This window comes from Bidens hawaiensis, unplaced genomic scaffold, assembly GCF_021521415.1.
Source record: "Bidens hawaiensis isolate Kalapana, Puna unplaced genomic scaffold, B.hawaiensis_p1.1 tig00010347_1, whole genome shotgun sequence".
Lineage (NCBI taxonomy): Eukaryota > Viridiplantae > Streptophyta > Magnoliopsida > Asterales > Asteraceae > Bidens > Bidens hawaiensis.
In genome coordinates, this window is record NW_027491785.1 from 465,804 (window position 1) to 609,113 (window position 143,310).

The 143,310-nt window shown below is 36.1% G+C and overlaps 14 protein-coding genes, 1 long non-coding RNA gene and 2 pseudogenes across 17 annotated transcripts; 7 read left to right on the plus strand and 10 right to left on the minus strand.

The window, feature by feature from the left end:
* Positions 1-20,811: 20,811 nt before the first annotated feature.
* On the plus strand, positions 20,812-24,239 carry LOC143534868 (auxin response factor 6-like). The gene is made up of 12 exons (XM_077029243.1): positions 20,812-20,925; positions 21,005-21,103; positions 21,191-21,247; positions 21,324-21,479; positions 21,571-21,655; positions 21,753-21,843; positions 21,913-22,077; positions 22,147-22,269; positions 22,332-22,555; positions 22,635-23,549; positions 23,629-23,812; positions 23,880-24,239. The coding sequence occupies exons 2-12, from the start codon at positions 21,098-21,100 to the stop codon at positions 24,055-24,057; spliced, it is 2,184 nt and encodes a 727-aa protein (XP_076885358.1). The 5' UTR covers positions 20,812-20,925; positions 21,005-21,097; the 3' UTR covers positions 24,058-24,239.
* A 1,982-nt stretch (positions 24,240-26,221) lies between these two features.
* Positions 26,222-28,438, minus strand: LOC143534869 (uncharacterized). Its single transcript, XM_077029244.1, has 4 exons — positions 28,295-28,438; positions 26,702-27,551; positions 26,524-26,605; positions 26,222-26,448 (listed from the first exon to the last, which is right to left on the minus strand). Exons 1-4 carry the CDS (start codon positions 28,410-28,412, stop codon positions 26,242-26,244), a joined length of 1,257 nt encoding a protein of 418 aa, XP_076885359.1. The 5' UTR covers positions 28,413-28,438; the 3' UTR covers positions 26,222-26,241.
* Positions 28,439-33,411: 4,973 nt separating this feature from the next.
* LOC143534848 (2-succinylbenzoate--CoA ligase, chloroplastic/peroxisomal-like) lies at positions 33,412-35,482 on the minus strand (annotated as a pseudogene). Its single transcript, XR_013135618.1, has 9 exons — positions 35,461-35,482; positions 35,193-35,361; positions 35,014-35,112; positions 34,843-34,940; positions 34,564-34,757; positions 34,368-34,495; positions 33,950-34,283; positions 33,658-33,869; positions 33,412-33,589 (listed from the first exon to the last, which is right to left on the minus strand). The product of XR_013135618.1 is annotated as a 2-succinylbenzoate--CoA ligase, chloroplastic/peroxisomal-like (transcript).
* A 968-nt stretch (positions 35,483-36,450) lies between these two features.
* On the minus strand, positions 36,451-38,562 carry LOC143534886 (lysine-specific demethylase JMJ18-like). The gene is made up of 7 exons (XM_077029260.1): positions 38,546-38,562; positions 38,203-38,414; positions 38,063-38,137; positions 37,920-37,997; positions 37,160-37,843; positions 36,904-37,065; positions 36,451-36,828 (listed from the first exon to the last, which is right to left on the minus strand). Exons 2-7 carry the CDS (start codon positions 38,344-38,346, stop codon positions 36,451-36,453), a joined length of 1,521 nt encoding a protein of 506 aa, XP_076885375.1. The 5' UTR covers positions 38,347-38,414; positions 38,546-38,562.
* Positions 38,563-45,932: 7,370 nt separating this feature from the next.
* On the minus strand, positions 45,933-48,616 carry LOC143534870 (chromatin assembly factor 1 subunit FAS2-like). Of its 2 annotated transcripts, XM_077029246.1 has the most exons (12): positions 48,493-48,616; positions 48,159-48,270; positions 48,015-48,041; positions 47,854-47,926; positions 47,638-47,741; positions 47,334-47,554; positions 47,148-47,244; positions 46,946-47,018; positions 46,786-46,874; positions 46,554-46,692; positions 46,353-46,453; positions 45,933-46,261 (listed from the first exon to the last, which is right to left on the minus strand). In XM_077029246.1, exons 1-12 carry the CDS (start codon positions 48,604-48,606, stop codon positions 45,984-45,986), a joined length of 1,428 nt encoding a protein of 475 aa, XP_076885361.1. In that variant the 5' UTR covers positions 48,607-48,616; the 3' UTR covers positions 45,933-45,983. The 2 variants fall into 2 exon arrangements, with proteins under 2 accessions (XP_076885361.1, XP_076885360.1); XM_077029245.1 differs by having other exon boundaries at positions 46,554-46,874.
* A 993-nt stretch (positions 48,617-49,609) lies between these two features.
* Positions 49,610-51,416, minus strand: LOC143534872 (uncharacterized). Its single transcript, XM_077029248.1, has one exon. The coding sequence runs from the start codon at positions 50,513-50,515 to the stop codon at positions 49,784-49,786; it is 732 nt and encodes a 243-aa protein (XP_076885363.1). The 5' UTR covers positions 50,516-51,416; the 3' UTR covers positions 49,610-49,783.
* Positions 51,417-51,735: 319 nt separating this feature from the next.
* Positions 51,736-53,428, minus strand: LOC143534873 (uncharacterized). The gene is made up of 3 exons (XR_013135623.1): positions 53,197-53,428; positions 52,409-52,667; positions 51,736-52,324 (listed from the first exon to the last, which is right to left on the minus strand). It is a non-coding gene; the product is annotated as an uncharacterized LOC143534873 (long non-coding RNA).
* A 2,132-nt stretch (positions 53,429-55,560) lies between these two features.
* LOC143534871 (protein PLASTID TRANSCRIPTIONALLY ACTIVE 14-like) lies at positions 55,561-59,062 on the minus strand. The gene is made up of 13 exons (XM_077029247.1): positions 58,965-59,062; positions 58,671-58,871; positions 57,632-57,769; positions 57,429-57,554; positions 57,233-57,361; positions 57,062-57,151; positions 56,824-56,974; positions 56,619-56,728; positions 56,462-56,533; positions 56,266-56,371; positions 55,980-56,168; positions 55,865-55,907; positions 55,561-55,776 (listed from the first exon to the last, which is right to left on the minus strand). Exons 1-13 carry the CDS (start codon positions 59,022-59,024, stop codon positions 55,698-55,700), a joined length of 1,494 nt encoding a protein of 497 aa, XP_076885362.1. The 5' UTR covers positions 59,025-59,062; the 3' UTR covers positions 55,561-55,697.
* Positions 59,063-62,427: 3,365 nt separating this feature from the next.
* On the plus strand, positions 62,428-62,975 carry LOC143534887 (toll/interleukin-1 receptor-like protein). The gene is made up of 2 exons (XM_077029261.1): positions 62,428-62,682; positions 62,745-62,975. The coding sequence occupies exons 1-2, from the start codon at positions 62,428-62,430 to the stop codon at positions 62,973-62,975; spliced, it is 486 nt and encodes a 161-aa protein (XP_076885376.1).
* Positions 62,976-63,485: 510 nt separating this feature from the next.
* On the plus strand, positions 63,486-66,190 carry LOC143534888 (disease resistance protein RPS6-like). Its single transcript, XM_077029262.1, has 3 exons — positions 63,486-64,009; positions 64,087-64,413; positions 65,270-66,190. Exons 1-3 carry the CDS (start codon positions 63,752-63,754, stop codon positions 66,188-66,190), a joined length of 1,506 nt encoding a protein of 501 aa, XP_076885377.1. The 5' UTR covers positions 63,486-63,751.
* Positions 66,191-69,170: 2,980 nt separating this feature from the next.
* LOC143534889 (uncharacterized) lies at positions 69,171-70,757 on the minus strand. Its single transcript, XM_077029263.1, has 4 exons — positions 70,384-70,757; positions 69,568-69,633; positions 69,351-69,474; positions 69,171-69,244 (listed from the first exon to the last, which is right to left on the minus strand). The coding sequence occupies exons 1-4, from the start codon at positions 70,555-70,557 to the stop codon at positions 69,171-69,173; spliced, it is 438 nt and encodes a 145-aa protein (XP_076885378.1). The 5' UTR covers positions 70,558-70,757.
* A 1,900-nt stretch (positions 70,758-72,657) lies between these two features.
* Positions 72,658-74,995, plus strand: LOC143534875 (uncharacterized). Its single transcript, XM_077029249.1, has one exon. It carries the CDS (start codon positions 72,658-72,660, stop codon positions 74,839-74,841), a length of 2,184 nt encoding a protein of 727 aa, XP_076885364.1. The 3' UTR covers positions 74,842-74,995.
* Positions 74,996-88,725: 13,730 nt separating this feature from the next.
* Positions 88,726-90,814, plus strand: LOC143534890 (disease resistance protein ADR2-like). Its single transcript, XM_077029264.1, has 2 exons — positions 88,726-89,037; positions 89,891-90,814. Exons 1-2 carry the CDS (start codon positions 88,747-88,749, stop codon positions 90,812-90,814), a joined length of 1,215 nt encoding a protein of 404 aa, XP_076885379.1. The 5' UTR covers positions 88,726-88,746.
* A 3,071-nt stretch (positions 90,815-93,885) lies between these two features.
* LOC143534891 (uncharacterized) lies at positions 93,886-95,319 on the minus strand. Its single transcript, XM_077029265.1, has 3 exons — positions 94,997-95,319; positions 94,174-94,239; positions 93,886-94,080 (listed from the first exon to the last, which is right to left on the minus strand). Exons 1-3 carry the CDS (start codon positions 95,168-95,170, stop codon positions 93,886-93,888), a joined length of 435 nt encoding a protein of 144 aa, XP_076885380.1. The 5' UTR covers positions 95,171-95,319.
* A 4,139-nt stretch (positions 95,320-99,458) lies between these two features.
* LOC143534877 (uncharacterized) lies at positions 99,459-102,949 on the plus strand. The gene is made up of 6 exons (XM_077029251.1): positions 99,459-99,925; positions 101,213-101,676; positions 101,971-102,077; positions 102,171-102,260; positions 102,347-102,523; positions 102,607-102,949. The coding sequence occupies exons 1-6, from the start codon at positions 99,459-99,461 to the stop codon at positions 102,655-102,657; spliced, it is 1,356 nt and encodes a 451-aa protein (XP_076885366.1). The 3' UTR covers positions 102,658-102,949.
* Positions 102,950-103,390: 441 nt separating this feature from the next.
* Positions 103,391-104,552, plus strand: LOC143534849 (transcription termination factor MTEF1, chloroplastic pseudogene; annotated as a pseudogene).
* A 67-nt stretch (positions 104,553-104,619) lies between these two features.
* On the minus strand, positions 104,620-109,272 carry LOC143534876 (CBL-interacting protein kinase 23-like). The gene is made up of 15 exons (XM_077029250.1): positions 108,612-109,272; positions 108,452-108,514; positions 107,566-107,637; positions 107,380-107,487; positions 107,152-107,232; positions 107,012-107,065; positions 106,368-106,493; positions 106,181-106,270; positions 105,980-106,099; positions 105,756-105,890; positions 105,537-105,653; positions 105,393-105,449; positions 105,218-105,292; positions 104,996-105,071; positions 104,620-104,809 (listed from the first exon to the last, which is right to left on the minus strand). Exons 1-15 carry the CDS (start codon positions 108,783-108,785, stop codon positions 104,781-104,783), a joined length of 1,377 nt encoding a protein of 458 aa, XP_076885365.1. The 5' UTR covers positions 108,786-109,272; the 3' UTR covers positions 104,620-104,780.
* Positions 109,273-143,310: the final 34,038 nt, after the last annotated feature.

Here is a 143,310-nt window from a genome sequence, read left to right on the forward strand (position 1 = left end):
TTTAGTTTGAGCAGTCTTCTGATTGAGTTTATATTAATTTGAAAATTGTAACCATTTTCAATAGTTTTGTAAATTAGTGAAGTTTAACGTGTTTGAATAAGTGTGTTTGATTTTAGCAATTAGGTTTTTAGGTCGTGGTATAGCAATTTGACAATTTGTGTTTTTGTACAGAGAATTTGTTCATTACAATTATTTGGATGATTGGATCTTATGTGATTTTTGTGAGTGGTGTGTACAGTTAGGTTCGGTTATTAGTGAAACCGAAGCCATCAGTTAATTGATTTTATTAACCAATCGGCTTTCAATTAGTTTGTTGGTTTTTGGTTCGGTTCGGTTAATAACCAAAACCAAACTTAACCCTTTACCTTAATTTTAGTCATATTGAAAGAAAATTAAAGTCTGATTGTGATTTTTGGTAAGCATTTGGGATTGAGTTGGCCATTTGTTGATCCAAATACAAAAATGACCGAATCTCTTTAGAGATCATATTTATACTTTTGTTTTATATTACATGCTATATGAAATAGCTGCATAAACTAGCTTCTTTTTGTTTGATGTTATTTGGTTGCAGTTTATTCGAACAGAACCAGCTGAAAAAGTGGATTATTGATTCATTGAACGCATAACAGGTTATGCTTCCATGGAAGCTTTGATTCAAGGTATGTTACTTTACTTTGCAAAATATGTATTTCTAAATGCAAATTAGCACGTTTACAGTAAAGTAGTTGGTTAAGGTGGTACATGGCAAAATCGTTCGCACGCAGAGTCACAATTTACTGTATAATGTGCTCGATTAAAATAACCAATTATACCAGATCATGTACTATTGAAAGTAATATATGGAGGTGTAAATGCAAGCGATGTAAAGTGTATAGCCTATAGATGGATTATGTGACCTTATTAATAAGTCTTGCAGTTGTAAAACTAATTAAAATGAGAAAATTAATGATAACTTTAAACTATAAAAAGGTGCAGGGACTTTATTGTTAAAAGTTTTGAAAGTTAATGGAATCTTGATATGTTGTAGTCTCGTCTTATTGGCCTTGGAGTTGTTTATCGTATAATATTAATATATTATAGTTGTTTTCTATTCATGAATTAGAAACTGAATTCCAGATTGACAACATTTACTTTTCACCACTGAGTTTATAATACCAGGCTGCTAGGTCTTAATTCCTCGTATAAAAAAATGGTAAATTGATAAATGAATATTGAAAAGACCAAATTTGTTATTGATTGTGACTAATTGGTTATGTTTTAGTTCCTGCAAGTTATGAAATGTAACTTTAGGGCTTTGTTAGTCAAACACTAAAACTCAAAACCACTGGTTCTTTTTGTGAGTCAAATTTTGTCAAAAAAAAGTATGTTTTTTTAATAGATTAATTGTGTACCATAGAGTTTGTTATATGGGTCGTGTTAGCAGGCACCTGAACATGGCACGAGTTTTTGTAGGTTGACATGAACATAACACGAAAGTTGGTTTCATATGTGTTTTTTTTTACATTATAGGCGGTAAAAATTCGATAGAGATGTGAGAAATTTGACCCAAAAAGTGGGAAAGGTTCAATCTTTTTTGCTGGAATGGCATTCAAAAGCCTAAAAAGAATCAGTGAAGCAAGTGGAAAGTGGGAATCGCAGCGTCATTTGAGGATCTTGAAGTGATAACGGGCCAAAATTTGGGACTGAATTGAAGAGGAAGTGCACCTCCAAACATTGAAGGATCATTTGCAACAATTGGAAACTTAATGTCTAGACATAGAGCTGCTGCAAATGCTGCTGAGTCTAAAGAACATATTCGGGTCGACCCGCCTTATATTGAATATTTTTTTAATCAATTAACTCCTGTGTTAATATACCTATATAGGTTACTTTTGGCTCCACCCCTGATTGAATCTTTTGGATGGGAATATGTATTCTACATGTTTGCCATGTTTGGAACATAGTTATTAAAAGCGTGCGCTTTTTGTGCTTAAGCGCATTTAAAGCGCCAGGTGCATTAATTGCGATTAGCATGCAACAGATATTTAAGGCGCGGTCTTATTTTCCCAAACCTCCCCATGCGTATTAAACTCCCTTTAATAATTTGTTCCTATTCTCTAGGAGTCTCTAACACTCCACTATTTAAGGGGTTCCACAATCAATATTATAGCACACAAAATCACTAATAAAGTAAGAATTTACAGGTTAGTTTTTTCTTAAAAAACCTAAATTCGGATTTCTTTTTTTACTCTGCATTTTTTGTTCTTTGTTTCTTATAATCTTATCTAACTTCAATATTTGTTTCAGCTTTAATATTTGTTTCTTTACTCTGCATTTTTTGTTCTCTGCATTTTGAGTTGTTTTAGTTTTTGGGTTTTCTTTGTTTTGATTTTTCGTTTTTCTAATTATTATGATGTACTTGGTACTACTTCTTTCATAAGATATTCTATTTAAGTTAGAATTTTTGTTTTTATAATGTGCGTTTTTTTTTCAAAATCGGGCACTTTTTTGCGTTTATCGTCTGGGCGCTAGACCCAGCCTCAACGCTTTCGAGCGCTTATCGCATTTGATAACTATGGTTTGGAATTGTGCGGTAAGGTAACAAGATTTTGTCTTACATTAAGTTTTTTTAGCGAATGTTGTTTAATTTGTTTAGCTTTAAATTTTAAGGTTTTAAGGTTTTTAGGGGTTTAGATTGTCGCAGAAGACAAACCTCGGACTCAACACTATCCGACCAACAAATTTTTGTTATTGTTTTGACCCGTTGCTCAACCTGTTTGACCCACCGATTCACATAATATTTGACAAGGTGGAATCAAATATTGATTCATTGTACAGTTTTAATTTTTTCATGCAGCCGTAATAAACTCAACACTTAAATTATTTAAATTAATTTCTATGAACATTAGTGATTTATTCAAAGGTATTAAAATAATAGGGTTTTTTTTTAAATATCCGAGTTGGTCGTGCATGCACTTAACTTTAAATGAACAAACCGGACATGCTTCGTTTATGTTTATTTGGTTAATTTACAGGCCTATTCCAAAGAATATGTTTAAATTTATTTGGATTAAACAGATTTTATTCGTGTGATTTTGTTATCGATTAAAATAGTGTGTCACGAACTACAAAACCAACAAGCCATCCACCACCATGTAACACATAAATACGTCTGTCAAACAATAAATTTTATAGTTTATATAAATAAATTTTACTTAACAAAATGAAATTTCACAATACCAAAAGTTAATTGGAGGAAATTGGGACTATATACAATTAGCGGTTATTCGACTAGAAATCAATCCAATCAAACTATAAACCTACATATCTCAATTGAAAAAGCTCAAACGTTAAAAAATATAATGAAGTAACAAATTAATATATACGTAATAAATCAAAACAAAACTCCGTTGAAAAATAAAACAAACCATTACAAAAATAAAATAGAAAAACAATTAAAAACAAAACCTAAGTAAACCCCCGTACCACGGGGCTAAAGCTAGTATATTAATATATGGGAAAATCTCAAAAGTAGTCAATAGAAACCAAAAAAAACTCCAAATTAGACAATGAACCTATTTACCAACGTTAAACGGCAACAATGATGTCGGTTTAGGTCGACTTTAAAGGAGCCAATTTTTCTAACATGTAGTTAATGAATTAGCCTTACCTTTCAACATGTAGGCATCGACTTGATTTTATCATTCTATTAATTAGGCTTCTCTATGGCCTATGTATGACATAGGTTAGTGTATGATGGTGTCGAGTCATTCATGCATGAGATTTAGTCATGTTAGACCAAATGGGCATAAGTTGTTTTCTAATTGGACTTGTCTAGTTTCGAAATCTTGAATTTAGATGACCATTTGGAGTATCAATGGTTAACTTGTCTATTTTTTGAAAATTTTTCCCTTTAATACATTTGGTTGTTGTACAAGCAGTGAATTTTAGTAACTATATCATCTAATATCATACTCGTCTAATTACATAAAAGTTTTTAAAGCCAATCACATCCTTTTACACGCCTTCTCAGCTTGTTAATAACATTTTCTAAAACAAGAAAAAGAATGCATCAATGAGAAATACATGAAACTAATTAATCAAATACCCTTTTACTATACTTCTACTCTTAACAAAATTACATTCCCATAACCCGAATTCAAAACGAAAAACAAAACTCAAAAACCGAAACTTTCGAAAACCATACAAAGTATTAATTCCATTTCCATCTGTTCATCCCAAAAAAAACTTTGATGATCAAGAGATCATTGCCCACTCAAGAACATCCAATATCATGCATTACGGGTCGCCATTTTCGATCTTTTGAGGTCTATGTCTAGAGAAAGTGCAGATACTAGCAACCGAATTAGGGTTATAACCATTGTGACAAGAAGATGAACCAGAAGGTGGTACATTACCCTTAGGAAGCATTGCTGAGAAAACCCTATTATTATTATATTCATCTTTATTATTATTATTATTATTAATATTCTTGGTGATCTTCATCTTATTATGTTCTGATAATATTCTTCTTTTCTTCATGTTAGCAAGCATGACCCTTAATCTTCTTCCATCATCTTTACCATTATAACCCAAGAAACTAGACGACTTTGTCTTCTGGTTCTTGATCACGGCATCATTTAGCGGTGGAGACGGTGGTGGTGCGGTGGAGATGGAAGACACAGCGAGTAAGAGTATGAATATTATAACAAGAAAGATGATGAGGTTCTTGAAAACCCTAGTGGCATCCATGATGATGAATATATTTGATGAGAAGTAGGTGTATATATGTATGTGTGTGTATAAAGAGAGACAGATGTATGTGGTGATCTTGAATGATGATATGATATGTATATGATCCAAGTAAGTCGGTTGCATGGTACAAGAGTTGGAAATAAGCCCAAAATTCAAGATTATATTTATATTTATTTGTATAGGCAGATACCTACTCTACTGTTTGACTCTTTCTCTCACACATTCACATGAAATCACAACAAGTTAGTTGACTTTATTAGTTTTAAAGATTTGTATGATCAAATACATATTTTTAGAGATTTTATTTTTTGGTACAGTGGTGGAAGATATGGGTTTATAAAGGAGACTCAAATTCGATATTTATTTGTGGCACTTTGGATGGATATTGATAATGAAAGATTTGAGTTACATCTTAGGAGGTTGTCGGTTCGAATTCCGAGTCCACTCAGGTTTAAGTCCAACCGTATGTAATGGCATAGAGTTTCGCTCTTGTGATGACACAACGACTGTCAAGACAGCCGGCGGTCTGGTTTCTTAGGGGAACGCTCAAGCCAAACTATGAATCCAGTGCCTGCCCAAATAAGACAAGTTGGGGTGCAAATGAGCCGAGCTGCTCGCAAGCTACTCGAGATCATCTCGTTAAAAAGCTCGTTCAAGCCGAGCTTTATCGAGCCCGAGCCCGAGCTCAAGCCTAAAAATAAGCTCAGTTAATAAACGAGCCCGAGCTTTACTTATCGAGCTCGAGCCGGCTCGCGAGCCTAAACGAGCTGCCATTTATATAATTTTTTTAAATATGTATTTAATAATTATTAATTAAAAAATATAATGTTATGAAAAAATAAATAAAAATAACAAAATAATATATATTCTTTTATACATAAAACTATAATAGAAAAAAATATTTATAATTATATAAAAAAATAATTGATAAATAGTAAACGAGCCGAGTCCAAGCCAAGCTCGAGCTTCAAAATCCATTCACGAGCGATCTCGAGCTTTGAAAATATAGCTCGAAACGAGCCGAGCTCGAGCTCTGTGTAAGGTAAACGAGCCGAGCTCGAGCTTAGTCGAGCTCGGGCTCTGCTCGGCTCGTTTGCACCCCTAAAGACAACATAGTTTGTCGGAGTGGGACAACATGACTCTCTAAATAGGAGAGTGTGATAGCCTAACACACAAGAAAGTCGTCGTTATAAAAAAACTAAAAAAATACATATTTTAGAGAATATAAGAAAATGTTTTTGATTATTTAAATTGGGTTCTTAGTTAATTTCTTACACTTGTTCTTATGAAATCTAATAAGTAGGTATATAATTTTATTTTGTAGAATTCCAGGGAAAAAGAAAAAGTATATGAAGTGAAATTTGCATTTAATTCACACACGTTGATTGGATTTTATTCAAATAAAGCTAACATATGTGTGACCATACTTACGTGACTCTTAAAAAAAAGGTTAAATCAATATGTGCATATTTTTATGTATTTTATATATACCATTTTTATGATGAATGTTATAGTTAAAACTAAGTAGAATAATAAGGCGATTGCAGTTTTAGAGAAATTGGTTAGAACTTAAAATCCTCAACACCAAATTGTAAACAGATAGATTAAAATCTATAAAAGTGAATTATAAAGACTTTCATTTTCTTTGTGACACAGTTGTGATCCGTTTACACAAAGTGTGATATATATTTTTTTACTTGAATTCTAAAAATGCATAAAATTCATAAGTTTTATTGCAATGTGTGTGTGTATGTAAAATACATATATACTAATTTATTGTAGATTATATTATATGTGGTTGATTATGTAGTTAGTGAGAGGGTAATATAGAATTCAAACACTCGCATTTATGTTTCTATTCCCTCGTGGGGTTGTCAACATTCTATGAGACCTAGATCCGAATTGTAAGAATCTCACAAACCAAAGAAGGGTAACTAATTGTTTTTATTTTCATCTTTAGAATTCTTTCAAACCATCTTAAATCTTAATTTTAAATATATATAAACGAAATGTTTTTAAGCTCTCTGTTTGTTTCTCAGATCCTTTCAAGTCACTAGATTGTTTTATTCATAAATAGATGTTTCCATGCATTTGACCCGAATTCACGGGTAAAAGTCTCACCATACCTAGATAACCCTTAAATGAGTTATAACATCCCATTATATTAAAACTTAATTTTACCAAATATTTGATATGAAAATCTTATAAAAAAATAGATATACTTAAATATTAATATCCAATTTTTTTTAAAAAAATATATATTATTTATGATTAGTAAACAATTTTGTAATAAACAAAACAAGCGGGTCATGGGTCTCACCAAACCCAGATAGATTTTAAACGGGTTATAACATCTTATTTGTTTGTGAAACCATTTCTTTATTAAACCCTGAGTATATAATATAATAATATATTATTAACTTTTTACAATAAATAATATTAAAAAAAATACAAAAAATTATATAAATATAAATCGAAATATGAAAACAACTCCCATAATATTAGGGATAAAACCTTGTAAAAATATATTCCTTATGTAAAAAGAATAAAAACTTATGTTTTAGAAAACGTGATACTGTAAAGTGTAAACTAGTTGATATGTACGATAATGACTAGTTTCATAAAAACACAATAGATCCGTCTACTATATGATGCATATCTGTGATATGAATAACATATAAATAAAGGAGTTTTGTGCAATATGTAATATCCCTAAAATTTCGATTCAAATTTGACAACTAAGTAAAGTTGGAGGATCAAAATTATTCCCTAAAATAAGTGTTGGGAAAATTCAAAATAAAGAAAACCATTCTATAAGGAAATTAAAATATTCCATCTTATGTTAAGGATATGGAATAAGGAAATTCCATCCCACATTGAAATATGTAAGAAAGTGGAAGCATTCCACATGGGTATAAATAAGAAAATTTAAACCCATCCCACATGAAAAGTAGTAAAGAAATGGAAGCTCTTTATAAGGAAGAGATTTTTCATAATAATATTCTTATATGCCTAGCATGCACCCAGTGGTGCTAGCGGAGGGTGCGAAGCACCCGATGCGCACGCGCACGGGCTCGGGCGAAGGTGAAGGCGAAGGCGATGGGCGATGGGCGCAATGTGGCGCTTTGATGGTGCACTTTGCACTATATAGGGACCCATCGCGCTACGCGATGAGTCCAAGGAGACCATCGCGTACCGCGATGGGCCGTGATGACTCAGGGACACGTCACAGAAATCTACCCGTCCCCGAAATCAGCTATAAAGGGGGGGGGGGGGCCGGGGGAGTGCACGGCACATTCATTTCTCACACCAAACTTTCTCTCTCTAGAAATACTTTCTCACTACCTCGATTTCCGTGCCCCGACCCGACAATCGTTACCTCGTAATCCGTGCCATACCGACAATACCTCGAAGAGCGTGCCACCCGAAAATAACACGACAACCTATCTTGAAGTACGTGCACAACACGACGTCCACCATATTGCAGGTTCCAACCGGATCTACACGGAAGTATCTCGTACTACGTAGGTGCGGAATCCCTACGTAAAACGATACGAGCGTAAGATGTAAACCATGTTAATACCGAACACGAACACACGTTACAATACTCAAAAGACACGTTGTATTGCAACACTTTAACACGTGACAATCAATCACAATTACACGTTCTAGCCAATACACTTTTTTTCTATCTTATTTTTTTATACAAGCCGTAACTCATGTTTATATGGCTTCGACAACTTCGCCTAACAGACTATGCGAAGTTGTCATTAACTTTGCTTGTCCACAAGTTCGCTTATATCAGGCAAACTTGTGAGACAAGTTATCTAAAACACCAAAACAAAACAAACTAACACGATTACAGACACTAGATACTGAACTACTGACATCATGCACCAACAGACCCCCCTTGGCAGTAGCTTCATATCTCTATCTTCAATCACGTGTCTTTTAATCCCAACTATCTCGAGTCACCTGTCTTCAAACATGAACGCCTTCTCTGACACACACAGAGACTACTCTCTAATATTTCTTGGCTTCATCTTTCCATGCAGGAATATAGAATATCTTTTTCTCGTCTAGCACCTGCAAGTCAGCTTGAGACAGATTTACCAAGTGCATGGGATCATACACTCTCAACACTTCTTGTTCATCTTCATCCTCCATAACCGCTTCAGCTGTGTGACTATCGACATACCACCATTTAAGATTCTTTAAGACATCCTTGGGCATTTGTTTCATCGGCACTTCTTTTAAACACTGGATCGGCTTATACTTCATTACCATCCAAGGTTTGCCATCAGCTCTCATTCCTCTGTCTTTATCTTCAACAAGTTTCCCTTTCTGCGGCTTTAACAACTCGAACCTTTTCTCTTTTATACTTTCTTTCCACACAATCTTCCCGATAATTCTAGCCATATTATCATCACTTCTGTTTATTAACCCCAACTTGGCCAAATCCTTCACCTCACACTCAGGCAAGGTATTCAACGATCTCAACAACCTCTTGAAGTACTGAATCCCATCGTAACGTTTAATCACAAATAGCCTCAACTGCTCATCATACAACCAGCATATAATCCCCTTCTTTGATTCAGCATACCCTTTGATATTATAACTCTTTTTAAACATAGTTGGAACCGCTGGCTTCTTTGACTTCACAAACCATTGAGCGTAGCCTTCTTTCCATCTCGGCTGCTCTTCCCATTCTGACTCTTCACTTCCCATATCTTGACCCACATTTGACTTATCAACATCTGGAATTTCATGTTCTACATTATCCTCCACAATATCTCCCTCTTCAATCTCACTGTCAATCACAATGTCAGCTCCTATCTTTTCAATTTTCTTCAACCGGTAACACATCGTCGTCACCTACAATATCATCATCCAACATCTCCTCATCATTCACTACCACCACATCATCACCCCCTGATCCACCTGTTGCACCAGTTCCAATACCAGTGATTCTACCTCCGCTCTCTCCAGCGAAACTAACTCTTCCTCCTTGAACAGGTTTCCATTCATGTAACAATTTCTTTTTACCAGTCATGTGCCGGGAACAGCCACTATCCACAACCCACAGATTGTTTACAGTCATGTTCAACTGTTCCTGCACAGTTGAAGAAAAGATTAAAATCTGGGGACCCAAGACCTATTGGTCTTGGGTCGATTAAATCTGTTAAACGGCATCCCATACTTTGGTTGTCCAAAGTCAGTTTGAGAATGATTTATGTTAGTCCTAAAAGGGAACCTTCTTGAGGAATGACTATGAGGCCTACCAAACCTTAGTGAATTAACCGAATTATGATGGTAGGTTTGGTTGTTAACTGGGAAAAACTGAGATTGATATCTTTGAAATCTTGGTTTAGTCCAATGTCTGAACTTTGGTGAGTTTGCATTCTTACCATTATAGTAATTACTATTCGTTTTATTCTCAGTTTTCGAAGTCCTCATACCTCTGAATCTCTGATTTAGAGGACAATCAGCAATCAGGTGTCCTATTTGATTGCATCTGAAACAACTCATGTGTTCAACTTTCGTCTCAACAGTTGTTTCAGATGTTGAGGTTGCATTACTATTCGTTTGTCTAACATATGGTGGGACAAACGGGTTTAGGGGAGAGTTCTTTTCAGTTGGCTTATATTCCTCCCCACGTTTTAGTAACACTACCTCTTCTTTTATCTCACTAGATTCGGATGTCTTGTCCTAATTTGATGAGACAGAGCTAGGAATAGAAATCTTAACATTCGAAACAGGCTTACTCGTTTCGCTTTTACTAACTTCAAGTTCTTTAATCGAAACTTTGACAGGAACTGTCTGACTAATCTCAACATCAACAGATTTCTTATTACTAGGATCATACGTATAGTTATGGTTATATGGTGGTGGAACTTCAGAAAATCCAATTCCCCCTTTGTTAGCTGGGGAACGTTGAACACTAACGATGTGATCAAGCATTATTGAGGAATTCCTAAACTGTTCAATTTTTCTGTTTAATTCCACCACTTTTACCTGGTAATCAGCTATCTGTTTATCCCGTTCAGCAATTAGTTTGGTTTTTTCCTCTAACACTTCATAACTAAGATCAATTACTTGTATTTTATCAGCTAGACTAGCTTTAAGACTTCTGATATCTTTTTCACTAGCTTTTATTTTTACTGAGTAACTGTTTTCTCTAGTTTTAGTGTAGTGATGATCTTCTTTTAACGTTTTAAATTGAGCATCCAAACTAACAAACTGATCAGTTACTGTTTTCAGTTGTTCAGACAGATTTTCACATTGCATACAATGAAGTTCAGAACTTACATCAGAGAGCTGATCGTTCACTTTTGCCATATAAGCTTGATTTTCTCCCGTCTCTCTCTCGTTTCCTCCAGTTTCGATGTTCACCAAATTTGCCTGTTCGAATACTTCCTCAACCTGTAGATTCCAGTTGTATCCACCATTTTGTCTAGATACCATAGCCCTGTTCTCACTACCTCCCCCATTCTGTTGTGCAGGCCTGTTCTGACTACGTTCGACTCTCTTATTTGTACATTCCTTGGCAAAGTGACCATTTTGTTGACAGTTGTAACATCTAACCTTTGATTTGTCAAACCCTGGTCTTTCTCCAACGAACTTTCTACCTGTTTTCTTCATGAATCTCTTAACCCTTCTTACTATCATAGCCATCTGCCACTGCAGATCCATCTCTTCTAGATCATCAGCGTCAATCTGATCATAGTCTTCATCCAAAGTTGGGGGATTGACTATTTTACCTTTGATATAGTTTTCATACGATGCAAAGAAGGATGCATAGAGAGCAAACTGTTGTTCAGCTGATTTAACACTCATGGGCATCTGTGAGTAATTGTAGGTCGGAACAGTTGAGGGTACATTACCAGTTGTTGATTGAGGTTTTGAAGAACTACTACCTCCAGCTACGAAGCATACGTCGCCATCCATATTGAGAATCACATGACCATCTCGAGTTGAGTTGGAGTTTGATTCTCCCTTTGAGTAGTAGGCAGACGATTCTGATTTTGAACTTGAACTTGGAGAGACCTTCGCACCATACATTCCCGGATCTTGAACCTGATCTGTCGGTGTCTCCTTTCGAACCATGTTGAGCTCAAAATTTCGTAACTTATTGACTGCTGTTTCAAGATCAATATTAGAAAATTCTTTATCCTCTCTCATTAAAACCGTATACATTTCCCATTTCGGTGGAAGAGCATCAAGAAGTTTCTCTACTATCTCCTTTTCTTTGTACACAATGGAGTAATTGCTGAGTTCGGTCATCAAGTGATAATATCTGGTGATGATATCGTCAAGTGATTCATTTTTCAGATACTTGAACACAGAGAATTGGGTTTTTAGTAGCTTTGTTTTGGAAGCACGTATTCCCATATTACCCACATATCAATTTTCAAGTGATTTCCATAGCTCTCTAGCAGTTTTGTACTTCTTGAATGTATGAAGAATCTCTTGTGGAAGAGCCATTGTTATTTCAGCATGAGCTTTACTTTCTGCCTCATACATCTTCTTTTCTTCCTCTTCCATCTTATTGTACTTCTTAATCTGTTCACGACCCTCAAACAAGGCCGTTGGTGGAATGTATCCATCTTGAATGCACACCCACATCTTAGCATCTTGATATTTAACATACTGTTCAAACTGATCTTTCCAAGCAACGAAATCGGTACCCTTAAACGTTTTTGGAGCCTTAGTTGCTGAACCGGCTTCAACCTCCATTTTCACCAGTTCCGTAATGTTTATCGAAGTCATTGTTCAAAGAAACACGACTTGAAAACACCAATTTTTTTTTTATCTCTGAACAGTGACCAGTAGGCGAAGTTATGCTTAACTTCGCTTAAGCTTAACTTCGCTTATTTCCTAACTTCGCTGCAACCTCTAACTTCGCTTGTTTCTTAACTTCGCTGTAACTCTAACTTAATTTCGCTTAAATGATAACTTCGCTTAACCTTATAACTTCGCCTAAACCCTACGAACAGTGACGGCAACTTCGCCTGATGAACTCAAGGTTTTTGTAGGTTTTGATTTGACGTCTTGCGAGGTATGCGAAGGTGTAATGGGTTATATTTGATAGTGGGAGATGGGTAGGACACAAAAACTCGGTATTTCAACGTAAACTCGTTCCGCGAATAGTCGAACGGAACGATTTCTACACTCGTGTGATAATCCCGAACCACACAATCACGAGCAAAAGCTCTGATACCAATTGCAGGTTCCAGCCGGATCTACACGGAAGTATCTCGTACTACGTAGGTGCGGAATCCCTACGTAAAACGATACGAGCGTAAGATGTAAACTATGTTAATACCGAACACGAACACACGTTACAATACTCAAAAGACACGTTGTATTGCAACACTTTAACACGTGACAACAATCACAATTACACGTTCTAGCCAACACACTTTTTTTCTATCTTATTTTTTTATACAAGCCATAACTCATGTTTATATGGCTTCGACAACTTCGCCTAACAGACTAGGCGAAGTTGTCATTAACTTCGCTTGTCCACAAGTTCGCTTATATCAGGCGAACTTGTGAGACAAGTTATCTAAAACACCAAAACAAAACAAACTAACACGATTATAGACACTAGATACTGAACTACTGACATCATGCACCAACACATATGTCGCCTCGTTTTGCGTGCCAAGCATCGTAGTGCATACAAGCTCTAAAGCTCTGACAGTTTAAAGCCCTATAATGCGATAAAGAGTAGAAGTGCTGCTCAATCATTCTTAGTTAGCAAAACTCCGAATAGCCGTATGAGGTAGGGGTTCTGCCTAAGTCATTATTTTATTATTATATTATGGCTTAGACCATAGTCAGGGATATAGATCAAACCTTGATCAAAATTATGTTTACATAAGTTTTAAACATACAAAGGATTATAATAGTGTTTCTTTACAACTAAAAAACATCAGTTTTACATTCATAAGGAAATATAGTTTCTTCACGATTAAGAAACATAGCATTCGTATACAAAAGAATATAGTTAAAACAATGTTTCTTCATGTGTAAGAAACATAAGATTTTACATGCATAGCAGTCAATGAATGTTTCTTCTTGAAGAAGAAACAGATTATAGATGTTTCTTCATGAAGAAGAAACTCATCATATGATTTGGTAAATAAACAAAAAGACTACGGGTCTAAATATTTTATTCAAACAAATGATCAATCAAGGTTTAAAGCTATTTAAACCAGACTAAAGGTCTATAGCCGGATCAAGAGACGATCCGGATATTTATATACCTATTTTATTATAGGTCAGTCAATCAATCAATCAGTCAGTCAATCATTCATTCATTCACAGTCAAGGTTTCAAACGAAATCACCATATCATTCAGAACAGTCAATCACAGGTGAATACGTTAACCTTTTCAATCAGTCAAAACATATTATACTCAATGAGACAAACGGGTGTTTGTCTTAACGAGTCAATCAATGCTTACATGAGATAATTAAATCTCTAAAACATTATAATACAAAGTAGAGAATAATATCAACTCAGACCGAATACGCATGTGTCTGGATCCAGACATAAATGTTAAAGCCCAATCAATCAATCAATCAATCAATCAAAGGCAATGAAGCCACGGGCTTAAACGGTCACAACCAGTTATCAGATCAGGGCCGTTTGGCTCGGGGAATACCGTTGTGTGTGTAGAGCAGTGGTACACATACCGGAAGTAGAAATGCTTCTGCTGAGATTGTCAAGAAAACTACGTTTGTATTGTAATGTCAATCAAATGTTTTATCGAGTCATACGTGTTCACCAGCATATAGCTGACGTATTTTTCCCCACATTTCAGGAATACAGATTAGTATAGGTAGCAAGACATTCATGGAGTTAGATGCTCGCAAGGTAATAATGGCTCAGTTTTTTATTAAAATATTGCAAACGGTATTTCAACAAGATTTATAAATAAAACACCGGGTATTTATTATCCGATAAGTTTTCAAATAAATTAATATTTTATTCAACCAAAGTATTCTGCTAAAATAACCCGCAACTCTGATGTATTTACAAAACAGGTACCAACTATTGGTCACACGCCTAGGCCCTAAGCCGGGTGTGACACAATAGTTTAAAGTTATCATCGACCATGACATGGGTGATTTGAATCGAGAATTAATCTCCTTCAGCATTATATGTTGCACTATCACATTATGTTTATTTAATTTGTTATGTGCTCTTATTTTGTTTAGGAGACTTTATATTGTTCCTATGTATCTTGAATTCATGATGTATTTGACACGACTAGTAATTGAAAAACCCTTCATGATTCAATGCTTTATAATCTAGATTTAGACTTCTTTTACATTATCTGGCCTATAAATGGAACAAGTTGTTCGAGTAGGAATCACGTTATGGCAATGTGAAATCGTCATGGAGAACAATCAATGATGTTTCTATCATCTAAAATTGTCTAAACGAGGGAGATGACTTATGAAAAGATTTTTTATGTGTATCCTATGGTATCCTTTTAAAAATTTGAAATGCATGTTGTCATATTGTGTTTTTACATGTACATGCTAATATCCATATGCATCGGGTATTCTTTATCAATTTCTTGTGTATTTTTGTGTCTTGTGTGTAATTTGTAATAATACATTGTTTGCACGTGTTTGTATCCCTAACGTTGTAACACATCAATATGAATGTCATATATATGCTTTCTTTTGCCTCAGTGGTACATAGGATGTGTGTGTATACTAGTAGAGACCCCATACTTCGTGACAGATATAAAATATGAGCAAAACTCATTCAAACACAAATTTACAGTTTGTTGCCTCAGCGGATTATTGTCAACATAGTCGTACCAATGTAAAAAGAATCAATAAGAGGCCGAATGAAGCACAAGATCATACCTAACAATACAATAAGTTTTCAAGAAATATTACTTTCACATACAAAACTGGTCCAAGTGTGCATTTTTTGACATCTCATCATTCATCGAGATTGAACATTGAGTAGTTACTTATTGCCAAAAGTGATGCAAATAAACCGGTGTTACTTTCTTCACTCGCTTTCCCACAAGATGATCTTGCGGCCCACATGGGTGAGCATAAAACCTAATTAGCCAAACCAAAATTGAATTAACCGAAAAATCGAATCAAAGCATTAAATCGGCGGTTAATTTTTTGTTTTTTTGAAAAACCAAATTTTTAGTTTAGGTTTGGTTATCCATTTTCAAAAAAAAACAAAAAAAAACGAACTGAACTGATTGATGGTGATGAGATTATGAAGATAACGAAAATTGAGGCTAAATTTTAAAGACGAATAAGATGACGAGTGAAAGATTAGGACTAAACTTTTAGTGAATTTTATACTCTACAACTTTGTATTCGTCTGGTTATACGTGACACATGCCTACTTTGGTTTTTTGAATTCAATATATGTGTTACCCTAATACGTTTTTATAAGCTTTAAATCTGCATTTTCATTTATTTATTTTTTTTACAGTGTCTACACATAACTGAAAAAAAAACAAGTTGATGAAGATAGGGTTATTGAGGTTGTTGATGAGATGATGATGATGAAGATAGCCTTCTGATGTTCTACGATTATTATTTGAGAATTATTATTATTATTTATTTATTTATTATTATATTGTTATTATTATTATTAACACTATTAGTTTTATATTTATTATTTATTATAAGAAGATTACCAAAATACCCTTAATATGTTGGTATTATTACTAAAATACCTACGGTCAACTGACGGTAGGAGTCAGAAGAACCCGCCGGAGTAACACAGGGAGTCAAAGTTCGCAAAATATTTTTCAGGAGTAAACCCATCGCACGACGATATAAACCAGGGAGACAAAATGCAGATTTCTCTAAAATATATTAATAAATAGAATTTTCATATTAAACAAAGACATTATATATAAGAGAAACTAGTTTTTGAACCCGTGTATTACACGGGATTTGTCAAATAACAAAAATAAAAAGATTCATTATCTGAAAAAAAAACAAATTATAGGTAAAAAGAAGATAAAATATATAGTACAAATAATAAGAAGTCAAGAATCTCAAATTTCAAATTCAAATTTTTTTAATACAACATTTGCAAAAGTTGTTTTGACCAATTACCCGTGGATAAATATGATAAATGAGATGAGAGATTTGAAAATTAGAAGATAAATTATAACCCATTTTTCAAAATTGTTTTGTCCCATAACCCATAAATAAGTAGGATAAATAAGATGATAGATTATAGAATTAGAAAGAAAATAATAACCCATTTGTCAATATGATTTTGCCCCATAACCTATGAATAAGTAGGATGAATGAGAATAAAGATTAGACCAAGAATGAATATAAGATTGTCACATCATCCTCATTATTTTCTTTTATTAGTATTGTTAGATTAGATGTGCTAATTATTAATGTACTAAATTTGATCACTTGCGTAACAAAAGTATTAGAAATCTCATAAAAGTTGGAAATATTAATAGAAAGTTTTGTAGGAATAGAAAGTAAGATTTTTTTCTTTTGGGATTTCAAGATTTTCTTTTATTTTGGCTAAAATCAATTAAGTTTTGGCCTTTTGGCACCTCAATTTTTATTTTTGAGTTTTGACAAGTGTATGGATAATATCTATAATATATATAAACGAAGACATAAAAATCCTACGTGTCGCGATGTGGTCGCTTTATCTTTTTTTGGAGTCACCAGATTTGCTTGATTTTTAAATGGAGGCTTCTCATGCATTTGACACAAATTAATGGGTATGGGTCTTATCAAACCCAGATATTCCTTAAACGGGTTACAACATCTCATTAAATTAAAAATTATTCTCGCCAAATTATTGATGTAAAAATCCTATAAAGTAGGATATAATAAAAATTAATATCTTATTTATTTTAAAAAAGATATATATATTATTTAAATTAAAAAACCAATTTGATAGTAAAAAATATAAACGGGTCTTGGGTCTCATCAAACCTTAAGTATATTATTAACTTTCATAAATTTTATTTATAATTAAAAAACCAATTTTATAGTAAAAAAATAAACGGGTCTTGGGTCTCATCAAAACCATATAGTTTTTAAACCGGGTTATAACATCTCATTTATTTGTGAAGCAATTTATCATCAAACCATAAGTATATTATTAACTTTCATACAATAAAAAAATATAAATTCAAAAAATAAATAAATATTATAACAAACAATATAAAACAACCCACGTAATACGGGGATAAAAACTAATATATATATATATATATTATATTTTCTATTTTTTTTTTCGTTATCAATTTTTTTAATAATATCTGTAGCTAAGAGAAAAAAATCTTGAAAAATTAAATAACATAGTTTATCCTATAATAATTAGAAAAAAAATCATAAAATAAAAATGCTTATGAAAATACTAATATTTTCCATGTTGCTAAGGACAACAATAAATGGTATTAAAGAGAATGCTTTGAAAAAAGCATCCTCATTCCACATTTTACAACTTTAACATTTTAAATAACAATAATTTGGTTTTTAGGTTGTTTTAAATGAGCACCACCAATCCTATATTTATTGAATATGTCTATTTCACTTCTAGACTATGCACCACTAGCTATACACATGTATATATATGTGTTACCACCCTCTATAACCTCTACAACTAATCAGTAGACATTACATTAGTAGCAGATAAATAAATCATAAAGTCTTGCTTTGATCATTAAAATCCTACGTCCGTATGCATGTGTTATTAACCTCTATAGACTCGTATAAGATATGGTAAACCAATATCTTTTCTGGTCAAAATTTATAAAACATACTGTATCAAATAATAATCTTCATGTTCACATTAAAACTACTTTGCTTAAAATCCATACTAATTAAATACCATTTCTCGTACAAAGTATCAATTAAAGTTGGTCAAACATCTTTACTTTCATAATCCCATAACGATTTTATTCAACAATTATGGCGTTAAATATATGTATAATATAATAACCAAAAGTATGTATTATTATCACTGTAAAATAAACAAGAACTTTGGTGCTGCATTTGGCGACACGTATTATTTGATGAATTTATTTTTTTAGTTCAGTTACTATACTAATTGTAATGGAAACTAATCAAACGTCATTTTTTTCAGTTCTGGTACAATAACAAACCTGAAAAAAATTGACTGAGTTCGCGCAAACTCGCTACCTTATTTAAAACCCATGATCGATAACGCTTGGGTTTTTATCAATGGTCAATTTTACCGACAACCCCTCCCCCCTTCAAAAAAAAAACAAATAAATAAATAAATAAAATTGGTCGTTGGTTCTCCTCAATTTATATATTTTTTCGTTTTTTAGTTTCGGTACTGTAATGTCCATTATCAAAACCGGCCGAATTCGTGTCAAGTTACCGCCCCATTGCTCGGGATCGCAACGTTTGTGTTTTATCACCGCCCGGGTTTGCTAACCAAATAAACACCATCTTAAATATTTTATTTTCTTATAATATTTGAAGAATTAATTTTTTTGGTTTTTGCGCTAAACTTTTACCAACGATGTCTGTTTCATGACGAATGCAACCGATATTGATCGAATTCGTGTCAACTCATCGTCGTAACGCTCGGGTTTTACCAACGCCTGTGTTTTAACGCTGGGGTTTTGCTAGCTGTTTGGCACAACACGCCCGGTAGAAAAACGAGTTTTGAATAAAAAACAAAACCTTTAAATGATTTTGGCAACTTGTGATTAATGAACCATATATAGGTGGTACCACATTAGGACCAGACTCCAATCTAACTCAAGATTCCGAGTGGTATGACAAAACAAAATCCAACTCCGTAATATAATACATACAAACAACGTTATATCTATGCACACGTTATTCACAAAAAAAATAAAATAAAATAAAAAAACTTTAAATATTATTATTTCACATTTTTGTTTTAAATAGTTCATCTTCCAACCATATTCTTTTGGTTTGCTTTTATTTTACTAGAAAAAGATTGATGATTGATTGAGGGTATTCAACCAAAAAAAAAATATTATATTAATATTAATATTAATAATATAAAGAGTGTTCAACTGTTCAAGAGTACTTGTAAGTTGCAACAGTAGAAGTAAGCCAGTAAAGCAGCAGCAAAAAGCTTATAAGCCATTTCCATTACTGGAAAACTGTTGAACAACACTAAAGGTCAAGTCTTGAATCTTGATCTTGAACTTATTCAATCTTTAGTTCTTTACTACACAAACACACAAAAGGGTGTGAAGATATGGTGGTTAATTGAAGAAACCCATTTTTATTTAAGTGTTTTGAGGTTAAAGGTGGTTGCTTTATGAGCTAAATCTATGAATCTTGATGAATAAGATCTGGGTTCTTGATGGGTTTGTGTTTTTTTTTAAGTTTCAAGATTAGGGCTTTTGTTCTTGGGTTAAGATCTAAAGTGATTCTGGGAGCTAAATGAGCTTGGTGGTGTGATTCTTGGCTGAATTTGTTGTTAACAAGAAGAAAACAAGATTGTTGTTAGATGAAGCTGTTTATGGGTAACTTTTGGTGTTATTTTGGGGTTAGGGTTAGGAATATCAAGATTGAATGAAGTGGAAATCTTTTTTGTTTTGTAGTAGTACCGGTTTCGGTTGAAAATCTAGTGGAGTTTTTTTTGTTAAAAGGAAGCAAGAATCATTGATCTTGAAAGGAAAAGTGGTCCCTTTTGATAGTGTGGTTAGTTCTTGAGATTCTTGATTGTTTTCTAGTATCTTTGTTGTTTGAAGCTCTGAAAATGAAGCTCTCTACTGTTGCCTGAAGGTTTGTTCTTTTCACTCTTTATCACTTGTATATTTGCAATCATTAGTTATTGGTTTTATCTATTGCTTGTTGTTGGTTTTGATCATATTGCTTAAACTATATTTACCGAATTAGAATTAGAATTAGAACTAGCACTTTCTATTAATAACTCTCGTTTCGATTATATAAGTTTATTCAGAGGTTATAACTTATTAGACACAACAAAGATGTTGAACATCATTGTTACAAATTAACGATTGTTAGTCGCGTTAAAAGTTTTTTTTTTTTTAATAATAATTTGGTTTCGTTTGCAGGGGAAAAAAGATGTTTGAATTCTGAACTTTGGCATGCTTGCGCGGGCCCACTTGTCTCGCTTCCAACCGTTGGAACTCGGGTGGTTTACTTCCCGCAGGGTCATAGTGAGCAGGTTAATTTTAAGTTCTTAACCGGCTTTATATAAATTATTTTGGGCTTGTTTTGGTTATATATAATCGTATGTCATGTAGGTTGCTGCATCAACAAATAAAGAAGTTGATGCGCATACTCCCAATTATCCGAGCTTGCCACCTCAACTCATTTGTCAACTTCACAATGTCACCATGCATGTAAACAAGCTTTTATAAATATAAGTTATAAATTATTTTGTTTCTTTTCTTTATATCTTTGTTGCGTGACTCAAATATTGTCATCAGGCAGATGTGGAGACTGATGAGGTTTACGCTCAAATGACATTGCAACCACTGACCTCCGTATGTTCTTTCCCTATAATCATATTATTTAAAAAAAAACTTATGATACAATCGTGTATTATTGTGATTTAAATAGGACGAGCAAAAAGAGGCGTTCCTTCCCGCGGATTTGGGTGCCCCAAGCAAACAGCCCATGAATTATTTTTGTAAAACGTTAACCGCAAGTGATACTAGCACGCACGGTGGATTCTCGGTTCCTCGTCGTGCAGCCGAGAAAGTGTTTCCTCCGTTGGTAAGCTAGAATACATCCCACTCCTGCACCAAAATTATCATTTTGCAACTCACACTTTGACTAACGTTGACCGATATATTTAAATTTGCAGGACTTTTCACAACAACCTCCGGCTCAAGAACTGATTGCACGAGACTTGCATGATAATGAATGGAAATTTAGACACATATTTCGTGGTATGCTTGTGACTTGATTAGTAAATAAATAGAGTTTTGACATTAATGTTTTGAAAAGTTTATATCTTTAATCTATTTTGTACACTATAAATTTCAGGACAGCCAAAAAGGCATCTTTTAACAACGGGTTGGAGTGTTTATGTAAGTGCAAAAAGACTTGTTGCAGGTGATTCGGTCTTATTCATATGGTAAGAAATTTGTATACATTATAATATCATTTGTTTCACATGAATGAAAATAATTTTATTTTTGCATAGGAATGAGAAAAACCAGTTGCTGTTAGGAATCCGGCGTGCGAACCGACCTCAAACCGTTATGCCTTCTTCGGTTTTATCCAGTGACAGCATGCATCTCGGGCTTCTTGCTGCAGCTGCACATGCTGCAGCCACTAATAGCCGGTTTACCATTTTTTATAATCCAAGGTACATTTTTTAATTAGTTAAGTTATATTCATGAAACTTTAAGTTGACTAAAATCAAGATTCTTTACAGGCAAAGTCCATCAGAATTTGTCATACCACTTGCTAAATATGTTAAGGCTGTGTATCATACGCGTGTTTCTGTCGGCATGCGTTTTCGAATGTTGTTTGAAACTGAAGAATCGAGCGTTCGACGGTATGTTTGAAATTAACTTTTTGAACATGCCTTTTGTTTTACTAAAATTGTACTTGTTTCAGTTATATGGGCACTATTACTGGCATTAGTGACTTGGACCCGGCCCGTTGGCCCAATTCACACTGGCGGTCCGTTAAGGTCGGGTGGGACGAGTCAACAGCTGGAGAAAGACAACCTAGAGTTTCACTTTGGGAGATTGAACCATTAACCACATTCCCAATGTACCCTTCTCAATTCCCCCTCAGGCTTAAACGACCGTGGCCATCGGGGCTTCCATCTTTCGGTGGTAATTTTCTAAACTAAAAACGGGGTTTTTTGGTCATTTGCCATCTTCAAAACTTAATATTGTTACTTGTTTGAATTAGGGATAAAAGAAGAGGACTTAGGAATGAACTTGCCAATGATGTGGCTCCGAGGAGACCCGTGTGACCGTGGGGTCCACTCTCTTAACTTTCAAGGGCTAGGCGGTTCACCATGGCTGCAACCCCGGCTCGATACGGGCATGCTCGATTTGCAAACCGATGCTTACCAAGCAATGGCTGCAGCTGCATTGCAGGAGATGAGGACTATGGATTCTTTAAAACCATCAAACCCGTCACTTCTACAATTTCAACCACGTCAAATGGGCGTAACCGGATCGGTCGCGCTGGGCCCGGCCCAGATGGTACACCAACCGACTTTCATTCCCGAAAACCCGTTCAGTAACCGACAACAAACTTTACTCCCCATGATCTCTCCAATCCAAAACCAAAACTTTTCTAATTCGAGTGGAAATCCCACGGGCCTTTTAGGCCCGTTTTCTCATGATGAAACTTCACATCTTCTTAACATGCCTCGGTCCACATCTATGTTAACTTCCACCGGCTGGCCCGCAAAACGCGTTGCGGTTGACCCACTTCTCGTCTCGGGCTCGTCACAATCTCTTCTTCACCAAGTTGAACAGATGGGCCCACCATCACATGCAAACCTTTCACAAAACACGGTTTTGTTACCGCCTTTCCCTGGACGAGAGTCTTCACTTGATCAAGACCCGAACAATGACCCGCATAGTAATCTTTTATTTGGAGTTAACATAGATAACCCGAATCTTTTTAGTGATGGTGATGCATTGACTATGCCTTTGACTTCTTCCAACTATAATATTAGTAATGCAGGAAACACGTTTTCGGTCAATCCACCAGTTACAGCTTCAAGTTGTCTTGACGGGTCGGGTTTCCTGCAGTCTCCTGAAAACGCGGGTCAAACGAACCCGCCCACTCAGACCTTTGTTCAGGTAAAAATTTTTTTATCACCCAACGATGTTTATAATTCGTGTATGGTTAACCGATGTGTGTTTTCGGTATTTTTTAATAGGTTTATAAAACGGGGTGTTCGGGTTGTCACTCGATATAGGCAAACTCAGCGGTTATGATGAGCTGAGAAATGAAATCGGTCAAATGTTTGGTCTCGAAAGCCAACTCGATGACCCGTTAAGATCAGGCTGGCAGCTTGTATTTGTTGACCGGGAGAATAATGTTCGTCTCCTCGGTGACGATCCTTGGCCGTAAGTTATCTAATTCTTAATCCCAAAAAACTTCGGGCCCGTTTTGACAGAATATGTTTTTGTCTAGGGATTTTGTGAGCAAAGTTTGGTGCATTAAAGTACTGTCGTCGCAAGAGGTTCAGCAGACGGAGGGTCTTGACCCGGTTCAGATACAGGAACCCTCGGACAGTAGCTATACTCTGAACAGGCAAGAGTCTATGAACCTGAGCAATGGGGTCACACCGGTCGGTTCGCTTGAATTCTGAACCAAGTTCATGGTAGGATTTTATGGTTATATTATATGTAATGTTACTTAAGAGGCACTTAAGGTAGGTAAGTTGGTTGGTTATGAGCTTTAGGTACTTATGAACACGAATCTGTAATTAATATGATCTTATGTATGCGGATTATACACCGGACTTGAGGTTATGTATTATATGTTTCCCTACTAAGTGTTTTATGTGCTTAACTGGTTGTCGTTACAGGTGGTCGTAAACTGTTTAAGATATGAACGGTTCGGTTTACAGTTTGGTTTTGTAGTTTGGCGGTTTAATGTTTTAGTCCGGTTTGAAACTTTGAATTGGTTGTTTAACCTTTGTTTTAGTCCGGTTTGAAACATGTATTATAAGCATGTTTTATCATTTTAAAAATTTAGATAAAAAATGATGATTAATCAACTAAATATATATTTCAATTACCTAATTGACAAACACAAATTAGTTAAAAATTTTACTCTAGCTAGACAGAACTAGACTAGTTTATTTTGTTGTATAAAACTAAATAAGTGAGATAAGATCCAAAATCATCATATTATAATGATTGTGCTAAACTTTAATATTCACTTTATTAATGTATGTTAGTCTTTTAAGGAACTTTTAAAAACCTTTAGGAGTAATCAGTCATCTATCATCTATGTTAACATATTCCCTTAAAATTACTTAAGGAGTTATAGCTGTAAAGACAAGTGTAATAGAAACTTAAAAGGAATGACAGGGTAAAAAAATTTAATTACATACATCTTACTATATACTATTAAAGCAATACAAAATATACACATGTCCTTCAACCAGATGTCCACATAGGCTTACAAATCATCCGGTTTCCATCTATATAATTGCCACATCAACTAATTGATATTTTCTATAATCATGATCTTACTAATTAATGTTTTCCACAATCATAACTAACTATTTGCTTTCAAATGATTTAAAAACCGATTTTGACCACAATTAATTATTTTTAACTGATTTTGTATTCCCTTTTTTAGTATGACTATTATTTTAACAATTCAGTTATTTGTATATTTATAACGTTTCTCATTCAACCATTTATACATATGTTTCCTACATACTGTGATTTTGTAGAGAACACGGTAAAAAATTCTTATGATATCTACATATATATGACGCCTGAAATATTTTCCACCCGTGTGTAACACGGGCCAATATCCTAGTACATAAATAATACATTAGATAATAAAAAATAATAAAAATACAAAATACTTTTTATAGGCATTGTCCTAGACTTTAATACATTACATCTTTGTTTTAACTAGGAATTAGTTTGGATGTACTCTACATCTACACACCACTTAAAACAAATATAGTTTTTATTGAGTACATATTAATAGTTTAAGGATCAAGAACATGTGAGAATTATTTGAAAATTGATAATCATTTTAGACTATAAAAAATCAAAAAATAAAAAAAATCATGAACAAAAATACACAAAAATGAAAAAAGTAAAAAAACCAAAAGTCTTATTTATCATCCCGGTTTCATAAAAAAACGTCTCGGTTTAGCTAAATTATACATATATGTATAATATGTACATACATATCTTTTATACACACATGTACTGTTTGATGTAAATGATTTTGTACGTATATGTACATTACGTAACTAGAGATTAAATGAAATTATACACATATTAAACCGGAATAAGATATAAGAATTTTTATTTTTTTACTTTTAAAAAAATTTTGTTTTATATATTTTTGAGGTTGTTTTAGTGATACAAAATGATTCTCAAGGTTAGGTTTTTTATTAGGATCCTTACCTAATAGTTTAATATTACTTATATTTATATAAATAATATTAGGTATAAATGATTTCCAAGATTTTATTCTAAAAATGTAAGGTACTAGTCAAAGGGTAATGCAAGCAGTCAACAAAGGAATTTCCTAGAAAGTACAACCCACATGCTTCCCATTTCTTGACTTTGACCACCACCTCACAGGACCATCCTAATTACCTACTCAACAATAATAATAATAATAATAATAATAATAATAATAATAATAATAATAATAATAATAATAATAATAATAATAAAATAAAAAAACAAATAATAAAAATTATTGGGCCACTGGCAACAAATCCAAACAATAAATTAAGCAGATATCAAACACCATAAACCACCAAACCAAACTAATTACATATCATTAAATTTCATGACCAACCACAACAACTGTTAGGAGACGATGGCGGTATGCGCCCCGTCTGTCGAATGTACTCCGCCTGTGCTGCTGCCCGTGCTGCGTGCCTGCTTTTCGCGGTTTCAGCTGCAGCCCGTTTCGCTTCGGACTTTTGCTTTGCTAGTGCAATCTTTTTTAACATCTTTGCTTGAGCATTTGCTCTTTTTTGTTCAACTTCAACCTAAACATATATAACCATGATTATAATATTATATTAATTAAAATTTTAACAAGAAAAATCATAATATTAAATTACCTCTATTCTTTTCATTTCAGCTTCAAGTTTTGCCTTTTGCTGACTCTCCCAAGCTTGGATTTTAATCTCTTCGCGCATGAATCTAAACGTAAAAAAAGTTAACTAAACGGTTAAACATATACAACCGGATAAAACTAAAGAAATTTAATAAAGCGAGTTAAAACTTAAAAAGTAATACTTTGCATTATGTTTGGCCTTTTCAGCATCTTCCCACGCAGCAGCCCGTTTCTCATATTCAATCCTTAACGCGTCCTCTTCCCGCTTGTCGTTTTCAAAACCCGACACTTTTTCCATATCTTCTTTGCTCGCCCACGCAGCTATGTTCGTCTTCCCTAGCTGCATACCAAGCTGCAAAATCTCCTTGCGCGTTCTAAGTTTGACTTCTTGCTCGGTCAACTCTTTTGGGGTCTTTGAATCTTCGTTAACCGTGGGCCCGCTTCTTTTAGGTGAAGACGGAATTGAAGAACTTGGACTACGAAGCGGGGTTGTGGCCCCCACGGGCGTGGAAGTCATTGACGGTTCTTGACTTGGTATCGGTGTCATTTCCGTTCCCAAGTCTCTCATTGACACAGATCTTACTTCAGGACATTGATCAGTTGACCCACTCGTTTCATTAGTTTGACCCAATAAGTCAACTCGTTTAACCGAGCTAATAGATTCAGAATAACTTCTAATCCCATTCACTATTCCTTGGTTTTGTATACCGTTTTTCGAACTATGATTATGAACATTTTGCTTATTAATAATCCACTTTTCAGCATCATTCCATTTCGAAGACATGGGCCTTAACAATGACCTTGAAATAGCGTTGTGAGTCGATCTTTCGTGTTTATGAAACTCGAAGCTAGATGAACTAGCATTACTATCATAATCAAGATTATCATCTTCTAATGATCTTACAGGATGAACTGAACTCGAACTACTACAATCCGGCTTTTGAAACTGATGGGCTTTCACACGATCCTCTTTCGTATGATCTTTAACTTGCTCGTTATCGAATGTCAACAATGAAATCCCCATGCTAGAAGCTGCAGTTTTAGGACCACAAATCCACAATCATAATCCAAAAACTTGATATAAAACATGTCAATATCATTATTATTTTTACTTTTTTTAAATTCAATTGGGACCAAAAACATTATTGATTTACTCGTTTACACATGAGTAAAAGCATATCTTTGTCTTGCTAAAGAAAGAACATCTTTGGGGTAAAAACTTACTTTACTAAAAGGTGAATGTGACATCAATCCATAATGTTTTATTCCGGTACCGACTAGGGATTAATCAGATTGGAAATTTTATGTGCAATTTTTTAAACGTGCGTGTGTATATATATATATATATATTACAATTTTGAAAAATTACACATAAATGCTGACATAAATACTTCAAATGTAGCCAGTTAAAAGTAAACATAACAAACAATGACAAAACCAAGATCCGACTGCCTTTGAAAATAAATAAATAAATAAAATATTAAAAAAGTTTAATTTTTTTGACCGGTCTGACCGAAATGTCACCGATTAGCAAAAAATTAATCAGTAGTGACCGGTTTAACCGCAAGAAAAGATTTTTGGAAAATAATAATAATAATAATAATAATAATAATAATAATAATAATAATCAGTTACTTAAATCTAAGATTTATTTAACACATGATGATCTAAACACTAAAACAAATCATAATCTATGGAAGCAAAATATATAAGGTTAATTTCAAGTTTGAAACAATATTGAAAATGAATAATAAAAAAACATAAAACAGGCATACCTTGTTCTTGATTAGAATCAGAAGCTAATAAACAGTTGTTAACAAACTCTGTATCATGTTGAACTTTACAAGGAGATGTTCTTGCTGCATCTTTTTTCTTTTGTCCAGTCAGCTTCATCCTCAACTTACTAGGAGATATTATTCCAACCTATATATGATAATATAATATTCAAATCCACAACACAAAAATAATATTATTAACAAGTTTATAAATGTTGAGTGAATCATATTACTGTATATATGTTGCGTGTAAATGGAAACAATGACAGAGATTCTACTGGTTTTGCTGTATACTGTATACATACATACATATATATAAATATATATAATATTTATTTACTGGTATATTTGCAGAATAGTAAAAACAAGAAGATGAACAGGGGTAATGAATAAATAATTAATAACCTGAGGAGGCTTGTGACTGTGAATCCTTTCGTACTCCATTAGATTCTGTGAAATGAACAGTGAGCTAACAAGCTATAATATAGGAGAGAAGAAGATGAAGAAATAATAATAATATGCTGTGAAACTTTGTAGATGAAAGCTGACAGGAATCACCGATTATTAAAACTTATGTGACGTTTGCAATCTTTTTTTTTATTTTACCCTTTGATATAAGTTGATATATCATTTTATGTTTATTATTTATTTATTTATATCTTTGTTTATTAAGGAAAAATTTACAAGTATTAGACATCTATGGTATTAGACGATACTCGTCCCATTAACATGAAATACACATACTCATTTACCTAAACTATACATGTTAACATTTTATTTTTATTTTTATTTGGACTTGGATTATAGAATAGTATACCAATATAATACTTTTTAGTTTTATATTTCTCATTTGTTTAATAAGACATATATCCGAAAATCCTAACATGTAATATGTAATAAAATGGTAGGTATGTCTGGTATGCCGATACCTAATGGATAGTTGAAGGGTATTAGGTCATGTATGAAACACGGTTCACAACCAATTATGAAATTAGAGTCTATACTCTCTAATAAAATGCTACAAGTTTTGTCATTTGTCACTTCATTAAACCTCACAATTTTTAATAAATTTATAATAGTAAAATAATAGCTATCACTCTTAAAGTTTATGCTTCAAAATTTGTTAATTTAATATTTATTTCCTATTTTTTATTCAAACATTTGATAGGTCTTTCTTTTCTGGAGTAAGAAATCCAATTTGAGCGTCGCGTCGATTACTTAGCTTGGGTTAACTTTAGAGCTCCGCTTACTCATATGATGCGTGGGAAGAAAGAGATTGGTTGGTGTTGGCTTATGCCCCTATTGAGTAAGATTGCTCGCTAGTTGCCATCAGTTCAATCACTGAAATCAGTGAAATCTAGAAATCAGTCTCATTTCACCATTAGAGAGAATCCACTTTATCCATTTCAATCTCTGTCATCGAAGGAAAAAGGGCTAGCATCATTTCTCCATTGGGGAGATACCAATTATACAACGAATGTATTAATATGTTTAACGGGTTTATTGTTTCTTGTATACTGATTATTTATTAAATATTGTATTTTCAAGAACTACTCGTGTAGTACACGGGCCTCAAACTAGTTACCAAATATAAATGAATTAAGTAATGTAAAAATAAGATTAAAAAAATCGATGAGAAAACCAATATACGGGTTTGTTGTTTTATTCAGTATTAACCATAACTTTCACACTCTTTTAAGTTTATATGACGAATATGAAATATTCACGTTTCAATTTTTGACTAGTGGTATCTAAAATTATGTTTTGTCACTTTTAAGCATACAAATATTATAAACAAAAAAAATAATAATATAAAGATGATCAAAATCAAACTATTGAAGATTTATAAATACGATTTTCGTGTATTTTAGACCATGTGTTGTGAAGCCTTTAACCATCCTCTCAACCACAACAATAGTTTTCTAACGGGGTCGATTCTTGAATCGACGGTATCAATTTAAAACGGGAGATTTGAGTTCTAAATAATTTAAAATTTAATAATTGTATATAACATATACACACAATTTAAACCAAAAGATAAAAATATTTATCAATAATGGAGACGAATTCATATGGAGAAAAGATTCAACTCTTCGTTTATTTTTATAATATGTTCATTGATTGTTACATTAATCTTCTACATGTAAATCTCATAATTCTTCAACGCGAAGTAAAAGAAGACCTTTACGGTTTTGTTCATTTATACATATGCACTTGTTCATTTACATACGTGCAAAGTATATCTACATTAAAATCATACGTTGCTTCTTTCTCTCAGATTTTATGTCGAGTCTTTGACCTTGCCCGTAGATGTTCAAGAGATGTCCGTTGAGAATAGTTATGTATAACATTTTTAGTTAATTAATTAGTCAAATTTGATATTGTTTTGAAGCTACTGAAAAGTATTCAACTTCGTATCATGAGACTACAAGAATAAATAAATTAAGTGTTTCATTGTACTTTATTCTACATTTTCATTTCAACTATAAGAAATGAAATTAGATTTGACATAAAGGGTAATAAAAGAATAACAATTTGATAGCTGTGACACGGGGTTTGAATTTTGAAATAAGAGCATCCATACCAAAAACATGTTTTTAAAGCATGTACCTACCATATGCATTAAATCTCAAATTACAAATTAGCATAGTTGGCAAATGTTGACCGGGTTAAGTATGAGGCAAGAAGAACTTACCATGGTTCGAACCACGTGTATTTTGCAGTAACCTTATGGGGTACCTAGTTCGTTTCCAATAAGTATATGCAACTAACAGGAGAGAACATAACTGTTATAGGATTCGAACTCGTGTAAGATAGGTTGTATATGACTGGTAAGCCTTTCAGAGTCCCCCAACAACTACTTGCATTAACGTTATTAAAATAAAATAAAAATACTATACAGATTTATTTTGCTCATCGAGTGTCATCTTATTCACATCTACTTTTTGATTCTAATAAGAGTTAATGCCCATTTTCGTCTCTGTGGTTTGCTACTTTCGCCACTTCAGTCCAAAGTTTGAAATTGTCAATTTAGTCCTTATAGTTTTAAATCTTAGCCAATTACGCCCCATCCGTCTAACGGCATCCAGCTATGCCGTTAGTTTAAGGGGTATTTTCGTCTTTCTTCTTTTTATTTTCATTTTCATCCCTGTGGTTTATTGCTTTTGCCACTTCAGTCCAAAGTTTGAAAATTTGTCAATTTAATGTTCAATTTATTTATTTATTTATTTAATGAATGCATAAAGTTAGGGTTTAGAGATTAACATATCGTAACAATAACGAAAATCTGGGTCAAAATCAACTATTATACATCATTCAAAGAAATGATTTTTAGTTTTTTCTATACAACTCGGTTTCAGGGAATTATCTTGATCACTTTACCATTGAGTTCCACCATAAGGGAGAGTTTAGGAAATGTCTAGAAACTAAATACGAGGGGGGTACGATTACTGTTGTCAACAGAGTAAATGCACACCTGTATTGGAGGTTGCTCTATGATTTTGGGCTTGGGTTATGCTCTTCAGGGTTATAGACAAAAAAAAATAATAATAAACTGAATTAAACCAAACATTAAATTGACAAATTTTCAAATTTTGGACTGAAGTGGCAAAAGTATCAAACCACATGGACTAAAATGACCATCTACTCAAAATAAAAAGAAGAAAGACAAAAATACCCTTAAACTAACGACATAGCAGGATGCCGTTAGACGGATGGGATATAATTGGCTAATATTTAAAACTATGAAGACTAAATTGACAAAATTTCAAACTTTGAACTGAAGTGGTGAAAGTAGCAAACCACAGGGACAGAATTGGCCATTAACTCTTCTAATAAAGTAAGAAACATTTAAGAATATATGAAGATATACATATTGAAATCAAATTAACCATTTTATTTTTGAAATAGGCTACTTGCAACGTTTTTTAACAAATATATGTTCTCCATAAACTTGTAATCGAACCAAATATATGCTCTTAAACCGATTAAACAAAAAACCGAACCTAACCAAAATCATTAAAACCGAATTGAATTATATAACCGGTTTTCGATTTGGTATGTAACAAAAGCCGAATTGGGTTTTCAGTTCCAAAATTATCATTTCAGTTTAAACCAAACTCGTATATACAATTATTTATGTCCCATATAGTTTTAACATCATCATAGAGGTGTACAAAACCGGTTTTAAATCCAAACCGAACCGGTTTATAAACTGAACCGGTTTGGTCAACGACGGGTCAAAACCGGTTTGACTCAAACCGGTTTGGTTTATGGACCAGTTTAGAAGCAAGAAAGGCCAGCCCAGTCAAGTCGGTTGGGTCCGGTTTATAAACCGGTTTTACCGGTTTTGAACAGGTTTTTCTCAAACCGGTTTGGTAGATTTTAAGAGGAACCGGTCCTGAAACTGGTGGTTTGGGTCGGTTTGAGAACCGGTTTGGGTGAAACCGGTTTTAAACCGAAACCGGTTCGGTTCAGTTTGCCTAAAACCGGTCCCAAACCGGTTTTAACATGATGATGATCATGTTAAATTTTAAACAATTTCTGTGTAGCCCAATAGGCCAGATTGTATGTTCAGCCTATTACAACCTAGCCCAATACCATATTTTATTTTTATTAATCACAGCATCATTACCATATTCTCATTTCAGGTCAAATCTAATCAACTGAACTAGCATTTTTTTCTTTTGGTTCAGTATCATATTCGGTTTTGGTTCTTTTGAAAAACCCGAAAACAGTATAGTTTTCAGTCTCACCTAGCAGCTACACCCTGCATATTAGTTGACAAAGATTACAATAAATGGGTTGATATAAAATTATCTAACTTCAAACATATCATATGAGTAAATGCAACTAATTTTAATAAGGTGCAAATGTATCAGAAGGTAACCATAACAAATTCAAAATGCATACATAAACAAATTACAATTTAAAAAGGAATAGACAAAAGTTCTTGTGGGTCGGTCTTGCCCAATCAGTTCTGACCCGTTGCCCGACCCGTTAATTTTCCACCTCTATACATGCATAAATCGTCCCAAAATTGAACCTGTTCATTTCATGGAACTATATATTAGTCAAATATCATCTTAATTTATGCAAAAAAAAAAGAAAGAAAAAAAAACAGTTAAGCATGACATATTTACCTCAATCCAAGCATAGATTTCATTTTATAAACTGCTTGATATTAACTTCAAGTGAAGCATAACTTCACTTTTGAGTTGATCTCTTCTCAATTTCCCACTTGTTGTCAATGGGAATTTATTATTCCATCTTATAAATTTTTTAGGAACTTTGAACCTGAAATTGTATAAAAGAAATGAATATTAAACACGACAACTTTGATATAATTATATAACGATTTATACCCGGTCAAGTTATTCGTTCTACAAAACTGCTGGAGTGTTTCACTGGATATGCATTGTATAGCCGAGTGGTCTGAACATGAACCCGAACCTGACCATGTCCAGTTGTGGTTCAGCTGAACGCAAGCAACCACCACTTCGGTCAAACGGTTGTCTGGAAGCCCGATGACTGCAGTCGCAGATATTCCAGGATGTTTTAATATTACACTTTCTACCTACATTATTAACACACAAGTTCTACATATTAACAACGCTTGTCAAATCATCATTCTTAATTTGGAGATGCTTACCTTACCTCTTCAGGATAAATGTTTTTTCGCCTCCACTTTTGATACGCCCTTTCATGCGCCCAATGAGCCATAAATTGCCATCATGGTCTATCCGCCCGATATCACCAGTTTCATGCCACCCATGACTTTCTTTCATTTGAACTTGGTTCCAATATCCAATCATCATGTGGGGCCCGCGTGTTAATATTTCTCCAACATCAGTTGAATCCTCACTTTTGATCTTTAACTCCACATGTGGTGCAGCCTTTCCAACACAAATACCAATCTTTTCAACAGTTATTTGCTTTGTAGGATCGTTAAGGGTCATAAACGTTAAAGACGAACAACCCTCCGTCATCCCTTCAATACAAAGGAGTTAACTTTACAATTCACATATAATTTGGAGGAAAACCGAAGAAAATAGAAATATGAACATATACAAACCATAAGCTGTGAAAAGTCTAGCATTAGAAAAAATGCCAGTAGCATCTTTGATTTGGCTGGTTGAAAGACTGCCACCGCCATTCAGAATCTTTTTAACCATGGGGAACTCTTTTCGTGTATATTTGGCCCTGAAAATCTGATATAAGATTAATATGATACTTTTAACTAAACGTTAACATGTATTCATAAAATACACCTGACTAAAGAGATTATATCAGACATAATTGTGGGAACCGTTATGAAAGAAGTCACATGATACTTTTCAATAGCTTCAAGAGCCGAGTTAGCTTCAAATTTCGGCATCAAGACGTGACATCCTCCCACCATTAACATGGATAAAGCTGATGACAGCCCACCAACGTGGCCTAATGGAGCAGTATGCAGATACACCTGTGTATTTATTTAAACATCAAACTTACTTCCACAAAATGGTATTTTGCACATCAAGTTGAAGGGTAAATATGCAAATTAGTACATCATCCTTGTTATAACCGATAGTCACGATTTTGGCTAGTGATTGTATGATTAAAGCTGAATGGCTTAACATGACACCCTTTGGCTTCCCAGTAGTCCCTAAAACAAGAATATGTTCAAATCGGTTTGTTCATATGAGAGAAAACGAAAACCATGCTCCAAAACCGAGTACCTGAAGTGAAGCATACTATAGCTACTCCATCACAATTTGAAGTGTAGTTGAATGAATGAGGTCTTGGAGAAGGTATTTTAAGCTTACAGGTAGTTAAAACTGTAAAAGTAAGGCATGGTATAACTAACTACTTGAACTTATATAAGTTATGATATTATTATACTTAACAAGTGACATACTGTTTTCTGTAGAGCTGTATCTGTTATCAGCGTCCATGAGAACATGCCATCTTAGGGAAGGAATAGAATGAGCTTGGAAATCCGAATGCCAATTTGGGGCATGCTCACTGTCGGACACCAACATGATCGGTTTCACATCTTTCATTGCTAATAATGCTTCCTCCAAGCTCTAAGATGTGCAATAGGTGGTGAAATCGTACAAAAAAGACTATACATATCAGTTGACATTAAATGAAACAAATCATGGAATCTGGTTAATTTTACTTACCCACCGGTAGTTAAGGGTTGCAGCTATTTGTTAATCAGTACAAAATCAAGAACAAGAAATTAAGAGGAAGCAACATTGATTATTCTTATTGAAAAGTGAAGTGAAAAGTGAATACAAGAACACAAGACCAAATTCAGTTCTTATACTCTAACCTAACAAGTAGAACTGAATAACAGAAAAAATATTACACTCTAGTCCCTGAATGTTTAACACTGTAACAAACTAACTGAACTAGTACGTTTATCTTTGGAATTATGTCATAATTAGTCCCTTGACTTCTAACAATCTCCCCTCTAATTCCAAAGTTCCTGCAAGTCCATAACTCCCAGTAGCTGCCTCATTTCAAGAAACTTCAACCTTGGTAAAGCTTTTGTTAGCACATCTGCTCTTTGCATGTTCCCACTTACAAAGTCAACAACAATTTGACCATTCTCTATACACTCTCTTATAAAGTGATATCTTGTGTTTATATGCTTAGATCTTCCATGAAAAACAGGATTTTTTATAAGTGCTATGGCAGATTTATTATCCACCATTAAAGTGACAACCTTTTGCTTGGTTCCTATAATCTCTTCTAGCAGCCCATGTAACCTCACCGCCTGACAGGCTGTTGTTGTCGCTGCCATAAATTCAGCTTCACAACTAGACAATGCTACAGTTTGTTGCTTTTGTGAACACCAAGATATTAAAGAACCATTATAGTAAAAGACATTACCAGAAGTGCTTTTACCATCATCACTGTTTGTTAAATGATTGCTGTCACTATAACCAACAAGATCATCTCCATCTTTTCTTGAATACATGATTCCAAACTGTATTGTACCTTTCACATATCTGATTAGTTGTTTCACTGCTTTAAAATGTTCCATCCTAGGCTCTTGCATAAACCTGCTAAGATACCCTACCTCTCAAGTCTCGCCTGTAATAATAATAAATTATAAATTATTATTCACATAATATTATTATTCTTGACATAAAGTTAAATAATAATCAATCTACCTTAAAAGCATTGGTAAGTATTCCATCCTTCCCACAAACACATTTCCATCTTAAACGCTCGGGATTTTGATTATTAGACACCGAAAGCTCACGAAGAGCCATGATTGCTTCACGGGCTGATGCTAGTAGCAACTTATCATGTGATATAGATGTCTTGCGACGCTGCTGACTGTACATCTTAACTGCCACTTGTCCATGTTGTAGCCAATCAACGGGCGCCACGTTGACAGCCTCTGCACAATTGAACCCACAATTGAATCCTGCATGATACGCTCTCGGGAACGTTACAATAAACTCTCCAGAATGCTGTGAAGCTCGGTAAACTGGCAGCCCTTCAGATTTTAAAACTGTAGGCGACAACTGAGTAACCTGTCACAACACACGCAACTTGTATTAAGTTAAAATAAATAAAAATAATAATTAATATTATTATTATTTGCTTACAAGTTGATGAAGTAAATCCGGTTGCTCCTTGAATAAATCGGGTAGATGCTTCTTCATGGTACGCTCCAGTGCGCCAGCATGGCTTCCGGGTACCCCGTACCATATTTTTGGATCACCCCAATGCATATAGTTTACCGAATAAAGATGATGATCTTCGACATGCTTTTTAATAAACCAAAAAAAAAGAAGCATAAGTCAGTGGTAACATTGCAATAAAAACATATATAATTTAAAGTTATAAAAATTTATAGCTTACCCAACAAAATGAAGAGAAGCACATGCCAACATATAACCACGGCACTAAAACTCTCGAGATATCAGACGCTTCAAACGATAGGACGGACCCAGGTAACCGCGGGAAATTATTTAAATTCCAACCTGATTTCACATACTTGTTTAACTCATTATCATCAACCGATACAGTTTTCGGGAAGCCACTAGAGAATACACCCGTTTCCAAATCCGCTCCATAATACACCTCGACTTCATCCGTTGATTGTTCAATTATTCTCCAATATTCACCCTCGATCTCATCAATCGTGGGTCCCGTCCCCGGGTTTTCATCGCACAACCCGAAATAATGGTCCTTGAACTTGTTTGCAAATTCTTGAAACTCCTCAAATGTAAAGTCGGACCCGGACCGGAACCCGAACTTGTCGTCTTTGTCGGAAGAAGCGTTTGACTCTGTATTCATTCTTCTTGCTGCAGTCTTTGTAGATGTTCTTTTACGTTTTCGCCCTCTACGTTTCTTCATTGGCTCTCGGTTTTGAAGCAAGTCAACTTGTTGAATTCTTGTTGAGATTTTAGCTTCTTGCCAAAATGTTTTCTCGGTTAACGGGCAGGGCGGTTTCCAAGAAGCAGGAGGCACGATTCGACATATACCATAAGATTCTGCCATGGGTTCTATTTTTGATAGATAACCGATTGTATCTTCAAACTCCTATAAAATGAACACATATTTTTAAAAACTATAAATCTATAATATACTAAATCCATTTGTGTGATTTAAATGTTACCTCGACAGTCGGATAAAATACTGGAGCTTCTTCTACATCGGGCCTATAAGCCTCGGATGGATCCCATCTAGCCGTTATCTGCATTAATACAAAAATGAATATTATATCCATTTGTATTATATTATGCAACCATGACTTTTTACCTTTTGATTTCGAGGGCTTCCCAAAGATTCAAGATTCTGATCATCCGATTTCATGGTGTTTTTAGGCGAACGCTCCTACAAAATAATAATCAAATAAGATGCCGAATCAGATGGAAATAAATTTTGATCATAATAAAAACCTTCTTTCGTTTCTCGGGAGTAATTTGTGGTCCAAGGCCCGTTTCAGAGAGTTGATATCGAGATGAGCTTCTACGCGTGAGGATCCGTTTAATCTCCACAGGCTCACATTCATTAACTAATTCTTCATTAATCATTGTTTCCATTGAATAAAACTTGATCAGATTGTTATGTCCTGACAAATAAAAAAGACACAATAATTATAAACATGAAACTTTTGCACAATTTTATAGCAATTTCTAATATATAAAATAAGCCATCATTTGTAAGGATCTAACTTGCAAATTAAACTATCAAAAACCTGAATAAAATCATTTTAGAAGCAGATTGACCTTAGACCGTGACCAGATAATGAATGAGAACTCAATTATGGCATAAAATCCTTTCAATATCGCGTATATGGCATAAAACTAATCTAGATTATATCATAACTTATGATTACATTACTTTCCTCTTATCACAATTCATATAATAAGTTTAATGATAGAAAACATGAATAAATAGGAAATCTTTAAAGGGGCTAACGGCGGACGTATTGTGCATGGAAACCGAGGATTACGTATTTTGTAGTCAAATGACTGATTTACCCTTGAAAACGTCATATCTGCAATGCAGTATGCAATCACATAGCTAAATAATAAATAATAATAAACCGTACGTCTGCCCTAACATGAACGAAAATTGACATGCACATAATTACACCTTTTTAACACAAATCAAAACCAATTTTTAACCAAATGATCAAAAAATCATAATCATGATAAGCTTATAGCTTCAATTTTTACAAACATTAAAACAAAATGACACACGAGACAACCGAAAAATAGCACACGCCTCGGACTGTTAACAAATCATCAAACACGTTCATCAAAAGCCATAATGTAAATAGATATGCACCATTTTAATAAAAAAAATCTCATACCAATTTAGGAGCAGCATATAATGATCATAATAACACAATTACACAAATCCAATAATATACAAAAACAAAAACATGTTTATGTTCATCAAAAGCCATAATGTAAATAGATGTGCACCATTTTAATAAAAAAAATCTCCTACCAATTTAAGAGAAGCAAATAATGATCATTATAACATAATTATATAAATCCAATGATATACAAAAACAAAAACATATAAAAAATCAAGATCTAATTACATTGATTGCAATATATCAATAAAGAAAAGATTAATTCACAGATCTATTTCCAAAATGAGACAAAATCACATATATACTTAACAATCAAGAAACTGTAAATATGCACATAATCTTTATTAAAACTATAGAATTGGAGATAATTGGAACATACCCAGATGACATTATGGATTCAGAATGAAACCCTAATCCCAAATTTGATAAATTTTGAAGAAAAAATGGATTTTTGAAAGATTCAACCTAATCAAGACTGGCAAAACACCAAACACCAAAATAACCCAAAAAGATTAAAAAAAATAAAAAAACAAATCCCAATTCATATAAAAAACTCAAATTTTCCCCATAAAAATCGTTAATTTGACAAAAAGATTAAAAAAGAAACTTAAAAAAAAATAAAAATTATTTTTTTTTTAAAAAATATAAGAAGTGAATTATGTGGGTATTATTATTTATGTGTTTTTAAGGGTGAAAAACAAGAAAAGATGCAAAATTTGATTCCAAGAAAATGAAATCTTGGAAGAATGAAGAAAAAAATATAAAGATTTAATGATGAAGACAAAAGGGTGTTTGTGTTAACTGAAACCAATGAAGCTGAGTTTGAGTTTATATATCTTTCTGCATTGTTGAGCAAGGAATAAGGGGTCCAGCATTTGCTTCTTTATTAATGTTTAATGTTTAATCACCACCGTTCAAACCCGCCTCAATGCATATCTCAATACTATATATAACCCATAGTTTTTTATTTTATTATTGACCTACTTTTTCATTATTATATTGTAATATTATATTACGACTTAAGTTATCTTGTTGTCCGGACCCTTCACCTGTTGGTTTAGTGGTATGGCGTTCCCTTACAAGGTGAAGGTTTAGTGGTATGGTGTTCCCTTACAAATATAAGATCGTGGTTTAAATCCTTGTAAGTGCAAGTTTTGAATATTGTATGATTTTTTTGTTTAATTAATATTAGTTAAAAAAACACAAAAAGAAAAGTAAGATAAACATTTTATTTTTTTCAAGAGATAGAGAAGTTGTAATCATAAAAAACCTCTGCTTAAAGAAATATTTTCTTTAACGTATACATTATAAAATACAGATAGAATAGAGTTCTAGGTATATCAGAAAAAGAGGGTACCAAATTACCAATAATAGTAATAAGCTAATGATATCCATAAGTGATATAACTAGTAATACTAGTAAGGATAATAAAAGAGAAGTGAACGAAAAGTTGAGAAGGATCGCGAACAACCTTGAAAGTACGTAGTAAGTAGTACTGGTGTACGACACCAACGAAGAAATGTATACAAAAAGTATATGGAAAAGTTTTCCAGGAAAATTATGACACTAAAGCAAACTAAACAAATTTATGCGCTTATAAAAATCTCTAACCTTTATCTTGCGTCTTTAGGATATCCTTGGAGATGTACAAGTCAAATAAACTATGCTTAATTTGTGTATTTCAAGTCAGCTTGTGTCTGCTTCTACTCCCCCTACCTTCCGTTGTGAAGGTTTTTATTGTTCTCACCAGTGCATGTCGTTTGTAGACTACTATGCTCGATGAATGGATGATAAACACAAATCGTTCCTCTATCTACACGGTTTTTATAAGGTTTCCACCATTAAAAACGAAAAGAAATATATAAAACTCTTCCTTCCATTTGTGTATTATTCAACATCTCCCAACCCCCAAAATCTTCTAACATGTGCCAGACAGTGTAAAGACACTTATGAATAGGTTGATGATGGTGAGTTTGTAGACTATCGTGTTTGATGGATGTATAGAAGACACGTTTGATAGGTTGACGGACCATGCATAGAAATTGATCTTGACCTAAGTCCAATTGCTCGCGTGCATAATACAAATTCCACAAATAATCAAATCGATCGTTTTCTTTGCTTGTCAGATGGCCTGACAACATACGTGTAACATTAGTTGACAGACCATGCACCGAAACAAGATATAGACATGTTCTAGTGGGTTGTTTCTGCAACCCACATTCAGTGAAGAATAATTGAACATAACCACCAACACATACTCTTCTTCATCAATTACTATTTGATCACCACACCCCTTTATTCACTTATTAATTAGATGGAAAGTTTGATAATAAAAATAGATAAAAACAAATCACATAAGTGGGCATTGGATTTTGATAATGTGCTTATTTTTATAGCAAATCATAACAATAGTCATCATCATCATCATCGTACTCAGTCATCTTTTAGTGTATTATACCTCATAATGTAACACCTAAAATATTTGGAGTTAAATAAATAATAAACATTTACTCTTTAAGAGAAGATTATTGAGGTAACAAAATTCCAAGATATAAAACACAAGGAATTTGACTATTTGAGTCATATATATTGTTAATTGATAGGACTTTAACATGGAAGATCAGCCAAAGTAAGATTGGAGTTGAGGATGCTTTTAATTCTATTATTTTTATCAATAGAGGAGATTAAGAGATAAAGGTGGTTGGGACAAACCCACCCCCACTAAAGACCCACCGATGGTAAAACCCGAACGTTCTTAGGATCGAACCAAAGATCACAAAAATTCTGGTATTCCTTCATTGAGTCACCCATACTCTCCCCAAAGTGTTGTATGTGGGAATCGAACCCGGGTCTCCATTGAGAAACCCTAACCTCCTACCACTACACCACATTTTAAAGTTTAAACCAACTCTTCCCCATGATTTTGAAACAATTATGATTTTTAGTTTTTTGTCATTCCCACTTTGGTGGGATGGTAAGGTAGTTTAGGTGTAAAATAAGATTTCGAGGGTTCAGTCCTTATAGAGTGTAGCATTTAGTCGTTAACAAGATCATAATTCTTTTCATACATTAATATGTTTTTAAACAAAAGTTACACTATATAAAAAGTATTTTATATTTCTTTATTTTGAGTATCGTATTGCTATAATTTTATATAATGTATGTGTTCTCCGTTATATCGTGCGATCACCTCTTTATCATATGTGTATATATATTTATTTATATCTTGTAGACTTATTATAGTCATAAGTCATAACTTGCATAAATCCGATTTGCGTAACTTTATTCTATGATTTAATACGAGAAAGACAAAAAGTACTTTATAATACGAATCTGATTTATGTATCACCAAATATGCTCCAAAATATCCGTATATGGTTTGTCAACTAATTAATTACTTCTTTTTATACTTTCTTCTTCTTCCTATTTTGTCCATAGCTCCCAAAAGCTCTCTCTATATATACTTTTTCTATTGGGAAAGTCCACAAAAATGTCCATTTTTAAGTTTTTAACTAATGATTTCAATAAAGTTCTCATTTGACCAGCAACCACCCGTCAATATACTTAATAAATGATTTATTAAAATGAATAATTTAATTACTAAAAAATAAATGTAAAAAGTGATGATTATGTAACAGTATGATACTCAACTATGATGAATTGATGCTAACATTATTTTTTCCTTAATAAGTATAGATTCACAACCTTTCATTTTAATTTATTTTAAAATACATATACAAATTAATTTTACTAATCTATATATTTTAGAAAATATACAATTACCAATGCATTAATATTCATTATATAATAACTTATAATTTATAAAATTATAATGTTCATTATGTAATTCATATATGTATATTTGACGTTTTCTATATTTTTCACCCGTTTGTTACACGGAACACTAACTTAACAACCACTAAAGAATATTGCTTCCATATGTTTTTTTGAAGTCCACATCCAAACACGTATAAATTGTTTCCTAGTTCTATCTAATTTTTAATCTCACCACCAATTTCTCAAAACAAAATCATTCAACTCATGAAAGTTATTGGCAACTAAAAATAAAAGCTACAAAGAAAATATTAATTGGCCATAATTATCTCATTCTACTATCAATTTATTCATATATCCACATTTTGAGTTTTTTTTTCCTTTCCAAAATGGTGTTGGTGTACACAACTGCATACTATTGCCTTTTGGACTACACAATTGTATTCTATGCCATTTTAAACATGTAAATTTATTTGTGAGCACTTTAAAATCCGGTGTTCTTAATATCATACTTAAGTGACTAAAGTTAATGCACTTACTATGCTTTACATAGCAAAAAATGAAAAAAAGGGCTTGGAGGAGCCGCAACATGAGTACCCTCTATTTACTTGTCTCGCCATACCCAGTATAATTTCATTCATAACATAGCTATCGGTAGGGCATGAGCAGAGTAAAATATAGACAAGTCATAGCTCAGTCTCAAACGATAGAGAGATTGCTTCAAGTAAGACCCCGGCTCCAAAAGGACCAAAACAATCCCTTGACATGCAAAGTATTTTAGAACCATGAAAACATAAAGCAAAAGAAACTAAAAATATGACATCAATAAGCTATTAGTCTCGGTAAAATAGTAAGAACAATATAATAATAACATGAAAAAACTTCATAGCGAGATAAAGACCAGGATAAGACATGAAAAGGCCACCGGCCTAGACAACGCTAATACAAAATTGTATCAGCCCTTACAAGTCTTCAACCTTAATCTTACGTCGTCATGAAATCTTGTCCCCGACTATGTCCTTCGAGAGGTGCAAGTCTGACAAGTCCTACCTAATATGCTCATCCCAAACTAGTTTGGGTCTGCCTCTTCCCTCCCCTCCACAATGAGAGTTTCAACGGCTCTAACAAACGGCGTTGGGTGTCTCCTCTTCATATAGCATGGTCTGTCGAACTATTGATGAGCAAATTCGGTAACAATATCAATTTGGTACCGTCAGTATCGAAACGGAACCAAAGATTTCAGTTTCGGTATCGGTACGGTACCGGTATTTCCCGAATTTTACCTTACATACTGATACCGAACCGGAAATTTCAGTACTGATACCAGGAATTTGCGATTTTCGGAATCGAGATTTTCGTTACCAGTACGCTACCGATCTCATCCCTAGGTCAAACTACAACCATATAAAATTTGCCCATTATTACTATTGATTGGAATTTACTAATTAATTTTATTTTATTGTTTGAACAGAATGTAAGAATCATAATTCTATTTATCAAGATGGTGAAAATCATTGTTTTCAATAATGAAATACTCCGTATCATTTAATGGATATTTAAGAACTTATATCTAAAATATAAAGTCTTCAATTCTAGAAGTAAAGCACTTTCTAAACCAACCACACACAACACTTCAAATGTCAATGTAAGGTTTATTGACCTAAACTATAGTTATCCATTTGGTCATATTTAAACACCTTAAAGTGGATGAAAGTCTTAATTTTCAACCAAACCAGGTCAAATTGATTTAAGACTAAAAACATATTCATGGAGCATATGTTTAACTTAACTAAAAGTAGTAATCAAAGGGTTTTTGGCTAACGATATCCAGGTGTGTAAAATGATGCCCTGTCTGAGATTGAGATTTGTGTCTCGCGATAGGCAATGGTGTAACATTAGAAGTAGATTAGATCGTGGTTAAAAAATAACTAAAAATAGTACACATGGTTTAGTTAACACCATCTCAAGCATACTGTGTCATTAGGTCTTTATATATCACAAGGAACACATTATTACCATGTCAGCCTTCCAAATTATTTAAAAAAAAATGGTGCATAGCATGTTGGTAGCCATTATGGTGTTTCTTTACTTTTTGGAGTCATTTTATTGGAGTTTCATCATCTGAAAAGCAACAGTATTTTGACTTGGGATTTCAGTCTCTGATTAAGCTTATTGGGAATAGAAAGTAGAAACCTCTTTTAGCAACTAGTTGTTTTATCAAATAGATCCCTTGAGAGTGCTGCTTCACCTAAAAGGGGTTATGGAAGATGTAATTAAGAACAATAGGAACAGTATACCTTCAAACACTTAGTTTGTTTGCTTCGCAGATTCAATGAAACTGGAAATAAAATCGAAATTAACTTTGTTCAAAAGTGTGTTCAGTTGGTTCAGGAAGAATTTGGAACCGGAATCCATTTCCTCAGGATTTTAGAAGTCTATAGTTTACAACCAAAGAAAATTATAACCGAGTCACTGCATCCGCCACCCTGTCCTACACCCCGCCACCACCCACGCCTCGACCGGTCTAGGGGTGTGCACGGGTCCGCTTTAGGCTCAACTGCTCAAGCCGAACCAAATCTGCAAGTTCAGTTTCTGGTTTACATTACGTATGGGTTCAGTTATAGGTTGGTTTTCGGTTTTACATTTGAGTTTCAAATGTTTGTGCCCAAAAAGATTGGTTTGGAATGAGGCATAACCAAAACCGAATAGTGACTTCAGTTTTGAGAAAAGAAACTGAACTGTCGGTTTATTAGTTTGGGTTAGTTATTTCAGTTTGGTTCAATTAACCAGGTTTTTGCTCACCCCTATCAACCACAGTGCCCAACCGCACCGGCCAGGTGGCCACTAGCAATAAACAGAGAAGGAAATGTAAACAGGTTCATGCATACCTATACACAGGATACTTGCATATTATGTGATGCCATACTTCAAATCCTATGACCATGAAAGAAAATAAAAAACCGAACTGGATTTTTATATAAAAATTATTGTTCGGCTTCCTTACAGATTATACAGAACAAGTGTGTTGGAAAATAATAGTTGTAAAAACATTTTAGATTCAGTAGAAAGAAAACTAACTTAATCAATGGCCATTGGAGTAATCCGTCTCTTAGCTGGTTTATTTGGAATCACCGTGCTTGGCGACGGTTTATTTGTAATCACCGTGCTTGGTGACGGTTGTTTTCCATCCTGTTTCTCCGTTGAATTCACCAAACTTACGTCGCCTTTCTTTTCATCTGTTTCCATTTCCTGAGTATCAGCATTTCTAACAGCTTCATTTTCTTTTTTGGTTTCTTTACTTATTTCCAGATCATCAATTACAATTATATTCTCAACTACTGGAACTCGTTCATTTCCTAATGGAAATAAGAAAGAAAGAAATTATTAAACAATATGCAATGACAAAAGCAAAAGGATTCCTAAACTAAAAACATATCATAAGTGAACCTGAAAGAGAGACAGGTACTCCCAGCTCATCGTTTTCAAATTCCACAAGGGTACAATAACCGTCTTGGGAAGACAATGCCAAGAACTTGGCTGTAGGTGACCTAAATTATCCAAAATTTGGAAAAAGATAAAAATCAATTCAAAGAGAAGAACGATTTTCAACATGTAAACAAGTCAGTTATGGTTGCAAAGAAGCCTTACCATGCAATGTCAGTTATGGCTGCATAATGTAGACCAGCTAAAACTGCTATTGGCTCAACGCCTTCGGTGTCGTATACATATAAAGAATTTAATGTGGCAACCGCAAATACCAAACGATATGGAAGCTTAAAAAATGAAGCTGCACGAAACAAAAGGCAACTAACATGAGTGATTTTTTCATTTAAATATTGGAAAATGTAGCTTTTGAGTAATAAAACGAAACCAAACTTACATGTGCCTAACCCACGGAGGCTAAAGGCCTTAGGGCAGAAACGCACTGCCACAATAGCTTTATTGGCACCAGGAAGCATTAAAGCAGGCCTGTATAATTATATAAATAATATCAAGAATAAGAAATACCAAAAAGGAAGATTGAACAAACGAAATCTTGCCTTGAAAGATCTTTTCTAGACAACACATAAGCAGTGTTGACAGGTTCTGAAGTGGGTGAGAGTTTGTAAGAACCTGCACCAGAATCGAGACAAAACACATTAGTATAGACATTGAACAAAACCTGCAAATTAGCATATTGAATTTTGAAGAAGATAACCGGCTCAAAAAGTAAAATATTATTCAATATCTAGATAAGCATACCGGCAGGCACAAGAAGAAATGAACCATCAGGTGACCAAGCTAATCTTCTAAAGAAAGATGGCAGTGTCTCATCATGAAAGATATGGTGTTTAGCAGACTGCATGATTATCACAAGCTAACTCATTAACTGCATTTGTAGTGATATTAAAAAAAACTATAAAAGAAATTGTAAGATCTAGTTTTAACCTTGGATTCTTCAGCTACTTGTGGCTCAACTTTAGTAAGAACATGCTGACAAACATAATTAAGGCTAAGCTTTTCACTTCCTTTTGCTTTATTTTGTGGTTTTTTGGCATATATGCGACATGTTCTGTCTGAACTAAGTGAAGCAGCATACTTATTTAATGGATCCCATGCTACACCTTGAACATAGTGGAAATGGCCATCTAAAATCTGATGAACAGACCCTATAATAATCGAATATAAAATCAGATAGTAACCTAAAGTTGCATACTGATATACTTGCTATAATTTCAATCTTTTTTGTAACCTTTATTAACATCCCATATGATGCACGAGTTATCAACCGATCCAGAAATTAGATATGCACCATCTGTAGACCACTCCAAGTCCAACACATCCTTTCTATGAAACCTGCCTAGCGATGATTCAACTATGAGCACAACAGATAAACTTTGCAACTTTCACAAGAACAGACATGTCTGTTGACTACTTGCAATCCTAAACTAGAAATGAAAGGCCTTACGATAGTGTCTTGAGGACCTTCCATACTTCACCAGCGTCAGCATTATGCTGCTTCCATATGATCAATTCGCCACCTACATTTACAAGAGTTTAACTTTAACCCATGTATTTGTCTCTATTAATGAAATTAATATATCGCCAAATCAAGTTAATAACACGTACCATCAGCACCAGAAGCAAGAAACTCTCCTGCATGTTTAAAATAGATATAACTTCATAAGTATCAAACAGACTAAAGTCCAAGATATCAATGCATTATTGAAGTAACAAAAATAACCTAAGCAAATGCAATTGAAATAATAATACCAGAAGGCGAAAAGCGGATAACATTGACCGCCGATCCATGATACGAGAGGCTATTCTGATAAGTAGAAGCAAGAGCCTTCTTTTCCCCTTGTTCAGAAGCTATCAGCCACAACTGCAATAACATTCCACCAAAATTGCAATAACAAACTCATAAACGTAACTTCAGACTCATCATACAAACCGAATCCATACATATCCGAAACAATATAAAACTAAATTTCAAGGTGAATCTAAAACTATCTATTAATAATTAGAAAAGTATTAATAACTAGCTAATAGTAACAATAATAATAATTTGACTAGTAACTACAAGTATAGATCGAAACAAAGCAACCTTGATGTCGAAATCTGAGCCAGCGGTGGCGAGAAGGCCGGATACGGGGTGGAAATCTAGGGTTAGAACGGGCTTAGTGTCGTGCCAGTTGATCTGAAGTGTTCCTCCTTTCATGTTCTAAGATTAATTTCATGTTCTCATACGCCCGCGATAGCTGACGGTGTTGGGTGGTCTTGGCTGACAATTTCTTGTTCCGAGGAAAACACGTCTCCTAAATGCCCACTATAGTAAAACCTGATTGAGATAGGATTCGAATTTAAGAGCTTGCAACTTCCGGCCCAAATTTCATTTTCTTATTAGTTTTATTTCCTCTAAAAATTTTAGGTTACAATAGTAATCTTTCAAATATAAATAACATCAACTTTTTTTTTTAATATATACGTTCAATAATGAAATAATATTCACTTAACAAGAGACTTTGATATTGACTTCACGATTCATTTCATAAGCTTTTCTAGATTTTGCTTTTCACATAGTTAAAGTTGACTAAAGAAACACACCCTCTCTCTTTTCAACCACAAAACCGTTCTTGGATGTTTTTACTCAAGAACGTGCTCTCATGCATTGCCCCCCCCCCCCCTGAAAAACGCTTCAAATTTAATTATTGCGGTTGCTTTTGAATTAAAGTTAATGCTTTTTTAATCAGATTTAAACAATCCATATGGATTGTCAGTTTATTAATATAATTTAGATTCAAGAAAACCAGAATTTATAATCTATTTGGTTGATAAAACAATTGTGTTTTTAAAGAGGTGAGAATGTGGACAGTCAGTGTCATGGCGGTCGCGGTCATGGTAGTGGGGCGGAAGCCCATGATGATGATGATGATGACGACGATCATGGTGGTGGCAGACTGGGATCTACAAAGGTTGTGGAAGTAGTGGCAACATTGTTGATCTAGAATAATTTGAGCCAGGTTAAATGGTCAGTAGTTTCCAGGAGTGTAAGTGATTTGCATGTTGATATAACACAGGATCAACTCTATAAAAGCCTGATTTGAGTGAAACTCGATGCTAACTTGAAACTAGTTTAGCAAAGATTCATATCATAAGCTAGATTGACTTACAATACAAACTAAACCGCGAAACACAGAAACTATAATATAAAAAAAACAGAAACTAGGTCCCAAAAATATATAAAGTAAATGTTCTCAGCTCATTCTTGAAGCTTTTACCGTTTTCATATTCACACCAAACCGCGAAACACCCAAAATAAAATAAAAATGGAGCTTTCAGATTCAAGAAAGTAAGAAGAATACACAAGAAGTTAAAACAGATAACCAAAAACCCTACTACAAAATATTCGGAACCTGTGAATCCAACCTGTGCTGCAACTCCTTCACCTTCAACGAAAGCTCTGATTTCTGCTCCTTGTAATTCTGAAGTAAATAATCTTTCCCTTCTATCAAATCCTTCAACTCCCCTACTTCTTTTTTCAAAATCTCCATTTTATCAACCTCGTTTCCACCATCAATGTCTACATACCCGTTTGAGTTTACATAAGTGGGGGGCGGCTGTCCTACACAGATATCTGCAATTGCTTTTCTTAGCCTCTGAATCTCCCTCTCAGAATCAAAAAGATCCCGGTTTGCAGTTTCCAGGAGGGATTGCAGATGGTCTGAATGGGAACGTTGGGTGGTTAGAGAATTCTGCAGCTCTGCAATCTGATCTTGCATTTCAAGAATCATGTCATCTCGTCTTTTCAACTGTTGTCTTAGTTTTTGAATTACTTCTCGTTTGGTGAAAATGTCTGAACCTGATTCAGAGACACATGGAGAATCAGAGCCGTTTGAGTGGTGAAATGGCTTTTGTGGTAGCTCGAGTCGGTCTGGTGAAGTGGTCCATAGCACACCACTCTCTTTGTTGTATACTGGAGCTGACACAGTCACTAATGGGAGTGCCATTTCGCGTTCCGTATGCAACTGACCATTGTGTTGTGGCTTGGCCTCCGCGTCACCTGTTCCTGTTAAAGAAACAGAGAATGATACCACTAATAGTAATAGATTTGAAATAATAACACACATTTCATTTGGTACAGAAATAACTAAGTTGGTAAAACAGGGAAAACTTTCTATAAGCTAGTTTATGTAGCGTGACTCCTTTAATTGTTGGCAGTGTACAGTTAGCGTTGACAAGTCTTGGGGCAGTTATTCATGATGTCTGTAAAAGCAAACATTCCTGGACCGTCTGTACCGGTTGTCCAAACACCTTTGTACAACACAATGATAATGATCTAAACTTTCATGGTTGTTGGAGTCAAGCTTTGAAGCCATGCGGGTTAGATCTACCTCTTCCCGATTATTATCGGGAACTGCAACATAAAAGAAGCCCGTTAGAAGTAATCAGAGACCAAGGTCTGTGGACCACCCTCCGCCGGTCACGTAAGTCTTGGTATACAAGAGCATATAACAACCATGCAGATATGTGTATATAGATAGTATCTAGAGAGAGAAAGTAGTGAAGGAAATGTGGATAGCAAGTCTGCTGCCTCTTGTTGGGGGGACTTGGCTTCCACATGACTTACTCTCCACCTCTCCCTCACTACTCTCACTCTTTGTATATACTATCTATACACATATGCATACTGGTTATACACTCATATATATCGAAACTAACTTGCCCATTAGAGCGTGATCCAGAGACCATGTCACTAACCCCCTTTAAACGGGTTTCCTTTATATTCCAGTTGCTGGCAACAACCAAGAAGGAAAAAAATCCAGCCCGCATTGCTTCAAAGACTAAATCGTATATGACAAAAGTGAAAGGTTAGATCAAGCGCATCCGGTTGCACAAAAGTGTTTGGACAAGAAGTCTGAACCATCAAGAAATACTTGTCTCTACCTCATCATAGAATATGTCATTGCACTAGAGTTTTATTAGCTACTTTAATGAATTACCTTGGTATGGTTTGAATACTTGAATAATATTTCTGATACGATCCGACTGTTCCTACCCACGTTCCTACTTCATGCAACAACTCAACTCCATGTTCTCATGCATGCACCAGTAGTTTTAATTAGTTTTAATTCTAGTTTATTTTATTGATTAGTATTCTAGGTAATGGGTCTAATTATTAGGATAGTGGGTGGGTCGTTTCCTTGTTTATTTGTTTTGCCTATAAAAGGTTGTTTCTATTAGAATTGAAGTAATGAAAAATATGATGAAAAGTTGTTTCAATATCTAGCTTCTTTATCTTGTTCTTTGGGAGTGTTTGCCTACTACAAAAGGCTACCTATCAATTTCTGTCATACTATTGTTTGTTTTATCAAATAAAACTATAGACACATCCGCCGATCCGCGTTTGTCACACAATCCCACAGTTGTGTTTTAGTTAAAGCGCAGAAGCAAATGTTTCTACTGGCTCTCGTGCTTTGTAGATGATATAGACCAGTCAACATTTTGCTTAATTACATACAGGTAACACAAACTAAATACAATCTGAAGATACAGAATTTTAGTGTTGCAATTTAAGTTATTGAATACTTACTAATACACTGTGAATGTCATAATAATCAGTTTTTAGAATTTGGAATTTTGAATAAACAGAATCTGCTTCTCTGACGATTAGTTTTAGATTATTAATTTCATATCAGCTGCGACAAACCTGATTATCTGAGTGTCGGATATATTAGACTTACTTTCAAGACTGATAATTTGACTACTATTGAATATCACATAATCAGATTCAAAATGCATATGTAAACACCCAATAAACCTAAAAAATTTCATACCTGAAACGCAATTAAAGCAACCGTCATCCTGTTCAAAACAATACAGGTGTGAATGCGAACCGCAATTTCCCAGCCTCTTTCTGACAGTTGGTTTCCCATTTTCTACATTTTAACCAACATGAAAAATTAGCATACTACAAAGTAAGACCAACATAAATCCACTACACAGCTTAAACCTTAAAATACCTTTTAAACCATTACTACTAGTTTGTGGCTGCTTTGAGTCCAAGACCTGCTTGAGCCTGTAACCAAGACGGACCGATAGCGTACTCAACAAAGCACCACCTGCTATGAGAATCCAGTTTGGCCCTTGACCTTGACCCTGACCTTGAAACTTTCTCCCCCTTTGTGCACCCAACATCTCATTGGTATTCGGTCTCATTTTTAAGTTTTACTCATATAACACATGAAATCGTTCGTTCATCAGCTATAACCTACAATCAAGCTGCCTCATAGCGTTAGTACAAATAAAATACAATCAACATTATAAATGCCATACGTCAACTCTGTCAACAAAACAAGTGACAGTAACAAAATAAACAAAATAAACAAAATAACACGAGTTAACGACATAGTAAAAACGCACTAAATGCATCTCGGATCCAACATACAACACACAATATAATCCCCTAAGCAACAACAAATTATGCAACTAAATCTATATATAATTTTATACAAGCAGTCAAGTACCAATGTTAATCATCATTCATCAGACTTTAATAAACAAATATCAATTAAATCTTATAAAGAGACAAGTGGAATATATTGTACAATGCAATATGCTTATACTAGTCACTTCAATAGATCCTAATTCAACCCTAACCTAAAATCCAACACAGATATACCTCATAACTTTACCAAAACGGAATTAAATACAAAACCTAAATCCACAGACACAAATTCAACAAAACTAAAGCTCAATCACAACAAATTCATTAATAAATCGCCAAATTAGGGCAAAACTAACCGAGTACCTGAGAAATCATACAACAAATCACGTAAATCACAACAGTATAAGACGATTATGAGCTCAATATACATATACTGCAACAGTATCGGTGTACGGTGATAGAAATTAGGGTTAGTGAAAGAAGACGTATGTGAAATAAGTTGAAAAAGGAAAAGTGGAAGTATTGTGGAGGACAAAAGGAGAGAAAGACAGATAATAATATGTGTGCACCGAGTAATATAACACATGGAGACATTATATTATATATATTATAGTAATGGCTACTTGATTAATATTATTATTATATACACAAACACACCTGACCTGAGGATGATGAGAAAGGCAGCCGGAGAAACGGTAATCGGAGGCGGCTGAAAGTAGCGGCGGAGGAGGAGGAGGAGGCGTATTCGTTACCACGAAACCGTCATTTTTTATAAAATGGTGCAAGCAAACGTTTTTTGTACCTGTTGTTAGTTGGGTAAATCACACTTTAACTGTTTGGATTTTATTCTTTTAAATGGTTGTATATTTACCACTAATAATTTCTCTTTAAAAATTCATGTTAATGGTTCAATATTCCAACTATTTTTCTCTTAGTATACTTTCGTTACGAATCTCAAACCGATATTTAAGGGTTTTTGAACAGAACAAGATGTGAAACTTATCTCGAAATAGTGATTCAAATGGCATGATTTTTGTTAATTGGAAATTCAGACACCCGAATTGAAACATTGTTTCATCGTTCGGATCGCTTTTTCGAGATGAGTTTTACGTCGGTCGACTCGTATCTTTCTTCCGATCAAAAGCCATAAAACATCAGTTTGAAATTTAGGGGGGGGGGACTTAATGACGTTAGGTGTTTTTTAACGGAGGTTCATTGAGAAAAAAATAGTCGAAATGTTGGACCATTTGCAAGAGGATTTTTAAATGTGGGATTATTATCGACCAATACACAGAAGATGAGATTATTTATTTACAATTCATTTTCTTAAAATAATTACATTTTATAAAGTTTTAATACATTGTGCGATAAAATGGTGTGAGTGTAACGTCTTACACGGAATATATACATGTCTAAACGCTTTTACATTGTGTAGATGTGTCAAGATGTAGATATGTATATAAGAAACCTATGTAAATAAATTATTAACTAGCAATACAAATACTCATCCTTATAAAACATGTATCTTGTGCTCGTTACTTCCTATGTTCCTTTATACAAAAATAACTTTGTATGAAAATTGACCCATATGCGGCTTGGTTTAGCTAAACAAATATATTTTTGTCACGACATAACATTTTACATTGTATGATAAAATTTTTGAAATGTGTCAAAGTTACTAAATAACTAAAAGTTAACAGTTAGAGCATTATAAAATTTAGGTGTATTGGTTTTATTTATCTCAACTATCATCTTTTGGTTGGTTTTCAGTCCCAACTAACGAATTGGCAGATAACGATCCCACATTTTATAATATATGTTCCTAACGGTTCGTGACTAAAAGAATGCTAACACCGTTAGTTGCGGGTTGCCAAAAAACTTACATTTTTCGGGAAAACAAACATTTTCGTCACAAATATCTTTGTAACCTTATATCGGACCTTTAGGAAACTTTTAATAAGAAAAAGCGTCAAACTATTGAGGTCGCCGGAACCCTATAACCATTGTCAGAATCAGTTGGTGGTGCTAAAGTAGTTGTGGTTGGTTGGTGGTGAGTCAGTTGGTGGTGGTGTTCAGACGGTGTTCATGCTGAGTTTTTCGGTAAAAAAATGTTATTTGTCAGGCCAAAAGTGTTTTTCCGGCGACCTGGAACTAACGGCGTTAGCATTCTGTTTGTCGCGGACCATTGGAAGCAAATATGATAAAAGATAGTATCGTTATCAGCAAATTCGTTAGTAGAAACAGTAGCGACCAAAAGATGATAATTAAGATTAATAATTGCATTTAACATATTTTGTCATAGGAAGGGAATGAGCTCCTCAAAACAAAGGTCTCATTAAAGTCTTAACCAAGTTGACTTGACATGTTTACCTATGGAGCTAAATGTATGGAGATTACATCTATTTAAAATGTTGTTAAATCACCAACTTTCGCATATCTTCGAGAAGTTCAAGAGCGCCTCAAGAATTAAACTATCCGAGAAATGCATCCAACAGGCCATGAATAGGTACCACCCATAATGAATCTAGATATGACGAAACCAGTGACCCATTTCTATACGTGGGGTGAATAAGTGGGCCCTCCGTCCTCGGGTTGTTGAGGACACCGCTCGAGGACTCAATAAACGACCCATGACAGTAAGGTATCAAACCATGGATTTAAAGAAAAAAGACACCATGTATAAAGTGCAAGTATCACACTTACCATAAGTAACCATTGAATCAAATAGAAAAAAGAAAAAGGAAAAAAGTGAGATAAATCTATGTTTAAACTTTAAACACTATTCTTGGTTTACTTTAACCCAACAAAAGAACCATCTAGGGGCCCTCTAGCCATCCATACACACACCACAACACTAAACTGCTCTAAAACAATATCCTATCTTGATATATATCCAAAGCTTCTATAAGTTTCTCCACAAACAACTTCCTGTGCAACCTATACCTGCATTTACAAATTACAATCATAAAATTATATAACTTTACAAACGTTTATCGAATAAAGACGAGAAATCAAATACACTGAAACATACTTGATCGCAGCCTCGCGGGTCCAGCTCATTTCTGGTGTCGAATCTACGAGAAACAAAATTGCATTTTAGAAATTATTTAACTAAAATGTCGGTATATGAAAAAAAAAAATGTTACCTAGGATATTCTGGTCTTGCTTAGAAGTGGTACTGTATTGTGCTAATATTTGTTGGCATTCTCCTTGTAGAGCTTTAACAGCTTTTATCTCTAAGCTCGGGATCGGAGGGATATCCCCTTCTGACCATGTCGGCAATGTTCTTGCAGCTGCTAAAACCGCCCCGTCGACAAAACCATCCCCTTCTTTTCCTAATTTGGATAACAAGTCATTAAAAAACAAATTATGTAAATTAAAGTTATAACTTATAAACAAAAGTTAGTGATGAAAAATTGAAAATTGTACTACCATTATGATAATAATCTTCATACGAGCCAGATATGTTGAAGACTGATAAGAAGGAATCTAAATGGATCTTTGAGTTCCCGGAAAATGGAAGTACATCCCAAGGATTCTGCAGATGATAATAATATTGTTTTTTATTTTATTTTTTATATTTTGCATATAAGAAAGTAAGATATGGGACTAGTTTGGCGGGAATTACCGAAAGTGATGAAAAGCCGTATCTTTGCATAAGCATATTGTTCTGCTCGCCCCTCATGTAATTAACAGTCATCTGAAAAGATAACGAGCTCGTTAAACATGCATTTTATTATTTTACTGAAATACTCAACATCAGTCATCATGATTTAATGATTTACCTCTTCGCCCTTTTTAATCCGTTGTCCGGCATTTGTCATCACCTCAAACATGCGATCTCTGAATCGCCAATGGAAAAAGCAATTTGGCTGACAAGAATGGTTTAACATATCTGCAATATATGACCACATATAATTATTGTTATGCCTTGTTTCGATTGAAGCGTTTTCAATATAGAAAATATAATAAAAAAATGTATAAGATTACCGGCATAAGGCGCAAACATATTTGCATCCTGAACTAACGAACCGACTCTTATGCGAAAGTTAATATGTCGAGTTTGTGCCATACTAACTGCCCAAATAAACCTCTCGGGATCTCGAGCAAGCCGCTTTAATTTCAAGGGCATAGCAGAGTGCTGTGAAAAGATAAATATTAAAATAAAAAGTAACTCTTTTGGAAATTAACATCAAGAAATGTGATGAAAAATGTCGCATAATAATACCCAATTCTTTTCCCAAAAATCTAGTGCTCGTGCTTTCTGTTTTCTCATAGTTGAAGCAAGATTGTCATCATGCAGCTCGTTCAGGTCATCCTGCAACATGTCAATAGAATAAGTTGACGTAAAAAATATTATAAGTTAAAAGCATATTATGATATATATATGATATACAACCTCGGTAGCTAGAAGCAAGCTAGTGCACTCCTCTACGCTAGGCAAAAAATCACCATACAGTTGCCAAAAATTCTTGTCATGATCAAACGCGTATAAAAGAAGACACGCCATTCTGAGGTCCCAGTCTGTCTGCCAAAAAACCAATCTCAATTCAAGAAAAATGAAATAGAAGAATATATAAAAATTAAGTAAGTACCTCTGGATGTGTTGAGTTAATAATATCAAATATTGGATGTCCAACCGGTATAATATCAGGAAAGAACATCCATGGGGTTTTTTGGCTTATGGTTAACATCAACTCCAACGGTATCTCCATAACCACCTAATAAACAAAGCAAAAATCGTTCATTTGACACACAAATTCAACAAAGTAAGGATACAAATGTATAAAAGATTCACCTTGGCGCGACGACTAGGTTCAATATCTTTTGAGGCATAGACTCCAAATCCATTTGGACCTTCCCTGAATTCGACGCCGTAGGCTCTCATACTTCTAACAAATCCCATTTTATAAAACTCAGGATCTGCAAGCTCCAACTGTTTGATAGTATATACATAATTCAATTAGTATAGAAGAATGTGCGAGATTCAGTAAGTTACAATCATTGATTATGGATTAAGTGTCTCACTACAACTAGCAATTGTTCACAACATTAAGTAACATTGTAACCTGAAAGGCTAAAAACTGTTACTATAACATAAATGTAAATGACAAAATTTATGGACTTGTGTTTAGAATTTAGAAATTAATAATAAAAGGAGAGAATTATGGAAGTGAATCTAGGGCAAATATATGGTCAACTTAACTAACTAATCAACGCGCATCTCCTCTATATGTAGGGCTGTAAACGAACCGAACAAGGCCTTGTTCATGTTCGTCCGTGAAGCTTTTGTCGGACAAGAAAACGGCTCACAAACACCTAAACAAGCGAAATTTCTTGTTCGTGTAAGTTCATCGTGAACGATTCACGAACACAAACAATGTTTCATTTGATTTGGATAACCGAGAATGGTCAGTGTCAACGGTTTGGTCCAGCTACCAAGTTGAGTTTTTTTTTTAACATTCATATTCATATGTTAATTTACATATAAATTAATTTGCATATAAATTAATCACGTAATACTCCCATACATTTTCATTTTGTAGTCAATAAAACTTTGCTTAAAACTATATAATAAGATTAGAGAAGTCATTAATAATAATAAAAATTAAAAAACCTTGAATGAACAAACATAAACAAACAAACATTAACTGACATAAACAATCGAACGTTCATGAACACAAACTTACGAAGATAAACAAACTTCCCAAACAGTTCCGCCAAACGTTCAGTTCGTTTACAGCCCGACTATACATACAAAAAACAACTATAACAAACTCTCCAACTAAACCATAATACAAAACCCCCCAACAACAAAACAATAACAATTATTATACCTTAGAAGCCGGTGTATCTTCTTGTTGAGTTTCAGTTTGAAAGAACGGGAAAGCAGTAGGAGAAGTAACATTCTCAGTAATAATAATATTATTATTATTATTATTATTATCAACCGCTACTCTAGCTTTAATATTATTCCTACATTTATCCGTGAAACTGGGTTTTGTTGCAGTCAACCCATTCTTCAAATTCTTCCCTAACTGCTTCAATTTCAGTAATTTAAACCAAAATTCAAACTTTTATTGATGAATTTATGTATGAATATAAAAGAGTGACAAACTGAGAAACAAAACCTGGTAGTTGGTGATGAAGTGATTAATAGATTGCTGAAGCAGAATTGAAGATGATGTCATTGTTGTTCGAGATTTAATAAGTTCAAATTGTTGGTGGTTTCATTTTCTACTGTTTGAAAGGGGCAAAGGATGAAGGTGTTTTATGTTATCCTTGGATAGAACCAAATGTTTGCTAAATCCCATTTAGACCCCCAATGTATTGCCATATTCTATATGCATCACCTTAATTTAGAGAACCACTGTTTACATCTTACGTGAACCGTTAAGGACAACTACAAATATGTCATGTTAAATTGTGGAAAAATTAAACATTTTCAAAAGTTTTTTATAAAAGAATCGAATCTTCTATGTAAACCCATGCTTTATTGCAAGGACATTTGATAATATTCGAAAGCTTACATAAAAAAGTCAAACACGATGCAATGGGACCTTTAAGCGAAACAATACTTAAATATAAAAACACTGAACCACGAGCGCGTGTTGCTTTGTGTTCGGTAGCAGGTCATTCGGCTTGAATTATAGTAAGCTTTATTAAAATAATTAAATAAATTTCATGTTTGCCTTCTCTCTCGAGTCCTACTATACAACTTGGTTGTTAGAGCGACAATTCATTATATATAATAATTAATAGTTTGGCAATGCGATCACATGATTGGTGGCCAAACTTCTTATTTGCTTTTAATTTGTTTTACATTTTCAAATTCGTGTCGGTTCGTTGCCGTAAAATACGGGTTTTGTTTATCGTTGATACCATCAAATGATTCTGGCCAAATTCGCGTTAGATCGCGGTCGCAACTCAAGGCTTTTTCCATGTGAGTTATTTTAGTCCATTGATTATGGACGAACTTGCGTCGTGTCAAGGCCACAACGCGCCTAAAATTTTGGTTTTGTCGTGGTATTTTTTTATGTAAATATGTTAATTTGTTGTACTTTGAGTGTGGACGAATTAACTTATTGTTTTAATTTCAGAGGCGTATGTGACATTCGTTAATTTCGGGTCAATCGTATTTCCGTTTCGTGTTTGTTTATTATGTAAGTCGACCCATTTTGAAAACCGAAACCCTCGATATAAACAAAATGATGGATTTTATGTTACAATATTGTTTTACACTTGTTGGGTCTCGAAAACATCATTTTTGGTCCTTAAACGCGTTAAAAACGCTTAAAACGAACTTCAGCGGCCAAATTGTCATTTTTGAAAGTTTGAAATCACCCAGCCACCCACCCCATCCCGTTACGCGATGGGGGAGCCTCCTACCCGTCGCGTATAGCGATGCCTAGCAGACCGGACCTGCAGTTTTGTGTTTTCTTGTTTGTTCTATTAACCAAAATCTGATTTTTACCCACTAAATCACTTGTTTTAACTCATTTAAACTTATCCTATAAATACAAGACCCTATCCTACATCCATCCCTGCTCATATTTCATTTTCTCACTCAAATTCAAGGTTCTTTAAGGTTGTTTTTCATTGTTCTTGAAGGTTTGACTTTCAAAAGTCAAACTGATCAAGTTTTGCTTTTTAATTAGTTTACTTAGTCTTAATTAATACTTGAAGCTTATGGCACAACATATATATATAATATACACCCCTTGTTACCTTTGGTGGTCACTTCCCCGGTCTCGTTCGTTGGAGTGTCGGGCCTCGTAAGGCAAGGCTACATGGAGGACTTTCATAGTCCTTGATATATATATAATTATATAACTTGTTTATACATATTAGTCATGCTTAACTTCTGCTCATTTTAGTCTGTATATCATATTTATGAAGTTCTATGGTTATGGGTTTGTAGAGACTAGCCTCGGTTTAACCGTAAATAGCTCTAAACCGTAAACCGAGCTTTGTTTACTAGTTTTGTTAAGTAATTGTTTAAACATGCTTATTGTTAGATTTAAGTTCTTAAAATCATTTTTTTATAAGTTCTATGGTTATGGGTTTGTAGAATCTTACCTCGGTCTTAACCTGAAACAAGATCCGAACCGAAAACCGAACTTTCGTTTAAAGACTTTATTGTTAACTTTTTGGTTGTAAAACTTAAGTATCATCGTTTATAAATTATTATATAAGTTCTTTGATATTTGGGCATGTGGCAACCATCCATGAACTTATTGTGAGATGGAAACCGAACCAAACCGATTTTCACTCGCTTAAGACACACAAGTGTGTTTCTAGCTATCAAGACTTGTATATTCCTTTAAAAATAGTTTATAAACTGATTTTAAATATTTTCTCAAAGTACTTGGAATGTTGAATCCAACTTGATCTTATAACAAAGTTTGGACCGACAAAACCAAACACTCGCTTAACGAACGTTGTTAGTTCTAAAACAATAGAACTACATACTTGGTTAAATTTTATTAAATTTTATTGAGTTATTTCATGACATTCATTATTTTGGAAAGTTGACTTTGGGTTTGACCAATTATTTCCTACCTGGTCCGTACAAATTATCAAAAATCTTGAAAATTGTTCCTTTTGAATTCCGCCTTGGCAAACGCATTTGAGATAAATTTGTTCCAAGAAGACGAGATTGGTACTTTTGTTCTTATAAGTTGGAATCCCGTCCACGCCGACAAGATTTATTTTTAATTCGTCCACACCGACAAAAATTAAGTAGATTCCGTTCACACCGACACTTAATTCTTAAATATGTCGAATCCGACATGTTTAATATAAATATTTTTATTAAATAATTTACCTTATTTTCCGTGTTATTATATCTTATGCTTCTTTCGTTCTTCCATTGTTACCCTGTGCTATTTATTAGATATGAAATTTAATAATCTCGTGGTTTGTTATGGTGGTAAATGGATGAAGAACAAAGGGTTATGAAGAAATGAAGATCAAAGAACAAGGGAGAAGAACATTCAACATATATCTTATAAAAACACAGGATTTGGACGGACCAGGAAGGACAAATATCAATCTCGTCTCATTGGAACATATTTGTCGAAAATGCGATACCAAGATGGAATTTAAAAGGAACAATTTTCAAGGTTTTTGATAATTTTTACGGATTAGGTAGGAAGATTTAATGAAAAAATATGGACGGTTCCCTCAACATTTTCAAATATTTGGCTGGCTTGTCAGATTTTTTTACACGTGTCAATGTAAAAATCTCGTCGGAACTTATCCAAAAGCGTCGGCCAATCCATTCTTTTATCCATTTTAGAAATCTTGAAGATTTACCAGCCAAATACCATTTTCTCTCCTTCCAAAAAGTTCCTTTATTATTTTAAAACTCACCCAACTCAAACTCTGAACCGCGTGAGTCGTTACCTGAAATTTCATAGCTAACTACCTGGATCCAACCACTAATAAAGTTGGGTTGGATGTAAGTTCGACGAAAGTTTCACAAAAGTAGCCCGTTGACTTGACTTGGACATATTAATAATATCTAGATAGACAAATTCTCCACACCACAGCTGCATCTCCTCGATTATTCACTCACACCCAATTCATGCAATGGTTGTTCTCAATGAACTTTTACCAGAATCCTCGTCTTCTTCATCAACTGACGATCGTAGTAATTTCGTATACAAGTATGACGTGTTTTTAAGTTTCAGAGGTGCGGACACTCGTCATGCTTTCACCGATCACCTCTACAACGCCCTTACTGAGGCCGCCGGTGTCATGACGTTTTTGGATAACGAAGATATCGAGACCGGAAAACCATTGAAACAAGAATTGGAGAGTGCGATCAAATCATCTAGGTTATCTGTTGTCGTCTTGTCCAAGAATTCACATGGTGCCTTGATGAACTCGTATTAATCATTGAGCAGCGAGACAACTTTGGCCAAATCGTGTTCCCTGTCTTCTATGGTGTGGAGCCCTCTGATGTCAGGAAGCAACAAAGCAGCTTTGGGGAGGCAATGAAAATGCATAAAACGAGGATGGAGGCAGAAGTAAATGCAGAGAAACGAAGTGAAATGGCTCGAAAGATGGAGTTACGGAAGAATGCACTCAAAGAAGTTGGTAATTTATCAGGGTGGGCTAATATAAATAACAGGTGAATCCCCCCCCATCTTCACATAAAATCTTTTTAAAATTTTGCCATAGTTATTAGAAGCACCCGCTTCTTGCGTCTAGGCCCATTTTTCAGGCGAGGCTCAATAAACGCGCTTCTTGTTAGTTCCTAGGCAAGCGCTTCGGCATTGTCTATGCCAAAAACATGAAAACACAAAACCCAAGCAAAAGAAACGCAGGGGGGGGGGTTATATAATAGCTTTTGTTTATGTGATTTGAAGAATAGTATTATTTTTCATATACATAATATACTTTTAGGGTCTGGATCAAACACAATGAAATTAACGTGCTAATTAAACGTGAGAATCAAGTAGATTAATTATATATACAATTAGAGTAACTATATAATTACCCAGCGCTTGTATATATAATTACTCTACTTGATTTTCACATTTAGCACGTTAATTTCATTTGTACGTTAACTTTTCCCTATATTTTAAATGTTTATTTAAATGCACTCATTTTTCCTCATGCCCTCGCTTTGTGTTCATGCACTAGAGCTATTATGTGTTCATGCATTCGAGAGCCAAAAGCCTGAGGAAGGTTATGAATATGTCTCAAAACAGATTGTGAAATATTGCGAAGGACATCCGCTGGCTCTTGAAGTTTTAGGTGGATCTCTACGTAAACGAGATGTGGCATATTGGGAAGACCGCATAGAAGTGTTAAAAAAAGAACCTCATTTCCAAATAAACAACGTATTGAAGATGAGCTTTGACTCTTTGTCCTTCAAAAATGATAAGGAGTTGTTTAAGCATATTGCATGTTTTTTTGTGGAATAGATAGAGATGTGACTGTAACAATATTGGATGCATGTGATTTAAAGAAGACCAGATCTGGGATCAGGAATCTCATTGATAAATGCCTGCTTCGTATTGGATGGAGTAATGAGTTGATGATGCATCAATTGATTCAAGAGATGGGAAGAGAGTTAGTACGTCAAGAATCACAATTCAAGCCATGGGAGCCTAGTCGATTATGGTGTAATGAGGAGTCACTTAAAGTGTTAAAACAAAAAAAAGTAAGAGGCCATGTATATTTTTTAGTAGTTCTACGTAAGTACGTATTTTATTGCTAATACCCTTTCTTTATTTGTAGGGCACAGAAAATCTTCTAGGCCTTTCCCTTGACATGAAACTGCTTGACAAAAAGAATTTGGCTAGATCATTTGAACTGGAAACAGACTCATTAAGTCAGATGGATAATCTGCAGCTACTACGGCTTAATTATGTGCAATTTAATGAGTTTTTCCAGAATTTTCCACAAGAATTAAGATGGTACTTGTGTATGCACGGGCTCCATTTAAAGTCTATACATTTTAACTTACCAATGGAGAATCTGGTCGCTCTTGACATGTCATATAGCACTATTGAATCTTTTGACATGTCTTATAGTAGCCCGCAACCACCTGCGAAGAGGCAAAAGGTAAGAAATTTGAAGCATCTACACCTATTTTTAATATTCAGCAATACTCAATCTGGTTGTTCTCAACATATCATGTATCAGTATTTAACACTAAATCATTTAGCATATGATATAGTAATCTACCACAACTTGAAAGTAGGAAAATTTAATTAGTTTTTAGATAGTTGACTACCATGCATACCATTTAGGTTCTGGGGCGCCACGTCAAACCCCACTAGAGGGTACAGCCCGCTTGAACCTTGTCATTCGTCATATCCAGAAATATTTATATGCGTGTTCACTTTGCACATCCTAAACCGTAATACTGTATTGAAGCCTAGCCAGAATGGTTTTGTGTAGGGGTGGCAAAGGTGACCCATTAGGGTAGATGGTTGAAGTAAAATGTATAATGAGTCAGAATGAGTCAAACTAAAGGAAGTAAAAAGTTGGAATGGGTTAGAATGGGTCAAACTAAAGGAAATAAAAAGTTGGAATGCATCAGAATGGGTTAACATTTGTCAAGGGCTTTTTTTTTTAATTATTATGAACGAGAACAACGGAGGAAACTTTTACTTTTTTATTTTTCAGTTTATATTTTGAGTTATGATTTTTTTTATTATTATTTTTGTCTGTGGGGTTTTTGGTATCTCAACCCATTGTGACCCATTTCAACATTTCCTTTCTTTAGTTTGACCCATTATACATTTTACTTCAACCCATATAAACCCTAATGGGTCACAATTGTCACCCCTCGTGTTAATCTTAATTACATAAAACAATTCATGACACCAAAATTCCTAACATGGGAAAAAAGTTAGTATTCATCTTGAGTAAATGAAATTCATTACATACTTTAAACATATTTCCATTTTAGCAGTTGGATGGATCGTGCTCCAACGACAAACTATTTCTTGGATCATTGAAGATTCTTGATATGAGTTTCTGTGAACAGCTTCGTAGTATTGGTGGTTTTTCTGAACTACCCGCACTTGAGAGGTTAATAGTTAAAAACTGCATAAGTTTGACAGAGGTGAGTGAATCAGTTAGGCAATGTATTGAACTTGTCCATATTGATCTGAGTAATTGCTACAAACTAAAGGTTCCGGTATCCCTAAGCAAGTTAAAGAAGGTTAAAACACTACTGTTAGATGGTTGTGATTTCCGTGATTCTCAAATTAAGAGTTGCGATATGAGTTTATCAGATATCAGCATAAACTCACAAACCTCTTCATCTGCCATACCAAGTGATCTGAAGTCCTTTACGGTTATTTTACCGAGCTCATTAATAACCTTGTCGCTTGCAAATAATAATTTGACTAACGAATCATTTCCAATGGACTTTAGTTGCCTATCTATGTTAGAGGAATTACGTTTGGATAATAATCCAATTGTTTCAATGCCCAACTGCGTGAAAAGCCTCGGGAAGCTTGAGAAACTTAGTATGGATAACTGTGAAATGGTTGTATCAATTGATCAACCTCCACGTACACTAACAGAATTATCAGTGGATTCTGACAACAGCTTCAGACGTGGTTATGAGACTTCTCTAAAGATAATTAAATTTCATCCAGAAATGGCCCGACTCAGATTTAGAGGAGCTCGAACCGTGATAACACGTTCTCCATATGAAATTGATGGCATGATCAAAATTCAAGCTATGGCAGATGTTGAGGAAAAGATATTACATAGTTTGGGCTGGACAAATTTAGAGTTTATTAAAGAAAGGCATTTGGGACGTCCACGCGCCATCGGAAGAGAATCAATTGAACCAACTCAAACACAGGTTTCCTCTGGTTAAATGTTGTGTGAATACGTATACGTGTGTGTGTTAAAAATTTAACGTGATTAATGTTTATTTATTAATTTGGCAGATGTATTATGAATTTGGAATATTCAGCACAATTTATGAGGGTAAGCAAATGCCTGAGTGGGTCGGTTGTAGCAGCAAGGGCGCATCAATATCATTTACCATACCATCATCTCGTAACAAGCTCCAAGGATTAAATTTCTGGTGCGTGGAGACGAATGTGTTTACTGCTGATGGATGTTTTGGGTTGCCAATGATCAAAATTAGTAATACAACAAAAAGACACACCTGGATTTATAAACATTATATTGAAAGTCAGAATACAGGGCGCGTATTTAAGTATGTTAAGCCATTGGATGTTTGGGCCAAATGAGATGAAAGGTGGTGACCAGATTACTATTACGGTAGCAACGAAAGCAAATGATAGGCAACTTACAATGGAGTGTGGCGTTGGTCTTGTATATGATGAAGAAGAAGAAGATGGGTTGGGTTATTACAAGTCATGGAATCATATCATTGGCGGAGATCTCTCTGATTTTCAAGTAAAATCAGGAGAGTACATCCTGGATTACAGGAACTTTAGGCGGAATTCAACTAAAACGAGGTCAAATTATTATCATTTCATTGACTACGAAGCGAGTTTTAAAGGTAGATTGCGTTTTTATTCACATAATTTGGGCAAGTTGATACGAACGAGTAGTAATTATTAGTTGATGTATAACTTAATATCTTTTTTTCTTTTCAACAGAAGACAGAGTGGCCTTCCAAGCTTTCTCCCAAAAGAAGTGTGAAATAGTGGATCAGGTACACATTCTAAAACTTAAACCCCTTTCTAACTATAGAATTTGTGTTCATCAAAGTTCTTATTCACAGGAGGTAACAAAATACGAAACTTTGAATGATTCGCTCCTTTTATATTTCATAGAAACATCCAAACGATTTACAATGAAGTGGCAGGTAAGCGGGCAACAAGCTGCGCCGCAACCCCCTTTTAGATAGCAAACCCAATCCGACTAAAAACAAAGTTTTGATTCTTATGGGCTGATACGTTACTATACACAACTTTCTGAACCCTATTCAAAAGGTCCACGGCATCCGGAGCTAAGAAACCAAAAGTGTCAAAGGCGAAGGGGATAAACACATGTTGATTCTCCAAACAAGCTCTCTCGTGTTTAGCAACCTTGCCCGATGCCGCCTTCAATGCTGTCTGGCCTGCTACAAATCCAGTGTCCCTAATCCCAACAAGAGGGGACACTCCTGTGAGGTCGACACAAGCGTGTTTTCCCCCTAACAGAATAAAAAGAGTTGCAAGCGAGTGGATATACGCTTGGAAATTGCGAGTATTGCAACATCACAAGTTCAAATTGTCGTTGGTTTCATTTTCTGTTTGAAAGGGGCAAAGGATGAAGGTGTTATGTTATCCTTAGAAGTTAGAACCAACAAAATATTAGATGAGTGTAATTTAGACCCCCTAAAGTTGTTAAATTGTATATGCGTCATCTTGTTTTCTAGAATTACCACGACAGCTGAAATTATGTTGGAAATTGTTGAAAGTGTTGGATCGTTTAAACTGAGCTAAATTGGCTGGTTGGGGCGGGTTACGAGTGAACTAATTCAAGTTTTATGGTTTGAAAAACTGAATTTTACGGTTTAGTTTACCGTTTGGACTGACTTAGATATCAAAAAAATAAAGATGATTTATTTTATATAACTGTAAAATTAAATTAAGTTAGATATTTATATGGAATGTCTTATTTAGTTTACGGTTTGGACGAGCTAAACATACCCCCTCCCCAAAACTTTCACTTCCTTTAACAATTTTATTTGTTCAAAAAATTTATGCCAACTAATTTATGCCCATGTTAGAATTTATGGATTTGCAACTAAGCATAGATAATTACATACATGCATACGTATATATTAACTACTAGTTTTTATCCCTGTATTACAGGGATTGTTTTATATTGTTTGTTTTAATATTTATTTATTTTTTAAATTTATTTAAAGTTAATAATATACTTATGGTTTGATAATAAATTGTTTCACAAATAAATGAGATGTTATAACCCGATTTAAAAGCTATATGGTTTTTATAAGACCCGTTTATTTTTTTTACTATATAATTGGCTTTTTTATTATAAATAATATTTATGAAAGTTAATAATATACTTATGGTTTGATGAGTCCCAAGACCCGTTTATTTTTTTTACTATAAAATTAGTTTTTTAATTTAAATAATATATACCTATATATATATATATATATATAGGGGAGGGATATTTTGATAACCATGTTGAGTTTTAAGAACTTAAGAACTCAATTCCATGCCACATATTTAATTAAATGGATTGGAATATGTGGTTGAGATTAAATCTGGCAAAAAAGTCAAAGTATGAGAGATAATAAATATGTAAGTGGTTACACTAAATTTTACGTCCGTTACACATGTGTAAAAAGTCGACTCGGTGCGTAAAAAATTCTGTAATATTTTTACGTGTATGTAACTTACATATATTACACACGTGTGAAAAAAATTCAAAAAAAATCGTTACACTGAGTTCTTTCGAGTTCTTAAAACTCAAAGGGGTTCTTAATTGAAATCTCCCCCCTATATATATATATATATATTTTAAAATAAATAAGATATTAATTTTTAGTATATTCTATTTTATAGGATTTTTACATCAATAATTTGGTGAGAATAATTTTTTATTTAATGAGATGTTATAACCCGTTTAAAGAATATATGGGTTTGGTAAGACCCATACCCATGAATTCGGGTCAAATGCATGAGAAGCCTCAATTTAAAAGTCAAGCAAATCTGATGACTCCAAAAAAAGGGAGAGCGTCCACATCGCGACAAGTAGAATTTTTATGTTTTCGTTTATATATTATATATATATATATATATATATATATTACAAATGAAACTAACATGGCGTAACAAAATTGTGTACCTAACATATTCGAATCACTCTATAACCTTGGATACTTGGTTTTCCAACAACTTATGAGGAGGGTAGTACTGAGATCTGTACATATCATCTGCACTTACATACACAACCTTAAACACATCATACTTAATGAAAACATATAGGGTAGTCTTGTTCCTTCATTTTGGTGTTAGATGGGAGGTCAGTTATGCTAAAACATATAGTATCGCCTGTTGAAAACTTTGCGGCTGGGGACCCGTCCTTTGCCTCGCCACCATAGGCCGCCATAAAGTTGTGGTTGACTAAAACCGCCATGTTGTGTAGATTCTTTAATGCTGAAAACTAATTATAAACAAAATTTGGATGAGAGTTATGTCTAGAATTAAGATTTGTCATTATAAACAAATAGTCCTAATGAATAATGATTCAACTTACAAGATTATCATGTAGGAGTTCCTTGTTGTCATCAGATCTCTTGATCCATGCTCCATACCATATAATCTGAAAGCCATAAAAAACTATATAAGTTTTAACCAGTGACGAAGCTTGGACTGAGGCACGGGGGGGGGGGGGAGCTCAAAATGTATACAAAATTTCACAAACGAAGGGGGAGGGACTCAGATTTCCGGCCAAAAAAGGCTAAACTTACACTACGTATAAAATTTTTCGGCCGAAAACGGGTGAATTTACACTACTGTGCAAAAAAACAGGGGGGTCAGGGCCACCCCTGGCCTCAATGAAGATTCGCCCCTGGTTTTAACCTTTTTGATCTATTAAAATATTTGTTTATTCATATAACACATACTAAATGGTACCGGGTACCAATTCTTACGACAACATAATTTTTCATTCATGGGTCACTGATAGACCCGTAGAGTGGGTTAGACTCCAAGAATAAAAGAGAAGAACAACACCAAACTTGAAACAATTTTCTTACTATTTTTCTAAGATTACAATATATAGGAAAACCAAGACACAATTAGAGTATAATAAGAAAACTAGATAATAGTTAAACTTTACTTAATATATTAGATCATATTAGTCACAATAGAAAAAAAACAATTAAAATGTTAGGCGTAACTACTCTAGTGACGATAAATTAAGAGCTTAGCACAACTCTAGTTCCGTCTGTCAAGATATGATTATAACCTAAATGCTAGAACTCAAATTAAGAGCTTAGCACGACTCTACACACGCGTGCGTATGCACGGACACATGTATAAAGAGATCTAGAGGGAGAGATATATATACCATGTTGCCATGGATGCTTTTGAAGATGGAAGAATGAATGCAACCAAGTCTTTCAGTAAAGAAAGAGAAGTGCTTCAAAGTATCAACAAGGTCATCGACAATGGCGACTGTTGGTCTCAAAACACACATGAATATGTCAAGATTGTTGTTGGTGAAAGGCATGAAGGAAGCCATGTGTACGTGCGGGTTTTACTGATCGAATCTTAATTGAATGAAGCTAAATGAAGGATGGAGATATAGAAGTGATTTAAGGGACTAGCTAGGGAGTTAGCATATAGTACGTATAGACTAGTGGACGTTGAATACATGAATTATGAATTCTAGAAAGGTATGCTATGCTAGTCGCATTTGGCTTCTTTGTCTCCCATGTAAATTAATAATTGTAGATTATATTATATTATTATATGAAACCTCAAATCTCAACCTCCACATTAATAATATCTAAGTATTGTTAATAAACTTTTACGAGAAAATACACAAATGCAAAATATTGTTCATATATTGAACGAGAAAAACACAAGTGCAAAATATTGCTAATAAACTTTAACGACAAAAATAAAAAGTATTCTGGTTTTTTTATCATAAAGTTATTAATGGAATTTTGTGAGAAAAAAACAATAGAATGTGTGTTGTTATATAATATTTGTCCAAAATATCTTGATAAACTTAGACGCTATCGTTTTTTCAGTATGGTATAGTTGTAGGCATCATGAATTTTTTAATAAAGACCGATGTTCAACTAACAACCATATAACAATTTTCTGTCCGGATGGGAACCACACACACCACGGCACCTTAACTGCTTTGGTCAGCTTTACATGCAATGCAATATATGATACATGCTCAAATAACTTAGCCTCCACAAAATTATTCTATCATTGGCCGGTGAGACTAACTTGGGTTGTAGCATAGTTGACGTTGAATCTAAATGATCTACTGTTGGATAGATACCTTTGGCGGCTAATCCTCTTGTAGTACGGTAGTAGCATCTAAATGTACAAATGTCGTAGCAGGAGCAGGGTCGGTCAAATCATTTGCAAGTACATAAACAGTTTAAATAGAAATGAACCCTGTGCGTAGATTATTTAACGGGGACCAACTATTCGTTATCGAAGAATACAAATGTCTTGGAGATAAGCTATCTGAAGTTCTCTTCAAGCTAATTGAACAACACAATTATTTAATTAAATACAAAATATAATAACTGTATATTTAAATGAGAAAAATATAAGACAAATATATTTCTTATATATTCCATTACAATTAATAATTCATAGGTCTATGAGTCTCGAAACATCATATGAAATGTAATACCAGCCTATCGAGTTTGTTTTATCTTAAACTTTCATTACATATTTAGTTCTTTCTAGCAGGGGTCAAATTAATCCATTCATATATAACCAAATTAACCGATGATTAACCGAACTGATATAACCAAAACGTGTTCAAAACCGGTGGGTCACTTTAATCATTTTCTGAAAACCATCAATAGTGGATCGGTTGGTTAACAAGGTTTCCATGCCTGTCAAAACCGAACCGATTATATGTATATTTTTAATATTGCAGATTATATACCTTTACATGTATGCTAAAAAACTAAAATAATGAAGATGATGTGTCATAACCATAAATCTTAGGTTTAATTTCTCTCATGCATTCTAATCTTTACTCTTCTTAATCCATATTATCCATTGGTCATGAGTTTAATTGGTATGACCAATTAGTTGTAACTCATATGAAAAAATGTATTTGATGTAATTTAAATCGCAGTGACTTTTACTAACCTTTTACATATAAATTTGTTATTAGATATAGGATGTTTGACTGTGCTTTTTAAAAAAATGTATAAACTATTAGATAACTATAATAATTTGAAAATCAAACTTTGAATTATTAAATTAGTTAAAAAATTGTTTATGAACCATTATCATCGTATAATCATTAGTGACCTATGTATAAATAGATATTTAATTATGTATATACTTCAAATTTCATTGAATAAATACAGTATTTATAATCTTACAAGTTATACCCAAATTCATGATTGACCAGTCCCAAAACCTATCCATCGTAGACTTCAAAACCAATTAACTGAAACTGTCATAATTAATCGATTATAGTTATTGTTATTCATTAACCGACATTTGTCACATTTCGGATATGAACCGGTTAGGATCCGTTTTAACCCAAAGGATCCGAATATCTGCAACTGGTCGTCATCTTCCTTAATCAGCTCAAATCCAACCATAATAATAATAAAACCCTAATTTCACTATGCCACTCATCTTCAAAATCAAAACCCCATTTCAAAATCAAACACCCAAAACAACACTCATTCACACATTCACTTCATATTCATCACAAAACCCTAATCACAATTCAATTAGACCCTTTAATCACAACGAATCCGAAATTAAACACCCATTAGTCAACGAAGTCTGCAGACTAATCAATTCAAAATCAAACTGGACTCCAACCCTAGAACACGAACTAAGACAACTAATCCGATCCTTAAACCCCTCACAACTATGCACTGTCTTACAATCCCAACCCGATGCCCGAACCGCTTTACGTCTCTTCCACTGGGCAGACCGGTTATGGCGATACGAGCACCACCCGGTCGTCTACACCACAATGCTGGAAATCCTTAGCAAAACTAGTTTACACCAAGGCGTTAAACGCGTTATTCGGTTAATGTCACGCAGACGGATTACGCTTTGTCCGGAAGCGTACGCGTGTTTGATGGTATCATATGGGCGGAGCGGCGACTGGAGGAAGTCGCTTAACGTGTTGTCGGTGATGGAGCGAGTGAACGTTCAGCCGAATTTGTTTGTGTATAATGTGGCGGTGTATGTGTTGGTGAAAGCGTGTAAGTTGGATATGGCGGTGAAGATGTTGAGTCGGATGGCGTTGGTGGATGTTTTACCGGACATTGTGACGTATAATTGCTTGATCAAAGGGTATTGCGATGCGGGTCGGATACAAGACGCTATAAAGTTGACGGAAGAGATGCGAGCGGAAGGTTGTTATCCGGATAAGGTTAGTTATCATATCTTGATGGGATATTATTGTAAAGATAATAGAGTTAAGGAAGTTAGGATTTTGATGGATAAAATGTTGAACGAAAGCGAGTTGATTCCGGACCGGGTTACTTATAATATGTTAATACATATGTTATCTAAGTATGGTTATGGTTTTGAGGCTATTGATTTTGTTAAAGAAGCCGAAGAACGAGGCTTTTCGGTTGATAAAGTTGAGTATAGTGCGGTTATTCATTGTTTTTGTCAAAAGGGAGATATAGATAAGGCTAAAGAGCTTGTTAACGAGATGTGTGACAAGGGTTGTATGCCTGATGTGGTGACGTATACGGATGTTATCAATGGTCTTTGCAGTGTCGGGAAGGTAGACGAAGCTAAAACGTTGCTTGAACAAATGAGGGAGCGTGGTTGTAAGCCGAACACGGTTTCGTATACCGCTTTGTTGAATGGGTTGTGTGTAAATGGTAGATCGTTAGAAGCTAGAGAGATGTTGAACACGAGTGAGGAAGATTGGTGGGTCCCGAATTCGATAACGTATAGTGTTTTGTTGCATGGTTTTAGAAGAGAAAAGAAGCTTACCGAGGCCCGTGAGATTGTAAGTGAAATGATTGGAAAAGGGTTTTCGCCGACTCCAGCTGAAATTAATCTTTTGATTCAATGTTTATGTCAAGAAGGAAGACCGAATGATGCGAAGAAGTTAATGGAGGAGTGTCTTAACAATGGATGTGATGTAAATGCGGTTAATTTCACGACGGTCATGCACGGTTTTTGCCAAAAGGAAGATATAGACACTGCATTTTCGGTTCTTGATGACATGTATTTGAATAACATAAAACCCGATGCAGTGACGTACACCGCAATAATCAACACGTTGGGGAAAAAGGGTGAGATAGAAAAAGCCATTGAAATGGTTGATAAAATGATTCACAAGAGTTTAATCCCGACACCTGTTACATACAGGGTTGTGATAAACCGATTCTGTCAGCATAATAAAGTAACCGAGTTGTTATCTTTACTAGAAAAGATGCTTTCAAGGCAACCGTGCAAGACTGTTTACAACCAAGTTATTGAAAAGCTTTGTTCTTTGGGAAACGTTAACGAGGCGTATAAACTTTTGGGTAAAGTTCTTAGGACAGCTTCAAGAACCGATGCAAATAGCTGTCATATGGTTATTGAAAGTTATTTAAGGAAGGGGGACCCGCTATCTGCATATAAAGTGGCGAATCGAATGTTTAGTCGGAATCTTGTTCCTGAATTGAAGTTATGTGAGAAGGTGAGTAAGCTTTTGGTGGCTCATGGATTGTCACGTGAGGCGGATCAACTTATGCTAAGATTTGTTGAAAGAGGAATAATCTCTCCCAAGAATTCGAAACAAATGCAGAGATCTTACACTCATATTTTAAGGCTGCAACCATGTTAACTAGGTATTCGTGTCTCGCTTATAAAGATATTGGTCATATTGAGGCATGTTTATCGAATGAAATTCATGATCAATAGGTTAAAAGTTATTTTGGGCGTCTTCGGTTAAGTTTTAAGGACCACGAACCTGGTCATTGGTTAATGGTTACTATCTGTAATCCGGGAACAATGCTGCTGCAGCTGAAGCACCCGAATACCAATTAAAAGCGTTGGCATATTAGATGTGACTATACTTACTGACGAGTCTGTGAACCGTTCGACTCTTTTTCAGTTTTCTGTAGTATTTGAGGGTTATGAACACTCGTTTAACGGTAGGTGATTTATATGCAATATTTTTTCAAGTAAAAGGGAGCTAAGTCAGCTAACGGAACCTGCATGCTGAGCAACGACAGGGATATTACATGGATCGCCATGATCCTTATGAAGAATTTTTATTTTTTACAGAAGTTCATTGACGCAGGGGCGATTCCGATTTTATAGAATCTTAAGTAGTTTTATCCATATGTTATACTGAATAAGCTTGTGACTTCATTTTGATGGGTGGGTTGATACAACTTTCTTCAAGTTCAATCCAAGTGATATATATCATATTAAATTTTAATAATATTCTATTTACTTTAATGTAAACTTTCCAACATCAAGTATATGTTTGTGATAACCGAAAAAAAATAATATAAACTTTCGAATATTTTTTTAACAATATGAAGGGATATAGCAATCAAACAAATGCATTAAGATGTTGCCTCATAGGAATGATAGGTAATCAAACATTTTATTTTTCCACAATTTGACTTACGAGGCCTCAAGCTCGAGCGTGGCTCGTTTCGAGCTCTTATTCCAAAGCTCGAGCTCGGCTAGTTAGTTGTTTTTTAAAGCTTGGGTTTGGTTCGTTTATTATTTATTAATCAATATACGTGTTTAATTATTATTTTTATGTATTTTGAGAAAAACTTTAAACGATCCTAAGCTTGGCTCGAACTCGTGAAGTACCTTAAAAGAGCCAAAGCTCGGCTCGAGCTCGACTGAGTAATGTAAAACTAATACATAGAAGTCTAAAAGAGACAAAACTATAAAAACATGTAAGAGTCGGGCTCGGAATCGATAATTAAACGAGCTTTATTTTACGCTTAGGATCGAAAAAGCTCGGCTCGTTTCAAGCTTCTTATTGATCCGAAGAGCTCACAAGCGGCTTGACTCGTTAGCACCCCTAGGTAAAACTTTACAATATGCGGATAAATAAGCATACATAATATTATTTATGTTAGTTGTTTTCAAACAGTCTTAAATTCTTTTGATGTTTGGAATAAAGTTTCAGATTTCAGATAGTGTGTGTGATGTTGCATTTATTTATTATCTAATATGTTTTCTATGAAATTTCTAAAATTTTCTAATAAATTATAACATATAACCTAAGTTTTTTATATAATATTATCCAATATATTTGTAAATGATAATACATATAAGGATGTAACATATTTTCTTTTTTAGTTTCTTTTATAATAATTTTAAGATTTTAAAACCAAATTCTTAGATAAGATTCAATGCACCAATAACCATTCGTACTATATAAACCAAACTTTTTTTTGTCAATAATTATCATCTAATCAACACATCATGAGACAATTCATTGTACTAAAATAATCTTGTTAAATAGTACGATTTGACTAGAGAGGTATTTGGGCTTATTCACTAAGGCTGAGGGGTGTGGGGGGCTCTAACGGGGGCGCGAGTGGGGGCTCCAGCCAATAATATTGTGACGTGTGGCAGAGAGAGAAACTGGATAAGGGGGTGTTGGAGCCCCCGCTGGAGCCCCTGGCCCTGGTGTGGAGGGGCTCCAGCAGGGGCTCCAGCGGATTTTTTTTTTTATTTTTTTATAAATATATTCAAAAAACGTATTATTAAAAAAACTCATAAATTATTAAAAAAAACACACATTAAAAAAAAACACATTAATATCTAAAAATAAAATAAAAATTAAAGTACTAAAAAAACATTATTCTTATTCTTCGGCTTGGTCTTCTTCGATCAACCTCTTTCGGATACGTTCCTTTTGCTTTTCCATCAGCATTTGATCGACCGGATTTAGGTTACTGAAGTCTCTTGTAAGGAAGTCCAAATCTCTCGTTCGACTTTTTTCCTTTTTGTCATTAGAGACCACCTCCATGGTTTTGTTGAATTTATTGAGGGATTCAACAAGATCGACGATGTTTACGGCTCCCCCCTCAGCCGGTTTTTTCCCCTTGGCGTCCCTTCCCAATGGCCGCCTCCTCGGCGGTGAAGACGTTTCCTCCCCCGCAATGTTTAGGTCGAATCCAACGCGGCAATCCGACCCGGCGGAAGTGCTATACGCTCCAGACGAACTAGTTTTAGTCCGTTTCGGCCCTACTTCCGCATCATGGTCCGGCGCCACCAGCTCAACCCACTTGGAACACCTTTTCAACCTCTCCCACAACTTTAAATCGTCCCACGTCTTCACCGTCCCATACCTCCGCAAACACTCCTGCCTCCACTCTTCGACCGTGAAATTGTAAACCGCCAAATCATCACTGCCACTTGGTCTCATACGACCGGCGTTCCTGTTGAAAAGATTAGTAAACAAGCCGACAAATTTTCTGATTTCGGACCACCGACCCGAAATCATATCGGCGTTTCGCTCTGTACTCCCAACGAGCGTATAGAACGTCTCCCTAACCTTTGTCCAAAAAACCTTGCTTTTTTGGTAGTCGGCTGCAAAATGAATAATTAAATTAGATTTCCAGTTAACTTTTTTATTTAACTTTTTTATTAAAAATCATTTTTAAAAACGTTAAAACAATTACCGCAACGCCGATCCTCAGAAATGACTATCCAAGCCCGACACAAGGCTTCCTTCTCATCCGATGACCACGGAGTGGTTTTCCGTTTCGTCCTCGGAGTCGAAGCCGGTCCCGGCCCGTCCGTTGCAAGTTGTTTTTTCTGGTGGACGCGTCTTCTTGCTCCCGTAGCATCACCGTGTGATTCTTGTGTCTCTGGAACAACAAAGTTAGGAGACGGTTGTATGTTGGATGGTTGAAAGCCGGATGTTTCTTGCGGCCCCGAATAAAACATCGGTTGGTCTGGTGACGACCATAAATCGTCGTCAATATAATCTGAATCTAGGTTTGGGTACCAATTTCCAGACATTTTTGGGTATTATATAGGAGTTTGGGATATTATATAAGGGTTTCTAAGGTGAAATTGTGTTTTGATATGGTTGAAATGGGAGTAATTTGGGGTATTATATAGAGGTTTTAAGGTTTTTTTTTTAAAAAATTCGGACCTCCAACGGCTCTTTTGGGCGAGCTCAACGGCTCTTTCTCTCTCTTCTCCCGCGACCACACTCACGCCTGCCTGGGGGCTCGCGCTCGCGCCCCGTTCGCGCCCCGGTGGTGTGGGGTTAGCGCCTGGGGGCGCGAGCGGAGGGGCTCTCGCGCCCAGGTTAGCGCCCCACACCCCTCAGCCTAAGACGAAATAAATTATGTTTAGAGACATGTTTGATAAATATTATGGAGATTGATCATACACCTAATCAAGTCAAAATCAAAGAGAAAGATGAGAGAAACGTTTTAAGACTAGTATCAAACAATGACTAAACAAAACTTTATTATTATTATTATTATTATTATTATTATTATTAATTTTCTTAATCATGTATCATCTCCATTATTAGAGCAAGATATTTGTGTCCTTCTGTTTTTGTAGGTTATTAATTCTATGATAAATGGTAATAGGTATCCACATTATAGTGTGATGATATGTGTTTACTTAAAGATTAAGGGCTCTGTTATGTGGTATTTATATTTTTATACACACGAAGAATACATGTATATGTATTTATATTTATACATGTATATTTTTCTATATATTTTAATAGAAACAATAACTTTTTATAAAAAGTTAATGGCACAAAGAGATTGAGCTAGTCTCGGTCACCAAAACGAAAAGAAATGAAAACCATAGAAGATCAGTTAAAAAATAGTTTAAAAGACAAAATATTAAATTTTTTCTGAAAGCAATTTTTCCCATCATTTTAAGCCGAACCGGTGTGGTAATTGGGTTTCTTGTTGGACAACATCAAGCCTATACATTGCTGAAGAGATGCTGCCATTGTGAATCCCACCAAAAAACATAGAGCCATAGAGGTTTGACCCAGCAACTGCCGCATGTCAAATTGCCAATGACTTCATAATAATCAATCAAGATTTTATCATTTTAAAATGGAAAATATCTAAAGAGGGACCTATAGAACAAGCAAGAACACAAATATAGTTTTAAATTGAAATATGAAAACAAGCAAAATATGGTGATAACACAATTGAAGAAACACTAACCGGACTCCGGACAGATTACGGATAATCTGGGGGTTAGATAGATGTTTCCCACGAGGGGTTAGACCCGGCAAAGATGGTTCTTCTGATAACCTGCAAAACAGACACCGTGAGCTCGTCACTGAGAAGGGGGGGTTCCTCCTTGTGACCACCCTCCGGCGTGAGAATCAGACTAGATTGCTCTTTAAATATAAATGTATATTAAGAGATTGCTAGAGCAGATATCAGGTATAATATGTAATACGAGATAGTATATGATGATAATATGATAAGATAAGATGATCATACCATTTGGGGTATTTATAGCCGAAGGTAGGTTTCCAAGGAGGTGTGGCCGGCTGAATAGTATTCCTGTTCCACCAACTGTGGCCTACGCACGTGCCCTGTTGGTAGTTGGTGGGTAGGCAGCGGCTGACAGTGACCAGGCCTGCTGTGTACTATTCCTTTTCCACCAACTGCCGGCTATGCACGTGGTATGACAGGAGTTGGTGAGTAGGCAGCGGCTAATAGTGACATACAGTACAAGAGCATGCTGCTCGCCATACTGTTGTCAATAAGCTGTCGTATCTTTGGTCAGATCTTTTGCCCATACCTCGTCAGGTACAGTACAGAAGATCTTCCCGTATAGTACGGACTGGCTTTTGGGCGGGAGTATTCCCCCTCCCGCCTTTGTGCGGGATTGTTCCCGGCTTTGCTCATTCCTTCAGGTGACAACTGAGTGATTGAGAGCTAAGTGCCTTGTGCGTGTAGCCTTGCTGCGCGGGTGGCCTTCCCTGATGGCTTGTATCCGCAGCTGCGGGAACAGGCAGAGTACTTCACCATTGGGAGGCATTTCCTGCGGGAACAGCTTGCGTACTGCGCGTAAGGACGTCACGTCTCTGAGCATGGTGGGTCCTGCGGATCCAGTTGGTTTCTGCGCAGACGTCCCTCTTCAAGGTGAGTCTTGCGGGTCCAACTGGGCTCTGCTGGGACCTACCTCTTCAAGTCCCCCCAGTCTAATGTTCTTCTCATGAATGTTTAATAAAGTGAGGTGAACTTTTGGACTTAAGCAAAGGGTTTTGAAAAGGGTTTAGTTTTAAGGTTTTCCATGGGGATTCTTCCCGCGGAAGTCCTTGTCACTTGCAGAAATTCCCGACTTTCCTGCTTGATCTTTGGGTATGATGCGGGTAGGTCTGTAACCTCCTCGCAAGTCAGGAGTGTTGAGTCCCACTTGTGTGGATTCTCCATGAGGTTTTGGTAGTTTTGAACATAGTGATCAATTATGTTAAAACCACCAATTCCATCTTGAAGCTTCAAACAATGTAGTTCCCGACATTCCCGCTATGCGGGGATGTTATTTCCGTTTCCGCAAGCATTGCCCAGAAGATCCTTCTTGGTTTCAATTCCCTGCGGAGCGCTAGGTATGTGAAGGGTTTTGCCTTGACACTGTACCCGCGCTCGTCTTACGGTTACTTTACTTCCAAGGTATTCCTGGCGTCAATTCCCTGCGGGTGCTAGGTATGTGAAGGGTTTTGCCTTAACACTGTACCCGCACCCGTCTTATGGTTACTTGGTTGCCAAGGTATTCCTGGCGTCAATTCCCTGCGGGTGCTAGGTATGTGAAGGGTTTTGCCTTAACACTGTACCCGCACCCGTCTTATAGTTACTTGGTTGCCAAGGTATTCCTGGCGTCAATTCCCTGCGGGTGCTAGGTATGTGAAGGGTTTTGCCTTAACACTGTACCCGCACCCGTCTTATAGTTACTTGGTTGCCAAGGTATTCCTGGCGTCAATTCCCTGCGGGTGCTAGGTATGTGAAGGGTTTTTCCTTAACACTGTACCCGCACCCGTCTTATAGTTACTTGGTTGCCGAGGTATTCTTGGCTTCAATTCCCTGCAGGTGCTAAGTATGTGAAGGGTTTTGCCTTAACACTGTACCCGCACCCGTCTTATGGTTACTTGGTTGCCAAGGTAAGGGGTATTTTCCCGCTTACTTTTGAATCTTTTTGAATTTTTGAAATTCGAAGAGTTGGTGAAAGGATAAGAACAGTCCAAACCTCTGAAACGTCATGCGACGGTTTCTTCTGACTGTGTCAGGACGTGCAGGAAGTTATGGTGACGTGACAGTAGATGGTCATTCCAGACGCTTATTCAGGCGCGTGGGCGCGATTTTTCGGGCGCGTGGCCGCGAAATTAATGGTACGCGTCCTTTCAACAGCTGTTGCCAGCTTGCTTTTTGCCACGTGTCATAGTTTCATTGCACCTTCGATTTCTCTCTCTTCCGCATTAAATTCATCGCATTAATTGCGATTAGTATATAAAGGGGGAGAGGGTTCTTTGTAATCCACACTTTCACTTTTCTCTTCATCTTCAAAACGATTTCCGGCGAATACTCTCTTTTTCAGTCGAGCATTCTCTTGAAATCGTTTTCTTCTTTCATCTGCAAGATGTCTTCTCATGATCTTGAGGCTACAGCCCAGGAGGCTGGGGTGTACGCCGATGACAAGAGTACTGCTGGCGAGTGCCAGTGTGCTCTGCCTGTCGATCTATATCAGTACATCGTCAGGAAGTTCATGCTCGAGTCTCTCGAGCCTGAGTTTCCTGAACCCCATCAGACGGTGTATGATGCCCCCAGAGGCAAGATCGGGGTATATGCTGCATTCTTTGTCTATGGGAATCTTAGGTTCCCGTTGACAAAGTTTGTGTACCGTGTCCTGGAGAGGCACGGTGTGCACCTGACCGAGGTGCACCCGATAGCGATCGCGAAGATTCGCCACTTTGAGTGGGTGTGCCGGATTCTGGGCATTGAGCCCTATGTCGACCGCCTGATGACCTTCTACTCTTGGAGGTGCATCCAGGGGTGGTATACGCTGATAACCCGGATCAAGGGTTTGAAGATTAGCGCAACCGAGCGTAGTCTTCGCTCATGGAAGCGGGAGTTCTTTTTCATCTCCGCTCACGCCATCCCCCTTGCCATGAAGTTCAAGAATGGGCAAGCACTTCCCAGCCTTCACGCCTCCAACTACCAGGAGGCGGAATGGTTCTCGAAGATATCCCGAGTCCAATCTTCGGTTTACCGGTTTGCGGAGTCCGGGATGGTGATGCTCGGGATGAGCCGGGTGTGGAAGGATGCGGATGCGCGAAAGATCCCGATCGTCTTCGAATACGGTTTGAACTCTGTTCCTTACGGTATGCTCTGTTTCTTTTTGTTGATTTAGAATCTCTTCTAACTTCTTTCCTGTTTATTTCAGAGGGGAACGACTTGCAGTCGCTCCTGTATCCGCGGGAGGCTGACAGTCCCGCTCGGATGGGTACTCGCGCTCTAGACGAGAACGAGTTGCCCATCCTAGAACAAACGGCGGATCGGTTCGTGGAGGTCTACCCGCTAGGCCACGAGATCCTGAGCGCCAGGCGGCCAGGTAAGGCGCTATTCAACCCTCGACCCCTCAATGTTGAAACCTCTGCTGGAATTCCTCTAATCTTATGTTCTGATGAGGAATCCGCAGATGGTCCTCCGTTGGTGCGGAAGAAGAAGGCTGCCGGCGGGAAGGGGAAGGAGAAGGCGGCCTCCACTGCCGATCCGGTGCCTCGGTCTGACTCAGAGGCCGAGAGCGAGGAGGTGGCGGGGAACCCGGGTGGTGATAGGACCACTGCTCCGGATGCTGTGTCTGTCACCTCCGGAGAGCCCCGGATGACGACGGTGAGCGGTGCAAAGAGGCCGGCTCCATCGGGTTCGTCCCCGCCTGTCCGCACTTTTAGGCTCAAGAAAACCCGTAAGTACAAACTTTATTTTTAACTTCATAGTTTTCCATCATTAATACTTATCTTCTTTGTGCAGGCGTGGATGTTGACGCATTCCAGGGTGGAGCGCAGAGGAGTACCCCTCCGCCCATGACGGTAGGCTTGGTCAGCCTACCTGAGGCGACGACCCAGGCGGCTGCGCCTGCGCCTGCTTCCGCTGGTTCAGTTGCTCACTCCGTTGAGCCGACTGTTCCAGCTGTGATGACATCACCACCGGCTGTCAGTGCCATTTTTACCGCATCTTTCACTGAGCCGGCGGTTACTTTTGCTGAGGATTCCGCAGCGGCGACCGCGGCGGCTTTTACCATGCCTCCGTCATCGGCAACGACGGCCGATCCTTCAGGTATGCATGAGGCTTATCGCCAACCTCTGCCTCCTTCCCATCTGCCTGACCTCTTGGATGGATTTCCCTTGGGTTCAGGTGATGGGTTTGGCGGCTATCGGCCTGTTGTTGACCCTACAGGTGTGTAGGGTTCTTTTGGCCCTTTTCATATTTTTATCATCTTTTCCTAACTGCTTTATGTTTTTTGCAGTGTCGGATTCCAATGAAGTGTATGTTCCACGATGGAACATCCACCGAGGAACAACCCTTCGCACACCTGTGGAGTGCGTGGAGTGGGCTCGTCACGCAGCTCCCAGTGGTGCGTTGGGGGAAGCCATGGCTAGCTACCAGGAGGGTAGGCTAACCAATGAGCTTCGGGTTCTCCTGGCCCGGATGCAGCCGCGCGTCGAGCTGCTTTGTCGTGAAAATGACAAGTTAAAAGCAGCTCGCCTTAAAGAAGTAGCTCAGGCGCGGGCTGTCCGGGAGGAGAATAGGAGGCTCTTCGCGGCTGCTGCGGAGAAGGAGAAGGCCTTCAAGGCCCTCGAGGTTGAAGTTCAGGCCCGGCTCGAGGCCCGTTCCAAGGCTGCCCAAGCTGTTACCGAACAGCTTCGGCTGGCTAAGGAAACTGCAAGGAACGCAACCGAGAGGGCCACCAAGGCTGAAGCTGTTGCTGAGCCTCTACGCGTGGAGAATGAAGAGCTTAAAGCCAAATTAGAGGCTCTCCAGCAGGCTCATGATGCCTTGGCGATGGAAGACGCCAAAAAGCTCCAAGAGATCTTGGACCAGAGGGGGGTGCTTGACCACACTGAGCGGAAGCTAAAGGGCGTCGAAGAGGCTGCGGCTAAAGAAGTGTTGCTTGCCAACCTCAACAAAAGTGAAGCCGAACGCGCCCGTAACGAAACTCAAGCTGCCCTCCAGGAGGCTCTGGTTGCCAAGGAATGGCTTCTTCGAGAAGCGTTGTCTCAGGTATGTTTAGCTTCATGTCTTCACGCTTTTCTTTGTAAATAGAAAAGGTTTTGATACTTGTATTTTTTCTTGTAGGTTGTGCATCGGGTCTTTGCTGATACGTCTTATGACGATGCTATGAGCGCAGCCCTCAACGCTTCTCACGAGGATGGGGAAAAGGCCGGCTTCCTGCTTGGTCTAGGGTTCGTTGAGAAAGGCATCCCGCCTTCCAACTTCCCTTTATTTGATGTAGATACTGAAGCTGTATACGACCAAACAGTTAATCAGTATGCCGCCTTCCCGCATCCGGTGGTGGAGAAGGTAAACGAAGTTGCTGCTGATGATGATGGGCTAGCTATCCTTAAAGCTTTCCTTGAACTGCCACGCTCTACTGATGGTGCTGGTCCAAGTGGAAGTGGCCCTGAAGCTTGATCCTGAAGATCCCTTCCCACTGCTAGGATAGGCTTAGCTTGTATAGATTTATATTCTTGTAGGCGGGTAGTTACCCGACCATTCTTGTAATGAATATTATGAAATATAAATCTTTGTGCGGGTAAGACCGCTATTTTCACTAGATTCCTTGCTTTATAAACTTTATATGACTTGCATACTTTAGTTTAAATTAGCAATTTTCCAAGTGCTTTGAATAAGTTAACCTTTGAACGTGGTAGATAATAGGTTGAAGTTTTGCTTCCTCTTTCGTGATTGTGCGGGTAGGGCCGTCACTTGCACTTAGTAGGATGGCTAAACTTTACCTACATCTAACCTGCGTGTAGGTTTTCCTCATCTTTTTAGAAATTTTCTAAGTGTTTAGGATAAGTTAACCTTTGAACGTGGTAGATAATAGGTTGAAGTTTTGCTTCCTCTTTCGTGATTGTGCGGGTAGGACCGTCACTTGCACTTGGTAGGATGGCTAAACTTTACCTACATCTAACCTGCGTGTAGGTTTTCCTCATCCTTTTGTTAGAAATTCTCTGTTTTGAATAAGTTAACCGTTCGACGCGCGGTTGTCAATAGGTTCGGTTTCCTCTCATGATTTGTGCGGTTAGGACCGACACTTTCATTTAGTTGACCAAAGTTTACCTATGACTGACCTGCGTGAAGGTTTGCCGTTTTTTGGGTTTATGCGGGTTTTGCCGCCTTCCCCACGCAACGACTTTCCACGTAATTATGCGGTGAAAACCGGCATATCCGTGTTGAATAAATTAACCGTTCGACGCGCGGTTGTTAATAGGTTAGTGTTCAGTTTCCTCTAACATGATTCATGCGGATAGACCGGCACTTTCATTTAGTGGGATGACTGGACTTTACCCTTCAACTGACCTGCGTGAAGGTTTGCCGTTTTTTGGGTTTATGCGGGTTTTGCCGCATTCCCCACGCAACGACTTTCCACGTAATTATGCGATGACAACCGGCATATCCGTGTTGAATAAATTAACCGTTCGACGCGCGGTTGTTAATAGGTTAGTGTTCAGTTTCCTCTATCATGATTCATGCGGATAGACCGGCACTTTCATTTAGTGGGATGACTGAACTTTACCCTTCAACTGACCTGCGTGAAGGTTTGCCGTTTTTTGGGTTTATGCGGGTTTTGCCGCCTTCCCCACGCAACGACTTTCCACGTAATTATGCGGTGACAACCGGCATATCCGTGTTGAAAGTTCATAAAGTATAAATGTAAAATCATCAGCGTCGATGTTCTAAGAAGAATCATTTCCATTAGAAGTGGCTCTGGGCCTTTTCTTTACAAATTTGGAATTGATCTACATGCAAACTGTGTAATTGAGCTCCCTTCCCTGTTGTTGGGATGGGAGTGCCATCGAGCAGATATGCACCTGGTTCGGGATCTCGTTGTTTGCGCAGTATGTAGTCTCCAACATTGAAGCTGCAATTTTATTCGTGTTTTCCCCAACTGGGGTTCTACACGCATCAGCCTGCTCAGCGTTCATTGCGCCACGAGGTGCGCGAGCGTCCCATCTCTGACAAATGCTTCGACCATGTCCTTTACGTCTGTGCATTCTTCAGTGTTGTGGCCTTTTGTCCTGTGAAAGTCACAGTATTTGCTCCGATCAGCATTGGGACGATGTCGGATTATTGGAGCCTTTGGCCATGGGAGCTCCTCAGTGGCGAATATCTCGGTGACGCTTTTGGTGAGTGGCGTCCATCTGGAGTTCTGGTTCGACCGTACGTTATCCCTTCCGCCTAACCGATGTTGCAAGCCGGATGAGGTGTCAAAGTTTACCCTTGACTGCCAAATGCCTAGCTTCCGCTTTTTGTTTAGTCGGGCGGTAAGGACGTTGTCTTCTCTTGTTTTCTGGGTGTAGAGGTTTGTGCTCTGGGGGAGATCTCTACCCAGTTGCTTCTCCGTTTCCGCAAAGCGTTTAGCTGCTGTCATGATGGCATCCCATGTGGATGGCATGCCATCTTTACCCGTTAAGGTGCGGATGAGCTCTGGGTCGTTCGCGCCCTGGATGAAAGCAGCGCGAACAAGATCTTCGATGATATTACCCAGACTTAGCTTCTTTGAGTTAAAGCGAGTTATGAAGTCTAGTAAAGATTCATCTTCCTCTCGAATGCATTTGAGGATTGTCCATTGCTCCTCGGTATACTTTCGTTGTTGGCTGAAGTGTTGGCTAAACTTCTGTTGGAAGTCTGCCCAGTCGTAGATGTGGTTGACCGGTAGACGATCGAACCACGCTCTAGCTGGCCCAACAAGCGTCATTTGGAACATGTAACACCACGTACGTTCCGTCCAATTGCTGACGGTTGCCCCCGCTATGAATCTGTTCAAATGATCGTCTGGGTCAGATATACCATCATAAGTGTCGATGTTGGACATCTGTTTGGCACTTTTTGGGGCGATTGCTTCCGCAATGTCCCTTGCAAATTTGGACGTTCCCGCATTTGCCACAGTTGGTCTGAATGTTTTGGAGAAGTCACGTGGATTTCCACCTGTGTTTTTTGGTTTGAAGGCTTCTCCAAAACGCCTTCTCGGTTGGGAGTCCGTTTCCTTACGCTTCCCTTTTGCCCTATGGCGAGGGTTCGCGTCGGTGTCTGATTCCTCCGAGTCATCGTCCAAGTATTCTTCGAATTCGTCAGCGTGTTGGACGGAACGCAAGCGTTCGTCCAACTCAGCTTGGAATTCCTTCTGACGTGCCTCCGCCCATGCCTTAACTTCATCGAGTGTTTGGCGGGGGAGTCTCGTTCGTTTCTCTAACTGGGTATCGGTGAATCCCAGTGAGCGATTATTTACTGCACTTGCCCCAGCTTGGGTAACTGGGGTAGTGTTCGTAAAATTTACTTCACTTGCCCCGACTTGGGTGACCGGGGTAGTGTTTGTAAAGACTGTGTAGTCGCCGGTATTCCCCCCAGTAGCTGGGGTTGTGGTTACCGGAGTTTCTTTAACCATCTTTCCAGAAGTTTGAAAAACTGAAAAGAAATGAAGTTCTAGCTTTTATGCACGGATGGCGCCAATGAAGAAACACTAACCGGACCCCGGGCAGATTACGGGTAACCTGGGGGTTAGATAGATGTTTCCCACGAGGGGTTGGACCCGGAAAAGATGGTTCTTCTGATAACCTGCAAAACAGACACCGTGAGCTTGTCACTGAGAAGGGGGGGGGTCCTCCTTGTGACCACCCTCCGGCGTGAGAATCAGACTAGATTGCTCTTTAAATATAAATGTATATTAAGAGATTGCTAGAGCAGATATCAGGTATAATATGATGATATTATGATAAGATGAGATGATCATACCATTTGGGGTATTTATAGCCGAAGGTAGGTTTCCAAGGAGGTGTGGCCGGCTGAATAGTATTCCTGTTCTACCAACTGTGGCCTACGCACGTGCCCTGCTGGTAGTTGGTGGGTAGGCAGCGGCTGATAGTGACCAGGCCTGCTGTGTACTATTCCTTTTCCACCAACTGCCGGCTATGCACGTGGTATGACAGGAGTTGGTGAGTAGGCAGCGGCTAATAGTGACATACAGTATAGGAGCATGCTGCTCGCCATACTGTTGTCAATAAGCTGTCGTATCTTTAGTCAGATCTTTTGCCCATACCTCGTCAGGTACAGTACAGAAGATCTTCCCGTATCGTACGGACTGGCTTAGTTGGTCGGGAGTATTCCCCCTCCCGCCTTTGTGCGGGATTGTTCCCGGCTTTGCTCATTCCTTCAGGTGACAACTGAATGATTAAGAGCTAAATGCCTTGTGCGTGTAGCCTTGCTGCGCGGGTGGCCTTCCCTGATGGCTTGTATCCGCAGCTGCGGGAACAGGCAGAGTCCTTCACCATTGGGAGGCATTTCCTGCGGGAACAGCTTGCGTACTGCGCGTAAGGACGTCACGTCTCTGAGCATGGTGGGTCCTGCGGATCCAGTTGGTTTCTGCGCAGACGTCTCTTTTGAAGGTGAGTCTTGCGGGTCCAACTGGGCTCTGCTGGGACCTACCTCTTCAATTGCTAATACCCTTTCTTTATTTGTAGGGCACAGAAAATCTTCTAGGCCTTTCCCTTGACATGAAACTGCTTGACAAAAAGAATTTGGCTAGATCATTTGAACTGGAAACAGACTCATTAAGTCAGATGGATAATCTGCAGCTACTACGGCTTAATTATGTGCAATTTAATGAGTTTTTCCAGAATTTTCCACAAGAATTAAGATGGTTGTGTATGCACGGGCTCCATTTAAAGTCTATACATTTTAACTTACCAATGGAGAATCTGGTCGCTCTTGACATGTCATATAGCACTATTGAATCTTTTGACATGTCTTATAGTAGCCCGCAACCACCTGCGAAGAGGCAAAAGGTAAGAAATTTGAAGCATCTACACCTATTTTTAATATTCAGCAATACTCAATCTGGTTGTTCTCAACATATCATGTATCAGTATTTAACACTAAATCATTTAGCATATGATATAGTAATCTACCACAACTTGAAAGTAGGAAAATTTAATTAGTTTTTAGATAGTTGACTACCATGCATACCATTTAGGTTCTGGGGCGCCACGTCAAACCCCACTAGAGGGTACAGCCCGCTTGAACCTTGTCATTCGTCATATCCAGAAATATTTATATGCGTGTTCACTTTGCACATCCTAAACCGTAATACTGTATTGAAGCCTAGCCAGAATGGTTTTGTGTAGGGGTGGCAAAGGTGACCCATTAGGGTAGATGGTTGAAGTAAAATGTATAATGAGTCAGAATGAGTCAAACTAAAGGAAGTAAAAAGTTGGAATGGGTTAGAATGGGTCAAACTAAAGGAAATAAAAAGTTGGAATGCATCAGAATGGGTTAACATTTGTCAAGGGCTTTTTTTTTTAATTATTATGAACGAGAACAACGGAGGAAACTTTTACTTTTTTATTTTTCAGTTTATATTTTGAGTTATGATTTTTTTTATTATTATTTTTGTCTGTGGGGTTTTTGGTATCTCAACCCATTGTGACCCATTTCAACATTTCCTTTCTTTAGTTTGACCCATTATACATTTTACTTCAACCCATATAAACCCTAATGGGTCACAATTGTCACCCCTCGTGTTAATCTTAATTACATAAAACAATTCATGACACCAAAATTCCTAACATGGGAAAAAAGTTAGTATTCATCTTGAGTAAATGAAATTCATTACATACTTTAAACATATTTCCATTTTAGCAGTTGGATGGATCGTGCTCCAACGACAAACTATTTCTTGGATCATTGAAGATTCTTGATATGAGTTTCTGTGAACAGCTTCGTAGTATTGGTGGTTTTTCTGAACTACCCGCACTTGAGAGGTTAATAGTTAAAAACTGCATAAGTTTGACAGAGGTGAGTGAATCAGTTAGGCAATGTATTGAACTTGTCCATATTGATCTGAGTAATTGCTACAAACTAAAGGTTCCGGTATCCCTAAGCAAGTTAAAGAAGGTTAAAACACTACTGTTAGATGGTTGTGATTTCCGTGATTCTCAAATTAAGAGTTGCGATATGAGTTTATCAGATATCAGCATAAACTCACAAACCTCTTCATCTGCCATACCAAGTGATCTGAAGTCCTTTACGGTTATTTTACCGAGCTCATTAATAACCTTGTCGCTTGCAAATAATAATTTGACTAACGAATCATTTCCAATGGACTTTAGTTGCCTATCTATGTTAGAGGAATTACGTTTGGATAATAATCCAATTGTTTCAATGCCCAACTGCGTGAAAAGCCTCGGGAAGCTTGAGAAACTTAGTATGGATAACTGTGAAATGGTTGTATCAATTGATCAACCTCCACGTACACTAACAGAATTATCAGTGGATTCTGACAACAGCTTCAGACGTGGTTATGAGACTTCTCTAAAGATAATTAAATTTCATCCAGAAATGGCCCGACTCAGATTTAGAGGAGCTCGAACCGTGATAACACGTTCTCCATATGAAATTGATGGCATGATCAAAATTCAAGCTATGGCAGATGTTGAGGAAAAGATATTACATAGTTTGGGCTGGACAAATTTAGAGTTTATTAAAGAAAGGCATTTGGGACGTCCACGCGCCATCGGAAGAGAATCAATTGAACCAACTCAAACACAGGTTTCCTCTGGTTAAATGTTGTGTGAATACGTATACGTGTGTGTGTTAAAAATTTAACGTGATTAATGTTTATTTATTAATTTGGCAGATGTATTATGAATTTGGAATATTCAGCACAATTTATGAGGGTAAGCAAATGCCTGAGTGGGTCGGTTGTAGCAGCAAGGGCGCATCAATATCATTTACCATACCATCATCTCGTAACAAGCTCCAAGGATTAAATTTCTGGTGCGTGGAGACGAATGTGTTTACTGCTGATGGATGTTTTGGGTTGCCAATGATCAAAATTAGTAATACAACAAAAAGACACACCTGGATTTATAAACATTATATTGAAAGTCAGAATACAGGGCGCGTATTTAAGTATGTTAAGCCATTGGATGTTTGGGCCAAATGAGATGAAAGGTGGTGACCAGATTACTATTACGGTAGCAACGAAAGCAAATGATAGGCAACTTACAATGGAGTGTGGCGTTGGTCTTGTATATGATGAAGAAGAAGAAGATGGGTTGGGTTATTACAAGTCATGGAATCATATCATTGGCGGAGATCTCTCTGATTTTCAAGTAAAATCAGGAGAGTACATCCTGGATTACAGGAACTTTAGGCGGAATTCAACTAAAACGAGGTCAAATTATTATCATTTCATTGACTACGAAGCGAGTTTTAAAGGTAGATTGCGTTTTTATTCACATAATTTGGGCAAGTTGATACGAACGAGTAGTAATTATTAGTTGATGTATAACTTAATATCTTTTTTTCTTTTCAACAGAAGACAGAGTGGCCTTCCAAGCTTTCTCCCAAAAGAAGTGTGAAATAGTGGATCAGGTACACATTCTAAAACTTAAACCCCTTTCTAACTATAGAATTTGTGTTCATCAAAGTTCTTATTCACAGGAGGTAACAAAATACGAAACTTTGAATGATTCGCTCCTTTTATATTTCATAGAAACATCCAAACGATTTACAATGAAGTGGCAGGTAAGCGGGCAACAAGCTGCGCCGCAACCCCCTTTTGGATAGCAAACCCAATCCGACTAAAAACAAAGTTTTGATTCTTATGGGCTGATACGTTACTATACACAACTTTCTGAACCCTATTCAAAAGGTCCACGGCATCCGGAGCTAAGAAACCAAAAGTGTCAAAGGCGAAGAGGATAAACACATGTTGATTCTCCAAACAAGCTCTCTCGTGTTTAGCAACCTTGCCCGATGCCGCCTTCAATGCTGTCTGGCCTGCTACAAATCCAGTGTCCCTAATTCCAACAAGAGGGGACACTCCTGTGAGGTCGACACAAGCATGTTTCCCCCCTAACAAAATAAAAAGAGTTGCAAGCGAGTGGATATACGCTTGGAAATTGCGAGTATTGCAACATCACAAGTTCAAATTGTCGTTGGTTTCATTTTCTGTTTGAAAGGGGCAAAGGATGAAGGTGTTATGTTATCCTTAGAAGTTAGAACCAACAAAATATTAGATGAGTGTAATTTAGACCCCCAAAAGTTGTTAAATTGTATATGCATCATCTTGTTTTCTAGAATTACCACGACAGCTGAAATTATGTTGGAAATTGTTGAAAGTGTTGGATCGTTTAAACTGAGCTAAATTGGCTGGTTGGGGCGGGTTACGAGTGAACTAATTCAAGTTTTATGGTTTGAAAAACTGAATTTTACGGTTTAGTTTACCGTTTGGACTGACTTAGATATTAAAAAAATAAAGATGATTTATTTTATATAACTGTAAAATTAAATTAAGTTAGATATTTATATGGAATGTCTTATTTAGTTTACGGTTTGGACGAGCTAAACATACCCCCTCCCCAAAACTTTCACTTCCTTTAACAATTTTATTTGTTCAAAAAATTTATGCCAACTAATTTATGCCCATGTTAGAATTTATGGATTTGCAACTAAGCATAGATAATTACATACATGCATACGTATATATTAACTACTAGTTTTTATCCCCGTATTACAGGGATTGTTTTATATTGTTTGTTTTAATATTTATTTATTTTTTAAATTTATTTAAAGTTAATAATATACTTATGGTTTGATAATAAATTGTTTCACAAATAAATGAGATGTTATAACCCGGTTTAAAAGCTATATGGTTTTTATAAGACCCGTTTATTTTTTTTACTATATAATTGGCTTTTTTATTATAAATAATATTTATGAAAGTTAATAATATACTTATGGTTTGATGAGTCCCAAGACCCGTTTATTTTTTTTACTATAAAATTAGTTTTTTAATTTAAATAATATATACCTATATAATATATATAGGGGAGGGATATTTTGATAACCATGTTGAGTTTTAAGAACTTAAGAACTCAATTCCATGCCACATATTTAATTAAATGGATTGGAATATGTGGTTGAGATTAAATCTGGCAAAAAAGTCAAAGTATGAGAGATAATAAATATGTAAGTGGTTACACTAACTTTTACGTCCGTTACACATGTGTAAAAAGTCGACTCGGTGCGTAAAAAATTCTGTAATATTTTTACGTGTATGTAACTTACATATATTACACACGTGTGAAAAAAATTCAAAAAAAAATCGTTACACTGAGTTCTTTCGAGTTCTTAAAACTCAAAGGGGTTCTTAATTGAAATCTCCCCCCTATATATATATATATATATATTTTAAAATAAATAAGATATTAATTTTTAGTATATTCTATTTTATAGGATTTTTACATCAATAATTTGGTGAGAATAATTTTTTATTTAATGAGATGTTATAACCCGTTTAAAGAATATCTGGGTTTGGTAAGACCCATACCCATGAATTCGGGTCAAATGCATGAGAAGCCTCAATTTAAAAGTCAAGCAAATCTGGTAACTCCAAAAAAAGGGAGAGCGTCCACATCGCGACAAGTAGAATTTTTATGTTTTCGTTTATATATTATATATATATATTACAAATGAAACTAACATGGCGTAACAAAATTGTGTACCTAACATATTCGAATCACTCTATAACCTTGGATACTTGGTTTTCCAACAACTTATGAGGAGGGTGGTACTGAGATCTGTACATATCATCTGCACTTACATACACAACCTTAAACACATCATACTTAATGAAAACATATAGGGTAGTCTTGTTCCTTCATTTTGGTGTTAGATGGGAGGTCAGTTATGCTAAAACATATAGTATCGCCTGTTGAAAACTTTGCGGCTGGGGACCCGTCCCTTGCCTCGCCACCATAGGCCGCCATAAAGTTGTGGTTGACTAAAACCGCCATGTTGTGTAGATTCTTTAATGCTGAAAACTAATTATAAACAAAATTTGGATGAGAGTTATGTCTAGAATTAAGATTTGTCATTATAAACAAATAGTCCTAATGAATAATGATTCAACTTACAAGATTATCATGTAGGAGTTCCTTGTTGTCATCAGATCTCTTGATCCATGCTCCATACCATATAATCTGAAAGCCATAAAAAACTATATAAGTTTTAACCAGTGACGAAGCTTGGACTGAGGCACGGGGGGGGGGGGGGGGGGGAGCTCAAAATGTATACAAAATTTCACAAACGAAGGGGGAGGGACTCAGATTTCCGGCCAAAAAAGGCTAAACTTACACTACGTATAAAATTTTTCGGCCGAAAACGGGTGAATTTACACTACTGTGCAAAAAAACAGGGGGGTCAGGGCCACCCCTGGCCCCAATGAAGATTCGCCCCTGGTTTTAACCTTTTTGATCTATTAAAATATTTGTTTATTCACATAACACATACTAAATGGTACCGGGTACCAATTCTTACGAAAACATAATTTTTCATTCATGGGTCACTGATAGACCCGTAGAGTGGGTTAGACTCCAAGAATAAAAGAGAAGAACAACACCAAACTTGAAACAATTTTCTTACTATTTTTCTAAGATTACAATATATAGGAAAACCAAGACACAATTAGAGTATAATAAGAAAACTAGATAATAGTTAAACTTTACTTAATATATTAGATCATATTAGTCACAATAGAAAAAAAAACAATTAAAATGTTAGGCGTAACTACTCTAGTGACGATAAATTAAGAGCTTAGCACAACTCTAGTTCCGTCTGTCAAGATATGATTATAACCTAAATGCTAGAACTCAAATTAAGAGCTTAGCACGACTCTACACACGCGTGCGTATGCACGGACACATGTATAAAGAGATCTAGAGGGAGAGATATATATACCATGTTGCCATGGATGCTTTTGAAGATGGAAGAATGAATGCAACCAAGTCTTTCAGTAAAGAAAGAGAAGTGCTTCAAAGTATCAACAAGGTCATCGACAATGGCGACTGTTGGTCTCAAAACACACATGAATATGTCAAGATTGTTGTTGGTGAAAGGCATGAAGGAAGCCATGTGTACGTGCGGGTTTTACTGATCGAATCTTAATTGAATGAAGCTAAATGAAGGATGGAGATATAGAAGTGATTTAAGGGACTAGCTAGGGAGTTAGCATATAGTACGTATAGACTAGTGGACGTTGAATACATGAATTATGAATTCTAGAAAGGTATGCTATGCTAGTCGCATTTGGCTTCTTTGTCTCCCGTTGCAAGTTGTTTTTTCTGGTGGACGCGTCTTCTTGCTCCCGTAGCATCACCGTGTGATTCTTGTGTCTCTGGAACAACAAAGTTAGGAGACGGTTGTATGTTGGATGGTTGAAAGCCGGATGTTTCTTGCGGCCCCGAATAAAACATCGGTTGGTCTGGTGACGACCATAAATCGTCGTCAATATAATCTGAATCTAGGTTTGGGTACCAATTTCCAGACATTTTTGGGTATTATATAGGAGTTTGGGATATTATATAAGGGTTTCTAAGGTGAAATTGTGTTTTGATATGGTTGAAATGGGAGTAATTTGGGGTATTATATAGAGGTTTTAAGGTTTTTTTTTTAAAAAATTCGGACCTCCAACGGCTCTTTTGGGCGAGCTCAACGGCTCTTTCTCTCTCTTCTCCCGCGACCACACTCACGCCTGCCTGGGGGCTCGCGCTCGCGCCCCGTTCGCGCCCCGGTGGTGTGGGGTTAGCGCCTGGGGGCGCGAGCGGAGGGGCTCTCGCGCCCAGGTTAGCGCCCCACACCCCTCAGCCTAAGACGAAATAAATTATGTTTAGAGACATGTTTGATAAATATTATGGAGATTGATCATACACCTAATCAAGTCAAAATCAAAGAGAAAGATGAGAGAAACGTTTTAAGACTAGTATCAAACAATGACTAAACAAAACTTTATTATTATTATTATTATTATTATTATTATTATTATTAATTTTCTTAATCATGTATCATCTCCATTATTAGAGCAAGATATTTGTGTCCTTCTGTTTTTGTAGGTTATTAATTCTATGATAAATGGTAATAGGTATCCACATTATAGTGTGATGATATGTGTTTACTTAAAGATTAAGGGCTCTGTTATGTGGTATTTATATTTTTATACACACGAAGAATACATGTATATGTATTTATATTTATACATGTATATTTTTCTATATATTTTAATAGAAACAATAACTTTTTATAAAAAGTTAATGGCACAAAGAGATTGAGCTAGTCTCGGTCACCAAAACGAAAAGAAATGAAAACCATAGAAGATCAGTTAAAAAATAGTTTAAAAGACAAAATATTAAATTTTTTCTGAAAGCAATTTTTCCCATCATTTTAAGCCGAACCGGTGTGGTAATTGGGTTTCTTGTTGGACAACATCAAGCCTATACATTGCTGAAGAGATGCTGCCATTGTGAATCCCACCAAAAAACATAGAGCCATAGAGGTTTGACCCAGCAACTGCCGCATGTCAAATTGCCAATGACTTCATAATAATCAATCAAGATTTTATCATTTTAAAATGGAAAATATCTAAAGAGGGACCTATAGAACAAGCAAGAACACAAATATAGTTTTAAATTGAAATATGAAAACAAGCAAAATATGGTGATAACACAATAATACGCCAGTAAGGTAATTGTCTCTCACTAATTATTTTATGGGCCATTTTCAAAAATAGGCTATGACTTTTAAAATAAAAAAGAAGATTTAAAAATCACCCTATCCCCTCATTTTGGTCTTCGTCAATGACCATCAGCGATTATGAGCAATGGGGCAAGGCAGGGGACAATGTGGGTGGGGGTGGGTGCGACAGGTGCGTTTGTGGGGGTGAGGGTTTGGCGAATCCATTATATACACAATTAAGTTTTATGCGTATATTAAATTTTAATTTTCTATGGAAATATACTCTCGAGTTTGCGATAGTTCCCATTTGATTATGTTTATAGGTACAAAAGAGTTTCATAATAATAGGTTTAAAATGGTGTGTGAGAGAAGTCCCTCACAATATGGAATTGTTGAATTTTCTAGTTGGAGAAGTAATTTCTGACCTATTATAGACCAATGTAAATGATTCTACGACAATGAAGAAGAAAATGACCACACCTCGTCTTCTCGTCTTGCATTAAGTATGCAAAACAACGAAATACTTGTTAGAATGGGTTAGCTTGACTACCCTCTAACGCTCAAGTCAATTTAGATTTTCATAATTGTTTATCACCATGTAATGTATTGAGAAAGAAGAAAATACCTCACGATGAAGGTGATATACTTATGTCATTTATACATGAAACATATGCTAGAGTTTTAATGTGCCTTTGTATGTTAAGACACTTAGATCCAAATATTGTTGGATTAGGCTCATTTTATGGCATACCTCTACACTAGTTAATTTTTCTTATGCAATTTTGATTTTCAAACGGTGTTTATTTCAAAATCAAAAATATATTGAGAACTGCTTGAGCTGTATAATACATATGCACCTTTTGCTTTATAAGTGGTGCATAAAGCAATTACATAACTGAAGAAACACGAATCTAATCTTAGTTAAGATTAGGTCTATATTTCCACCGAGTATGTGTTCACGAATAAACCTAGCTGAAATGAGTAGAATCAAGCTAGATCCAGATCTGATCCTGCAAAATAAAACCACCGTGAGCTCGTTACGGGAATGACAAGATGTGGGGTCTTCCCGTAACCATCCTTCAGCGTGAGAATAAGTTTTATTCTTATAGGGAGAGAAGGTATAAAGTAATTGATGTAATATGGAATGTGTGAATGAATACCTTATGATGGTAAATTAAGTAATTATAGCCAGTGGTGGGGGAAGGTGATTGGTTGAGTTGTCACTATCTGAAAGATGTTTTCTTCTATCTAAATGGACATGTGACTACTTTTGATAGGAGACGACAGCTAGCCATGTGCATGGGCGTAACAGAATATCCAGCTGGCTTCTCCTAATTGATTGTGCTATCACGTGCTCTCCATAAAGAGGTAAATGTCGCTATCATGAAATTTTTCCACCAATTTTCTATAAGGGAGTTAGTTGTTCTTTGGTATATAACTCCCGCTGATTCTGCCCAGGATCCGCAGGTATTGTAAATGACTCGCGGGTGGTTCTCCTAAGTGTCTTGCATGACCCACATGTATTTATTTCATGGATCATTGAATCTTTTTGTTACTCTACCTCTATAATATCCACCTATAACCACCAAACTACCTCGTTAAAACAATACCAAGGTAGCGTTTGGTATGCAGGAATGGCATGGGGAATGAAATTATTCTTTACGTGGGAATGAAAAAAGTGATGTTTGGTTACTCAATGGAATGGAATCATCCATTACATATGGAATCCTATTCCATCAAAACCATTCATTCTCACCCCCTTCATTTTTTTCATTTCATTCCTCCCTCACCCTACTTTCTCAGCACCACCACCACCACCTAACAACAGCCACCACCACTACCATCGCCACCACCACCACCACCTGAGTGTCACCGCCGCCACCACCATCGCTACCACCGCCACCTGACCATAACCACGACCACCAATGTCGCTGCTTGACCACCACCACCGTCGTCGCCACCCTACCATCGCCATCACTACCAATGCTACTACCTCCACCCCACCTCACCACCACAACCACCCCGCCAAGCCGCCACCACCACTATTTTCGTCGCCGGAGCTACCACCACCACCGTCGCCATTTCAGATATTTTTTTTGTCTAAAATATATATTTTGGGATATGAATATTTTTATTATATCTATTTCATTCCTACAATTTTTTTTGGATACCAAACAACGTAAAGTAAATATTAATTTCATTCCCATAAGTTAACTAAACAAAACAAAGGAATAGTAATGATCCATTTCATTCCCTTGTTCATTCCATTCTCTCTTCATTCCGCTAAATACAAATATTTTATATTTTACAAGTTTCAAACTAATTCCATAGGGTATAACCTTTATATGCTTAAAAGAAACTATAACTAGCTTTGTATTATAAACAACCACATGAAGGAAAACTAAGTTTCATAAAAAAAAGGAAAAAAGCAGAGCATCAAATAAAATAGATAGATAACCCACGTTATAAGCCCTCTCAAAAAGCGAAACAGCAATCTTTATGTAATGTAATATAATGTAATGTAATCCCACTGTTTCCAAGCATGTTAAAGCATCAATCATTCCTCATGACCCCCCAAAACAAACTTTCCACCTAAAACACATAACCTCCTACACAATTATACACACACACATTTTCATCTTAACTTTATTATTATTATTATTATTATTATTATTATTATTATTTTATACCAATGGACGAGTCCTGGCGGATGCGCATGGGAACATCATCACCCACACCGAACCACCGTAACAACAACAACACGAACGAACCGTTAGATCCTAACGACTTTGATGACGTGTTCGGCGGACCACCGAGGAGTGTGCTTTCGCGCCAATTCTCGGTAGAAGGCAGGACGACGGCGAGTATGTTGTTTGAAGATATATTCAGGAAGCCTAACGGTGACCGGACGTTGCCGGAATTTAGGATTCCGGCGAGTAAGTCCGGTGTACGGTTGAGTGAGGAGGAGTTTTATAGTGATATATTTGGTAACTCGAGGAGGTCGAGGTCGAGATCTGTATCGCAGACGAATTCGACTTCGATATCGAAATCGAAGTCGAATTCGTCGTCGATTTTGAGCTCAGAGGAGCTCAGTCCGTTCCGGCCGGCGGTGGTGGAGAATGATGATGTTTCTTTTTCTTCATTTGCTGCTAAACTCAGGTGGTTGAAAATGATATTATTATTATTATTATTATTATTATTATTATTTAGTCCTCTTACTTTTGGTAAAAGTTAATTAACACCTTTATAAAAGGGATTAATTTCACATATATACTCTTACAAAGAGTAAACTACGGTTTTCGTCTTGTTGTTTGTCTAAATCTGCGGTTTTATAGTCCAATAATTTTAATTTGTGATTTTCGTCATAGTGTTTTCATTTCACTTGCAATTAAACTTGAATTCATTAACCTCGTTAAGTCTGGTTGAAAAACTCATCAGCGTGCCCCTCATATGAGGGGCAATTTTGTTCTTTTTTTCCCAAATAAACCTCAGTGTTAATTCACAAGCCCCCCACATGAGAGGCTGGGGTGTACCTGAGGGGGGGGGGGGAAGGACAAAACTGCCTCTCACTTGAAGGGCCGATGATAGGTTATTCACTCTTTTATGAGTATCATATTACCTCAACTTTAATGAGTTTTTACTTAATGACCTTTCTACCCCTTTTCATTATATTTGTTATTGAGAAAATTCTCAAAATGTCTATTTGACTTTTAACAAAGTCATATTTTAGACATTTGATTAGTCACCCTCCCAATAATGTCCACGAAAAGCCAATCGATTGGCCTGGATTCTAATCATTACACGACTGGATTTTAATCCAACCAAAATATGCCATGTGTCAAAATGTCCAGTCGAACCGACTAGATTGTTCAAAAACCCAGTCCATTCGACAGGATTTTTGACGGTTCATTGGATTTTTGAATAAATCCAGCTTGTTCGACTGGATTTTTTGACTCGTAGCATTTTCCGGTTGGATTAAAATCCAGTCGAGTGATGATTAAAATCCCGGCAGGTCAACTGGTTTGGGTGTGGATAGTTTGGGAAAACGCATTTCAAATGGACAAAAAATTTACCTTGTGGAAGTAAAATGGACATTTTGGTCTTTTTACTTTTGTTTAAACTTTAAACCCGATTTTTTTATTTGAATTTTGATTGACATCCATGATAAGCAAGCCAACCGAACCGTTGTCTCTCCTCTTTTGTTCTCTCAATACAAGATAATCAAACAATCGAATATGTATGTTCGAATCAAATTATCGAACTAGGTATAATAGCATGATAATCTAACAATAAGCAATCTAATATTTTGAGTAAAACTAGAAACATTTAAGCTAAAAATTGGGCATATATATAATATTTTTTAGATTTGCATGAATATACATGATATTTTTCAAGTTTGTAGAGATATACGAAAATTCTCATTATAAAAAATTAAACTTTGTGAAGGCCAATAAATGTTGCATCTAAATGGAACACATCAAAGAAGATGAATGACATGGATTCGCCTTGCAATTTCGAGTCATTTGAGAGTGATTACATACACAAATTCAAAGGCTGTTATTCTGGATTTACACAGTTGGTTTCATCTCCTGAAATTACTACTTTTGGACCGAATTCATATGCAAGTGTTAAAGAGTCAACTGAGGATCTGCAAGTCAACTCTCCAGCATCCATTGTTTCCTCATTGAATCAGGATCAAGGAGATGAAACTAGCTCATTAAATGAAGAAGATGAAGATGATGAAGTTATGAGTTCTTATGTAATTGAAATAAATCCTAGTAAAAATAAGGAAAAGATCGATGAATCGGATGGTGTTGATGAAGCAATTGCTTGGGCTAAACAGAAGTGTAAATCATGTAATTTGGAGAAAGAATGGAACACAAGAGAAGATGAGTGTTCTGCAGTAGAAGGTGACGTAACTTATAATTTGTATTTTATCGGTCCATCTATACACACACCATCCGACATTAATCCCACACTGTTTCAGTCGAATAGAGGTCAGACGGCTGTTTTGACCAAAAAAATTTAAAGTTTGACTGTCTATGGTCAGAACAGCCGTCCAGATATTGTCCAAACGGCCAAACGGCTATCCGAATTTTGTCGATGACTGTTTGATGGCATGAAATCAGATGGGGGTGATGAAGCTATATCATGACCCTTTATTTATTTGGTTACTTTTATTTATTTATGTATTTAATTTGCAGAAGTGGGCAGACACGAATCAAGTGAAGAAGCTTTACAAGAACCGGAAAAAGATGAAAGTCCATGTAAACAGGAAGAACTGGAAAAAGATGGAAGTCGATGTAAACAGGTAAATTATAATCTTTACATATTATTTATATACTTTCAACAAATATAGACTATATAGTTTCCTTATTAACTTTTTTTATATGTATTAATATAGATGGAACTGGAATTACTTGATGAGGATATAAAGTTATGGTCAGATGGAAAAGAGACAAACATCCGATTGCTTCTAGCGACACTGCATCACGTAAGTGGTTATTTAAATATGTATACATATGTTATAAACTTATAACTTATAAATCGTGTTAAATTATTAATCTTGTGTTAATGTAGATTCTATGGCCAAGTAGTGGCTGGGTCATGATACAGTTAAAAAACCTTAGAGACAGCTCAAGTGTAAAAAAGGCTTATCAGAAAGCGCGATTATGTCTGCACCCTGATAAACTGCAACAACGAAACGCCACACTTTCACAAAAATATGTCGCTGAGAAGGCGTTTCCAATCTTACAGGTATTCAAAGATGTTCGTTCACCGTGTTTTTTTATTATGTTCTAAGGTGATTAAACTTTTATACTGATGTGTTTTTTTGTTAGGATGCATGGGCGGCGTTTATATCCCAAGATGTTTGTTCGTCTATAAAATGAGAGAACATAATATATGGGCGTGTTTATATCTAAAAGAAGAAAACAGAGTTGAAATGACACCGGAAGAATTAGCGGTATTGGTGTGTTTTTTGGTGGTTGATGATGGTAAATGCAGAAGATATAGAAGAAGAAAAAACCGGAGTGTTTGCTTGTATTAAGTGAAGATTCTGACATATTAATCGTATTTTTTGTGTTTTTTTTCCTTTCTTTTAGCTGTGAAGAGTGTTGTATGGTGTTTACTGTTTAGTGAGACTGGTAATTTAAATAAATAAGTGTGAATGATTTTGCATTATTATATGTATAAATATTTTTATTTATAAAATGTATACATTACTAACTTAACCAAATTTGTGCTATAGTTATTTGAACTTATTTCTTTTAACTTTTTTATAAACCTTTTAATTTTCGAAGGTAAAGCGTTTAGTCTTTTTTATACTTACCATCGACTTAACTTTTGACAATCTAATGATACAACACATGCTAGATAAACCCAAAAGAAACCAATAGTAATACGGACACTGCTAACACAGCCAACCCAACCAGTTCAGTTTAGTTTTTTCAAAAACCGTACTTAAGACCAAAAACTTCATCAAAACCGTTCGGACCATAGACACGCCTACCCTTTATCAGTTATTTTTATCATTCTGCAGGACACTTGTACAAATGTTGAAACTTGGGACCAAATTCAGATGCCTATCAATCTATCACCATAAACTTTATCAGGGACCATTGATGTCAAATTTATTAACTCAAAGGTCCTACAAGTACACATTAAACTTAATAATACACATTGAGCTATTCATTCCACAAACAAGATATTGGTAGTAATAATAACCTCATCCACAATATCATCCAACCACCAATAGCTTTCCACCACAACCATCCACCTCACCTCTCACTTTCTACATATAAATCATAATAAAACATATATACATATATACAAATATCACACCACCACCACCACCACCACCATAACCACCACCATGGCAGCTGCAGCAGCAGTGACACCATTCAACTCATACTCACCTCAAGAACAATCACAACACCTACCAACAGAAACCACCCCTCAACTATCCAACAAACCCAAAACCACCCTCCACAAACACCCTCTTTACACTCCACTCCACTCAAAACTTTCCCTCCAATTCAAAGAAAAAATATTATGCCTTGAAGTCATGGGAGTTGATTCAGGCAAAGCATTATCTTTAAACCCATTAATCCACTCAACTAACTTAACTACCATCCATAACATCATCACTTTCCTCCAATCCAAAGGCATTTTACAAAAAGACCTTCCAAGAATCATTGGCATGTGCCCCAAGATCCTAACCGCCGACATAACCGATGAACTCGTTCCGGTTTTCAACTTCCTATCACATGATCTCAATGTCCCAGATCACAATTACAGAAAAGTGATCAATAAATGTCCAAGGTTACTTGTTTCCAGTGTGAAAGATCAACTAAAGCCTGCTCTTTTTTATTTAAAAAGACTAGGCTTTCGCGATTTACGGGCGTTGGCTTATCAAGACTGTGTTTTGTTAGTGTCAAATGTGGAACAAACATTGATGCCTAAATTGGATTACTTGATCAGTTTGGGGTTTTCTAAACCGGAGGCGGTTGGGATGGTGTTAAGGTGTCCCGGGCTATTTACGTTCAGTCTCGACAACAATTACAAGCCGAAATTCGAGTATTTCGAGAAGGAAATGAAAAGGGATATTAATGAGTTAAAAGACTTTCCTCAGTATTTTGCATTTAGTTTGGAGAAAAGAATAAAGCCTAGACATCTGGAGGCTGTTGAATGTAGAGTTGACATTTCTTTACCACTTTTGCTAAAATCCACTGATGAAGAGTTTGCAGAGTTGTTAAAGCAGGTGAACAAAATAAAAAGTTTGTAAATTTTTATTTTTGTAAGTATTTGTTTTGGATATTTGAGAAGGTTGAAAATTATCAAAATGACAACCATAACAGTATTATTATTACATTAGAGTTTATAGTTTTAAGTTATGGGGATATAATGTAGGAACAAACAAGAAAATCCACATTTGGAAATGATCAATCTTTTGTACAACAAAATGCGAAAGCGAAATAGTATTAGACTTGCCACTTAACCAACCAGTATCCGATTACGAAGTAGGTGGCAGGGCGGCCGCACCTGCAACAAATGAAAAAAAATCAAAGCAAATAAAAAATAATTAAAATTTTCATCAAGATTTTACAAGATTTCATAAAGCACAAAAAATATTTCATCAAAAAATCATACGTAAGAACATTATAAAACGCTCTGTGAAAATTGCAAGATTTTTATGGATTCAACGCGTTATTCCAGTTTTTAACTAACCAATGAAATTCCCGTTTGTCTCGTCCTCAGTTCTCCACACAATATCCTTCAATCCAGTTGAGAGATTCTTGTAGAACTGCACAACCAAGAACCAAATATAAGATCAGAAAAAGAACAAAACCATGAATGTAAAAAAAAGACCTTTTTTTTATCCTGAACCGTGCAGGTATATAAATTATAAAGCAACTGAATCTGTTATCCACTTCCCTTTATTTAATTTACCTTATGAAATTCCAATGTATCCCCTCCAGCTTTGCGGACCTCAACCATGTACAACGAAGGCGCCACTTCAAATATCTAAGAAACAGTAATGTTGTTAAACGATAATATGAAGAATTAATCTTGAAATTTTTTCTTTTTTCTATAAATGACATGATGGATTTAGAAGAAAATATACCTCGGTTGCAATAGACAAGTGACCCTTACGTCCACTTTTTTCGCCTTGAAGTTTCAACTAAAGTGCAAAACACACAGGTGGTTTAACATTACACCTTACAGAATAAATCAACTTTGACATAAATAAAAATAACATTTTTATCACCTTGTAATTGTTTTTCTTCACATCAAATCCTAAAGGTGTAGCAGCTTCTTCTATTTTTGAAATAATCTCATTAGCAGGACATTTTGATGTAAATCTTGTCTCCCGATTCACAAGCCCCTGATATTTCATTTAATTCCAGACTCAATAAATTCCTTTAAAAAAATCAAAAACCAAAATAAAAAGACTGACAAAGGTTATACACTTAAACACATAACATACCATTTGTTTTTCAAAAAGCGAGCTGAGATTTAAACCCTGAGATTTAGATATAAGCTCAAAGGCGTTCATAGTGACGGGCTGTGCGGGCACGCCAGGCCGTTCATCCCGCTTCTCCACAACAAGAACTGCAGCATCCTGTATGACAAAAAGAACCATTTAACTAAACAACTACCGTCAAAAGGGTATAATTGTAATTTAACAGTTGAGTTAAAATGTGAAATTACCCCAGCTTCGTTGAAAATTGCATCCACATCAGCTAAACTAACATCCTCTTGTTCAAACCTAGGTGGCGTGTATCCTTTCTTAAACCATTCATTTTCAATCACTTCAGTAGCTGTGATTCTCTGTCGCAAACATAGTATTCATATACTCGGTGAAAAATGTAAAAAAAAAAAGAGCAAATATATATGATGGTATAAACATACCGTCAATGGATTAGGATCCAGAATCCTTTTAATTAGTTTCTTTGCACTTGAGGAGAACCATGGAGGACAACTGAAGTCAGCCTTAAATATCTGCAAACAAATATAATATGATGTTACAAACGCCTAATGATGTTGGTTATTTCTTAAAAAAAAAACTAGAAAAAAGGTGTAAATAAAACAGAAATACCTTCTTGTAGAGGGCGGTAAGGTTTGAATCTTCAAAAGGCAGATATCCAGCCATAAGAACAAAAAGAATGACACCACATGACCATAAATCCGCCTTGGCGCCATCATAACCCTTGTTGTTAATTACCTGAAAAAAACTTGGCTTAATTATAAGGGAATATCTCATAGAATAGTAACCAACTTTCAAAAGTGTTCCAATTAGGTCTCTCATGCATATTTTTCTCAAATCGGGTCACTAAATCTTCAAATCGAGTCTCACCGATTTTTTTGTTTGTTAATAAAGAAATGAAGGATAAGATGTGGGGGTCGGAATTTGCAATATATGTAGTTATATTTTTCAAAAATAAAAAAACGTTAATTACATTAAATTCCAAAAATAAAAAATAGAATCCACGTCGCCACTCAACATCAACATCAAAAAAAAGATGAAAAGATTTCATATGTGAAACAAAAAATAAAAACGTTAAAAAAACATGTTAAGACGTTTAATTTAATAAAATATGAAAGTTGAGTGACCCAATTGGAACACTTTTTAAAGTTGAGTGACCTAATTGGAACACTTTTGAAACTTGGTTACTATTATATGAAATTGCCCCTAATTATAATTACTAAACGCTTCATAAATTAGTTAAATGTGTAACTTACCTCAGGAGCAACATAATTAGGCGTTCCACATGTTGTGTATAGTAAGCCATCTTCCTACAAGAAGAATAACGAGAAACCGAGTTCAATTTCCCTATTTTATATTATCAACTTTCACATTTCACATATAAAAAATAACTCACTCGAACTTGTTGTGGCAGCGCACTCAATCCAAAATCAGAAACCTTGAGACATCCACTTGCATCCAACAGTAAATTTTCAGGCTGCAAAAATATCATACGGAACGTTCGCGTTAAAGCTTCAAACAATTTTATTACAATAATAGCCTAAACTTTGAACTAAACAGCTTTGGCACGCTGATAACTTTATTCATAAGTAAATGTGAAAGAAAAAAAATTCACAAAAATGACCTTGAGATCTCTATGAAAAACGCCCCGGCTATGGCAGTAATCAACTGCATTAATGAGCTGCTGAAAATACTTCCTTGCTTCATCTTCTTTAAGTCTGCCTCTAGTTGCCTTAAAAATAAAGTTATAATCTCGTATTAGTAAGCTCACTGTGAAGACTAAGAAAAGTCAAAGTTACCATCAACTTACAACTTTGTCAAAAAGTTCACCACCAGTCACAAATTCCAAAACGATGTAGATTTTTGTCTTGCTCGCCATAACCTACAATAAAGCACGTAACTTTAATCACACATGTTACATGAGTCGCGACTAACATAAAAAATGTGTTTTAATGCTAAGAGCCTAGTTTATGACAAACAATATAGTAATTGAGATATTCATATCGGAAAGTTTTTGAAAAAGGATCGTGTCTTGATCGATAAAGATACGACTGTTTTTAGAAATAAACATCCAAGATTAATGCCAAGATCTTAATTTCCATATGTTAGAAAAAAAATTGAAGGAAAAATAAAACATAAACATGCTAAATCACTATCACTATAGGCAAATATAATAAGACTAATTTAACTGGGCTGACAAATCATGTCTTATCGTGTTTAATACTCCCTCCGTCCCATTAAAAGTGTCCATATTTTCTTTTTGATTTTTCCCATTACAAATGTTCATTTTCAAAATTTATGGGCTAATTTCCAAGTTTACCCTTAAACACACACAGCTAAAATTAATAAACAATATTGATTGACCCAAGTTTCAAGGGCATTATTGTCATTTGGTAAACAAGAAGAGTAATCATTCAATCTACCTTGAACTTTGTGTTTTTCAAACTAAGACACTTCTAATGGGACGGAGACGGAGGGAGTAGTTTACAGAGGACGCGATTGATACAAGTATCAAACATGAAAACGACTCGTTTAACACTTGGCTTTGGTGGTTTGAGCGCGTCAGATATATGTTTAATATACCAAGGAGAAATGATATTTTTTAAAACATATAAAATTGCATAGTGTATTTTTTCGCTAAACAGGTCTTATCGTGTATATTAAACAGGTACCCAACTGCAAGCAAACTAACTAACCTCATACATACGAATCACATTCGGGTGTCTAATCAGCTTCATAGTCGATATCTCCCGTTTGATCTGCAACTCAAATACAAAACAATAAACAACCAAATTCCAATCTAATCCCTCAAAAACAAAAAAAAAGTCAAACAAAAGTCAACGCCATAATATTCACCTGGGTAATCATCTTATGTTTCAACACCTTCTCTTTATCAAGAATCTTGATCGCCACATGCTCGCCCGACTCAACGTTCCTCGCAAACTTCACTTTCGCAAACGTCCCTTCACCGAGCGTCCGTCCTAGCTCGTACCGCCCCACCCGGGTTCTCGAAGGCCGTGAAGACGCCATTCTTTTGTTTTTTCTAACCCTAACCCTAATCTTAATCAATCAATCAATCTTTCCGTATATTCCCACAAATCCCCAAATAAAAACTTAATCTTTATTATTAATATTATTATTATTCCGAATCAATTATAGATATAGATACAGGTACAGGTACATATACAAATACCATCCATTTTTTTGACCACCAACACCACCAAGATTCTTCTTGTGTTTTAAATTTTATATTTTAAAAAAAATTAAAATAAAATCAAGATCTTTTCTTTTTACAAGGTTGCCAAACTTGGGATCTTGCTACACTCATCTTCTTTAATTTTTTGATAATAATGAAATTGAAAGCAAAAGCAAACAAACCCTTGAAGGAATTAGCGTGAAATTGGAATTGGAATTGGAATAAATCGGAACATTTGGGGGGTAATGAAAATGGACGATGAAACCAAAGGTTGATGAATGACACGAAGAGAACGAAATGATAATAATATTATGAAATGATGTGAAATGAAATGGTGTGTTATTTATGTTTTAGAAGATTGCTTGAATTTGATTTAATATATTATTATTATTATTTGCATATGAGTTCTGCACCAGAACAACCTCGTAAACATTGACTGGAATTTTTAAATATTGTTATTATATTATTTATATTTATGTACTTTTCTTTTTGTTGCTTCTTTACATAATGGCCATTCCTAATTTGAATGATGTATAATCATTATACTTCATCCGTCTCAACATTTTTTTTATTTCTCATTATAAATGTTTATTTTCAAAATAGTTAGTCAATTTTCAAGTTTACTCTTAAACACACATAAGTAACATTAATAAATAATATTGATGGATGTAGGGGTATGGTACTAAACCCGGCTTACGACCTTAATTTATTATGTCTGGCTTATTTTATTATATGGACTAATACAATATTATTGGGCTGAGGGGGTTTTGTGGAGGTAACCCTAACTGGGCTAGGCCCATTAGGGTACCATGATGGTGGCCATGAGGCTCCCTATATAAGGAGGTCTCCACCTCCTTATTAAGGGTTGGTTGTTCTCAATAAGAGCCACCACCATAACCATTTTTGTGTCTGTAAACAAGAGATCCTTGAGATTTCTTAGCAGTCACCTCCACACCCCCAAAAACCATTGCAGATCTTAAGCTACCGGAGAAGAAGATCGAGTCGTGGTTCGTTCATCTCGAAGACCGGGGAACATCGTCATGGATCAGGTCAGATTCATTTCATGTTTCTATATTGGCGCCATCTGTAACACCCCGACCGAAGGCGGATTATACATCGGGGCGCCACATATTGTTTCATTACTCGTGACACTATTGGGTGTCAATATTTAATAAATATATTCATTCGCGCACGCGCAACGTAAACACAAAATAGCATAAATCAATATATTATAAGGCAAAATATTATAACAACAATAACTTGTCTTGATACATTTTAATCTAGGTCCAAAATAAAGAAAACTTCCTATGTGTCCACAAGCTCCAAAACAGCTACTGCAAACCTGAACATGTGTTAAAATAAAACGTCAAACACTTGCGTGTTGGTGAGAAATCAAGTTTAATACAATACATAGATAACAATAAATCTGCGCGCAACACGTGTATGTCTGGTGTCTAACAAGGGTGTAATCAGATTGTGATCAAGCCTAAATAGATCATAACTCATAGTTCATAGTTCAATCCGTGCTCCCAAATGAGCACAAAAACAAGAAAACATATGTGCAAGTGTAAACAAAGAAAACCGTAAACGATAGGTCTCCCGTGTTCATCTAATGGATCCATGAAAACTTCGGAATAGGCCGAACAAAGCGGTTAATGATACACACATACAAATAAACAGCCAAGTAAACGTCCTCAACACATGGGATACTGCGCGACTAAAGTTTATAAACAAGTTTAAGACTCTAAGTTTGTATGAACACATGAACATCCCAAAACATTAAAGATAAAAAGGGATTAGGTACGAGATTACTCACTTGATAAACGATGCGGTGTAAGATAAAGCAAGAACCAACTTTAAACAAGCACAAGTTAACCTATAAATAAGATTATTGTTTTAATGATCTGTTTTAAGTCTTGATTATAAGTTAGCATAATTAATAAGTAAATTATTATATATAATATATATTACCGGAAAAGCAGGGCAGAACAGGAAGGAAGACGGAGGCAAAGAGGAAGACGGCAGAGAGAGCAAGGAGCAAGAGAGAATAGGAGAGTTTAAGTGCTTTGTGTGTGTAGTGTTAGGAAAATAACATTATTATTTATAGAGAAACCCTAGGGAACACAATCCCTAGAAAAGGGGAAAAGATCTCCAAAAAGTAAAAGATTCCAAAAGCAAAAGATATCAAAAGATATGGCAGCTGCAGGAACAAGGAAAAGCTGACAGGGAACAGTAAACAGGCATGGGCGGGTCAGATAAAGGTACTGGTCAAGCATGGAAAAGCAGATCTCAAAAGATTATGTCAGTCACTTTTCCTGTCAACCAATGGGGTTGGTGCGCGTGCTGCGCCAAAAGTGGCTTTTCAGACATAAGATAGGTCAGGTCAACAGCACAGAAGATAAGACATCACAAAAGCAAACGGCTGGACAAAACAGAAGAAAAGACTCAAAGGGTTAGCGCGAGAAGGCTGGAGCGCGAAGGCAGACACAGAAGGTCAAGAGTGCGCGAGCGCGAAGGCAGACAGAACCAACCTTAACGCGTCGCGGGAAGAACTACATTTCTAAGCGCGCCGCGGGAAGAACTTCAATTCTAAGCGCGTCGCGAGAAGAACTATATTCCTTAGCGCGTCGCGGGAAGAACGGTATCCATAGCGCGCCGCGGGAAGAACTAAAATCCTTAGCGCGCTGCGGGGACAGTTCGTCTCGCGTATCGCAGTAACAGGTGGTCTTCACGCAGGCTTCCTTGTAAGGAGTCTGGCGCGTGGAGCTGCGCAAACAACCTTAGGCGGGAAGGAACAAGGGACAGTTAGGGGTTCAAGGCTTAAGGGCGGGACGACGTCAAGAGAGAGAAAGAGGCGGGACGGCAACAAAAGGGAAAAGAAGGCGGAGAGAAGAAGAAGAGGGACGGGACGGCGGGAAGGAAAATATATTATTATTATTAAAAGTAAAATATAAGTATAAATAAAATATTAAATCATAAAAGAAAGAGATCGGATAAGGGAAACGGGTACCTGGGTCGGGTCGGATCGGGGCAGATGTCACAGTCTCCCCTACTTTAAGAAATTTCGTCCCGAAATTTATCTCGAAGTAGGTTGCGCAGAGAACAGGTGCGGGTACTTGATCTTCATCTGATCTTCCCTTTCCCATGTAAACTCGGCTCCGCGCTTGGACTCCCAGCGAACTTTCACGATAGGGATGCGACTGCGCTTGGTTTGCTTAACCTCGCGATCCATAATCTCAACAGGCTTCTCAACGAAATGCATAGATTCATCAACTTGAACTTCATCAAGTGGAATGTGAAGGTTCTCGTCAGCTAAACACTTCTTGAGATTGGATACATGGAACGTTGGATGCACATTACTAAGCGCGGGCGGCAGGTCAAGTCTGTAGGCAACTTTTCCTACACGCGCGAGAATCTTAAATGGTCCAACATATCGAGGAGCAAGCTTACCTTTCTTCCCAAAGCGGACAACACCCTTCCAGGGCGACACTTTGAGGAGAACAAGATCACCAACTTGAAATTCGAGAGGCTTCCGCCTACGATCTGCGTAACTCTTCTGTCGGCTTCTGGCAGTCAGCAGATGATCACGGATCTTGGCGATTTTATCGGTTGTCTCTTGAACAAGTTCGGGTCCTGTGATTTGAGCTTCACCCACTTCGCTCCAACAAATCGGGGATCGGCACTTACGACCGTAAAGTGCTTCAAATGGGGCCATACCGATACTGGAATGATAGCTGTTATTATAAGAGAACTCGATCAAAGGCAGGTGCGAATCCCAATTACCTCCAAAATCAAGAACACAAGATCGGAGCATATCCTCAAGAGTTTGAATAGTTCGCTCAGACTGACCGTCAGTCTGAGGATGATATGCAGTACTCATGTCCAAGCGAGTTCCTAACGCAGATTGGAGAGATTTCCAAAAGCGAGATATAAAACGGCCATCGCGATCGGATATGATGCTCAAAGGAGTACCATGGCGGCAGACAATTTCCTTGACATAAAGCTGCGCGAGTTGCTCAACACGGTAGTTTTCACGAATGGGCAGAAAGTGAGCAGACTTAGTCAAACGATCCACTATTACCCAAATGCTATCATGTTTGCTTGCTGTCAAAGGTAACTTGGTAATGAAGTCCATCGCTACACATTCCCATTTCCACGTAGGAATTTCCGGTTGTTCGAGCAAACCAGATGGGCGTTGATGTTCAGCTTTTACCTTAGAACAAGTCAGGCATTTAGCTACGAACACAGCAATATCCTTTTTCATACCGGGCCACCAATAAGTAATGCGCAAATCCTTGTACATCTTATCAGCGCCGGGATGAATAGAATACCGAGATTTATGCGCTTCACTCAGGATATCAGCGCGAAGATTCTCATCAAAGGGAATCCAGATGCGATTGAGATAGCAGAGAATTCCACTCAGATTAGGGACAAAATGCGCTTCCGCGCCACACGCTAACTCGGCGCGAAGGTTACCATTACTGATGGATGCGCGCTGCGCGTCACGAATGTGCGATTCAAGGTTGCTTTGAATCGGCGCGAAGTGAAGCTGCGTGCGCGGCAAGATACAGTTAAGTTGGCAGGGTTTTCGGCTGAGCGCATCGGCTACCACATTAGCCTTACCAGGATGATACCGGATCTCACAATCGTAATCGCTGATGAGTTCGTTCCATCGGCGTTGCCTCATGTTAAGTTCCTTCTGATTAAAGATATGCTGAAGGCTTTTATGGTCGGTGTAGAGGATACACTTAGTACCATAAAGGTAGTGTCTCCAGATCTTCAAGGCAAAAACAACTGCGCCTAGTTCGAGGTCGTGAGTTGTATAATTCTTTTCATGAACCTTAAGTTGCCTTGATGCGTAAGCGATAACCTTGCCTCGTTGCATAAGAACACAACCGAGACCTTGGTTGGAGGCATCGCAGTACACGACAAAATCATCATTACCCTCAGGTAGCGCAAGAACAGGAGCTTCACACAACAAACGCTTGAGCGTTAGAAAGGCTTCTTCTTGCTTCGAGCCCCAAATATACGGTTTACCTTTGTGCGTTAGAGCTGTTAAAGGCAAAGCGATCTTCGAGAAGTTCGAAATGAAGCGCCGGTAATAACCAGCTAAGCCCAGAAAGGAACGGATCTCAGAAGGAGTAGTCGGCGTAATCCAGTTCTTGATTGCTTCAATCTTGGATGGGTCGACATGAATACCCACCTTGTTTACAACATGACCAAGAAACTGTACTTCATCAGACCAGAATTCACACTTGGAGAGCTTGGCAAAGAGCTGCTCGGTTCGAAGCTTTTGCAACACCAACTGAAGATGTTGCTCATGCTCGGCCTTGGTCTTAGAATAAATCAGAACGTCATCGATAAACACAATCACGAATTTATCCAAGAAAGGCCTACACGCCCGATTCATTAGATCCATGAAAACGGCGGGTGCGTTGGTTAAACCGAAGGACATGACCAAGAATTCAAAATGGCCATAGCGAGTTCGAAAAGCAGTCTTGGGAATATCTTCATCGCGGATGCGCAACTGGTGATAGCCAGAGCGAAGATCAATCTTGGAAAAACAAGAGGCACCTTGGAGTTGATCAAAGAGGTCGTCAATACGCGGTAAGGGATACCGGTTCTTAATGGTGAGTTTGTTCAACTCGCGGTAATCGATACACATGCGAAACGATCCATCTTTCTTTTTAACGAACAACACCAGAGCACCCCAGGGCGAAGAGCTAGGGCGAATGAATCCTTTAGCTGTCAACTCTTGAAGTTGGCTTGCCAATTCTTGCATCTCAGCGGGCGCAAGACGGTAAGGAGATTTAGCTACGGGGGAAGCACCAGGGACAAGATCAATACGGAACTCGACTTCACGAGCGGGAGGGATACCAGGAAGATCATCAGGAAAAACTTCAGGGAAATCACGCACAACAGGGATATCGCGAAGCTTCTTCTTTCCTTCATCGGGTTTAACCACATGGGCTAAAAATGCAATACACCTTTTCCGCATGAGCCTTCGGGCTTCGGCACAAGACATAAGTTTAAGACCGCGGGAGGGTTTTTCGCCGTAGATATGAAGATCACCATTCTCTCGAGGTATGCGAATCATCTTCTTGGCGCAAATAACTTCGGCGCGATTATGCGTAAGCCAGTCCATACCAATAATAACATCAAAACTTCCAAGAGGCATGGGGATGAGGTCGATTAGAAAATCGTTTTCGTTAAGGTTAAGCGTGCAATCTTTAATCATTGAGTTAATTAAAACAGTTTCGCCATTAGCCAATTCAACTGAAAAATTCTCTTTTAAATCACTGCGCGGTCGCGCAAGCTTCTGCTCAAACGCGCGAGAAATAAAACTTCGATCGGCGCCAGTATCAAAAAGTACAGAAGCATAAAATCCGTTAAGCAAAAATGTACCATTAACTACGTCATTATTCGCTTGCGCTTGGTGCGCGGTTATGTTAAAAGCTCGTCCGCGTGTCACTTGGTTCGAAATCTGGTTCACCGGATTCGCTTGCGTAATCTGAACTTGTAGCCTTGGGCACGCGTTCCGGAAATGACTGGGATCACCGCAGTTATAGCACGACCTGGGTCGTGGGTTTTGGTAGGTTGGTTGTGGGTTCTGCGGGTAGACTGGTGGTGTTGGCGCAATTGGGTTGGCGGGAGGGACTCTACAATATTCGGCAGAGTGACCAACGCGGCCACATCGGTTACATTGTCGACACGGGGTTTGGGTTGGGTGGTGAAGTCTACAGGTTGGGCAAAAGGGTTGATTTCCTGTGTAAGGTTTCTTAGGTGGCGGGGCAGGGAGTGCGGGATTGGTTAAGGCATAGTTATGGACTACAGGAGGTGTTGGGTAGGTTGACAGTGGGTTAAGAGCGTAAACTGGTGGTTGGTAGGTGGGTTGCTGGACAATGGGCGGGTTGGTAAGCGCATAGGCTTTGCGCCTGCGTTTGAGGTTGTTACGGTTAGAGGGTTCAGGTTTGGTTTCTGTTGGTTCTGGGACAGTCTTGGTGGGTTTGGTCTTTTCTGTTCCCCGCAGGAACAGGGTTCCTGCCCTGACATGGTTGTCGCTGAGCACAGCGGCCAACTCAATGGCGTCAGAGAGGGTTACTGGGTTTCTGGCCCATACAGAATCTTGAATTTCCATGGGGAGACCCCCAAGGAATTTCTCGATGGCTCGGCGGGAAGGGGTAACAAGGTGAGGGACAAGCAGGCTTAGTTCATGGAAGCGCGTCGCGTACTCGCGCGCTTCACCGCTGTATTGCTTAAGATTCCAAAATTCCTCCTCCAGGCGCTTAACTTCGTTGGGAGGGCAGAATTCTCGCGTCAGAATTTCCTTGAATTCCTCCCATGTCATACTAGAAGCAGCTTCTGCGCCACGCGCATGAGCTACTCCATTCCACCATGTAAGCGCTCTAGATTCCAGGACACTGGAAGCATATAGGGTTCGTCTGTCTGAGGGGCATTGGGTGTGGAGGAAAGTGTTTTCTATTTTCTCAAGCCACTGGAGCATCACGGTGGCTCCTTCAAGACCTGTGAACTTTGGAGGGTTACCCGCGTTAAAGGACTTAATGTTGTAACCAGAGGCGTTGGTATTGTTTTGGCTCAAAGTTTGGGCTATTGCGGCGGCCATTTCCTGGGAACGTTGCTGCTAACGTCTGCGCGAGGCTTCTCTCCTCAGATGGCAGCGGGATAGCGGAGGCATTCTATAAAAGTTTTAATTTTAGTTAATATCTTGGTTTTAGCGCAAAGTATCATCTTAATAAGCTTGGTTTCGCGGAGTCAGTTACTGTCAAAAGTTAAAGTAAAATAAATGACCCTAAATGCAGACTTAATAAAGGTAACAAATTCGAATCAAGAATCGACAATTCATGTATCACCATGACTTTCCGAATTCCCAATTTAAAATATACGAACAAACGAGTATTGGGGATTGACGATTCATGTATCACCATGACTTTTCAATCCTCAATATAAAATATACAAGAAAATGAGTATTGGAGGTTGACAATTCATGTATCACCATGACTTTTCAAGTCTCCAACCTTAGAACATAATCGTAAATGGAAATTGAAAATCAACTATTCATGTATCACCATGTCTGTTCGGATTTTCAAATCCAACAAACGAATATGTAAGTAAAATCAATAAAAATCGAAATTCAACAAAAATCGAAATATCGCGGAATAAAACATAAAATCATATACTGCGTCTGCGCAAGCATATTTATAAATAACGAGTAATTAACAATAAGCGCGCAAACATGAGATTTCTCTCATGCGCGAGAAGGGACTCTTAGGTATTCTAGGCCGTTACGTCTAACCGCCTATCCTAAAGTCAACGAGCTCTGATACCAATCTGTAACACCCCGACCGAAGGCGGATTATACATCGGGGCGCCACATATTGTTTCATTACTCGTGACACTATTGGGTGTCAATATTTAATAAATATATTCATTCGCGCACGCGCAATGTAAACACAAAATAGCATAAATCAATATATTATAAGGCAAAATATTAGAACAACAATAACTTGTCTTGATACATTTTAATCTAGGTCCAAAATAAAGAAAACTTCCTATGTGTCCACAAGCTCCAAAACAGCTACTGCAAACCTGAACATGTGTTAAAATAAAACGTCAAACACTTGCGTGTTGGTGAGAAATCAAGTTTAATACAATACATAGATAACAATAAATCTGCGCGCAACACGTGTATGTCTGGTGTCTAACAAGGGTGTAATCAGATTGTGATCAAGCCTAAATAGATCATAGCTCATAGTTCATAGTTCAATCCGTGCTCCCAAATGAGCACAAAAACAAGAAAACATCTGTGCAAGTGTAAACAAAGAAAACCGTAAACGATAGGTCTCCCGTGTTCATCTAATGGATCCATGAAAACTTCGGAATAGGCCGAACAAAGCGGTTAATGATACACACATACAAATAAACAGCCAAGTAAACGTCCTCAACACATGGGATACTGCGCGACTAAAGTTTATAAACAAGTTTAAGACTTTAAGTTTGTATGAACACATGAACATCCCAAAACATTAAAGATAAAAAGGGATTAGGTACGAGATTACTCACTTGATAAACGATGCGGTGTAAGATAAAGCAAGAACCAACTTTAAACAAGCACAAGTTAACCTATAAATAAGATTATTGTTTTAATGATCTGTTTTAAGTCTTGATTATAAGTTAGCATAATTAATAAGTAAATTATTATATATAATATACATTACCGGAAAAGCAGGGCAGAACAGGAAGGAAGACGGAGGCAAAGAGGAAGACGGCAGAGAGAGCAAGGAGCAAGAGAGAATAGGAGAGTTTAAGTGCTTTGTGTGTGTAGTGTTAGGAAAATAACATTATTATTTATAGAGAAACCCTAGGGAACACAATCCCTAGAAAAGGGGAAAAGATCTCCAAAAAGTAAAAGATTCCAAAAGCAAAAGATATCAAAAGATATGGCAGCTGCAGGAACAAGGAAAAGCTGACAGGGAACAGTAAACAGGCATGGGCGGGTCAGATAAAGGTACTGGTCAAGCATGGAAAAGCAGATCTCAAAAGATTATGTCAGTCACTTTTCCTGTCAACCAATGGGGTTGGTGCGCGTGCTGCGCCAAAAGTGGCTTTTCAGACATAAGATAGGTCAGGTCAACAGCACAGAAGATAAGACATCACAAAAGCAAACGGCTGGACAAAACAGAAGAAAAGACTCAAAGGGTTAGCGCGAGAAGGCTGGAGCGCGAAGGCAGACACAGAAGGTCAAGAGTGCGCGAGCGCGAAGGCAGACAGAACCAACCTTAACGCGTCGCGGGAAGAACTACATTTCTAAGCGCGCCGCGGGAAGAACTTCAATTCTAAGCGCGTCGCGAGAAGAACTATATTCCTTAGCGCGTCGCGGGAAGAACGGTATCCATAGCGCGCCGCGGGAAGAACTAAAATCCTTAGCGCGCTGCGGGGACAGTTCGTCTCGCGTATCGCAGTAACAGGTGGTCTTCACGCAGGCTTCCTTGTAAGGAGTCTGGCGCGTGGAGCTGCGCAGACAACCTTAGGCGGGAAGGAACAAGGGACAGTTAGGGGTTCAAGGCTTAAGGGCGGGACGACGTCAAGAGACAGAAAGAGGCGGGACGGCAACAAAAGGGAAAAGAAGGCGGAGAGAAGAAGAAGAGGGACGGGACGGCGGGAAGGAAAATATATTATTATTATTATTAAAAGTAAAATATAAGTATAAATAAAATATTAAATCATAAAAGAAAGAGATCGGATAAGGGAAACGGGTACCTGGGTCGGGTCGGATCGGGGCAGATGTCACACCATCCGTGGGACCGGCAATTGTAGGGGTATGGTACTAAACCCGGCTTACGACCTTAATTTATTATGTCTGGCTTATTTTATTATATGGACTAATACAATATTATTGGGCTGAGGGGGTTTTGTGGAGGTAACCCTAACTGGGCTAGGCCCATTAGGGTACCATGATGGTGGCCATGAGGCTCCCTATATAAGGAGGTCTCCACCTCCTTATTAAGGGTTGGTTGTTCTCAATAAGAGCCACCACCATAACCATTTTTGTGTCTGTAAACAAGAGATCCTTGAGATTTCTTAGCAGTCACCTCCACACCCCCAAAAACCATTGCAGATCTTAAGCTACCGGAGAAGAAGATCGAGTAGTGGTTCGTTCATCTCGAAGACCGGGGAACATCGTCATGGATCAGGTCAGATTCATTTCATGTTTCTACATTGGCGCCATCCGTGGGACCGGCAACGAACCACGTCTTGTTTTTCGTCTCGGTCCTCCGATCTGTTCATCAAATACTCTAGGTTCTACGATTTATTCTTTCAGATCTGTTCTATGGAAGTCCAAAAATCCGTAGAACTGAAAATATTTCTAGATCCGGAAATATACAAGAAGAAATACCACCAAACTTTGGGGAAAACCCTTAGATCTATGTGTTTTATAAGTGAAATATACCAGATCTAGTTATGATTTTTTCAGATCTGGGTTCGTTGCCGGTCCCACGGATGGCGCCAATGTAGAAACATGAAATGAATCTGACCTGATCCATGACGATGTTCCCCGGTCTTCGAGATGAACGAACCACGACTCGATCTTCTTATCCGGTAGCTTAAGATCTGCAATGGTTTTTGGGGGTGTGGAGGTGACTGCTAAGAAATCTCAAGGATCTCTTGTTTACAGACACAAAAATGGTTATGGTGGTGGCTCTTATTGAGAACAACCAACCCTTAATAAGGAGGTGGAGACCTCCTTATATAGGGAGCCTCATGGCCACCATCATGGTACCCTAATGGGCCTAGCCCAGTTATGGTTACCTCCACAAAACCCCCTCAGCCCAATAATATTGTATTAGTCCATATAATAAAATAAGCCAGACATAATAAATTAAGGTCGTAAGCCGGGTTTAGTACCATACCCCTACAATGGACCTAATTTCTAAGGGCATTATTATCATTTAGTAAGCAAAGAAAACAATAATTTAATCCAACTTAAATTTTATGTGTTTCAAACTAAGACACTATTACTGGTATGGAGGGAGTACTATTTACTAGGATATTGGCTTGTGTTACACTCGGACGGAAAATATTTCAAACGTCATGTATATATATGTAGATATCATAAGAATTCTTACCGTGTTCTCTGCAAAACCACAAGATGTAGGAAAAATATGTATAAATTGTGGAATGAGAAACTGTATATATATACTGTAACATCCTAAAATTTATAATGTTGAATAAAGAAAGTTATGTTAGTGATTTCGCGTTTTTAATTATTAATATCGGGTAGGAGCGGGTCATGGACTTGGATTAATTGAGATAGGATAAATGAGAATGGGATTTCAGGGATATAAATACCCCCAAAATCCCAAAATATCTCATTTATCACCAAACTCCACACACACTCCACACACTCCTCAAAACACCGCTTTCTAACCGATCAAGATTCGAAGCCGAGACCCGAGATTTCGTGATAGATCTGAGTTGGTAAGGTAAGAACAAATCCAACAAAGTTAATATTACTGAAAATGGTTAGGATTGGATGGGTTAACCGGACCCGAAACCCAAACTGCCCAAATCGGACCCCTAAAACGTCGAATTTAGGCCGATTTGATGGTTGGGATTTGTAGGCGCCGATCATACGATTCCGTGGGTACCAAAATCGAGTTATTTGGCTAAGAAACGAAGGAGTTATGGGCAAACAGATCTGCAGCGCGATAACTTCGCCTGCAAGATTAAGTTCGCCTGATGAACTTCGCCTTCAAGCGTAACTTCGCCTTCAAGCGTAACTTCGCCTACGGCCAAGTTCGCCTAAGGTATAACTTCGCCTACGGCCAAGTTCGCCTAAGGTATAACTTCGCCTACGGCCAAGTTCGCCTAAGGTATAACTTCGCCTGAAGCCAAGTTCGCCTAAGGTTTAACTTCGCCTGAAGCCAAGTTCGCCTAAGGTTTAACTTCGCCTGAAGCCAAGTTCGCCTAAGGTTTAACTTCGCCTGAAGCCAAGTTCGCCTAAGGTTTAACTTCGCCTGAAGCCAAGTTCGCCTATAAAATAAATTAAAAACCTAATGGAAAATGTGTTAAGGCAGTTATCGAAAATAAAATTTTTCCAAGCTGACCTGGCAGCTTAACCCCAGCCAGGGGCTCTGCCCCTTGGACCCCGCTAGGGGCTGCCGCCCCTAGAACCCCGCTGCCAGGGGCGCTGCCCCCGGACCCCCGTTCGTTGTGGGTCATATATAGATAGAAATACAAAAAGAGTAGTAGTAGTTAATTGATATGTGTAAATATTATACAGTTAGCCGAGCCCAGTTAAAGAAAGGAATTACGATCAACGGCGAGCGTAACAGGATCCAGGTGAGTTTCTAGCCCCATTCCTTGTTATGTTTTCGGGGCTGTGTGCATACTTGATGTGTTGTTAATACATTTATCCTAAGTGATAAGTGTATGCCATAGGTGATATATGTGATATGTATAAATGATTGCTTGATGGTTCGCGAACGATCTTCGGATATTGCACGTACTGTCAGGTTGTAACGTTATAAAGCCATATGTGATATATGTGATATGTATGAATGATTGCTTGATGGTTCGTGAACGATCTTCGGATATTGCACGTACTGTCAGGTTGTAACGTTATAAATATGGCAAGTATGATATGTATGTTTATGTGTATGAACGTAATAAAGTTAATAAAAGAAGGAAATGACGGTTGTATGGTTGTATGGTTACGAAAAGGGTACCGAGCCCTAATAATACTCGAGGTATGATGTATGATTGTATGGTAACGAAGAGGGAATCGAACCCTACTAATATTCGAAAACAAGGGACCAGACCCTTATAATATCTGTGATGTTAGGGACCAGACCCTTATAATATCTGTGATGTTAGGGACCAGACCCTTACAATATCTGTGAGGATAGGGACCAGACCCTCATAATATCTGTGATGTTAGGGACCAGACCCTTATAATATCTGTGATGTTAGGGACCAGACCCTTATAATATCTGTGAGGTTATAGGGCGAAAGGCTCTTAAAAACGTATGATTATGAATGTAAAGAAAGTATGTAAGTAAGAAGGAAAGTATGTAAGTAAGAATGAAGGTATGAGTACTTATGTGTGTATGAAAGAAAGTTATGAGGTTAAGTACGTATGTATGTAATAAGGTATTGTATGGTATTGTATGATTAACTAGAACTCACTCAGCGTAGCTGACTTTTAGTATGCACGCAGGTGAGTAGGATGAGACAGCTGGCTTGAGTGGAGGACACATGGCAGAAGACTAAAGCCTGACATCTGAAGATCTGATATGTTTTATAAGTTATGTTTTGATTTTGAAAGACAAGAGGAATGTTTTAAGACATGATTATGAATTGATATGTAATGTTTTATGAAAGTTTTATATTCCGCGTAAAGTTTTAAATTAACTCTGATATTTAGAACTGTGTTTATGAGTAAATCCAACACGAAAGTAGGGTTACCGGTAACGGGGCCTTACATATACGAATCATTGAATTGCAAAAATAATAGACATATTAAGAAAAGGAACACAAAAATGAGTTATAAATAATTAATTGTGGTCAAAAAGGGTTTTTAAATCATTTGAAAGGAAATAGTTGATTATTATTATAGAAAACATTAATTAGTGAGATTATGATTCTATAAAACATTAATTGGTAAATTATGTGGCACTTTTATATATGGAAACATGATTACTTGAAAGCATATATGGACATGCTAGTTGAAGACGACGTGTATATATTCTATTGCTTTAATAGTATAGTAATATTTGTAATACCATTTGCAAATTGTAATCAATGGTTGGTTTTTCACCAACAGCATTTCCGACAGTTTCTTTATCTTTATCTCTCTTTATAGTTACATTAAAAACATTATATTTTCTTTTTTTATATACAGTTAATTAAATAATATTTGTTTCATATACCCCCCACCCAAAAAAAAAAAAAAACTCTCACAACCACTTTCAAATATATTAAAAAATAAATAGAGAAATAAACAGTGTTTCTTCAAATTTACTCACAATTTACTCGTCTCTTTAAAAAATTTTATCGCATTAACTCACAATCACTTAACATCCTCTAAAAATATTTAGAGAACTCCCTCACATAATTATAGAGGAGCTGCCAAGAATGCTCTGAGAGCATATAAATCTTTTAGGCGCCAGACTAAAAGTGAGGTACAAACTGACAATTAATCTGGATCAATTTGATTGAATTATGTAAAATTTTAAATATATAAATATATATTTCAAATTTATGTATAAAATTATTTTCAATTTTGATCGACTTTGAACAAATGAGGATTAATCGAAGACAAGTCGGTAGGGTAGCGATTAGTGATTTTAACAAAATTCCCACCCAAAGACATCGGGTTTTGGTCGGTTTTTGTCCGGTTCCGCTTTGGTTAACCGGTTTTGGTGGAGAAAATTACAAGTTGGTTCCAAACCGACAGTTTCAATCGGTTTCTACATAATCGGTTTCAAACCAGTTCGGTTTCGATTCGGTTTTCAGGTCGGTTCGGTTTACCAGTTTATTTGCCCACCCCTACCAAGTGGCTTGGCTATGTTGTTCATTCCGAAGTCTCTCTGTCTACCCCCCCCCCCCCCTCCCCCACACACACACAAATTAAAAAAAAAAGCTAAAATGATTGAAAATGAATTGAGATGCATGATTGACATATCCAAGTTTGAATTATGATTAGGGGCAGAACGATATGGTGCTGATGTAAAGGATTGAGTAGGTGAATGATGGTTAGGGAAGGGATTAACGCTCCCTACACCCTAAAGAGAGGTTAGGCGCATTGTTGTTTTTTTAAGCAAAAGTCGCTTCTAAGACATTTTTGAATGAGATGAATTTATGTGAAAGCGGGTGGGTGATGTTTGTGTGGGTTTCGGTTCATGAAGTTTTTGCCAAAAAAAAAGTGTGTTCAGTGGATTGTTGATGCCTCAACTGGTTAACTCGACACAGTTAACTAGGGTTTATTGATCTATCATTATCATAGTTAGCAAATAATATTATATTAGTTTTGCATTGTAATCATCCCCATTTAACTCTTATAAGTGGTTGATCAATAATACACAATATATTACATTCGTTTTTTTTATTGTGTATGGCAACAGAGTTTTATAGTTGTTATCTTATTTTTTTTCCTCCCGTCTTATCTACCCATCGTTAGTTAGTTAATCGTCAACATTCTTCCTCGTGTCCCATTCCTTTTGAAGACGACACGTGTTATGAGTGATCCTACTTTATTATAGTAGACTAGTTTGAGACCCGTGTATTACACGGGTAATTAATGAATTTTTAAAAGAGAAAATTATGATTTGCCTCACTGTGCTTTAGTGGCACGCAACAGGCAAAGTCGGATTGGGACCTGTAAAGTGCTCCACCCATAAAACAAAGGGAGGCAAATCATAATTTTCTCATTTTAAAATTTAAACATTAAGAAATCTACAATCAACAACGAAATTATCATTATTGTTAATAAGTTACAACTTATATTAAAATTACATGAATTACATAATAAACATACACAAGTATTATACAAATAAGAAATTTTTCTTGTACACTACATTTGTGGTTGTATTGGTCAGATTACCTTGTTTATTAAGAATCAAATTTTTTAGCACATGTATGCTTGTAACTCTTGACAAGACAATGTATATCTGTCCATGTAAGAATACAGGTTCTTTCAAGTAAAAACATATATGTTGGTTATTTTTTTATTGAATTGAATACTTTTAATAATATTATACTAACAGACTTTTAATACAAAGTATTATACTAATTGAATTGGAGGTTGATTGAGCATTATAAATTTATTGTCACCAATAGATCAGTATTGAAATATTTCAAGTTTTTTTAATTTATTACAATTAAAAGTTATATAATCAAGGAGTATATGAAATAGTTGAAAGTATTACTTAAGGAATGCAATTGGCATAAATATGAAAAAGACATACTAATATGTTTGTCATAGTTGTAAAAACGTTGATTACTGTATGAGTTAGCAAAGTACCACATGATGTGTCTTATATATAATACTTGAAAATATTAGATAAAAAATGTTTAAACTGTGAAAACTAATCTCGTGTGATTAGTGATTATTTTAAGAAGAAGTTGCAATATTTAATTAATTTGATATATCTTTATCTCTATAATTATTTAAAACAATTAAAAAATCATGATTGTAGTTTTCAAAATAATGAAAGAATTCATATTTACAGGACACAATCGGCAAATGAATTAACCAGATTAAATAAAAAGTAGTAATTATAGCTTGATCATATTAGACCCTTGATTTATTCCTTCAAAAAATCTACCTAAAAATAATCTACTGATTTATATTTAGGAAAAACTGAAAAATCAAATCACTCACATTTATATTAGTTATAAGTGTTAAATAATGAATATTTATAATTTGATACATATCCTGTGTGATTAGATAATTTCGTGTGAAAAGTTGTTGAAATATTAAACACCGAGTAAACCATGATCCACACTTATATATGTATTAATAAGGAAAAGATATAATTTAATACTTGATTCTAAGGTTTAAAACTAATAATTATTCGTATGATTAGAGTTTTAGCAAGAAAACCAAAATTTTAGGTTTTCAAAGTTTCAGCTAAAACTAATAATGGTTTTAATATTTACCTAAAATTCTTTTAATTTTAAAAATATTAAATAATGTGATTTTAATGTAAATGCTAAACTTTACACGTTAAGCAAAATATAGTCATGAATAATGAAAAAACAAACAACTAATGAGATTTTAGTTATGTGAAAAAAAGATATATAATGAAAAGTTTTAAATATAGTAAATCGTGATTGTATCTTTCTAAATAAACAAATAATTCGAATTTTAAGGAAACATGGTAAATGAGTTGACTATATTCAAATTTATGTTTCTTGAATTTATGTTTTTAAAAAATGAAAATAGCTAAGACAGTGACAAGTGACACAAGTAAGTAGTCTTTTATTATAATAGTATATTAAATTAATGTTACACTTAGATTAAGCATACGAAGTTAAATACTACACACTCAATAATCGAGCATACACGTACCCCAAACATAACAAGCTCAACTTATTATTATTGTTATTATTATCCATAACCGTTGACTAAATATCATCTACAAGTCTACAACTGTTTAAGTGTAACATTTTAGCCAAATTGATTAATTAATATATTATATTAAAAAAATAAAAAACCCATAAATTGACTTTACGTCTTTATTTGTTCTTCATCTTTCCAAAGTCTTCTGTGGTATCAACGTGACCATTTCACATAATACATATATGTTTATTCTTCTTTATTTGATCTGGCTTTTATTTTAGACATGAAAACTAATTTAAATGTAACATTTCATGTTTATACATAAAAATATTGATTTTAGTTTTCTGAGAATACAATAAAAACTTTTGTAGTGTCGCGTTGTTTTGTACATGAATAGACAACTACGCTTATTTTTTTAATCATTAATGTTCTTTTATCATATGCTAGTGATAACGTACGCATGTGTCAAGTTTAAACACACTAAGTAAGATCCAATAAATTCAATAGATTTCATTAGAAGTGTTTCTACCCTTATCAATGGATTGTTTTGAGTCGCATACTCTTTTTCTAGCTCGTTAAAACATGTAAAATTAAGTCTTCCATGGTGTAATTTTTAATGCATACATGACTCTACTAATTTACATCCTTGAAAATTTATTGGACGTGTTTGATGAACACAACAAAGTCAACAAACAAATAGGCGTGCTGCGTGCATATTCTAGAATAGAACACACGTTACATATTTTAAAGGGCATCTAGACTTTCGAGTGTGAAATTATACCACTTTTCAAAATTATTCTCATCCTAATTTCGGTGACCAAAAATTAATAAATAAACTTTGTTTATTTGATTACATTATGTGTTATGGTTTGATTAATTAAAACGTCACGTTATTGCTATGCATGTAGTACGTTTTGACTAACCAACTCAAAAACAAGTGTGATGAAGGGGTTTAGTTAACAACATATTAAAAAAAGGAAAAAATTAAAACAAAAAAAAGGATGATTGGTTAAAATGGAGGCCCCTCTTTGTGCCCTTTGGGCGTTAACTTGTTGGGCGCTAACTTAACCGATACCGACTAAATTCCTAGTTATAACTTATAAGTTAAACGGTGCAGTTTCGTTACTCACAGTCTCACACCTTAATATTCATTAGGCCTTTGGGAGTAGAGGTGCGCAAATTGGTTAACCGGTTAACCATTAACCGGTTAATTTTTTTACGGGAATTAACCGGTTAGACCGTTTTTTACGGGTAGGGTAGTAACCGGGTTTGACCGGTTAGACCGAACCGGTTAACAATCGGTTTTTAGTAAAATAATATTTAAAAAAATCGGTTAACCGGTTTCGAAATTAATAATACAATCCGGTTGCTACCCAACGGTTAGGATCGGTTAGTAACTGGTTAGTACTGAACCTTCTAATAATCGGTTAGAAAATCGGGTTTAAATCGGTTAGAAACCGGTTAACTGGTTTCTGTGTGCACCTTTATTTGGGGGTGGGTTATTAAAGCCAAAAAATTTCAATGGGCCTCATGAATATTTTGGGCCAACAGGATGGGTCACCACAAGTGGACTTTGTACAAAGGCTTTTGACACTTGACAAATACCCAATTTCACATATTCACATATGGATGTGTTTGCAACTTGTGGTTAATAATTAAGGATCAAAATAAGCACATGTTCGAGTGAGAGTCACCATCCAGGTTTAAATTTTCATGCCGACTCTTGCTTTTTGTATTAAATGCACTCGTAACGTGAACGAAAAGTGGAAAACAACATCACGTTTCAAATGCTGCTACTTGCTAGTAGTGTCTGCCTATAATTAGACGGTACGCGTGCATCAGTGCATGTATCATTTAAGATATAGTTTTTGTTCGCATCGAAAATACCCTTTCCGCACTTGTGAGTTGATGTTGATTTAACACACCACCAACTAAGTAAAGAGTAAATATATTTTTTTTTTCGGTGAAGGGTGTGAATTTTTTACACGAAAAGCTCTTAATATGAAAATTATGGGTTGAACCCGCGAACCCGCTTAGCTAAATGGGTCAACCCCGTATATTTTTAAATAAAATTATACGGTACTTTACTATTCTATGTTAAAGTATTCGCACGTGTATTGGTGTATGCATAGAATCTTTATAACGTCTCTAGTTCAACCTTAAGTGACCCGTTATCCGGGGCATGATCAAATTGAGAGCCATTTTGGGGATATTGATGGACCACATGATACATGTATTCAACTACTCACTACAACTTACAATCAAATGATCAATATGAATGAAACATGAATAGATCATATCATTGCATTGAAGGTATATGCATAGTGTATGTGGCATAACATATATAATGTAACAAAGAGCAACATTAAGAATCATAACCAACCTTAATTTGATACAACATAAAAAGTCTTGTTATCACTGAATGATCGTATATTTCTGTGTGTCTTAAATAATCAATGTACATGGGAATATATACTGATACAAAAGATGTTTCTGATAACAATAAGATGGTTTAATTAGCTTTTATAAGTGTTATTATTATTAAATAATTACATTAAGATGTTGTATAGAAACAACTATGAAATCATGCTCTTGCTTAATTTAGGGCTTTCTAGTTTTTACGGAAAGCGTTAACATTGGGATACTTTCTTACTCGCTTCAGGATGTGATGTATGTGGCCATGCGGATACTTTACGATGTACAATCCAAAGAGCAAATATGTGATCTAACACATATGTCTATGTGTAGTGGTTTAACTAAAAAGTGAAAAATGTTACGTCACGTCACTGTATTTACTTTTTTGAAACAAATAAATGCATTTTAACAAATTTGGATTTTCATATTTCTATACGAGTCGTCTTATTATCAAACACGCCTGAGATTTTACTAATCATTTGTGGTCTAAATGGCATTACGCATTTATACGCCAACTTTAGTCGGTTAAGTAAGTAGGCGGCTGAACGTGACAAGTTGAAGGGCTCAAGTTGCGTCACTTGTCCTCGCAAGTCTTTGCGAGTCCCCATCGAGGCTTAGACTCTTATGCCGACTCTTGCTTTTTGTATTAATTGCATTTCCTAAGTCAGTGCATGAAGAAAACAACTTTTGACATTTCAAAATGGTGCCAAGTGCTTTGCTCACTAGAATGTATGTGACACCCGTATCATTTAAGATATGGTTTTTGTTGTTATTGTAAATTTCGTATTTTGCACTTTTTTGTTAATAAGTATGGGACCATTATGTGAAAGTTCAAGTATAAATGTATTGATGTTGATCTAAATCTCTAATGCATCAACAACCAAGTATTTGGATACAAAAGTTGGACTTATCAAAAGAATTGGAATTTGAAAAAATTAGATTTGAAATCTGAATGTACTAAATGGATTTGAAATTTTAATAAATTTGGATGTCACAACAATCACAAAGAAATTTCATCTATCACCGATTCATCGTGGACAACACCTACCAGACACTACAACCCACAACCCACCTGACCACCACCATCCTTTTTCACCAACCAGGCGTGGGTGGTCAGGTGGGGCGGCAAGGTTGTGGGTTGGTGTGATCAACGGTGGTGCGATTGGTCAGTGGTGGACGTAGTTATAGATTCCAACTCTATTATGATTGTTTTGTTACCCAAAGCAATTCTTTTGTATAATTTCCGGTTCGCTAAATTAATAAATTACAAATCCTTTTTGCAAATTTCAAGTTCAAAACCAATTCCTTCAAATTACAATTGCCTTCAAAAGAAATTCGTGAACCAAACACGCACTAAAGGGTAATAAATCCTTTACCGGGAGTGTGAATTTTTACACGACAAAAAACTAACATGAAAACCATGAGTTGAACACGTGAATACATTTAGCTAAAAGGTTTTTAATTTTATGTTATTTCATAGAAATTCATATAATGAATACCTGTACGCGTAGAATCATTCAAAGTGTCAAGTTCAATCTTTAAGTTGCCTCTTATCCAGGGCATACATGATCAAATCAAAATACATGCTGATCAAGATATGGATGGACCACATGCTGCTATATGTAGCTTCCTTCAGTTTTCTCAATGGTTATCCTGTTCATGAGTTTTTATCTTATATATTATTGTATGACTATGACTATTAATTGCATATATGCTATGTTCATCTTTTTTGGTAACCTAAACAGTCTTCCTAGTTCCTAGTAGACTTTTTTCTCCCAAAAGAGTGTTTCAAGAGAAAGTAACTACTAGTATGATGTTGTACGTTTGAAAATATTTACCAAACTAATTTAGTTATTAAACAGTAGAGTTTTTTCAAATACAAATAAAATTAACGTGTTAAACGTGAGAATCAAGTAGAATAATTATATAGACAAGTAGATAAATTATATATAATTACTATACTTAATTCTCACGTTTAGCACGTTTAATTTCATTTGTACGTTAACTTTCCCCTTAAAAAGTAACCAAAATGAAAAAAAAACGTAAAACTCCACCGCTCGTCCCCACACCAACCGGTGCAGTGATGAATCTAGAAAAAAGTTTTAGTGGTATTCATTTTTTATTGGTTGCATATAAAGAACGGGTTTTGTTATATAAAATTGACAGGTCTTAAAGTTTCATGGTATAATACTATAATATATTCTCATCGCTAATCAAATTATAACTTTTAATTATATAGTAAAGTGTATTCAATAAATTTAACTAATATATATAGTCTGATGACTCTGATCACCAACGCTTGTTAAAGAGAGCAGAAAGTGAGATTGACCAAGTCATATATCATTCTTGATCTCTCTCCTACCAAAATTCCCTTAAAAAAGGGTGTCCAGCTAAAAGAAAAAAGCAAAGTTTTGGACTTGTATGTCATGTTGGCCTATTTTGAGCCTCCATAAATGATAAGTGTTGCCCTATAAATTAACCAAATCATTTGTTAACTATTCACTCATATCCTTCACTAGCTCTCTCAACTATTATTCCATATCTCCAAACCATCATCATGGCAACAAGGTTTTTGTGTGCTTCACTACCCAAACAATCCCACTCCAACACCAAAACATCACAACACCGCACTCCGTTTTCGGCTGTTGTGGCAACCCGTGCTCTGCGAATCTCTAGACTCGAAGCGTCAAGAATTCTTGAAACAATACATGAAGAGGAAACCACAAGTGAAACCATAAGCATGGTTACAAGGGATAATATTAATTCACCTTTACCTTTGGCTTCTTTTTTGTTGTCCAACAGATCAACATCATGTGTTGGTCAAATGAAGAAGCAGTTATCGAACAACTCTGATAACGCATTTCCGATGTGCTAATATTAAACTACCAACATCCATAATGTTATATATTGAGTTCATGGTGATGATCATGCACTTGTTAATTGGGGTCTTTTATGTTTCCCCTTTATTGAGGTTTTTTGTTGTTGTTGTACTTCTATTTATGTAAATGTATTTTGGTTGCAATTAATGACATATTCAAGAATTTTCACTTAGTGTGTTAAAACAGGTAGGAGAAAAGATACATTCTTAATAAGAATGATTCACTTTATGAGAAAACAAATTAGAACAAGTAGTTTGGAATTTATGGCCATGGTAGAAAAGCAATAATAATGGTAAATAAAAGGGATATTGGTTTTTAATACTCTCAACTTTCACTCGTTGGTTAATATCACTCCCAACTTTCGATTTGTTATCCACCACTCCCAACTTTCACTCTATTTGTTTACGGCACTCCCGATCTTAACGGACCCTAACTCCGTTAGTTTTATTGCTGACGTGATATTATTCTTGCTGACATGTCATTGTTCTTGCTGACGTGGCTTTTCTAATAAAACAATAATAATAATAATATTAATAATAATAATATGTCTTCTCGTCATCGTCTCTCTCATCCCAGGTCCCCAACCACCCCCGCCCCCTTAATACACACCGCCACCGCCACCGCCACCACCGTACAACTCCTCACAGACACCGGCACCACCATACAATCATCATCCGATACCTCATCTCTTGACGGATCCAACAATCCAAGATCCACCAGTTCCAGTAACAACTTGCTGCATCAAATATGATAACAAAACAAAACCTAAACCACCCGCTTCAAAATACGAACATCATCATCGCCAATCGGTTCTTCGTTTCGTCAAGCATACATCCAATATCACTATAATTTCACCAAATGAAGCTCAGAATGTTAATAACTCAGGTTCGGTTACCGGAAACCATGGCGGTGGATTAGGAACAAGTTTGGTAGCTTTAGGATCGGTTAATTCGAGTCGGAAAGGCACCACGAAGGCTCCGGCTACAGTTTCCCCAATTCGAGACGACCTTTAAGTTTTCAAGGCTTGTCTTCTTGAACATCGATGAGCGCCGATTGAACAATAAAAAATGTGACGAGTTGTGCGGTGGTGGCGGTGTATGTGAGGAGTTGTACGAAGGTGGGTGGTAGTCTATGTGTATTGAGGCTGGTATCTTGTTGGTGTGATGGTGGTGGCTGTTTGTATTGAGGGAGGTGGTTGGGTGGGGAAGATGATGAAGAAGACGTGGGGGGGGGGGTTGAGATATTATTATTATTATTATTATTATTATTATTATGAGTTTTTATCATAATTTTATTAAAAAGAGCCATGTAAGCAAGATCAGTGACATGTCAGCAAAAATAATGCCACATCAGCAAAAAAACTAATGGAGTTAGGGTCCGTTAAGTTTGGGAGTGCTAGAAACAAATAAAGTGTAAGTTGGGAATAGTGGGTAACAAATCGAAAGTTGGGAGTGATATTAACCAATGGGTGAAAGTTAAGAGTATTACAAACCAATATCCCTAAATAAAACTTAAAAGCCAATGAGCAACTTAAGAAAATTAAAATGTAGAAAACTGCATTTCAAACATTGAGGACATTTGGCATGTGAAAGTACGAGTTTCGTCGTTTTAGGAGGAAGACGACACCAATAAACAATCCATCGGTACATTGTGGATAAGATCTTGTCAGGCTTTTTAGTTGTTTGCCAGTGTGGAGTCCATTTGCGATGGGGTAATCCGGCAGTAAAACTTTCTATAAGTGTTGTCACAAACTTGGTTGTAATTGTGAGGTCTTCAAGTCTAAAAATGGCAACTCTAGTGCATTTCATACATGACAAATTGTTATCTTGGTGTTAGTAGCTAGGTTTGTTGAAATTGGTGTTCTTGAAATTTAAACACTCTGTCATCGATACTCGCATCACCCTAGCTCTGGACGAAGTCCTATACGAAGTTGTGAAGATTGCCTATCGGATTCCCAATAGTTGGGATTAGAGACAGGTTTGTATCAAAGTTATGCGGTTGTTTTTTATAACATAAATATTGTGTCATACAAAAAACTAACATCTATGCTTAGTGCATGCATAAGACGCGAAGGTGCCGGTGCAAAACACGGACGTGACGCAAAGAGACCATGCTTGGGGCGTTGATATGGAGAGGGTACGGAAGAAGATAAAGAATGACCGAAAATGTTGAAATGACTCGACAGTCCATGTAATATTTGTTAAGAAAACAATCTTGATTGACACCACACCCTTACGAACACCCTGACCCTGCTTAGCTAGATTTTTCTTTTAGTATATAAATAATTTGTATTTAACTTCATTACAATTATAAATGTGCTTGGTTTACGGAACACTTTTTTTATTGTTTGTATGTATGTTTTATAAATTTTTTATTTCGTAAAATATGTAAAGAAAATTTAAATTTCATAAAAATTTGTTGAACAATTAACAATTAGCGTGGAATTACAATTGAAACAACACCGAAGAACGAACTCGATAAATCAAATAAAGAACATGAATGAAACGAAATAGAAACCCGAAATAGAAACCCTAAATTGATTGAGAGTTAATCTTATTCAAATGATACCAAATTTAGCAAAACGATTAACGACTTAATTCGCCAAGTAACAAACTATCTTTCACTTCGACACTTATGGCCCATTAAGTCCCATAAGATGTGCAAACTCATTTGATCTTTCTTTGTCACACTTTCACAAATGACCATTCTACCCTTGCTTAATGATATCAAGGTGTTGAAAATGTTTGTACGTAGCTAGCTTAATGGTAAGTGGCGAGTGTTAAAGTCTCATTCAAAATATAATTAAAAGTAAATTAAGGAGTGAGCTAGGTGTATGTAAGTTTGTCGATCCTAGTAATAAAAATTGTCAATTGTTTTAAAATTATACGAGATCAACACGAGATGCTACAGTCTTGATCTCTCTCCTATCAAAATTGCCTCAAAAAAAGGGTGTCCAACTAAAAGAAAAAAGCAAAGTTTTGGATTTGTATGTCTTGTTGGCCTATTTTTGAGCCTCCATAAGTGATGACTGTTGCCCTATAAATTAACCAAATCATTTGTTAAATATTCACTCATATCCTTCACTAGCTCTCTCTCAACTATTACTCCACAACTCCAAACCATCATCATGGCAACAAGGTTTTTGTGTGCTTCACTACCCAAACAATCCCACTCCAACACCAAAACATCACAACACCGCACTCCGTTTTCGGCTGTTGTGGCAACCCGTGCTCTGCGAATCTCTAGACTCGAAGCGTCAAGAATTCTTGAAACAATACATGAAGAGGAAACCACAAGTGAAACCATAAGCATGGTTACAAGGGATAATATTAATTCACCTTTACCTTTGGCTTCTTTTTTGTTGTCCAACAGATCAACATCATGTGTTGGTCAAATGAAGAAGCAGTTATCGAACAACTCTGATAACGCATTTCCGATGTGCTAATATTAAACTACCAACATCCATAATGTTATATATTGAGTTCATGGTGATGATCATGCACTTGTTAATTGGGGTCTTTTATGTTTCCCCTTTATTGAGGTTTTTTGTTGTTGTTGTACTTCTATTTATGTAAATGTATTTTGGTTGCAATTAATGACATATTCAAGAATTTTCACTTAGTGTGTTAAAACAGGTAGGAGAAAAGATACATTCTTAAAATGATTCACTCTATGAGAAAACAAATTTGAACAAATAGTTTGGAATTTATGGCCATGGTAGAAAAGCAATAATAATGGTAAATAAAACTTAAAAGCCAATGAGCAACTTAAAAAAATTAAACTGTAGAAATTGCATTTCAAACATTGAGGACATTTGGCATGTGAAAGTACGAGTTTCGTCGTTTTAGGAGGAAGATGTCACCAATAAACAATCCATCGGTACATTGTGGATAAGATCTTGTCAGGCTTTTCAGTTGTTTGCCAGTGTGGAGTCCATTTGCGATGGGGTAATCCGGCAGTAAAACTTTCTGTAAGTGTTGCCACAAACTTGGTTGTAATTGTGAGGTCTTCAAGTCTAAAAATGGCAACTCTAGTGCATTTCATATATGACAAGTTGTTATCTTGGTGTTAGTAGATTAGTTGAAATTGGTGTTCTTGAAATTTAAACACCCGCCATCGATACTTGCATCACCCTAGTTCTGGACGAAGTCCTATACGAAGTTGTGAAGATTGCTTATCGGATTCCTAATAGTTGGGATTAGAGACAGGTTTGTATCAGAGTTATGTGGTTGTTTTTTATAACATAAATATTGTGTCCTACAAAAAACTAACATCCATGCTTAGTGCATGCATAAGACGCGAAGGTGCCGGTGCAAAACACAGACGTGTCGCGAAGAGACCATGCTTGGGGCGTTGATATGGAGAGGGTATGGAAGAAGATAAAGGATGATCGAAAAGGTTGAAACGGCTCGACAATCCATGCAATATTTGTTAATAAAACAATCTTGATTGACACCACCCCCTTACGGACACCCTGCTTAGCTAGATTTTTAAATTAGTATAAAAGTATTTTGTATTTAACTTCATTATAATTATAAATGTGATTGGTTTACGGAATACTTTTTTATTGTTTGTATGTATGTTTTATAAATTTTCCATTTCGTAGAATATGTAAAGAAAATTTAAATTTCATAAAAATTAGTTGAACAAATAACAATTAGCATGGAATTACAATTGAAACAACACCTAAGAATGAACTCGATAAATCAAATTAAGAACATGAATGAAACAATATAGAAACCCTAAACTGATTGAGGGTTAATCTGATTCAAATGATACCAAATTTAGCAAAACGATTAACGACTTAATTCGACAAGTAACAAACTATCTTTCACTTTGACACTTATGGCCCCTTAAGTTCCATAAGATGTGCAAACTCATTTGATCTTTCTTTGTCACACTTTCACAAATGACCATTCTACCCTTGCACTTGTTAATACTTATTAACCAACTTTAACGAACTGTTTGACCTAGACATAACATCCAACAAAACGGAATATACATTAAGTTGTTTTTTTTTAAATAAATAAGAGTTACCTTCCTACAATAATAAATTAATAATCATTGTTTTGTATTAATATAAGAAATGGATTAAACCTTGTGGAGTTGTGGGATGAATATGCCCATGCTATTGAACTGTACTCTCTTATAATGCTATTTTGATTAGGTTAGTAAAGAGTATAGTAATTGTTAATAAAATGAATGATCATTTTTTTTATTAGAAGGTTTGTACGTAGCTAGCTTAATGATATCAAGGTGCTGAAAATGTTGAGTCTTTCCTAAGTGTTAAAGTCTCATTCAAAATATAATAAAGTAAATTAAAGAGTGAGCTAGGGGTGTGTAAGTTTGTCGTTCTTAATAAAAAAAATTGTCAATTGTTATAGAATTATACGAGATCATACGCGAGATGCTACAGGGACGAATGGATATTTGCAATTGGTAAATCATATATCAGTCTTGATCTCTCTCCTATCAAAATTGCCTCAAAAAAAGGGTGTCTAACTAAAAGGAAAAAAGCAAAGTTTTGGATTTGTATGTCTTGTTGGCCTATTTTTGAGCCTCCATAAATGACTACTGTTTGCCTATAAATTAGCTAAATCATTTGTTAAATATTCACTCATATCCTTCACTAGCTCTCTCTCAAGTCTCAACTATTATTCCATAACTCCAAACCATCATCATGGCAACAAGGTTTTTGTGTGCTTCACTACCCAAACAATCTCACTCCAACACCAAAACATCACAACACCGCACTCCGTTTTCAGCTGCTGTGGCAGCCCGTGCCTTGCGAATCTCTAGAGTCGAAGCTTCAAGAATTCTTGAAACAATACATGAAGAGGAAACCACAAGTGAAACCATAAACATGGTTACAAGTGCCAATATTAATTCACCTTTACCTTTGACTTCTTTTTTGTTGTCCAACAGATCAACAACATGTGTTGGTCAAATGAAGAAGCAGTTATCGAAAAACTGTGATAGCGTACTTCCGATGTGTTAATACTAATTACTAAACTATCACATCCATAATGATATATATAGTTCATGTAGAATTGTAGATGATCATGCATTGGTTAATTGGGGTCTTTATGCCTCCCCTCTATTGAGAGTTGTTTTTGTTTGGTGTTGTACTTGTATTTATGCAAATGTATTTTGATCCAATTTAATTTAGTTTGTCAAATTATGTGCTATTTCCTAGATTTGTTTATGCTTAACATGTTAAAATTTATAAACTAAAATCAAATGTAATGGAAGTATGGAACTATTAGTGCACGGTCGTTTTTATTGCAATTAATAACATATTCAAGAATTTTGCTTGGTGTGTTAAAACAAGTAGGAGAGAAGATACAATCTTAGAATAATTCACTTAATGAGAAAACAAATTAGAGCTAGTAGTTTGTAATTGATGGCCATGAGGACATTTGTCGTGTGAAAGTCCTAGTTTCGTCGTTTTGGGAGGAACAGGTTACCAACGGATTATCCATAGGTACATTGAGGATACGAACTCACCGGGCTTTTTAGTTGTTTGCTGGCGTGGAGTTCATTTGCGATTGGTTAATCCGCTGGTAAAACTTTCTATAAATGTTGCCACAAACTTGGTTGTAATCGTCAAGTCTTCAAGTCTAAAAATGGCAACGTCAATGTATTTCATACATAAGAAATTGTTATCTTGGTGTGGTCAGTAAGAAGAGTTAATGTTAGCGGGTTTGTTGAAATTGGTGTTCTTGAAATTTAAACACTCCACCATTGATACTCGCATCACCCAAGCTCTAGACGAAGTCCTAAACGAAGTTGTGAATCGATGTCATATATAAGCCTATCGGATTCCCAGCTGTTGGGATTAGAGACAAGTTTAGAGTTATGCGGTTATTTTTTATAACATAAATATTATGTCCTAAAAAACTAACATATATGCTTAGTGCATGCATAATGCGCAAAGGTAGTGGTGCAAAACACAAACATGTCGCAAAGAGACCATGCTTTGGGCGTTGATATGGAGAGGGTATGGAAGAAGATAAAGGATGACCGAAAAAAGTTGAAACAGCTCGATCAGTCCATGTATGATATGTTAAGAAAACAATCTTGATTGACACCACCCCCTTACAGACCTCCGCCACTACTTAGCTAGATTTTTCTTTTTATATAAAAATTAATATTTTGTATTTAACTTCATTACAATTATAACTGTACTTGGTTTATGGAACACTTTTTTGTTGTTTGTATGTATGTTTTATAAATGTTCTATTTTGTAGAATCTATAAATAAAAATTAATTTTCATGCTATTGAAAATTTGAAATGGATATAACCTTGTGGAGTCCATGCTATTGAACTGTACTCTTATAATGTTATTTTGATTAGGTTAGTGATGAGTTTAGTTGTTAATTATATGAATTATTAATTTTTTTATTCAATGGGTTGTAGCTTAAGTGACTAGTGTTAAAGTCTCATTTAAAATAAAAAATAAAGTAAAGTAAGGAGTGAGCCAGGGGTGTGTAAGTTTGTCGTTCTTAATAATAAAAATTGTCAATTGTTTTAAAATTACACGAGATTATACGTGAGATGCTACAGGGACGAATGGATATTTGCTATTAGTACGAGATCATATCATATCGTGAGAAACTGAATCAAGTTAAGCTGAGTATTTTTGTTTTGTTTTGAACGGCAACATATTCGGGCTCAGTGACATACCTTTTCATAGCTCAGGTATATATCCATACTTCATACGGAATTATATCGTCCCTTTATTTTATATAGAAAAGTTAAGAAAAACTAAGTGATGCAATTTATGAATCATGCAAATGCAATCTTGTAAGCGTGTTTGTATGTCCACCATGTATAATGTTGTTTATTCAAAATAAAACTTCTATTTTCTCCCTAAAGATTCAAAATATTGCCTTATAAAAGAGGGTGTCTAATTAGGACAAATAAAAAAAAGCAGACAAAACAAAGATGTCTCTATGTCAACTTAATATGCAGAGAGCAATTTTGGAGCGGTATGCATGACCATATAAGCATGTCATCATGTGGTCATGGCGGCTCCTTGCGACATTGCGTGTTTGAAATGGTCATAACTAGAAAATCGAACTGAACTGAAATGAACTGTACCTAACGGTTTGATTTTATGGTTTTTTTTTATTTTCTTTATAGTTTGATTAATGATTATAAATCTATAAATGCTTACAATGCTTGTATTCTGTAAAAGAAAAGTTTGGTAATTAAATTTAACTTACATCTAATCTGTCATATACACTTACACAGTTACACCTTCTTTTTGTTTTTGTTTTTGTTTTTGACTGCGGAATATATTAACAAAATGGCAAACCATGAAGTGAAATGCCAATTAGCGTCGGAGAAAATCGAAACATCCTAGTTATTTACATGAAAATAGAAAACGATTCCACGCCTATTTCAATCTATACATTTCAAATTCGATATAAAACTGGACACCGTTTTATTGTTGAAGATTCTATCATTTCGGTATTTCATATTCACTTCCTTCCATCTAATATGCTATTTACCATGATGACTAGATAATAAACATTCATAATCTTATAAACAAAAGTCAAATAATTTATAAAGCGAGCATAAAAAACTCAAATCAATTTGATGCTAGAAATCTTACTAGTTGTTAGACGAAATATCCCAATATTAAGCATCTAAAAGATTTGAAATAGCTCACTATCAAATATGGTCTAATTTTAAATATTTAATATCCTAACAAACTCTCATGATCAGGTCCGGTTTTAAACCAAACCAAACCAAACCGGTGACAGGTTTAGACATTTTCACGATTTTAAACCGAACCTTGAGCACCCTTAATTGAGATGGTCAGTTCCAAATATTTCAACTAGAGGCGGATTTTTGAACCTGGAAAGAAGGTCACGTGAACTTAATTTGCTAATACAACATTACAATATAAGAAATGTAAATAAGCTTTGTTAACACTTAGGTGATTTACTAATATGTGAAAGAAATTGGATTTAGATTGTGGTTTGTTAAACAACTCGAAAAGTTGTGATTGGAATATGCCAAAAGAGTTGTAATGTGACCCCTTTGGTTAACACACACTAATCATGTATGATTTGTAAATTTGTTATAGTATATGGAATGCGACGATGGTGGCGACGACGATGGTGGCATAGTGGTGGTGGAAGTGAAGGGGTGAGTTTAAATATAAGAAGATAAAAACAAATGTATGTCGATGCCAAGTTAATTTATAAAGGGTATATTTGGCAAAACTAGCTAATAGTGTAGATGGAAGCTGCTAGCTGGTGACTGGACTCTGGTGGCTGGAAGCTGTAGCTGGTAGCTAGTAGCTGTAGTTTTTTAGATATATTTAAATGTTTGGCAGAGTAGCTGGAGCTTTTAATAAAATGTATAAAATTACTAAAATGGGCATAACTAAAAACAATAATAGTAAATGTATTTATTTTAAAAGGTTATTTAAGTAAATTAAAATACTAAAAGATTGCAGCTCTTTCTAAACGCTACTAGTTGAAGCTTTAAGCTTTAAGTTTTTTCTCCTGACCTAAAAGCTTCAAGCTCCTTGAACCAAACAAGATTTTTAATTAAGTATGAGCTTTTTCTTAAAAGTTTGAATCTTTTAAAAGCTCTTAAAACTTCCTATCAAACATATACAAAGTGAGACTTTTGAATGATATGCCAACGGCGAATCATTTTGTATTTAAAATGGTAATGGTAATAAATAGAAAATCTAGATGGACCCTATGTGATTATCTCATCAATAAACACATTTTGCATGAGAGACATGCCTTGGAAACAAGGTCACTTAACTTATTTTGATATTTTAATATGACCTTTGTTAACATTTAGGTGGTGTTTTGTTTGAGAAAAGTTAATTTGTCTTAAGAATCTGAAAAAAATGATATTAAAGGAATTTGAATTTGTGATTCATCTCCATAGCAAAATAATCGTATATGATTTGTAAATTTATTGATTATAAATGTAGTTGGAATGCGATGGTAGCAATGACGAAAATGATAACGGCAGTGATAGGGGTGATGCGGTAGTGGTGGAGGTTGTGACAGTACGGGTGATGGTGGTAGCAATGACGACAATGAGTTGTGATGGGCCTGATGACTAAGAGCCTTAGACGATGATGGTTGTGGTGGTGGTGGTAACGGGTGTCGCAAAATAGTGAGAAAGGAGGAGATTTCAATTTCTAAATGAACGTTTAATTACATTGGTTTAAGAAATTTAAAAGAGCTATTCAAATTCTTTTTTTCTTTTTCAAACAATTGTTAAATAAAATAACAAACAAATAAAAGTATAACTTTACATTTTATAACATTCCATCAATAATAAAAAAAAACATAACTTCCAATTTTTTAAAAAAGTTCATAAATAATTTTTATACTAATCGTGGTCATGAAAATAAAGTGAGTATACATGCTCGACCAAATCCGCCATAAGTGAATATTTGGTCTCTCAGCTACGCAACCCCTGGTACATGGTTTGTGCTTTTTGTTTCTCGTCAACTTCTTCGTTCAGCAACCAGTCGGATATAAAATTCAAAGTATTGACAAATCACGTTCCCCTTATGAATGTCTTAAGCAACTGGTTGGAAGTGAACTCTTGACTCGTTACATCAACGTTTGGGCTATTACCACAATTGTTTGTTAGAAACTAGAAAGTATAACCAGTGGCAAAGCTTAGACGAAAACACCGAGGAATTCGGATGAAAATACGCATTAAAAAACACACACACACACACACACAGGGGCGGACACACATTTTCGAACGAAAATGGGTAAATTTACACTACTAAATGAAAAAACAAAGAAGACCAGGGACCTCCTGGCCCTAAAGAAGCTTCCTCGGGAGTATAAGTGGCATCGGTTTACGACAAGGCAAAGACGATCTGAATGAGGATGTCATTGGAGCCGAATGCTTGGAATATTTTCTATTTGGTAAAAGAGAATGGAGAGCTGTTTATATGTAAATGTAAAATAAATTGCATACATGTGTAAACATGTATGAGTTTGGATCAAATACAAATAAAATTAACATGTTAATTGTAAAAATCAAGTAGAGTAATTATACAATTACATAATTGAGTAATTACGTAATTACTCAATGATGTAATTGAGTAATTATAACTTGTATATATAATTATTTTACTTGATTCTCACAATTAGCTTGTTAATTTCATTTGTACGTTTCCCCACATGTAAAACTTTGATTTTTTTTCTTAAACAACGGCTATCTCGCTCCCTTCCTACCTTCCACGCCCATTACCACACTCACAATACTCATTCATACACTCCACTCATGGCCACGGGCCGTGGTGTGCCATGATCGTGAGCCACATTGGCATGCCACACTCATGATGAGCTGTGTACGTCAGATATCCTAAAAACTAAATTTAATTTGATACAAGTCTTAACACTATAAAAAGAGGGACTTATATAATTAAGGATTCTTAGTACACACAATTGATCAATATTTATATATAACATAAA

Excerpts from the sequence above, each read along its gene's own strand:
- LOC143534868 (XM_077029243.1), top strand. Across the intron at positions 21,248-21,323 it reads CATTGCAACCACTGACCTCC|GACGAGCAAAAAGAGGCGTT; the intron begins GTATGTTCTTTC and ends TGATTTAAATAG. Across the intron at positions 22,078-22,146 it reads ACCATTTTTTATAATCCAAG|GCAAAGTCCATCAGAATTTG; the intron begins GTACATTTTTTA and ends GATTCTTTACAG.
- LOC143534869 (XM_077029244.1), bottom strand. The coding sequence starts at position 28,412 with ATGAAGCTGACTGGACAAAAGAAAAAAGATGCAGCAAGAACATCTCCT. Across the intron at positions 27,552-28,294 it reads TGATTCTAATCAAGAACAAG|CTTCTAGCATGGGGATTTCA; the intron begins GTATGCCTGTTT and ends CTAAAACTGCAG. Across the intron at positions 26,606-26,701 it reads AAGGCCAAACATAATGCAAA|ATTCATGCGCGAAGAGATTA; the intron begins GTATTACTTTTT and ends TTTTACGTTTAG.
- LOC143534886 (XM_077029260.1), bottom strand. The coding sequence starts at position 38,346 with ATGGAAACAATGATTAATGAAGAATTAGTTAATGAATGTGAGCCTGTG. Across the intron at positions 37,066-37,159 it reads GCTTCTCTTCATTTTGTTGG|CATGTCGAAGATCATCATCT; the intron begins GTAAGCTATAAA and ends TTTATTAAAAAG. Across the intron at positions 36,829-36,903 it reads CGGATTTACTTCATCAACTT|GTTACTCAGTTGTCGCCTAC; the intron begins GTAAGCAAATAA and ends GTGTTGTGACAG.
- LOC143534870 (XM_077029245.1), bottom strand. The coding sequence starts at position 48,606 with ATGAAAGGAGGAACACTTCAGATCAACTGGCACGACACTAAGCCCGTT. Across the intron at positions 48,042-48,158 it reads TATCCGCTTTTCGCCTTCTG|GAGAGTTTCTTGCTTCTGGT; the intron begins GTATTATTATTT and ends TTAAACATGCAG. Across the intron at positions 47,555-47,637 it reads CATATGGGATGTTAATAAAG|GGTCTGTTCATCAGATTTTA; the intron begins GTTACAAAAAAG and ends CGATTATTATAG.
- LOC143534872 (XM_077029248.1), bottom strand. The coding sequence starts at position 50,515 with ATGTGTGTTATTATTTCAAATCTATTACTATTAGTGGTATCATTCTCT.
- LOC143534871 (XM_077029247.1), bottom strand. The coding sequence starts at position 59,024 with ATGACATCATCTTCAATTCTGCTTCAGCAATCTATTAATCACTTCATC. Across the intron at positions 57,770-58,670 it reads AAGATACACCGGCTTCTAAG|TTGGAGCTTGCAGATCCTGA; the intron begins GTATAATAATTG and ends ACTATCAAACAG. Across the intron at positions 55,908-55,979 it reads GCAAGACCAGAATATCCTAG|ATTCGACACCAGAAATGAGC; the intron begins GTAACATTTTTT and ends TGTTTCTCGTAG.
- LOC143534887 (XM_077029261.1), top strand. The coding sequence starts at position 62,428 with ATGGTTGTTCTCAATGAACTTTTACCAGAATCCTCGTCTTCTTCATCA. Across the intron at positions 62,683-62,744 it reads TCAAATCATCTAGGTTATCT|CGAGACAACTTTGGCCAAAT; the intron begins GTTGTCGTCTTG and ends ATCATTGAGCAG.
- LOC143534888 (XM_077029262.1), top strand. The coding sequence starts at position 63,752 with ATGTTTTTTTGTGGAATAGATAGAGATGTGACTGTAACAATATTGGAT. Across the intron at positions 64,010-64,086 it reads AAGTGTTAAAACAAAAAAAA|GGCACAGAAAATCTTCTAGG; the intron begins GTAAGAGGCCAT and ends CTTTATTTGTAG. Across the intron at positions 64,414-65,269 it reads CACCTGCGAAGAGGCAAAAG|TTGGATGGATCGTGCTCCAA; the intron begins GTAAGAAATTTG and ends CCATTTTAGCAG.
- LOC143534889 (XM_077029263.1), bottom strand. The coding sequence starts at position 70,557 with ATGGCTTCCTTCATGCCTTTCACCAACAACAATCTTGACATATTCATG. Across the intron at positions 69,634-70,383 it reads AAAGCATCCATGGCAACATG|ATTATATGGTATGGAGCATG; the intron begins GTATATATATCT and ends TATGGCTTTCAG. Across the intron at positions 69,245-69,350 it reads TTCAACAGGCGATACTATAT|ATGATATGTACAGATCTCAG; the intron begins GTTTTAGCATAA and ends ATGTAAGTGCAG.
- LOC143534875 (XM_077029249.1), top strand. The coding sequence starts at position 72,658 with ATGCCACTCATCTTCAAAATCAAAACCCCATTTCAAAATCAAACACCC.
- LOC143534890 (XM_077029264.1), top strand. The coding sequence starts at position 88,747 with ATGAAACTGCTTGACAAAAAGAATTTGGCTAGATCATTTGAACTGGAA. Across the intron at positions 89,038-89,890 it reads CACCTGCGAAGAGGCAAAAG|CAGTTGGATGGATCGTGCTC; the intron begins GTAAGAAATTTG and ends TTTCCATTTTAG.
- LOC143534891 (XM_077029265.1), bottom strand. The coding sequence starts at position 95,170 with ATGGCTTCCTTCATGCCTTTCACCAACAACAATCTTGACATATTCATG. Across the intron at positions 94,240-94,996 it reads AAAGCATCCATGGCAACATG|ATTATATGGTATGGAGCATG; the intron begins GTATATATATCT and ends TATGGCTTTCAG. Across the intron at positions 94,081-94,173 it reads AACTCCTACATGATAATCTT|TTTTCAGCATTAAAGAATCT; the intron begins GTAAGTTGAATC and ends GTTTATAATTAG.
- LOC143534877 (XM_077029251.1), top strand. The coding sequence starts at position 99,459 with ATGGACGAGTCCTGGCGGATGCGCATGGGAACATCATCACCCACACCG. Across the intron at positions 102,078-102,170 it reads ATGGAAGTCGATGTAAACAG|ATGGAACTGGAATTACTTGA; the intron begins GTAAATTATAAT and ends GTATTAATATAG. Across the intron at positions 102,261-102,346 it reads TTCTAGCGACACTGCATCAC|ATTCTATGGCCAAGTAGTGG; the intron begins GTAAGTGGTTAT and ends GTGTTAATGTAG.
- LOC143534876 (XM_077029250.1), bottom strand. The coding sequence starts at position 108,785 with ATGGCGTCTTCACGGCCTTCGAGAACCCGGGTGGGGCGGTACGAGCTA. Across the intron at positions 107,488-107,565 it reads GTGAACTTTTTGACAAAGTT|GCAACTAGAGGCAGACTTAA; the intron begins GTAAGTTGATGG and ends TTTATTTTTAAG. Across the intron at positions 106,100-106,180 it reads TGGATCCTAATCCATTGACG|AGAATCACAGCTACTGAAGT; the intron begins GTATGTTTATAC and ends TGTTTGCGACAG.